The sequence below is a fragment of the Embiotoca jacksoni genome, unplaced genomic scaffold (genome assembly GCF_022577435.1).
Source record: "Embiotoca jacksoni isolate LCO1_2020_lvr unplaced genomic scaffold, fEmbJac1.0.p SCAF_16, whole genome shotgun sequence".
NCBI lineage: Eukaryota > Metazoa > Chordata > Actinopteri > Embiotocidae > Embiotoca > Embiotoca jacksoni.
In genome coordinates, this window is record NW_027185296.1 from 11961895 (window position 1) to 12106073 (window position 144179).

Genomic DNA, 144179 nt, shown 5'->3' on the forward strand with positions numbered 1-144179 from the left:
AGTTTACATTATATTGCTCTTTTTTATTGAAATGCTGTGTAGCATAGTATGATTTCACAATGTAATGGTTTCTATGTATGCATTTATGGGCTTTCTGAAGTGACTGTAGGGTTAATCATGAAAATTTCAATATCTTAAACTCGAGATGGCTCTCGAGTCCTCTTCGTTCTCACATATAGCATTTTAGTAAGGGAATCCACTGGTTGGTTTTTTGGTTTAAAAATGCATGGTGTCAGTTTTGAAATTAAAAAGGACAAAACCCCAATCCATGTACAGAGGACAAAACATCCCTGGGTTAGGAAGATTTAGTAAATAAATAAAGAGAGAGTATTCCAATGGCAACACTGAATACCCTGTAGATGTTATTATGTTTGTATGCGAATAGTATCTGCACTTACAGGTTCTGTCACCTGTGACAATGACATCAGGACAGCAGAAAGTCTATACATCTCCCGCCGCAAATTAAAAACACACCTCTTCCGACTTTACCTTGAATAGGAAGGCCTTAAAATGGCACTTATTTATAGCACTTTGAAGTTTGGCTTTCTTGAAGAAAATTTTACTTTCTTGATTGTTGTTGTTCTGAATTTGTACCCTCATGGTTGAAATGCACTTATTGTAAGTTGCTTTGGATAAAAGCGTCAGCTAAATGAAATGTAATGTAATGATAATGGCTGCTGAAGTGACAATTACTCTGAAATTAGCCTTCATCTTTTCTGTCACATGTCTGGACTGGAAGAAATCCTTGGTTTCAGATCAGACTAAATTTATAAGGAGGATTCACAAATTAACTTTTGATGCACAAAGAAATATTTCTAGTTTAAAATATATGTTTGAAATCCACAAATACATGTATTTAAAAGTATTTGTAATTTTCATTTAAAAAAATGTGGGATGTTTTTACATTTATATACAAACTATTGAATTGGCATTTACAAACAGCTTTTATTTGGTGAACTTTAATGCATTTGTGTGTAGATTTTTGACACTCCCCTGATGTGACCCAATCCAAAATTTTTACAAAAGGGAAATACCTGTAACCGATCAGGTTTCTCCTTCCTACTCAGTCAATCACATGAGCGTATCTTCAAGAGCATGATTTAATGTGACCTTATACCATTACATTTATGCATTCTACAAGCTCACAAGTGCCACTAAACAAAGAAAAGCAGTTAAATAGTGTTAGACTTAGCCCAAAATGAACAAGGTATCATCGGAGCTGCTTTTCCAAGACAGACAGCTACAGACCGAAAGGATTAAAAACGTATGCCTGCACACATTTCTGCTGGACAGTTTATGACCACTGCTTGATTTCTTTTAGGTTTGATTTAAAAAAAAAAAAAAAATGCAACCACATAGTTAAGGTATGTGGTTAAGTATTAAGTATCAGTCGGTATATTACTCATAACTTCCATTATACGCTGTTAGACTAATGTTAGCTTATCTGCAGGGGTGATGGTACTGGTTAGCATTGTTGTATTGTGGAGTGGCTGAGAGACTCTCTGTGAAGCAGCCAGGTAATTGTGAGGTTTGGTCTTTGTCCTCATTTATGTGTCTGCTGTCATAACTAAATGTTTTCTGTGTTACATAGACTGTAAATAAATGTGGACGGACCTTCTGAGTCTGAAAAAAGAGGACGATGCGGAACTGCAATGCCAGGGGTTGGCTCCAAAAAGGCTCTGGCTCCACACTCCCATTCAACTCACCTCATGAAATACAAAGTCATTATTTTTTTTTTGTATTAGTCATTTTGGTGTTACTCTCTTAAGTCCTTCTTTCTTATTAGTTTTCTAGCGGTCTATCTGAAAATAGTTGCTGTTATAAAATAGAAATTAGGCTTAAAAAAGCGGCATTGTTTCTTTGATTGACAGGCCTGTGGCGCAGTCAGGTTTCTGCTATTGGTGGGCTGGGCATAGTATGTGACAGTGACAATATGTCATGCTTTGTTAGCTGTGGTGTCAGTGAGTTATCAATTATTATTGAGTCACTGTGTGAAACTTGAAAATACATACAGTGATATTCACTTTTTCCTTTCCTTTTATTGGGTGAAGCAGCTTCAGATACCTGCTTTTTGTTGTCTGAAAACAGCCCCAACCTGGCATTAGTTAGCAGGATGTCACACAGGTTGTATTTATTTATTGATTGTTTTAGAAAAGGCTGAGACACTTACCTTTCCATCTCTTGCAGTCCTGTTCAGTGCTGTTTTCAAGTCACTCAGACAAGTAAGCAGCCACACCTGAATTCATCTAATATTAGTAGAGTGCCAGTTGAAAATAGCCTGTTTGTAATATGATTCCTGGCTTGTAGTATTGCTTTGTAGATTTCTTGAGAACAGCTTGCTGGAGTTAAACTTAATTGTCACTTAACTGAGAAAATATAATTCTATATTTAAAATATCCAGTGGTGGAACTTTACATATTTACTTATGTTCATGGTTCTTGCAGACAACATCGATATAAATATACATTATGATGATCTTATATAGTTTTGCTACCCAAGTGTGTAGTTATCAAAATTAGCACAACCTTCCCCATCTACAGCAGTAAAATGCAACATACACAACAATTCAGCTCTTTGCTTGACCTCTTCATGACAAAAGTTTTTTCATTAGGTTTATGTGGAATTGACAGTGAAAGTGAAGTGCTCCTAAGTCTTTCAACATTAGGGCAAATCTAGTGAAAACACTCGACATTGTCTGCCCTCTGGTCCCGCTGCTCAGTGGTCCCAGCAGGGTAGGCGGAGTCTATGTCAAACCTGGCACCCTTCAAAGCGGGCTGCCAGGTTTTTCACGCGCCTTTTTATGAAAATGTATTAATATCACACGTTTATTAGTGTCGCATGTGTCGCGTGCACAAAAGGCACAATCCCGGGTCCTCAACAACACACCTACCGAGTTCAAAGCAGGTGGGACGAACAGTTGTGGAGATATGCCAAAGACCGACCGACAGAGATTTCTGAAATTATATAGAGATAAATATGGATTTGGTCTGACTGAGTACATGATTAGTGATTTCTTATACATATATGTTGTGTATATATATATATATATATATATATATATATATATATATATATATACACATACTGTATATATATTATTATTGTTGTCCCAACCTACTTTGCATTTATTTCTTATATTCAAAATATAGCCTGACAACATCTCTAATTTGTCATTATTTATGTTCATTGTACATTACGTGTCGCATATTGATTGAGTGAATGTTTCCACAAATTCTACAAAGTGTTAAATTGAAAATGATGAAGTGTCATATTTCTATTTGCATGTATGCAATCAAAAAGGTATATAAAAGGCAGCAAAAGCTACATCCTTGTCAAAATGATTCCTGATGTTATAAATGAGGATCTGGGAGTTGGTCACGTCCTGACAGCAGCTTGGTAAAATCACAACTGCTCTTCCACCAAACCATCTGCAGGTAAGACAGCAGCTGTGGCTTGACTTCCCCTTCTGAGTCCAAACTCTAAAAACGTCAACCCTATTATTAAGTACAGATAAAAATGTCTATCACCTTGCACAGTGAGACAAATACACTGCTACGTCTTGCTATTGCAGTAACTGTAATATGCTTGCTCACGTTGACCAAGCAAACAAGTCAACATGCAGCTAACAATACTTTGCATTCAGAAACACTGTAACATTACTGTTATCATAGAGTTAGACTGTTTCCTTCTAAACACACAGGTCATGAAATAAGGACCAACTATCTGGCTAAAATATAGCCCGCTCACAGTCACTGTGAAGCTGATGTTTGTTGTGTACCTGACCGCCTCAATCACCATGGTTACAAACCTCCACGAGCATGACAGCCTCCTCTGTGAGGAGGAGCTTTGGAGTCGAACTAACACAGGAGAGGGACTGGAAGGTATTAGGAGGTTTTATTAGTTCATATCAACAAGCAAAGTCCACCTTTTTCTTAATGTTACAAACCCCAACTCTACCTGAACGCCCTCTGTGTGCACACAACGACTGAGCATTGCAAGCTGCTGCTGCACTGCTAAATATACGACTTGCTATCTTGGTATGTGGTCACGTTAAATCATGCCATCCAATCTGTACTAATGTGATTGGCTGAATAGAGAAGACACCTGAATGGCTACAGGTATTTCCCTGTTGAAAAAAATACATTTGTGTATCGCTTGAGAGGAGTCTCCTAAATCCATGCAGTGAAGCTCACTAAATAAAAGCAGTTTATAAATGCAAGCTCGACAGTTTGTATATAAATTTAAATGTAATAAAATGCTAAAAAGTTTTTGATAAAAACTACAAATACTTTTAAATATATATATTTGTGGATTTCAATCAATATTTGAAAAAAATATATATTTGTAAGTGCATCAGTTATACATTTGTGAAATCATTATTTATGACACTCATCCGACCCCATATTGTTTGTTTCAACAATTTCAACCCCTTTGATCAAGGCCTTTTGGGACCATCCAGGTTGCAATCAGCGCACAGTTCAAAAAGCCAGCATCCGTAATTCTATGAGGGGGCATTAGTGCACATGGCATGGTTAGCTTGCACATCAGAGAAAGAACTATTATGGCTAAATGATGTCTACAGGTTTTGGAGCAACATATGCTGCCATCTAGACAACGTCTTTCTCAGGGATGGCTTTGTTTACTTCAGCAAGACAATGCCAAACTGCATTCTGCACGTATTACAATAGCTATGCTACATTGTAAGAACAGTGTGGGTGCCAAACTACCCTTCCTGCAGTCCACACCTGTCCCTGTTGAAAAAAAATTGGTGCGTCATGAAATGGAAAATATGAAGAAAAAAAAAGAAGACCCTGAACTGTTGAGCAGCTGAAATCCTACATCTGGCAAAAATGGGAAAACATTTAACTTTCAAAACTCCAGCAACCGGTCTCCTCTCTTTGCAAATGTTTACAGAGAAGAGGTGATGCAAAACAGTGGTGAACATGCCCCTGTCCCAACTTTTTTTAAATGCAGTTACCATCAAATTTAAAATGAGCATATATTTTCCATAAAAACGTATCGGTTTCAACATTTGATGTTTTGTAAATGGGTGTACATGATTTTCAAATCATCACATTCTGTTTTTATTTACGTACTACAAAGCATCTTAACTTTGACAACAGGGTTGTGTAATTGAATTGTATATTTATATTGTGGGATTATTTACCTTTATTTTTTCATCCATCTAATAGAGCAACGCCCTCCACCATCAATAAAGTAGTAACCTTAGAATGAGGATTCTATCCCTTCTGTAAATGTTTGTTGTTCATTGTAAGAAGAAATTAAATCTGTTTGGCCACACATAAATTGCATGCACTGCAGTAACTGAGCGGGGACAAGAGGGTCCATCACAAGTGATGCTGTTTTGTTCCTCTGCACAGCTTCATACCCCACCCTGTTTCATAACTATTTTAGTTACAGTGCCTATAGCATAAGGAGAATGCATTTCTTGTCTTACTTGACTGACTAGACGTAAAAGTAGTGTTTTGATCCACAATCAGGAGTTTGCACAGAGTGCTTTATTTGCAACATTGACTGGATTCTGCTGTTCCTCTGTCTGACTTCTGCCGATCTGCTCCGTGCAGCTTCATGTAGTATCCGTCAAAAATAGACTAGGCGCATATTTTTAGTAGAGTGCTGAGCCACTTCTGAGGTGCTGCTGACACGTGCGGTGCCGCATTTGGTGGAATCACAAACATGGTCTAGAATCGCAGCGATCAGCTCCAGTGTGTCGGAGCCGGAACGCGACACAGACGATTAACGTGAAAGCCAGCCTAAACAAGCATCTACCAATAGCCTATGTAAGGCATTTAACGAACGTGGTATATTGTGGCATCTACCCTTACCGTGTGAGGCGTTTATGTGACATTTGTAAATTGTCTCGTTCACTGATAGTTTACACATGAGCTGTTTAGTGGACAGCTGTAAATTTTAACTACAGAAATGACCTGCGTTACACTGTCCCCCTTAAACTGCATGAGTACCTGCGTACACATGGGTGATTTACCACGCCCCCCACCACCACCACAAGTAAATTGTTAAGCTGTGGGAAACACTGCACTGTGTTTACTTTTCTCACTTTTACAGACGAAAATGAAATGAATACATCAGTCAAAGCTAAGCTTTGGGAAAGAAAAAGATGTGAAACAAGATGACGGGACTAGACAGAAGGTAATGAGGTGAGACAGGAAGAACACAAAGCATGTTTACTTGTGAAATGTCTGTATGTAAGTTTAAAAAATGTTTTAAAGATACACTTTATAGCAGGAAAGACAGGACGGGAGTCACAGGCAGAGAATACAGTGGGAGAGAGAGCAAAGGGTAGCTGACAGACAGAAAAATGAACAGAAAGATTGTAACGTTGAAGACAGAGAGACAAGATGAGATGAGAGAGAGGGAGCAGGTTATGAAAAGCAATGACAGACAAAAAAGGAGGCTGAGAGAAAGAGCACAGAGAAAAGAGGCAAAAGAATCAGAGAGACCACATAGGCAGAGCCATATACTAGGGAGACCCTGCTGGAAGAGAGGTGACAAGAGAAGGACAAAGAGATGTGAAAGCTGATGTCTTCGAGACAAATTCCTACATTAAGTTGATCCAGGCAAGTTGTAAAACAAAGATGAGTCCTGCTTTCCGAAGAATATGTGGTGAAAAGCAATTACAAAATAATATGAAATGGGATGAGAAATATTTGTAGATCATGTAGAAAAGGGAAATCTTGTTTTTGTTTGTTTGCAAAAAATTTTGACCTTTGTGTTTGTAAAATCCTAAGTATGGCTGTGGGACTCCTAAACTACTATTTTCTTGCATCTTTCGAGGCCCTCCCTGCAAACAACTCATTTATTTAGCTCTCAATGGGCCTCATTCACCAATATTTGCTTACGTTTTTTCTTAAATTTGTTATTTAATTATTTTAAAGGTGTGATCAAAGTTTAAATACACTCATTAGGGGAGCATAACGGCTGTATTCTTTCATTTTATTTCTCTAAATCCTTAAAATAATGGTAGCTTATAATGTACTCTTTGATCTGGTGTCTCCACATTCAGGAAATATTGGTAGAATGAACTGTCTGGAAATAAATTTAAAGTGCCTTCATATCTGCTCTGTGGGAAGAACTACAAAATACTAGTGTCTTTGACTCTGCTGTGTGGAGAACTTCAGTAAGGGCAAGTGTCTGATAAGAAGAGCCAGAGGGACCTGTCTGTACATAAAGGTGGAAAATCCCCAGAAATTAATTAAATAATAAATAGGGTGATCTGAACTATGACAAGGCATAGTTATCTTTAGATATTAAAAGGATCAACTGAAACCACACACCACAACACGTGGTTATTTTTAGGTATAAAAAGGGGAATCCTCAGTGATCTAGTCATGGGCTGACTAGATGTTCACCAAAAAATCAAGTTGGCCACACCTTGTCCTGCACCTGCGCTTAAGCGTATAAAAATAGGGCTGAGAGAAAGTAATATGTTATCGAAGAAACTGCACTATGCTCGTTGACGACATACTGTATGACTACTCCTGTTGCGCATTAACGATGCGCAACACCATGACTTGCACCGAGCACAGAGACGCTATAACAATCATGAGTAAGTGCTCCAAGTGTCATTGCAAATAAGCACTTGAGTTGCACATGCTTTTGTGAGCAGTGGTCCGGGAGCATCTGTGATGTTGTACGCACCTGAAATTTGAGCAGAGAGCATATATCAAAGTTTGTGACAATTTATTGGGGAACAAAGAGAAGTAGCCAAATCTGGCAAGTAGGATTAGTTGGATCATCAATTGTGTTATTGTTGGTGAAAAACGTGTGAATTTTTTGTATAATGTAGGTGTCCGCATTGTCATTAAGGCAAATGGAGGTCATTTGCACTGAATATTTTTCCTCAGACGGAATGTATGTCACTCAAAACACCTCTACAGGCCTATTGCTTTATTGTCATAGGCTTTTTAAGCATTCCATTGCCGATTTCCAGAGTTTGACACAAAATTTGATTTGCCCACTCTGGTCATATCCATGGAGAAATCACTGTGCACACTGATTTTGATTCAGCGAGGATATTTGTAACACTTACTTGGTATATCTGAACCTTTTCACTCTACACATGGTTCTCTTAGACAATATTATAAGGAAACACACCATAATGTCCATTATTATGCAGATTACACCAAGTGATATCTATCTATGAAACCAGATGAATAAAATCAGTTTGGGAAATTTATAGCATGTCTAAAAGACATAAAAGCCTGGAAGACCTGTTATTTCTACATCTAAATTTCGACAAAAATAGCTATTTTATTTGGCCCTAAACACCTTAGATATTCTGTAAATAATTACTCCTGATGACCTCGCCTTGACCTACAGCACCACTGTGTCAATTTTGATGAGGACATGTTCTTCAATTCACACAAAGTCTCCAGGACTGCTTTCTTTCATTTATGTAATATTAAAAAAATCAAGAACATCCTGTCTCAGGGCGACACGGAAAAGTTGATCGATGCATTTGGTTACTTCCAGGTTAGACCAAACTACTGACGGAATTTAGCAAAAGTGATCATAATTCTCCTACATTAGTGTCTCTTAATTGGCTTCCCACTGAATCAAGATAGAATTAAACATTTTGGGTCCAGGAGGCAGACACCCTCTCAACTTTTAAGATTAGCCTTAAAACTTTTCTATTTAGCGAAACTTGTGGGGCTGGATCTAGGCCTAAACTGCTGGGGGAACTTTCCATAACACACTCAGTTCCTCTCCTCTCTCTTTCACTCTACATGCATTATATGCCACTTCTGTATCTACTGTAATGGAACTTTATACCTTCTCACTCGCATACTTTTGGTTATTGTTTGTTGTCTCTGCATGCAGTTTTCCTTCCTCTTTTTTATCCCTTGCTTTGGAGCTGCATGTTTCCGATCTTTGGTTACTCTCCACACCAAACGTTTATGGTCTCTTGTATCTCAATGGTGATTTTTTTTTTTTCGCTCTTCCTCTCTTTACCCCGACCGATCGGGGCTAAAGACCACCCACCTCTGAGCTTTTTTCTGTTGGAGGTTTCATCCTGATAAAGGGGAGGTTTTCCTTACCACGGTTGGAGGTTTTTCTTAGTGTTAGAATTTTTTTCTTTCCATCCAGCTTCCACTCATGAAGGAATTTCTGAATTCTTTGGGTCTATCGTTAATGTTGTATGGTTCTCTTTTTAGGGCTTTACAATATTAAATGCCTGTGATAACTTGTGTTGTAATTTTATAAATAAAACTGAATTGAAGTGCCAAATGAAACTAAGATACATTTTATTTTAAATAGGATAATAGTTAATATGTCTCTTAGATTTTATTCCTCACAGTATTTGAGCTTTGTGTAATGTGTATGATTTAATTTGAGTCAGATTTTGTCTTCTGCTGGTGCCCTGGTTGATCTACAGAACAGAGGTGTAAGGCCTGAAGCTTCTGTTGTGTCCTACACCTTGACGTTACATTTGCCACTACTGTTAGAGTCTGCTTTTGTTACTTTTTATAACTGTGATGGTCTCACAGAAACCCACTAGGGTGGATCGCACTCTTGCATGGGAAATTCATGTATTCAGCTGTGCAATCTATAATACATTGTTTATAATTCCACTGCAAATTTTACAGGATGTCCATTAGCATTTACTGTTTGTGAGTGGCTGATCATACATCAGCCTGGCAATGAATGGATGAAGATCACTGCCAGCTCTGTGAATGTTTGCTTTGCCATGTCGCCTGAAAGAATCAGCATATATTTAGATTTCTAAATGCCCTGCTAACATAACTTAGCAGATGTTGGGGAGTCATATGGATGTTGGTGTAACAAAGATCCCCTCAGGTATTCTCATTATTCTACTACTGAGCAGATGGCAGGGAAACTTACCACACTTACCATTATCCATCATACATATTCTGCTACTAATTTACATAGCTGGTGCTTTTCAGCAGCTCCTACGGGGAGAGTACCTAGCTCTAGGATTGTACTGCAGCTCCACCTGAGGTTTAGGAAGACAGTCTAAGATGTCACTGCCACTACACCTCAAACTAAAATATGCAAATGGTTGTACAAATGAATTCCAATGGGTGCACTCCAGTTGTATATCTTGAATTATGAAGGGGGAAAAAAATCTGCAGGTTGATGATTTTTCAATAGTTTAATATCATTGAGGAAATATTTTACTGTGCCTTTATATGATTGTCAAGCCAATGTGTTTATGACCTCTGGGAGTGTTTGCATAGATAATGCATCACTTTTAAGATTCTCAAGTTTCCCACCTGATGCATTTACATGTGTTACATGTGTATTTTAAAGATAAACTGAAGTTAAAAATGCCCTGAAAACCAATTATCCCATTGGCATTATTACTATAAGCCATGGGCTCCTACACAATTAGCTGCCAAAGTTAAAATATGACCATTTATTATAAATGAATGTTCTCTGTGTGTCTTTCGCTGGTTTGTAGAGGACAAACTTCAGTTGGAATGTGATGATGCCATGTACTTCAGAATTAGCAATATTTGTTGCTGAATTGTGGGTTTAAATAATACCGGAGGATATTTCCCCCCAACATTGATTGTTGTTTATTAAGTTGTGAATATTTAAAGGAACCCCAAGAAGTTTGTGATTGCTGGTAGTGCGGTGCTTTGCAAGTTGGCTTGTTTGTTGTCTTGCATATGCACAACCAGACAATACACATAGCTGCCATTGGTTTTACATTATTCCACTGAACTACAGGTGGTAGTTACTTGCCAAGAAAAACAGCAATGCAAAAACAAATGTAGGATAGAATAAGGCAGGTATCAAACAAACATGGATATAAACAGTACATTTTTATAAATGGTTAAAAAAGTCTATTTTATTTGACCAAAGAAAATGCAGTCAGCACATTTGTTAGATCCATGGACACAGTGCATTTTGGTTGATAATGCTGAATGTAAACAGAAATATTATTAACTTACAAGGGAACTTAATCGGGCACCTTTGATGTTTTAAGAATAGTTAATATTTGAAACAGGGACAAATTTCACAAACTTTTAAATGTAGTCATCACTATGTTTCATAAATGGGAACCTCAAAAAGATGTTCACCAGCTCTGTATTCACATAATATGTCATGGGCTATTGTGAGTTAAGCCTACTTTCCACCGGTTTCGCCTGCGACGCATTCCGTCTCCGACGCGGCTGCCGGAGTGTACCGGCGTCATTAAAGTCAATGCTTCATATTCCACTGGCTTCGCCACGGGCCTTCTCACCAGCATCCCAGAAGCGGCGCGCCGTGCTGCTCTGCTAAAGATAGGCAGCGAGTCTATTTCTGACGGAAGCCACTCTGGGACCACCGCAATCTCGAACAGAGCAGATGGGCCGGGCAGGAACTTTGTCGAGAAACAAAATCAAATTCTGGAAAAATTTTCAAAATGAAACCCATGTGCAAACTCCCGGTTGTAAAAACTTCACTACATCACCGTCTAACTCTGCTGTCTTTCAGTTTGGACAAGGGATGCACTCTCCTGCTACAGACATGGTATAATAGTTATGCAATAAATAGGAGGATTCATGTTTTTAATGTTATAAAGTTCTGCTGTAAGGACTTTAATGTGTTAGGTGCCATGAAATAACCTGTGTTGTGATTTGCCGCTATATACAGTACATAAAATTAAATTGAATTGAATTAAAACACAGCAGGCTGTGTCTGTAGGGGCTTTGTCTGTCAGCTGCAGCACAAAGTAGGAAATGACAACAATAACCACAAAACAGACAAAGAAGAAACCGTTTAACAATGTTTACCCACAATAGAAGCATAAAATTCAAGGAAACATGACCAAATGCGGAAATAATAATAAACGGCCAGACAAAATACTCCGCGGCACCGTCTTCAATGGAATATAGGGGTTAGGGTTGAACTGGGGAACAGAGGCCCTTGAAAAAATAAGAACCTGAGGACACAGGGTTAGTTTTAGGGTTAATCTGGGTTTATGTCAAAATAATTTCAGAGTAGAGGAAATTAAGTTGCGGGTAACAGTCAACAACACTTCTTTTAAATCTGCTCACAATAAAACACCTTGGCAGTCTTCAGTATTTACGTACACTCCATTTTAAGTGTGTCACATGTTTACATCCAGACCAGTGATTTGCATGACTTTGTTCATACTTTGGTTCCACACTGGACTTTTTTTTTTTTCTTCTTCTTCCTCCTCTTCCACCTCTCTCTTCCTTCTGAATATCTCAGTCGTGGACGGGAGCAGCAGCAGTGAGGCAGCACTGGGCCTGAAGGGCACTTTTCAGCCTGGTCGGACACACTCGGTCCTTGCTGCTTGGCTGCCCAACATGGGTCACCGCCTTACATTAGGAAGACCCTGCCAGAGTCAGCCAAGCAGAGACCGGCAACGTACCTGAAAATGAATGACCAAAGTCTATGTACCTATACTCTGTTTCTAATATCAACACGAACATTAGAACAGAATACCTGAGGGGCATTTTTCAATGTCTCATCATTATTATTATCATTATGAACATTACCTATGTAATATTTATTTTAAATCAGAGGTTTGGCCAATAGTTTTGATTGGTGCACCTTATTTTGGCATAGCATAAAAATTAAATTGTCTCCCTATGAGCCAGTGGGGACTCTTGGTTCAGGCAGAGGCTGAAACTGAAGCAGACCTCTCTTCCTAGCTGCAATTTTTCACTCTGAGCTCAGACTAACCATCACTATGTTGCCACTACGCACAGTTTCTCTGCTGGTAAATCGGCAGTCACATCTCCCAGCTTCTCATCTGCATTCCCAGTCTTATAGTCCAATGAGAGGCACCTCAAGGTGGGGCTAAATGGTTTTACAGTATAGTCCCAATCACGTCGCGTAGGCGGAGCCAGACTCTCGTGCTCCTTGCTAGGTTGCTCCCTACTCATCCGTGAGCTGCTGTAGCGTACATGACAAAAGCGAGAGGATGGAGTGAGTGAAATAAATCCATACTTCTTATTTCTCACAGCCACTTATTTTTGTAATTTGGCGGGGAGAGGGAGGGGTTCAGACCACTGTGCGACAATACAAGAAAACGTGTCTGTTAGTAAAACAGCTGTCTATCTCTTTTTACGCACACCCTGCTCCAGGGAAGGCAGCAGCAGTTAAGATCAGATTTCACATTCAGATCCTACCAGCTGAGAGAGAAGCAACCAGAGCGCAGGAGGGCTCGTTTCTCCGCTTGTCCCTCCAAACCCCCTTTTTTCTATTCGTTCAGCCCCCCAAAAAACGCCTCTGCCAGGAAAAACCCGGGTGTGCGGCGTAAATATCGGGATTTCCCTCTCTCCTTCCTTTTTTCTTTAATGTATTTTTGCAGGATTTCATCAGCGAGAGAGTCACAGATAATTAGATAAGAGGGCAGAAGAAGAGATGGACGAGCAGCCGAGGTTGATGCACTCTCACACGGGGGTAGGCATGGCAGGGCACCCCGGCCTGCCGCCGCATATGCAGGAAGGCACCGGAGGAACGGACGGCGACGGAAGAAAACAGGACATTGGAGACATTTTACAGCAAATTATGACCATCACGGATCAAAGTCTGGACGAAGCCCAAGCGAGGTAAAGGACGCGCCGGTTCACTGTCAAGGAGGAGGCGGCGGCAAACTAGATAAACAAATTAAAAAGAAGGAAATAAAATAAAATAAATCTTTAGAAATGTCTAAATTTACAATACATTGCGATGTAGATGTAGCAGAACTATAAACAGCTTTGTGCAAATGCCGACAAAACACTACGATTTTGCTCCGATTAAAATATCTCGACAATCCCGTAAACAGAACATTAAAGTGATGGAATATGGCGTTTATTGCCAACGTGTCGTTAACTGAGGGTAAGCTACTTTTTAAAAACACTTAACACCCAGGCAAACTGCTTTTATAAGACCAAACAAATAAATCGCAATATTTATATTGAATATTAATTGCTGCACTCCAGGCTGTCCATGCAGCTTGTTTGCAGTTTACAGCAAATGCAGATTAACTTTCTTACTTTTGATGTATAGCCTAATTCAAATTCCCCTATTCTGTTGGGTACTCCACATTAAATATAGCAAAACTTAAATTATACAATATTTTTTGTTTTATTGATATAGCATAGGTCAGAAATAAATGTATAATATTATAAGCACACTACTAGAGCAAAATAAACTATCAATGAAATTAGAGGACCTGTGTACACACCGATGTTATTTCTCTAAGCCTATTCAAAAATATCTGTAATATTTTTACCTCTAATTACACTGTAACATTTATTAAAAAAAGGAAATCATCTTGAGCAGCTTTGTTGTCCAGTAATTCAGACACTGGTTAAAGTTTTGGTGAGAACTGTTTTTTCCTGCTGTGGTTTGCTTAAAAAGCCACTTTTCTGTTTCAGGAAACACGCTTTGAACTGTCACAGAATGAAGCCAGCTCTTTTCAATGTCTTGTGCGAAATCAAAGAAAAAACAGGTACGTTCATACTAAAGAAATTCAACAATGCACACCGTATTTTGTACCTTTAAAAACTCACAGAGGTACAGTACCTGCCCTCTGTGTGTGTGTGTTTATTTATCGTTAAAGAGTAATTTGCTATTCAGGCTCAAATTCCCATTGGAGAACCTGCTGTTTGATATTCAGTCACAACATAATTCACCATATAAATTTCACTGACGTGATAGACATGTGTTTCCTCCTGTTGCGATAAAGTTTGTGTGTTTTATTAGTTTCACGGTAGCAACTATGGACAATTACTCCCAACAGTCCTTATGAATTATTGTGTTTTGTTGTTTGTTTTTTTCATGTTATGGTGGAATTAACAGAGTATCGAGAAAAACTGTCACAAGCACGTAGATGTCTTGATGTAGAGTTAAGTGCCAAGTCTGTTAAATAGTCTTTCTCCATTACATATTGTGTCTCTCTATTGAAGCTGTTGTGAGAGAGCATGTCAACAGTATAATTGCTAGGAGAGAAATAACGTACCACCGGTTTCCAAATAATTTTCCTTGGAATTTTTTTTGAAATTGCCATCGATAGGATTCAGTGTACTTCAGCCTGATGGCATGCATCTTGTCTTCTGTTCCTCTGTCTTAAAACTGATATGCTTTAGGACTCTTTAAAACGAATACTTTTTAGGTATTGTGTTGCCAAAGCATGCTAGTTGCGAGAGCCAGTGCCTTCTGTGTGTGTTTCACACTCATTAGTGCATGAAATCAAATGGAATGGTAGAAGGAGGAAAATGATATTGTATTCATTGTCTCCCAAGTTGCATTTGCTCATACTTAACCTTTGTAAGTGACGCAGACTGGCAATGTTTATAATGTTTCTTGTGTGTGATCCTATCTGTGCCCGATGCTGGTGTTGGATGTTTTCATTGAGTTTATCATTGAAGTTAACCCCCCCCCCCCTCCAAACACACACACACACACACACACACACCAGAAAAGTGCAGGGGATTCTTTTGAAGACTGCTGGCTGGCTCTTCTTTTTTTTTTTTCTTCTTGTTTTGGTAGATTTTTGGAAGGGGAAGGGCCCAGTTATGCACAGTGTTTTACTCCCTGGCGCTTCTTGGAGTTCATCCAAAGTTCGGCTCAGCTGAGAGTACAAAGTAACTTGGACCTCTTCCTGTCTGCGCACCCTTTCTTTTCTCTTTTAGCTGATAACCTATAAATCCAAGGTGCAGCTCACGGAGCTTTATGCAGGGGATCCAGTTTTAATGAGAAACATTTACTACAATTTATGTTGTTTCTCTAAATCAAGATGATTGTGACTTTTAAATTGTAAATTTGCTTTCTTAAAGCATAGTTTTTGGTATATTCTGAATCATCTGTAGTCGGTAAATGATGCATATAGCCTTTAGGTAACTTTATGTTAATGTCAAATAAAGACCATAAACTTGAAAATTAATACATAATAGGGCTTAGAATAGTATTTTCCTTAACAGTGAACCCAAAAATGTAGATTTTTATTAATTAATATTTTTTTGGTTATATGGGTGTAAAAAGTATCAGTTTTAGAATTTCAGAGTGAGTTGGCTTCTCTGCCAAGTTTTAAAAAAAGTCACAGCTTGCTGGTAAATTTCTTTTAGGTTTTTATTGTGTTGCAATTTAAACTTTATTTTTCTTAATTTTGGAAAAGTATATTTAAGTTGTGCTGGTCTGGGCAAAGCAGAGTGAGTGGTTATTTGACTTCTGTATTTAAAGTTGGTATTTGATGTATGTGGTAAAACGTTAAATCATTATTTTTGTTTGTTGTTTTTTATTCGTTTTTGTTTTAATTTGTAAAATTCTCAGCATTTAAATTCTAAAATTAGTAGTAAAATGTATGTCATCCAGCGTAGTCCAGCAGACTGCAGAGAACGTGTATTGTGTATATTTTCCATTCCTGACTTTCCCTGGAGTAGCTGACAGCACCTGTTGGACACAATGCCAGTGCTTATCTAGGCCTGAACTTGTGACCTGCTCTGTGTATTTTACCTGAGATGAAGTGAAGGATGGCCAACAGAAATATTGTGCAGTATAAACAAGCACAAGAGTGAAGCAACACCCAAAGGGGAAGAAGGAAGGATCACTTTATTTAAACCACTAGGTTTTTTTCTTCCCTTTTTTGACAGAAACTGGCTCTTCTTTACCTAGTTTCATTCCAGACATATTTGGGCTGTCTAATTTACTTCAAAGGAATGCTGTTTTTCAGACACTGTTGCATGAGTGTGTTTGGGGAATTATATATTCCAAAGAGGAGATGAAGCATTATTATATATTATAATATATTTTTTTTATATTATATAAAGCATATTAATTGTATGGGTGTATGTGTCTAAAACTGTGGAGCAAATGTAAAAACAGCTGAGTTTCTTGTGTTCAGTGACACAATGCTGGTGAGCAGTGTTTGGTTCTCATAGAGAATTTCGGAAAATGTGTCCCACAGTTTAAATCCACTGCTATTGGGCCATGAAACTTTAACCTCTCACTAATTTAATTCTTTAAGTAACAGGTTGATAAATATAGAGATGTCAAAATATACAGATATTTTCAAGATGCACTGCTCTGTCTGGGTCTTTACCATCACTTTTTCATGATTGATGAAAAGGCCTCTTTAGATAAGCAAATACTTGACAAACTGTTTTGGATAATGAGCTTCTTTGACCTTTGTAAACACTTCATCAACATCATAAATCTATGGCAGTGTCAAACAAAACTGCTCCTTGACTGAGCTGCTAAGTAAGTGAACTGCTCTGACTTGCTGTTTAATTTTTTTTCTCTCAACCTCAACAAAAAGCCTGCTTTTCTCATGGCCCATGTTTGTGTAGTGTAAGGTTTCAAGCCAAGGGGATCCTCCATTTATAAAAATGACTAGCCGAGTGATGTAATGTTATTTTTTGAAGGGTGAAAATGGGGTGTTTTACAGAGGGCAGCTGAGCAGTGCTTGACAGGATAAAATGAGCCAGAGATCTGATTATGAATGGTGCATGGAAGCACATTGACTTGTCAGACTATTCAGATGTTTGGCATCTGCCTATTTGTGTTACAGTGGATAAACTCAGCTCAGCCCTGCGCATCACTGTAAAAACACTTTGAAGCAGCCTTCAAGATGACCAGGTATGGTGTTATCTTTAAGATGCTTTAAGATGTAACACAACCTGGTGCAGTGCTAAAACGTATTGACCAATTACATGACAAGATGATTGGCAGAAAATGAATCGTTAACACCTTTGAAGTGAGGAATCATTTATACAGCAATATTCTTATATCCAGCTGCTCCAATATGATTTTTTTTTTTTGCATTTCTCTTTCATATTACCCTAAACTGAATATATTTGGGTTTGAGTTTTTTGTTTCTCTATGCTGTTCTTTTCTCTCTGCTCTCCCCTCACCACAACCAGTCGAGCCCGGTGGCCACCCACTTCAGAGTCTGGCTCTGTCCGAGGTTTTCTTCTTTTTACTCCTGGGATTTCTGCTTAAAAATGTAACAAAAATAGTTGCAGATACATTTTTGAGAGGACAGAGTAATTGATTAATTGTTGCTCCTTGAGACAAAACAAGATATTTGAAAACATCCTCTTGCCCTCTGGAAAGTTGAGATTGAAATTCACAGTTTGTAGACAGTGAATAATCCACTCATCCAAATAACTAAGGATTAATTGCATTAATAAACCTGTGTTATTTTCTCAAGCGGCAACCAACAGTGACGTCACTAATTGGTTTGTAGACGGCCGCTATGGAGCCTCGAGTTTGGATTTTGGGCGGTGCCATCTTGCCAATTCCAAGCAGTTTGGAGCCGGAAGTGACCATATTTGTATGAGCTTGGGGGAGAGTAAGCAGTGGATCTGACCGATCTGATTGGAAGTCCAATGATACTACGTCCCACTTACTGATAGCCTGACTGCACCACAGGCATGTCAATCAAACAAACATGCTGCCAAAAACACGTTTAAGCTTATTTTATAATTAATGACGCGATTATTTGTTGCTGGACTGCCATTTTATGAGACTATTTGAATGAGTCTTCGGATCCACAGGCCTTTTGGAGCCAACCTCTGGCGGCACGGTATTGACGCTTAAGGCACTTCTGCATCGGCCTCAATTTTTAGACCCATCCACTTTTATATAAAGTCCATGTCATTTCTTTATTAATCAATTAATCACATTGCACATAAAATGTCAGAAAGTGTTGAGAGACCGCAATACTTCACAATAGGAAGGAGTTAAATTAGTAACAATAATTTCAGTTGTAATAGATAGATGCAGTCCACAGCATGTGTGATACACAGCAAAAGCCTACATGTTCAGGTTAGCTAATGAGTGCATGTTGACTTGATGTACTACCAAAAAGCCACATTGGAGACACATTAGAACAGCTGCAATAACATTTGTAGGCCTTGGAGTAGTTGCAAGTGTAAACAAGCAGGTAGTAACAGCACATTTTACCTTACGAGCACTGTATTACATGGCGATGTAGATGTCACTGGGCTGTGCCTTCGCTCTTGTGATCGTCACTCGGTGGACAACGATTTGTGAAGCTTTTATCTCCCTTTTATCCTTCCTCCCATGTGCTGATACAGCAGCATTTAGGGGGGCGGGGGGGCGAAATGCCAAGCTCGCCGCCACAGCTGTTTTCCCAATCTCTGAGCTTAATCGACCACTGAGAAAGAGGAAGAGCTGAAGTCGAAATCTGTTCCGAGGATGTAGACAACTGGGGAAAATGTGTTTGATTAACCAGCATAAGGCACGCATTGCATTTTTTGTGCTGTATTTGATGCAGAATAATTATCAAAGAATCATCAGTGACTGCCAGCATTATAAATGGTGAGTTAATACCATTACAGTATAGAACAATGTGGTTACATTATACATTATGCAAATTGTCATTTGCCTAATTGATACATGTTAATCATATTACAGAGCTTAATTATAGGAATCTTACTGTGCTGCATTTTGGTAATTAACACTGACAATCACATGTACAGGGAAAGTGATTTATTTTTTTTCCAGAGGGTTCTCTTCTGATATGGTCTCATCCATATGAGAAGGAAGCAGCACTACATTGTTTTTATATTTTTAACTTTTGAATTTCCTGAACCAATGAATGGCATGAATTTTTTCCCCTCTTTGCTGCTGTAATGCAGTTTGTAGAAAAATTACATTTAGCTTCAAACTGGATTGACAGTATGGAGATTACAGAATAAAGGCATGATTCAAGGTGACTTGTAAAAAAGCTTTTACCTAATTATTGACTCCTGTGCTAAGCACTGAGTAACTGGCTGAAATATTGCCGTTCTGCCATTTGCCTTGATCAAGGCTCAAAGCACAATCTCAGTCCCTGCAGGTTTGTTTTTTGTATACTGGCCTCCTTATTATGTTATGAATTTAATCAAGCCTGCAGATTTGTTATGGAAGTTAAATTGCATGTTAAATTGAACATGCACCAACACATTTGAGTGTGGTTGCCATACCAATCCCCCAGGAGTTCATTTTCCGTAATGTAGTGTTTGAAATCTCATTTCCTCTTCTCTCCTCTACTTGCAGACGGAACCAGGCTTCCACTGTATGTTCACTATGAAGGAGGCTTGGCTGCCACAGCTTTCAAATACTGGAGGGAGGGAGAAAGAAAAGAGAGGGAGAGAGAGGCTGCTTTACACATAGTGGAAATGACACAAATTAATATACACTACTTAAACCAGACCAAGATTAATGGTTCCCTTTCGCTGCAACTTAGTCCCACTGTCAGTTGCCGGGTGCTCGTTGGACAAAATCAACACTAATCAACATTTATTCCACTTTTGCCCTGGGCTCTCAAGACTCTGGCAGGGCTGCCTGTGCCCCTCCCCTCCCCCCTCCTCCCAGCAATCTACCCCTCCCTCCGTTCGTCTCGCTACGCTTTTCACCTCTCATCCAGCTCCTCCATACATCACCCTCCTCACACCGCTCGGCTCCTCAGAGGAGAGTGCGCCCCCTCCTATCAGGCCACATTAGAGTCATGATAGATTTTCTCTTTTCATTTGCATCTGATATTTAACACAGCAAAGCAGTTGCTCTGTCATTTTACAGTACAGGCGTAAGACTGTGTGCGCACAGGCTTTATGTGTGTATGTGTGCAGGAGTCAGTAATCTTATCTGCCCTCAGTCGCCACTGCACTGAGAAACATTCACTGTTCGTTAAGGTGCTTTGTATCTGGTTGTGTATATATACATATTTCACTCACACTTTATTTTATGGAAAGTAGATTTTTAGATTTCCCAGTCCTCGGACCTTGGAGGTCACTTTCTCAGTACTCTTCCAGCTCGGATAAAAACATGCCCACAGGTGTAATTGGTTAGAAATATGCCCAAAATGAAACAGCATTTCGATCAATGTGATTATGTTGATTATGTTCTTTGATATATAGTATACTTGTATTTCTTCATTCATACTAATTTTCCATCGCAGAAACAGTTCAGCCAAATTAATGCAATTCAAAGGGTGAAGATAAGCAGGATGCAAGAGGAACAAAATTTAACTTTTAGTACAATAACTGCCAAGATTATCACTCGTCAAATATTTACTCAGTTTTTGAAAGGTGCAAGTAGAATTTTAACAGTTTAAGTTTTTTAGCTCAAAGTTTTCTGTGTACATCCATCACCATAATTCATTGCAAAAACTTTGCACCTTGTCACAAGGGAAAATATCTAGATGCTCGACACAGAGGCAGAAAAACTGTACTTCTAACAATTTTTAAATCATCAAAGACCAGGCAGGTGAACACAATACCAGGGGAAAGGATGAGTCCAAAGCCTAGGTAGCGTGCAAAGATGACAAAATGCTGATGAAGAAACAGGAAAAGCAAAAAGAGAGAGACAGCCAGTAGTAGTGGCAGACTGTAATTAGAAATATTGGGTTGGTTGATTGCAGAGAATCTGCAGTTGGGGCAGATTGGGGAATTAGGTAGCACGTAAGGTGTGTGTGGCAGGCAGGTTAGGATCGAGAGTATGTAATGTAACATTCTAAGATCTAGAGTCTGCATGTTGCTTTATTCTCCTCTGAAGATGAAATTGTGCAAACAGCTGATGCCTCTTTCCCTACTTTGCAGAGATATTCAGCACAGTGTTGTCCGTCTTGTAAGATTACATGGCCAGTGGCGTTGTCATGGCTCCAACTGGCCTCATTGAAGTGACACAGAGTGCTTTGTCAGCTTTGTGTCTCAGGTGCCAACCTGCACTACCCAAAATAAACGCTAGTTAAATGTGGCTGGACAGAAAATTGCAGAAGCATGTTGGGGCCCTTTACCCCCCCTTAAAAGGAAACAAATGTTCCACAGCAGAAATGTATTGTGGTTTTGGACGCCTTCCAAGTGCTGACACCAACGACGTGGTGGGGGACGTAAAGCGTAGAGTTTGATCGTCTGCAGCTTCAGCAGGGGTCCCAGCTAGTGGGACCACAGACACAATGGATTTCCTTTTTATTCATGTGACCTCTTATTCATTTTGAATTGATTATATTACACTGTAAACCTATTCATTTTTGACAGCTCTTTGTCATTTGTGGACATTCTCCTCCACAAATAGTGTATGCTTACTGTTGTTAGCTCCTCTTCCTGTTTAATAAGTGGTCTTTCATTTTCTCTCTGGGGTGCAACATTACACCAGGAAGTAAGCAGAAGATGTGATCTTAGTTGAATTCGCTGTCAGACTGATGTTCAGAGGTGGTAAAACATGAGCTTGTAAAAAGTCATACGCAGAGATTTCTTTCCGACCGCTGAAGTGTTATCACTGGCCATGTCTGCCCTGTTGGATTTGGCTCTGAGTGTGTGATTCCTGTTAGATCTCACTGTGACCGGTGTGCTGCCATTACATTTTTTTGACCAGTTGGACTGAAATAAAAGTGGGAGTCACAAAGGCTTGAAATAGAAGCTCGGTCCACACGACAGTAATAAGGAACCAGTAGCTAATAGTGAGATAAGAAAAGAGAATAATTATATTTTCTGAGAGCAAGAAGTATAGTAATATTTCACTAAATATAGACTGCAGAGCTGGAAAGGTTATGATTTGGAGTATTTAAGACAGGATCGTCTAGGAGTTGTTTAAATTGACCCATAGGGGGTCACTGTCCCATTTAAGTGACGCAATAAACATTATAAAACAATAGAGAATTTTTGGAAATTATGAAATGGTTTGATTCATCAGGCTGCACTGACAAATATTATAATCAATAATTTGCTTGAAGTCAACTTCAAAAAAGGTGAAAATGTACCAGTATCTCAACCAAATCAAACTATCTCCTGCATGTCCAGAGAGGCTTATAATACTGATGTGATGTCGATGTTGGTCAGTACACAAGTGCTGTCTATCTACAATATACAATGCTGCAAAATGCTATGAAACAAGCGAATTTTCACTAACTAAGCAAACTTTTTAATGTTACAGAGTGACCTTTCTTTCTCCAATAAACTGACCTGTTGGCCAACATTTTAATTTTGTAGTTTGGCTAATAGAAAATACATTTTGATAAAGCCAGCCTTAACTTAGCCTGCTAACAGCATTCCTCCTGCCCTTGATAGACAGAGACATTTGGCACAGAGAGGTTGTAATGCAGGTGCTCTTTATGTTTTAAGGGGATCACTGTTGTGATAATGGCATAACATTAGTGCTCAAATGATTAGGAAATCAATCCTTTTATTGATGGACAGACAAGTAATTATTGATGGTTGGATTTTCTGCTGTCCCTTATAACTGTATGTTGAATATGTGTGCATTTTTTATTGTCTGATACAATAAGCTAATAAAAGTATCACCATGAAATTGTGATTGACACTTTTCACGGACGTTTTATAGACTACACAATCAATAATTTAATTTTAAAAAAATTAATTGGTAATCAAAATAATGATTACGGTAGTTTAAAAAGGCTAGCTGGTCATCTTGTCATTGCTATTCTAGCTGATACATTCACATTGCTTCCACCTTTATTGTAAATAGATTGTGTTGAAAAGTTGATAGTCTGACAACAGAGATGAGGTTTTAGAAGTTTGGAGATAGTGTAACCTTGATAAAATGCTCATCTCAGTGACACTGATTTTCACCATCCATCTTCATCTGATATGAAGTATGCAAATGGTGGCATCAGCTGGGAATGGAGTACAGTGCTGTTAAATGGGCCATTTCAAATGTTCTTTGTACCATGCTGACTTCCAAAAAATTCAGTGTCAGCCACCCTGGCACATTCTGAGGTCTTTTTGGACACTTTTCCACCTTTAGCTCACATCTTCTTCTGTGTATTCCAATTCTATCCACCCTGACTTCCCCCAGTTTTTTATTCCCTCTCTCAGCTTTTCCCTTCCCTTTTCCTTGCCTGCCATACAAATTAGGGACACTGACAGTGTCAGAACAGCTACTCATGAAATATTAACCGCTTGTAGAAAATTTTACATTGCTACATTCCTCTCCATTTTTAACCATGTCAGCACAAACTGTAGAATATTTATTTGTGTGAGTTCAGTAAGGGTATTACAGTAACAGCTCTTTTTTCATCTGGGACTTGATATCCACCAACCCTTTTTCTATGTGCATGTTGTCTATCTCACCTTAAATATATTTGCTTTGCAAATTGAAGCGATTCCTGTGTGTTTATTTTTACCCACCCCATCTTGGATAGATGCTTTCTGGATATTAGGACCTGTATGTAACCACGTGTTTGTTGCCTTATGAACCAGGTAATTATTTATTTATGAGTAGGATAAGACACTCTACAACACTTTACATATAGTTGTTAAAAATATTTGCATGCAGGAAAAACATGAAATAACCGCAATAAACAATACTTTTGCCTATAGTCAATATTCTTACATAAAAGACACACTAAGAGCAATGATGCTTTTCTCATTTGCCTTTAAGACGGTTGATCTTGTTTTTATTTATTTTCTATCTCTTCAGCTCACTGCTGGTCTCTAAGCGTATTCAGCTTAGTTGGCAGTTCGTTCCGACCCTCCCACCCCCACCATTTTCCCTCCCAACACACACACACACACACACACACACACACACACACACACACACACACACACACACACACACACACACACACACACACACATCTATAAAGATGGAGCTGTCAATCATCTGTAGGCTTCCTGCATCGTGACAGGTAACATCGGTTCTCTGTGAGGGACTGGAACAATGACTTTTGTTGTCACACGTGCATTTCTGTGGAGACTTCATTGGACAGTATGTTCACATTGAATTCAAATGATCTTTTCAGTCTGAAAGGAAGGCAAACAGATGATAATCCAAATAATTTCAGTGATTGAATAGTGATGCAGAGAGGCCGTTTAGATCATGAGATATGGATTCAATTTTTCTTTAAAGGTGTAACGTTGCCCTCAGTACTTTAATATACTGGTTCCAAAATGGGGTCAGGTCACAAGAGAAATCTGTTGTCTAATAATACTGGCATAGACCACTGGTATAAATTGTAAAAAGCATCTAATTGTGTGTATTATCATATTGACTCACCCGTTTCTGTGACAGTAACAAGGTAAATCAGCTGGATTTCAAGTTGTGAAGATTCCGGTGTAAATATTCTCTGTCATTGCATTGTTGCTGTAAAAAATATAGTGGAGGAAAAATAGTTAATGAGATGTATCCTCCTCTCATATTATATGAGGCTGGGGCTTCCTCTCTGCTTCACTAATGATGATGTGTGGCACAGGTAGCTGTCAGCAAGGCAAGATTAATTAAAAGGAAAACTAGGCCAATTTGTCATATTCTAACTCTGGTCAGAGAGCAAGGCGATTGGCTATGCTGCTGCCTCTACACTGTCCACTGTACGTAGACATTCAGGGCTTGTTGGGTTCCGCAGCTATTTGTGAGAAGTTTCATTAGCCCCGACATAGTGTTTATCCTTGTCTCTCTGTTCAGACTGTCTCAACATAGATCTGATCCAAAAGGCGTCTGCTGACTTGCATAATAAACAGATCCAGCACAGAGAAGAGCACCGCTTTGTTTGCTAAGTTTAAAGTCTCAGAGAAGCATATAGCCTTTAACCAATAACACAGTTTGTTACTTGATTTTCGGTGTAGGTCCATCTATGCAACAGGGATTAGCATTGTTGAGAAGCCAGCATTGCACACTGAGGCTTTTCTGCTGCCGGCTGTGTGTCTCACTGTGGGCCCAGTGCAGTTGCAGAAGTCTCGTCTGTTTTGGACTACAGTCTTGACTCCAATGTGCAGCCTGGCCCTTGTCAGCAGCCCTGTCATATCTGTCTCAGGCCTGTCCCAACAGCCATCCCAGACTCCCACGTCATAAAGACCAGCTCGTCCGAGGAGAGACAGGTGTCAGCAACCCATGCCCCCTTCCCCCACTCTTGCCCAGGCAGATGCCTACTGCAACAGACCCTCTATTTGAAGCTGAGCAACCTCGAAAGAAGGGTCATCTCTGCCACCCATTCCCAGTCGCCATATCGCAAAAGTAGGCAGCTCCATCTGCATGTGAGAGTACTCATGTCAGATATGGTGCATCCACCAGAGGAGACGGTCCCAGTCCAAAAGCATTACAGACTGGGGCCGCTTCGTGACTGACTGACACACTGACTGACAGCTTGATTGTGTTCTTTAGGAACAGGGATAAAAGGCTCTCATGAAGAGGCTTTCGTAACACAAATCGTAGTCAGTCATGCTCAGAAAGAATTATTTGTTCCTTTGTATGCATTGTTTTTTCCTTGCATATAGACAGGTCAGTTTTACCTTACTAATGATGTGTTGTGCAATAGTAGTTCCCCATGTTTTAGCTGACAATACTTTTTTTTTGGACTAATTCTACAAAATCAGCCATGGAATCTGGCTAGTTATAGTCTGGCAAAACTTCAGTCCTAAGGAAACAGGCATCAGAAATTCTATGAGGAAATACTCACTGTTTATCAAGATAAAAGCCGTGTAAGTTCTTACCAGTATGGGCATTTGGGCTGGGATACTAGACATTGGGCTAAAGTACAGAATGAGCAAGACTGTTTAAGTAATTTAACACAGTGCAGCTCTGGTATGGCTTTATTCTGAGCGTCACTTGAAAATGTGTTTTTTGGAATATATTCTTTAAGTAAAGAGACGAAGAAAGAATTATTCCTGAAATAAAGTTTCTTCATTATAGAGGCAAATTTGTCTATGCTCTGTTTGATGATCTACCTGCTAAAGCATTACACTTTAATTCCAAGAAATGAAAAGAAATAGTGAGCAGAGCGATTGAGACAAAATCTAACATCGTATTGATATTGCTATTGTATTGGTACTGTAGAGATGACTATTGGTGTTTTCCCAAAATATTCACACAATGTGATTTTTGATAAACAATTATTAATAATGTGGGCAAATAATAAAACAGCTAGATCAGTCTGCAAGTTCAGAAAATTACATCACTTTAGTGTAATGCGCCTTTAAAAGCAGGAAACAACACTTATACTTGGATATTAATAATGTAATTGTAGTCATGTATTTGAATGCTGCAGGAGCACCAAGTGATGGATATTTTTAATGATATGAAGAGTGAATCCCAGAAAGATCAATACTGGCACACACAGAAACACACTGACACAGATGTACACACAGAGTGTCTGTAAATGTGAATCGAAGAGCCTGGTGAGGATGATTGTGCTTCCACACTAATATTGTTTTGGTCCATAAGCCATCTAGTCTGATCTTACTGGCTGAAGGTCTCCAGCCCAAATGACTCTGTCCCCATTGCTGGTGCTGACAGAACTGACAGTCCTCATGTTTATTTCATTTTGCGTCTAGGCTGTCTCATTTCCCTATCCTCCGATGTCATTAACGCTCTGAGCCAGGACCCTGCACTGGTGTACCTAATGAATTCCTCTGCGGCTCCTCACTCCCCACCTAGTTACCCTGGCGCAATGTGTCAAATTAAAACAGGCTGGGAAAAGAGAGGACACACTATTTGAATGTGTGTGTGTGTGTGTGTGTGTGTGTGTGTGTGTGTGTGTGTGTGTGTGTGTGTGTGTGTGTGTGTGTGTGTGTGTGTGTGTGTGCTTGTTTGTTTTAAGTTGTTATTACTGAGTGAGTGTTTTCTTGACCATTGAGAGCAAATGAACTTTTGATCTTTCAATTAAAAAAATGAGACAACAACAAGAGATAAAAACACCTCTCTGGTATAGCAGTGAGTTTGATGCTGTAAAACAAGAGCTGCTTCTGATGTCAACACGCTGTTTTAGCCTTTTTGGGTTTATGATCTGTGTGATTATTATTCCTTACTTGTTGCTTTTAGTGTTTGGGTACTCCAGGATAATTCAGGAAATGAAATCGGCAGCAGTGACGATGCCTGGGTGACTGCTAATTGTGCCTTATTTAGTTGTCATTGTGATAAGCGTAACGAGGCCAGACATGTTATTGAGCTGTTAGGCTGCAGTGGAGAAGCTGATTTTTTTACATTCACCCCATACTGATGGAGCCTTTATGATAAGCATTGTGTTTATGGGAGTGTGAACAGGATTTTTACATCAAAACATGTATAGCAAGCATGCTTTTGTAAAAATAACACAACACGCTTTTCACTGCACCAATATTTGTTTCTATTCAATGAGTATGAGTATGAGTGTATATTGAGCTGAAGCAAGGCCAGTGCTGTGACATAGTCTATTTCCCAGTGGAGACTATCAAGAAGTGACCACAGTACTGCTGCCGGAATGTCAAAGAAGGAGGCCTCGCAATGTGCCTTGCTCTCTTTCTCTGACAGTGCCGGAAGATGGAAAATGGTGCCAATCAATTCAACAGAGCAGCACGGGTGGCTGTGCTGAGAGGAAAGCTGGGGGCGTGGTAATGGCATGCAGGAGGAGCGCAGTGCATGATTATGGCTCCCTGCTGCAACTATTTCCCCTCACCGCTGGGTGTTTATTTCCCCTCACCGCCTTATGTGCTGAGTGACTGTACACCAATCACAAGATTCCTATGGAGTCTTTAGTGAACCACAATGGCATTCTGTTGTCTCATGGGAGCATTTGCAGGGTCTCCTTCCCAGCATCTCTATTTTACAGAGTCACGGCCGTGTTTCGGACCACCTTGGTGCTCCAAGGCCAGAGCTTGTTAGAATAAAAGAATGTGCTGTTTTAATTAAAGATTAGTAAATAGGCTTGAATGCGCCACATCTTCACATCTTGAGAGAATTGCGGAATCGTAGTTGTAATATGTTTTAATCAAGGATTAATTAAAAAATAATGGGAATTTTATTTTGCCTGGCAGGCTGGGTTTGGACATGATTCTGGCATCTGCTGTGAGCTCATCAGTAGAATATTGAGCACTTCGCCTGCTTGACAGGAACACAGGAAGACAGTCAAGGTCTCTTGAAAACAAAAGCTCTGCCCTCTCCCCTGTCTGGAAAAAAAGTAGAAAGGAAAACAGACATCTACTGTGGGAGGGAGTGGCCAATGCACTGGCTTAATTAAAAAAAAATGTAAACCCTCCCAATCATCCTCACCCATCTTGCCTCTTTTTCAGCTGGCAGAGCAGCAGAGTGGCTCTGAGACACGGAACACTAGTTGTGCTGGCAATTATGTTAATGGGATGCTATTAGGCCATGATTCCGTATGAGCGATTGGGGAGAAGAAGAGCCCCGGCGGCAGTAAATGATAACGGAGCGTGCGCCTCGTTGATACTGCTCCAGCAGGATCATTTGCATAATGAACCCTCCCCACTAACGAGGGGTGTGGCCTCGACACTGAGCTACTTAGAAAGCTCAGGAGTCACAGCATGAGGCGAGCCGACACTGAAAGCACAATGTGACAAAAAGATTCATGGACTTCACTAGTCGTTGTGAAAGCCATTTTGGCACGAATGTAACTGTAGCATGCAAATTCTTCCCCTCGTTCCTTTGCAAACTCAGTTTACAGGCACTGCTTAGTGTTTCCCTCTTACAGAGGGACATGGCCATGCAATTCCTTTGTAATACACTCTTACATTGAAAAATGAATGAGGAAATCTCCATGTTGCTGTCTTTTTGGTGTAATACAGTCATGTATCTTGGACTGATTGAAATCAAAGGTGATCTTTTGCTTCTATGTAGTGTTTGCACACATGGCATAATTTTATTTCTGGCAGCTTCATTCTAAAATGTCTTTTGTTTCCATAAATAGTTACAAATAAAATATTCATTGTGCTGCCTTTTTCTGTTTATTCATGTTCTCTTTTTTTTTTACTTTTTACCTTTCTCTTCAGAGTCAGCATTTGCATTCCATGTACACACACATGCAGCATGTAGAATTTTGGGCTGTATGATTCACCAAGCGTTCAGAAGGAAACTTCCTTGGGGCACTAAATCCCTTTGGATTTCCTCGGCAGCTAAAATAAATCAAGCTGAACAGGGACTTTATTCTCACTGCTATATTTGTTAAACACGCTGGATGTAAGGTAGCCTTTTTGTACTCATTTGTAAAGCTGAAGTTATGCACTGATGCTATTGATCCAAATCCTAACACTTTATTAATTTGGTTGCACAGTGCAGCATTTTTATTTATGCATCTCTCCTGTCTCTTGATGTCTTGATGTATTATTTGTGTGTCCACACAGTGTGTATATTTTCCTGCTGCGCGGCCTGTCGTCTTTAGACACAGCCTCGGGATTGGATCAGAATGATCTGGAGGCCCAGGGGAAGACATTAAACACCCAGAATGCTTCTCAGGCTGCTCTCCCCTCCTCTTTTTCTCAACCTTTCATTCTCCCTTAATGAGAATTTCTCCTAATTATTTTAGTGGCTGGAGCGTAGGGACACAGTTTAGAGCCCTTGTGCTTAGACGTGAAGGCTATACTGATGAAGGCAGGGGATCAATAATTTAGGCACTAGCCTTAATGGTGGGGTGAGGAAAAAGCCACACATCTGAGTCAGAGATTACATTTTTAAGGCTCCAGCCGAAGTTATCTAGAAACCCCTGAATGTGCTTGCTGTAAACAGCTGACACATTTATGTTTACTTGATTTCTAATTGCTCTTACTCTAAAGCTAAGTCTGTGTCTAAGTGCTTGTTTACCTAGCTTTGTACAGTATATCCTGCATTCATTTGTTGTAGTCTGCAGAGTCACTCTGACAGTGTCTCGCTTGCCAAATGATTTGCATTTGAAGTACATGGGGATATAATTGATTTAGAGGCATGAATATTGATAGTATCTTATCAGCTTGGTGCCCATCCCTCAAACCGCTCTGTGGAGAATAATGGCCCTTCGAGCATTTTTCTGGTCATCTTTCTTTAGCGGATGCACACATAATCTTTAAGTGTACAGAGCCTCAGCTCCATGAAGCCCTTCCATCTCCCTCTGGGGAGTCATCCATGTATCTTTTAAGGACTCTTCACATCAAGAAGGCCTGAGTAGGGTACCCTGCAGTCTCTCCCTCAATTATTAAAGCTGGGATTTTGATGCTCTTTTTTAATTTCGCCTCGGATACAGAGAGAGGGAAACCACATGCAAAGGACAGTAGCCAAGCCAAACCTCACATCCCTTCATTGAAAGAAGAAAAAGATGGTAACAATACTCAGTTTATTGGAAGATTTTTTTTTTTTAATAGAAACTTAGAGAAGGTTTTAAAACATTGATATGGATTTCATATTGCAGACATTCCCGCTTCAAACAGAATTATTCACTGCATTGGAAAACATTACAGTTTCCTACTGCTGCATACGCTGTCAATGTGTAATAGAAAAAAGGGCTGCATCAAATTATAACAGGGGACACATTTGCTCTCAGGGTTCCTTTTGATTGATGTATGAAAGTTGTGATCCGAGCACTAATAAAGTCCAAATGGCTTGGATTGAAACTTTACTCATGACTCGGCCTGACAACTCCCACAACAGACAGCATCCTCTTATCTGGTTGCCATATAAGTGGTAAGATGAGTAATGAATCAACTAAACACATATGAGTACATCACCCACCAGAATATCTGCAGCTTTAATTATTTTACCCAGAAATTAACATTTTGTTGTGCCTTCTGTTTAACACACTGATTCTTCAGTCCAGCAGCACTAGTGGAAAATAAAACACTTTTATGTGGTGTTCAGGAACAGCTGCAGCTTTCTCAGACCCCTTATTTTGAAAATTCTTTACGCCAGTGGTCCCGCCCCTTCCTCTATGTAGCCAAGATGGCGACCGTTTAGAGTTAAAAGTTTCCAGTGTTTCACATCTCCTATTTGGACCATGTGCATCATCCTGGTACTTATAGTACACTGCATGTTTCTGTACTTGACAGTGTGAACGCACTTATGCACTCCAAATAGTGAGTGTTAGTACACAAGTACGCCATCTGGAGCACAGCACAGGTCTTTTTAACATCCATCCATTATCTATACCCACTTTATCCTAAAGAGGGTCATGGGGGGGCTGAAGCCTAACTCAGCTGACTTTGGGCAAAGGCGGGGTACACCTTGTACAGGCATGAGACCTTTTTGATTTTCTCTGTTTTAAATTCTATATATATTTAATCAATGCAGGATACTGTACTTTATAAATAGTTCCATCCATACCACTAAATTTCTCTGAATTTCTCCAGTCTTCATTTTCATTCATTTAATTCCAGTCTTAATTAATTCCCAACTCAACACTGGTAATTTATACTAAAAACTTTCCTCGCATGCATTTTAAACAGGTAGTGTAGGACATGACAAAAAACGGCAAAAGCACAGTAGTTGGAAAAGATTGAAAACTTAAGGAGTACCGTATTTCAGTTGAAAAGATAATTTTTTTGTGAATCCTACTTCATTTTTAGGGGCCGAGCACCAATGGTGCGAAAACCCTATTGTTTTTCAAGGAATTATTATTAGGGCCCGAGCACCGATGGTGCGAAAGCCCTATTGTTATTCAACGATTATTATTATTCTCCGTAAACAACTGCACTTTTGGAGGCTTTATCATACTCAAAAACTCATGAAAGTTGGTACACTCCTGGCGAAAGTCACCAAATGGCTCGCTAGCGCCCCCTAAACAGATGCCCTGGCGCCTTCATTTACCTACATGCACGAAATGGACATGTGTATCACATCTAGATGTACAAAAAAGTTACATTGGGGAAGGAAGTCCACCATTTTGAATTTAGTCACCATTTTTAGCGATTCGCACATGTTGTACTTTAACGAAGTCCTCCAAGGGATTTTGTCGGACCGACTTGAAATTTAGTCAGTGCACTCTCAACATGTTTGGGATGAAAAGTTATCAAAAGAATTAGTTTTCGTCCATCGGTGTGTCCGTGGCGTGGTGGCCATTTTGGGCGTCTCACCATGAATATACAAATTACTGTAAATCTTATGTACATGTACCTTCTCCAAACGTTACATGTATGATAACAGTCTGGCCCTGAACACATCTGTATGGTTATATTCGCTCATAGTCATAGTGCCACCTGCTGGCAATAGGAAATTACACTTTTCATACTTTCACATGCTACATTGAGCTGGTTGATCAGATGAACCTAAATTCGAGTCAGAATAGCCTTAACATGTTGATGATGATATATTGAGAAGTTCGTGCGGCTTTGTCAAATGGTGTCACCATGGCGATGTGGCAAAGTTTTGATGTTTCGCCATGACAAAGGAAGTTGATGTTTAAGGTCAAAGGAAACTTGGAAACTTGAAACCTCATGAAACGTGGCACATACATCCGGCATGGTGAGTCAATACATCTGATATATGTTTTGCGCATGGGCGCTCCTAATGGCTCGCTAGCACCCCCTAAACTGCAGCCCGGGCACCTAGTTTCATCTACATGCACCAAATTCGGTGGACACGTGTATCACATCAAGATGTACAAAAAAGTCTCTTGGCACTATGACCTCAACCTAACAGGAAATCCGCCATTTTTGGCGATTCACACGTGTTGTACTTTAACAAACTCCTAGAGATTTTGTCGGACTGACACTAAATTTAGTCAGTGCCCTCTTAACAAAAGTTATCAGGAGAATTTGTTTTCGTCGATCGGTGTTTCCGTGGCGTGGCGGCCATTTTGAGCGTCTTGCCATGAAACTTATAAGTTGCTGTAACTTTTATGTACATATTTTGATCCTCCTCAAACATTACATCTTTGATAAAAGTCCCGCCCTAAGGACACCTACAGTGCCTTGCAAAAGTATTGACCCCCCTTGGCGTTTTTCCTATTTTGTTGCCTTACAACTTGGAATTAAAATTGATCTTTATTTGGATTTCATGTAATGGACATACACAAAATAGTCCAAATTGGTGAAGTGAAATGAAAAAAATAACTTGTTTCAAAAAATTCTAAAAAAAAATAAATAACGGAAAAGTGGTGCATGCATATGTATTCACCCCCTTTGCTATTAAGCCTTTAAATAAGATCTGGTGCAACCAATTACCTTCAGAAGTCACGTAATTAGTTAAATAAAGTCCACCTGTGTGCAATCTAAGTGTCACATGATCTCAGTATATATATACACCTGTTCTGAAAGGCCCCAGAGTCTACAACACCACTAAGCAAGGGGCACCACCAAGCAAGCGGCACCATGAAGACCAAGGAGCTCTCCAAACAGGTCAGGGACAAAGTTGTGGAGAAGTACAGATCAGGGTTGGGTTATAAAAAAATATCCAAAACTTTGAACATCCCACGGAGCACCATTAAAGCCATTATTAAAAAAATGGAAAGAATATGGCACCACAACAAACCTGGCAAGAGAGGGCCGCCCACCAAAACTCACGGACCAGGCAAGGAGGGCATTAATCAGAGAGGCAACAAAGAGACCAAAGATAACCCTGAAGGAGCTGCAAAGCTCCACAGCAGAGATTGGAGTTTCTGTCCATAGGACCACTTTAAGCCGTACACTCCACAGAGCTGGGCTTTACAGAAGAGTGGCCAGAAAAAAGCCATTGCTTAAAGAAAAAAATAAGCAAACACGTTTGGTGTTCACCAAAAGGCATGTGGGAGACTCCCCAAACATATGGAAGAAGGTACTCTGGTCAGATTAGACTAAAATTGAGCTTTTTGGCCATCAAGGAAAACGCTATGTCTGGCGCAAACCCAACACCTCTCATCACCCCGAGAACACCATCCCCACAGTGAAGCATGGTGGTGGCAGCATCATGCTGTGGGAATGTTTTTCATCGGCAGGGACTGGGAAACTGGTCAGAATTGAAGGAATGATGGATGGCACCAAATACAGGGAAATTCTTGAGGGAAACCTGTTTCAGTCTTCCAGAGATTTGAGACTGGGACAGAGGTTCACCTTCCAGCAGGACAATGACCCTAAGCATACTGCTAAAGCAACACTCGAGTGGTTTAAGGGGAAACATTTAAATGTCTTGGAATGGCCTAGTCAAAGCCCAGACCTCAATCCAATTGAGAATCTGTGGTATGACTTAAAGATTGCTGTACACCAGCGGAACCCATCCAACTTGAAGGAGCTGGAGCAGTTTTGCCTTGAAGAATGGGCAAAAATCCCAGTGGCTAGATGTGCCAAGCTTATAGATACATACCCCAAGAGACTTGCAGCTGTAATTGCTGCAAAAGGGGGCTCTACAAAGTATTGACTTTGGGGGGGTGAATAGTTATGCACGCTCAAGTTTTCTTTTTTTTTTTGTCTGATTTCTTGTTTGTTTCTCAATAAAACATATTTTGCATCTTCAAAGTGGTAGGCATGTTGTGTAAATCAAATGATACAACCCCCCCCCCCCCCCAAAAAAAAAAAAAAAAAAATTAATTCCAGGTTGCAAGGCAACAAAAAAAGAAATACGCCAAAGGGGGTCAATACTTTTGCAAGGCACTGTATATGGTAATATTCGCTCATAGTCATAGCGCCCCCTGCTGGCAACAGGAGCCGAGAAAATAATTAAAACTGCAAGCGGGGATATGCGGTCCCTCACACGCTGCACGTCTGGGAGCCAACGGTCCGGACCCACCGGCTCCCCGACGTGCAGCGTGCGAGGGCCCGTATATCACTGCTTGCAGTTTTTATTATTATTATTATTTTTATTATTATTTTATTGCTGTTAAGATACTAGGTGGATGCACAGTCAAATAGAACAGCCGGTGACTGTAGGGGTGGAGTACAAAAAAGCCATCAAGTCAGACACATTGTGCCTTCCGAAGCTTGAGTGAACTCGCAACAATGCTGATCTCACAGCATATGTGTCTTATGTTAAGGTTTATACCAACACTTGTGTTGGTATATGAGCAGGTTTGTTCATACAACTCATTTAGAAAAAAACTGCATATATTTTTTTTATATGAACCTGACCTTTCATGTGTCAGACTGTTTTGCTAAACATACACAGTTTACTCGCCTAAACATATGTTGTTCTGAAACATTTTCAGGCCAAACACAAGTTTACATTGTAAATGTTTTATGAAAGTATCTGAAGCCCCCCAACAGTTTGCATGGGTTGTAATGTGTCCAGAGTACCAAACACTCACCTCCAAAGTCTGGCCAGATTCATTCAGAATTCAAACTAAATGTTCCCACTTTTATACTGTTTTATTTTGGACAAAGTTCTTTTACAACTCCTTGTATTTGATATTTGGGGGGGTTTGACTTTTAAAGCATTGGATGATTCATTTATGCGTCACAATCACTGGTTTATTTTATAGCTTAGTGGTCATCAGCTGATTAGTGACAATCCATCATATATATGAAGGTCTGTCACTTTGTTATTGGTGCTGGGCTTAGGTATCTGCACCAGTAATGTAAAATGTTTGAACTCGACCGTATTCCTTACTGGGTCCTTTGATTTACTGTAGCTGTAAATTTCAGTCCCTTTGGTGGAATTTGTAAGGAAAATAATTTACCCACTACAGAAATGTTCTCTCTTTGATCTGGACTTTGTTGTACACACAGAATTTTGTGTGCTATACGACACGGAGAGAAAATTCAATGCTGGGCCTTGTGCCATCTACAGTTATCACACATCACTGGACAGCACATCAGCTGACTGAAGGGTGCTGTAGTATGTGCACACTTCGCTCAGTGATGTGTCAGCATGATAACTCAGTGAATTACATGCTTCGATCATGTTTGGTTTGTATGATTGAGACAAAGTTGGAGGTTTATCTTTTGCTGTAGCGGTAGGATTGGTTGGCAGGTGGGCAGGCAGGCATCACCAGGATTCTGGCCAGCGTGGAGGCAGAGTTTCCGGTCTATTTCCAGTGCAGTGTGTTCATTCTAGGTGACTGGGGTGACAGTGTGTCATTAAAAGCCCGGCCTCTACCTCTATCCAAGTGTGAAATGCTGAACCTTGTAGATTCTAGTCTTCTTTTTTTTGTTAAATTGGTTTGTCGTAAGTTCTGCTTTTGAGGTGAAGAACATTGTGCCCCCGTTTGAATTCAACCACATATATATATATATATATATATATATGTATGTATATATATATTCATTGTTTTTCAAGACACATTATTTACATTAATTCAGACTACACGGACAAATCACCTCAATAATAAAATCGGTGAATTACCCCATTTGTTGACTATTTCAAAACCAATTTATAGTTGATTCAAAGATATACATCTTTATTGGATAAACTGTATGGTTTTCTTGGCTCTGGTTTATACTATCTGTTTTATAGGTCTTTCGTGACATTTAAAACTTTATTGGACAGGACTTAAAAATCTGGATATATAATGATAATGATATCAGACTTTGTGTGTAGGTTGTGTTTAAAATAGTATATAGAGAGACAGATGAGCCCAACCCATGTGGTTTTAATGCTGTTGTCAGTCAGTAATGGTGTACAGTAAAGAGCATGTAACAAATGCTGAAATAAAAGAAAAATTATATATAAATATTAAATATAGCAAATGTGATGTTGATTTTATCATGCCAATAATCCTCACCTGACCCTGCAAGTCTGTAACAGCTGAGTGATTAGTTCTTTTAGAGTCTTTAAGGGTTTTATTTTTATTTATCTTTCAATGATGCACTGAGCTGAGATGTATTTGCTGCACAGAGATGGTTTAAATGTGGTCCAAGAAATGCTATACATTGGCTTAACATTTGGCATGCTAAGCCAAATGCTTTTTTTTTCCAGAGGCAGGTGTACATCCTCAGCCACGAGTGCAGAATTTAAAAGGAGCTGGGGAGGTAAGCTCTACAGGGTAACCAAAGTAGGAAGTCAATAAGGCCTGCATCTTTTATGAAGGCAGAGGTATTCAGATCACGGCTCTGCAGACAGAGAGAGCAGGCTGCTGCTTATATGAGAAGACAGAGAGTAGTAGAGTCTAAATCTCTCCTAGATATACCCCAGTCCCCATTAACACTGTAGCGGCTCATTACAGCTCATGCCTCACAGTATGTGTAGTTTCTAACACTGTATTTCCAAAACTTTGCAATTATCGTGATGATGTAATAATGCTTGAATTTATTTTTTTATGTATTTGGGTTACATTATTTAGATGTCATGAGCAGGCCTTATTTTAAGAATAATTATGTTTTATTATTATTAACTTGGATCTTCTTTTCATAGTTTTCACCATAATTTCTGTTGCATTTGGCAAAAGTGTTTATACTGATATAGCTTCTGAGATCTGGGATCACGTTTAACATTAGCACAACAGGGATATGTTGAAAACAAGTCAGTCCATGGAACATCTTAAACTGTTCCAAACCACTATATTAAATATACAAGAATGGGGTGAAACACCCAACATGAAAAAGGGGCAAGATGCCATAATCATTTGAACATAAGGGTGTACATTTTTGGATAGTCTACTTAAAGACATTTGTTGTGCAACTTCACATAAATTAATCATCTGAAGAGTGACAAATGTTTCCAATCAAGTTCAAATAAGCTTTTTTCACCTCCACACACCTGGTCAAAAGAGTTTAAAGTGAGAACAGAAAGTAAAAGTCCTATTCAGTGTTCCAATTTTAAGTGACTTGCAGTTGGAGGCTTAGATGGACATGAAACACATTCTTAAGTATGTTGCAAAAAAGGTTAAGATCAGCATTTAAATATATCGGTTTTTGATTTGAATAAAATTTACAAGCTTTTGTCCATAAAAGCTTCAGGGTAGACATTATCTACAACAAGGTGCATTTGAGCAAGAAAAGTCCAATGTCCAAGCTTAAATTTCTGCTAGGTGCACCAATAATAGAAGGTAGAAGCTAGGGGTCGGGTGTGGTCTCTCAGAATTAGTTATTGAGATGTGCTGTTCAACCATGTGAAAAATCAAACATGTTTAGAGTCTATGAATGGCCACATGCCTTATGAAATGGGGGAGAGAGCAGGTGGAGACGTGATATTGTTTAATAAAAGGGATAATGGTGCACATTTTCAGACAGTTTCTCCAGGGAGACATTGATTATGTTACTTTGGGTTCTACACATGACAAGAGTAATGAAAAACCTAGATAACTAGAAAGAAGGGTTTTATACCAACACTTAAACAGAGCTGACCAATCTCACAGTGAAGAATGTCGAATCATCAGTTTCAGAAAGTTAGCTGGGGGTAATCGGTGACACAGACACAAAGCACGCATGTTGGCCAAAACTATGATAGTAGAATCCTCAAAAACTGGTTGAAACTACTGAAATAAAGACTGTTTTTTCAAACTGATTTATTCACAATACTGATGAAAAGCATTATGATTCAAACATCACTGATGTTGTGGTATTAATAAATAAGCTGCATCAGGAACTTTGAGTGTGCCTGATTTACTTTGCAATCTGGGAGGAGAGGCTGTTTGGAACGACAGCAGACAGAGTTTGAGCAGTTTAAATATATATTACAAACTAATGTGAACTTAGTTCTTTGTTCTACCTTAATATTCTGCATGTATTATGTACTACATCGGTGTCCGATAGTTGTCGTCACAGTTACACAGATGCGCTGTGTTCCTCGACTGTCTCTCTCCTGCTCGCCCTCCCCACGACTATAGTTTCTAGTCTTCGTTCGGCTTACGTGAAGTCAAGGTATCGGCACTGACATCGGTATCAAACTTTTTTGAACAATACCCAGTCCAAGTGCAATATATACCTATAAGATGATCTTCATAGGTTCATAGGATCAGAGCCAATCAGAGGCAGACTAGAAATCTTAAATTTTAATGATTTCAATCAGAATGAAAGAAAAATGTACATGTTGTGTCCTGACTTCATCCATTGTTCCCAGGGGGTGAAAAATGTGTTATTTCAAGCCTAAAGATGTTGATGTCAAAGTCCATCAAAACAAGCTTAACAAAAACATGGGATATTCCTCAGCCAAAGCTGTAATGCTGAAATATAAGTATAACTGCAGCCTTTCAGCACGGCCACTACACGTTCCTTCAGGACTGCACACCATCAACTTTGTTGGATGTCCTCACTTCACTCAGACTTGTTGAGTGTTTGAGTGTGTTTTCTGAGCATCTAAGTGGGTCTTGTTTACTAAGGCTGCATTGAGGGAAGTTTATGTCTGTTATTGATTAGGGAACAAGTGTCTGAGAACGGATGTTTTCTGAAGCATTAGCTGAAGTATAAATTGTGTCGAGAACTGAAAATAGCCAATCAACACCTAATCTAATTAATGCTTACTTCCTGCTGCCAAGATTTAATTTAGCATGCCAATGAAATGCACAAAGACACCAAATGACATTGGATGAAAGGAGAAAACATTAATATGAGATGGAAGCAAATATACAGCAAGGCTTTAATGGGTTTCTGTAAATGTAACATTGGTACTGCCCTGTTCATTCATGATATTGCCTCAACACACCAGAAGGACCAGGTGTAGCATTGCAGAAAGGTCGAGGTTGGTCTTTGTGTATGTTGGCCAGGTACAACGGGGGCCTGGGAGATGTCCACAATAACAGACCTTTTTTATGTTCATCTTCTCTCCAAGCGATGCTCCGCTGGCTTTCATTGCAATTAAAACCAAGTGTCCATCAGAGGCTATCTCTGCTCTGTGTGGCCCATATGTTTGGGTGCTGATAGACCGTGGATTACTCTGTTTGGGACACAGATAACTGGCTGTTTATAACCTTGGCAGAGTCTGGGGCCTAATCTGGCAGGAGCATATTTCCCCTTGCTCCCTGATAAAGGCCTGTTAGCAGCTTTATCACACGGGCAGATAGAAGTCGAGCCAGAGCAAGACGAGCACAGCACTGAGCCCAATCTGGCATTGCACACACTGTTCTGCTGCTTTATTTTTAGAAGCCCCCTCCACCACCACCACTCCTCCTCCCCATACACATACACACATTTACACAAACACCAGCCCCACTCTTTGTCAGAAGCACCAATTAATTTGTACATCTGCCTTCTCCTACAAACAAATTAAAAGGACAATGTCCCCCATTTATCATGATAGCATTTGGAGTTGCATGAGAAACGAAACAAGAGTAGCGAGATGGAGGCCATTCTTTCTTAAATAAATGTCATCATGTTTGCTATAGTCTGTTATATATAATCTAGAACCTTATGTTATATTATATACAATTAGCCTTAGATGGAAAACAGAAAGGATGCAAAGCCGTGTTTATGTGACCTATTCTTTCATTTATCATTTTCAATTTGAATGGGCAGAGTTTCCCCTTGGATAGAGTTGTTGCATCGGAGATGAAGCATTCATGCGTGCATACATTTTTTTTTAACATGTATGGTGTCTTAAGATTTAGGAAAATAAACTTTCATAGAACATTATAAAAGTATAATCCTTATAACATCTATTAACATTTATTGAAGAAAAAATAAATATCGACAACCAGCCATATATATTAAAAACTGAAAATTCTAATTTTATTTGAGCTGTCTAGCTTCCATTAGCTGTCATTCATTCTCCCCGTTTTTCATTCTTAACAGTCCCTTGTATAAGGCTTGTATAATTACAATTTATATGTGAGATGATTTTGGTTACACTATACTGAATAAGGCATAAAAGTTATTCAGTTATGTTTGTACTGTGTCTCTCACAACCGACTGTACATAGATGTTGGTGTTATCTGTCCCGCTCCGAGGACAACTCGTTTTGATGAAAATCAGGTTGTAGCCTATGATTGTAACTCGTCTATCCTCCCGTGGTAAAAAATAAGACGCTGTTTGTGAGTTAGTGATTTAGGAAATTTGAATCTGCAAATATATTTACCAGCTTTGCCAAAGTTGGGTCTCCTTGTCCCCTATCAAATTCATGTATTTGCTGTAATGTTACTTGTGTGACACTCACGTGAAGTTGCAGGTCTGTTTTCTCCTCAGCGAGTGATAAACCTGAAAACACAATCACCTTTGCTGCTATATTGCTGACATCTTGCCTTTGGTTGTTGTTACGATTGTTGTGCTCTAATTATCGGCTCAACGCAAAGGTAATATGCTTTACTCACAGTTGTGTGAATTGACCTAAATATAAAGCCGTCATAGTGCAAAATAATATAACGTTGGTTTTTAAAGAGATGAGATGAAGCCCTCTACTCCTCTCTTCCTGCTTTTTACAGCTGCTGTGGTCCAATATATGCCGCTGTTCAATGCAAATCGGAAACACATTGATGGGGATTTCTTTTTTATTTTCAAAAATAATGTTCCTGACTAACTATACTAAAAAGATTTTATAGCTGTCTTCCTGGTTGAGTTGTTCAGGGATACATGTAAGCCTGCTCTTCTATTTTCTGTATCCCCATCTTGATGGCTCTGCATATAGGCACGAGTAGAGAAACTGCTCCTTTCACAGCCAGACAAAATTGTCGTCCTCTGTAAATTGCTTTTGCCACAGCTTAAAGAAGATCTCTTGTTACCCTCCCATTCAGTCTTTCATTCTGCCTGCTCTCCCCCTCTTTCAGGAAAATTGCTTTCTCACAATCAACAGATTGCTTGCTGCACTTAGGGGTAAATACAGGTAGACTAGAGCATTAGCATAACATTATTCAGACAAGTGTCAACCTCTAGGTACTTAGCGCTCCATCTAAGCTCAGTGTGAGGTGAACAGACTTGGAGGAGCTGTTGCTGCTGCTGAGATTTTCTGAAAGGGGCTGGAATTGGCTAAAAGTGCTAGCCTGGCGGTGACAGACTATTGCTAATAGCTTCAGTTTTCTTCACTGATTATAGTCTGGATACGCTGCTGGTATTAGTGTGTGCTCAGTCACTCTGAAGGGGGGATCAATCATTGTGCAGTGTCTGTAGTTAAGTGGATTTGTCCCACCCCTTCTTCACTGGGATTGGATGGCTAGGTAAATAGTGACACTGACGAGCACTGCATTGAACATTTTTCAACTCTCGGTGATCGGAAGAAAACGTCCCTCGTTTAGCGTCTCTTCACGCTGCTGGACATTTGAAAAAACTCAGAGCTCCCATTTAAAACACTTAAAAAAATACGCAATGCTCATGGATAAACGATTTGATGGTTGCAGAGGTGGCAGTGTCAACCAGTTGTAGGGCATGCTGATTGGTTAAAATGAACCAGAGGTCTTCACCCAGTAGGATGGAACTATTGTGAGCTATTCCATATGGATGTACAGAGATATATATTCACGCAGTGAACTAGGATCTGGGTACGCCGGGCTGCAATAGTTTGAGCGAAAGAGAAGATTTTGTACTTCAGCATTTCTGCACCATAAAAGGTAAAAAAAAAAAAAAAAATTCAAATAATCTGAAAGAAATTCAAGTATGAAAATATGACAACAGAAGTTGTTTCAAGCTGACTTCATGTGTAGTTTACTTCCTATTAGTGTTGCTTTAGTAGTCAGATTCTGGATTTTCTGGAGATCTTTCACGTAGGTCAGACCAGCCTCATCATCAAACTGCAGACCATGCAGTATGGTGCCTGGATGGCTTCATTGATGCGGTTGTGAGATATGGTGTGATGATACCAGGCTAGAAACAGAACCGGATGGTTGGATCAGTCCTGCTACAAATAAATGTTAATGATTTTTCATTTGTGTTGGTTAACTTAAATTAATCTCACAAGCAACAGTCTAATTACGTTTTCTTATTGAAGCTTAGCACCACTCCTCTCCGCTGCAGATGAGTTGATCCCCTTTGTCCTTGGGGACGAGCTGTGAAGAGCAGCTGATGCGGTCTTTCACCGGGGGAGACACCCTCTCTATCCTCCTCCATTACTCCACCCTTTTCTCTGTTCTTTCTTGATTGACAAAAGAGGTTCCTTCTGACCTACATTTGCATTTGCTCCCTGACCCAAATAGGACCCACCTAATGAGCCGCTTGGTCTTTTTTTTTTTAATCCTCAGCACTGAACTTGTGTGGTTGCTCATCCTGGCTACAGGGGGGTGTTTAGCTGTGCTGTCCCCAGGGCTTTGAGTATGGAGCTGCAGGGCTGTACGAAGACACTGTCTTATCCAGACAGATGCCTTGCATGGCCACCCGGGCCATTCTGGGTCACCTGATTACTCTTCACAGTGATTACTAATCAGGGACTTGCTGATGCCATACACTGACGCAGAGGCCAAATCATCACTCAGATTTGAATCCTATTTGTCAGGCACTATATCGTCAGTTTTCCTGAAGTGTCTTCTCAAATATGGCAGTATGACCAAAAATTCTCTGAGAGTCCTACAACGTAATATAATGTGCATTGAGCCTGCCATTATTTCCTCACAAACACCAGGAACAGTCAGCGCTGGCAGCAGCTTGTAGACAGACAGAGACAGATCCCTTGGGATTCCACTGTGGATTCCACAAGCAAGCGTGAAAGACGTTTTGTGCTCTCAAGACATGCAGCTCATGTTAGTGCAACAGTCCTCGCAATAAAACCTGTCTAATGTACACATATCACCACATTGGAAATATGAGCATCTTCTTGATAAAAATGCGTTGTCAAAAATAGTTCAATTCGCTGACACGTTAAATTGTACTCGGTGCTTGTATTTTTTCTGTTGTTTCACAGAACTGTCAGATAATACATTTAAGCTTTAACAGTGCTGCACGGTATCAGACATGTTCCAAACGTTGTACATTTTATTGAATGGACAAATATCCCACTTGTCTGTACGCACACCATACAGTGAAATTTGGAGGAGATCGAATTTAGCTCCATCAGAAATATACATTTAAACTCAAAGGAACAACCCTGGAACTTGTTTCAGACAGTTTCCCACATTTCTGGTTTTGATGGACATCCTCACCTGTGTAAGTGGCATAGATAAAACCCATCTCTTTTGTAAGAGAAGGGAATGAGACATATTTGTGTAGAAGTTGCCTCTCATTTCATTCCTTTCACTCCTGCCTTAATCCACCTCATCACAGAAATTATTGCTCCCATCTGTGCTGAACAATCAGAAAGAAAACCTTTTCTAGTGGCTGCATTAGATGGCCTTTCATTTTCCTTGGAGCTGCAATCATAATGACATAATGTTTTGCACGAGCCTCTGCAGGGCTCTTCTGTGTATCTCACTGTGGATTCGTAGTCAAGCAGCTTCACTGTTCCTGATATGTAAAATACCAAATGCTATTATTTCTTTGGCTAATAACACTGTTCCCAAAGGCGTTGTGTGATGTTTTAATGAGAGTCCTGATTCCCAATGCTCGACACCGTCTTCTCTTTTGCATTTCCTTAAACTGCCAAGTAAGAGCCCCCATTAATAATTCAGCTCATTAAAGTGTGTAATTAATCTGAAGCTGTGTAACAGGGAGAGACTGGGGCACTGGGAGAAAGCTCTCCAGGGGGGCACAAGAGAAACATTGGCCTAACAGACACAGCACACCCGCTGTGAAGGAACCAGTTTCCTCCAGCATCATTTATCTGGCCAAATAAAGCTATAGTGAGGCACCACCGCTGCTGCTATACCGCAAACCTCTGTTTGTTTTATTCCCCACAGATTTTCTTGAAATTTATGTACATGAAAATATAACTGCTCAGAAATCACTCACTTGTTCATAGAAGACCTCTTATTGTATCAGTTTGTGAGCTATAGTCAAAGAATTACATTTCTTATAGTAATTTTAAGTTTGGATGTTATTGTACTGTACATACAGTTTTATGACAATATTACTCTACTTAAGGCATAGTTTGGACTATCATTAAATATTTGATTAGAATATAAATTATATAAATATATAAAACATACATTTATCAATTACTACTATTGTGCTTTCCGTTTTAAGTGGCACTCAACAAAAAAATCTAAACACAAAATTAATATTCTAATAATCATATATACATATTGTGTGCTTTCTCAATTTGAAATTTGTATCCTAATAATTAATATTGATCAACAGATACATTGCATAGATGTGCTGAATAATGTGCATAGATGTGCTGAATACTTCTTTGATTCATAGCACTGCACTGTATAGCTAGTTATAGCTATTATTACTATATACAAATTCTATATTGAGATTATACTGCCGTACAAAGCCAGATCCCCGTAACTGCAAGTTTGTTAAAAAACTGATATGACCAGAATTGGACTGTTACTCATTTCGTTTATGTATTTAATTCAAAATGAACATATCAAACCTGTTCCCTTATCCAAATCAAAGTAAAGGGGAAAAAAAAAAAACATTTTGTTTGTAGTTTCAGCTTGAGTTTTGGGGTGTCTCCTCATTTTGTCCAAAATGCTCTGATTGCATTTGTATACTGGTATTTGGATGTCCAGAACGTGTCACTGATCATTTTCATACGCAACTTTTGGTGTTTTTAAAAAGAAATATTTTTATATTTTTCACTCGTCTCTACACACCTGTTGCTGTAGCGCCATCGTTTCCATTTCTTGCATACCAATGGAGGTTCTAGACCACTTCACCAGCTTTACCTACAGTGCCATAGAAAACAAGTAGTTCAGAATTTTGGCATCAAATTGTATGAATCCTACTATCTTGATTTTTTTTTTTTTTTCATATGACAATTACTTCTCTATGGAGCCCCGGAGTGGCCATAGAGAGAAAAGAAAAAGTAAATCGTGCGCACAAAATACTAAATTGAGCCCACGAAATATTAAATCGTGCCCACGTTTTAATTAATTCGTACGCACGAGATAAGTTTATATATAGAGAGAGAAAGCACAACACAAGAGGCTTTCTCCTCTCAGCATGAAGTGCACTGCACCTGCTTCAACTGTCAGTTGACCAACAAAGTTGACAGCATCCTCAAAGTTAACATATTGCCAACGATATAATCCACAAGCTCTCAAGATCATCGTTATTGCCTTTGACAGATATGGATATGATCGGTATAAAATGGCAAGTGCTGCTGGATTGTAAAAAACTATCGGTTAGTTTTCCTCAGTTAGTTTTCCTAAGTGCAAATACATTCATTGCAGACGATCCGAAGACAACAGTGAGAAAACTTCCCGCCGTCTTTGTCAATCATGTCAACGCCGTGAGAAAACAGCTTATGCTACGATAATAGCAATCGTTTACTCACTCAATGTATTTACACATAGTATAGTGTCTGTATTAGCCTTTTTGGTGACTGAATATACTGATTTAGTATCTCGTGGCCTCAGTTTAGTATTTTGTGCGCACAAATTAATTAAAATGTGCGCACAAAATACTATCTCGTGGTACTATCTTTGTTTTATTCTATAAACTACTGACAACATTTCGCCCAAATTTAACATACAAATATTGTCATTTAGAATATTTATTTGCAGAAAATGACAACTGGTCAAAATAACAAAAAAAGATGCAGTGTTTTCAGATCTCGAATAATGTAAAGAAAACAAGTTCATATTAATTTTTAACCCTCCTGTTGTCCTTGGGTCAAAATGACCCGCAGCTGTGTTCAACCAAGTTCTATTTTATTTTCATATTTTTTTTGGGATCATTGGTGACAAAGAGGCTGTGAGGGTTTCTTTAAAGAATGATCCCAAAAAATATAAAAATATAGAAATAAAATAGAACTTGGTTGAACACAGCTGCAGGTCATTTTGACCCGAGGACAACAGGAGGGTTAAACAATACAATACTAATGTTTTAACTTAGGAAGAGTTCAGAAATCAATATTTGGTGGAATAACCTTGATTTACAATCACAGCTTTCATGGGTCTTGGCATGCTCTCCACTAGTCTTTCACATTGCTGTTGGATGACTTTATGCCAGTCGTGGCGCAAAAATTCAAGCAGCTCGGCTTTGTTTGATGGCTTGTGACCATCCATCTTCCTCTTGATCACATTGCAGAGGTTTTCAATGGGATTTAGGTCTGGAGATTTGGCTGGCCATGACAGGGTCCTGATCTGGTGGTCCTTCATCCACACTGACTGTGTGGCATGGAGCATTGTGTGGCATGGAGCATTGTCCGGCATGGAGCATTGTCCTGCTGGAAAAAACACTCCTCAGAGTTGGGGAACATTGTCAGAGCAGAAGGAAGCAAGTTTTCTTCCAGGACAACTTTGTACTTGGCTTGATTCATGTGTCCTTCACAAAGACAAATCTGCCCAATTCCAGCCTTGCTGAAGCACCCCAGATCATCACCAATCCTCTCACCGGCCACTTTATTAGGTACACTTTGCTAGTACCGGGTTGGAACCCCTTTTGCCTTCAGAACTGCCTTAATTCTTCGTGGCATAGATTCAACAAGCATTCAAACATTACTCAGAGATTTTGGTCCATATTGACATGATAGCATCACACAGTTGCTGCAGATTTGTCGGCTGCACATCCATGATGCGAATCTCCCGTTCCATCACATCCCAAAGGTGCTCTTGGATTGAGATCTGGTGACTGTGGAGGCCATTGGAGTGAACTCATTGTCATGTTCAAGAAACCAGTTTGAGATGATTTGAGCTTTGTGACATGGCACGTTATCCTGCTGAAAGAAGCCATCAGAAGATGGGTACACTGTGGTCATAAAGGGATGGACATGGTCAGCAACAATACTCAGGTAGCCTGTGGCGTTTAAACAATGCTCAATTGGTACTAAGGGGCCAAGAAAATACCCCCCACACCATTACACCACCACCACCAGCCTGAACCGCTGATACAAGGCAGGATGGATCCATGCTTTCATGTTGTTTCCGCCAAATTCTGACCCGACCATCTGAATGTCGCATCAGAAATTGAGGCTCATCAGATCAGGCAACGTTTTTCAAATCTTCTATTGTCAAATTTTGGTGAGCCCATTCAAATTGTAGCCTCAGTTTCCTGTTCTTAGCTGACAGGAGTGGCACCCGGTGTGGTCTTCTGCTGCTGGAGCCCATCTGCTTCAAGGCTCCACGTGTTGTATGTTCAGAGAACCAGTCTGGCCATTCTCCTCTGACCTCTGGCATCAACAAGGCATTTTCACCCATAGAACTGCAGCTCACTGGATATTTTCTCTTTTTCGGACCATTCTCTGTAAACCCTAGAGATGGTTGTGCGTGAAAATCCCAGTAGATCAGCAATTTCTGAAATACTCAGACCACCCCGTCTGGCACCAACAACCATGCCACGTTCAAAGTCACTTAAATCACCTTTCTTCCCCATTCTGATGCTCAGTTTGAACTTCAGCAGGTCATCTTGACCATGTCTACATGCCTAAATGCATTGAGTGGCTAACGTGATTGGCTGATTAGATATTTGCGTTAACAAGCAGTTGAACAGATGTACCTAATAAAGTGGCCGGTGAGTGTGTATACACACACACACACACACACACACACACATTGGGACGTGTGTAGAATGTACATCAAAACAGAATGCAATGATTTGCAAATTATGTAAACCCATACTTGATTGAAAATAGAACAAAGACCACATATCAAATGTTAAAACTGAAAAATGTCATTGTTTTATAAAAAATGATATGCTCATTTTGAATTGCATGCCAGCAACACAACTTTTAAGAAGTTGGGACAGGGGTAACAAAAGATTGGCAAAGTTATGTAATGCAAAAATAATTCATAAAACACCTGATGGAAGAGCTCACAACTCATTCGGTTAACTGGCAACTGATTGGTAAAATGATTGGTTGTAAAAAATCCTTGTGTGGGAGAATCTCTCAGCAGTGAAAATGAGGTTGGGGTTCACCACTCTGTGAAAGATGGGCAAATAGTGCAACTCTTCGAGGAAAATGTTTCTCATTGTAAAATTTCAAAGAATTTGAAGATTTTATCATTTACAGTACAGAGTATCATTAAAACAATCAGAGAATCCGGGGAAATCTCTGTACGCAAGGGACAAGGCCGAAAACCAAATTAGATGGCTGTGATCTTTGCACCCTCAGGCAGAGCTGCAAGAATCACAGCATGGGCTCAGAAACAATTCCGAAAAACCATTGTCTGGAAACACAGTTTGTCGTTGCATCCACAAGTGCAGGTTAAAACTCTCCCATGTAAAGTAGAAACTATATATAAACATGATCCAATAATGCTACTGCTTTCTCTTGGCCGAGCTCATTTAAGATGAACTGAGGTGAAGTGGAAAACTATCCCATGGTCTGACGAATGAAAATGTGAAATTCTTCTTGGCTTTCTATCAGTGCAGTTTAAAAGCCAGCATCTGTGATGGTATGGGGGTGCATCAGTGCACAAGGCATGATGTGCACATCTGGGAAGGCACTGGTAATGCTGAGCAATATATACAGGTTTTGGAGCCACACATGCTGCCAGCCAGACAAAGTCTTTTTCAGGGAAGGCAATGAAGAGTCTGGGTGCTAAACTGGCCTTGCTGCATTTGGCGCTGCATGAAACGAAAAATACAACAAAGGAGACCCGACCTGTTGAGCAGCTGAAATCCTGTATCAGGCAAGAATGGGACAACACTTCCCTTTCCTGTCCAAACTTTTTTGTAAGGTGTTGCTGGCAAAAATGAGAATATATTTAAAAAAAATTATAACATTTCTTATTTTCAGCATTCGATATAATCTTTGTTCTGTTTTCGATTTCATAAAAGCTGAAATTTTTTGCAAATCATCACACTTTTTTTCATTTTGGAGTTCAGGTTTTATATAATATCATTGATTCCATTCTTTGTTTCGAAATACCAAAAACACATATTGTTACTTCATAGGTGTTAAGAGGCTGTTGACCAGCATCAATAAAAAAAAATTTAAAAAAAAAAGGCATGAGTCAGTGTGTTTATTTCACTGTGCAACTTGTAAGCCCACATCCAGAATGGGTAGCAGTTAAACAGCACCCAGACAAGTGTCCAATGAGTCCTACATGAAATAGCAAGCGTCCAACAGCATGCACCAGACTGGGGCCATCCATGGCCTCAGGCAATGTGTTGACTGGGCCTGCCATGTCATTAACAGTCGCCTTGATCTGCTCTCTCTTATTAAAGCCATTCCTTCAGGAGAGCAGATGAGCCTGTCACAGTGTGAAACCAGGCCAAAGAGGGAAGGTGACCACAATGCCACCCTCAGCTTGTGCGGGAGGGGTGGGATGAGGGGCACAATGCAGCAGCTTTGTTGTCAGCCTCATCCGGAACCCCTGATGTCCCTGTGATTTCCTTGTCAGTCTGTGTTAATGGAACTCACAGTGGTATTGCTCCTTCACATTCTTATCTCGTGTAACAGGACAGTCGCACAGCCCAGCATTGTCTGTTTAGCCTTAGCTGACCATAGACAACTGCTGTGTTGAATATTGAAAATCTCTCCTGTGAGCAAAAAATTTGCTCACGATGACTTCTATTTAGGAATTCTCAGACTCAATCAATTTCCATATCAGTGCATACTGGCGTAGTACTATTTGACAGGTATTAACCAAACAATTATTAGAGGTTAACTTCCTTTTACTGGTGAGCTCAGGATTAAATAGCTCCAGCATCACCCCAGAAAAACACCTGACTGGGAAACCAGGCATCGTCCAGCTCTGCTCCCTTCCATCTATCTGACTACACACTTGTGTGGCATCTTTCACAGAACACAGCTCTCCTACTGCCAGTTTATGTAGAAGTGATTAAAAGTAATTAATCCTTAATCACCATGATTAGCCGAGTTGCAGTAAATTAAGCCACATCTGGAGCAACTGAGGGCTTGTGAGTGGCAGCAAACATGCTGAGTGTGAATGCCACTGTTTGTTGAGGTCTACTGAAAAACATCTGAAAGCAAGCAGCACAGGGCTCATCTCAGGTGCCTTGTTTGGGCTTTCTGCTGTGAAGTACTGTGTAAATTAAGCCCTCTGAGGAGAAAATACCCTTTAATAGTTGTGCAAAATAAAGTCAAATTCAAACATCCATAAATGTTTGTGCAGTAATTCCTTGCAACTACCCACTGAGCAATTAGACCTTTTGCACTGCACAAAGAGTGATCGGTGCACTAACAGAGAAAACCCACCATACCACACAAAATACAAGCTGATACTGGATTTTTGAGGCTCATACTCCAATTTGACAGTCTGAACCTATGAATGACAAATCAGCAAATATTGCACATAAAAAAACTGTTTCGACAAAGATGCTGTAGGTTTTAAAGAATTATGAATATATTCATTTAGTGGAACACTATCAGATCTGAAATACGTTGGAACAATTATGATGATTGATATCAGATAATTTATCAAGATATTCTCATTACGTCTTCTACATCAGTATTATTGTTTCTTACAATCATCACTGATATTTGAGGGAAATACAGATAGTATGATTTCAAAGTATTTTTTTCATAAACTGTCTTTCTGACAAGAATCCCTGAAATTAGTTTTCAGAATAACTATGACCAGAACATGAAGTGTTTGTACTGACCAGCATTTCAAAAACTCATGTTAAAAAGACTAATATCAACTACTATATTGTTCGTTGTTTTAAAATTGAATATGTATTATTAGATATTATGAATATGACTAAAATTTGATCAACTTTGTCCATGGAGCTGTGCATACACCTATGCACACCTGATTCTACTTAATGAGGTACTGATTAGATGATCACCTGAACGAAATCTTATTTAATGAAGAAAAGTATAAAAAAACAGTGCTGTGGTCATCACTATCCTCTTTCAATAGGACCAGCTGGATGGCAGAAACATTGCTACTAGTACCTATAAAGTAATTCGAATTTTTTAAAAAAGTGACTATTGACCATGTCAAAAGAGTTCAAAAGAAAAGTTTTGAGTTAGGAAAAGAAGGGTTCAATTCTGGTTTTACTGGAAGAGGGATACAGTGAGCGTCAGGTTGTTGCCCATCCTTAAAATTGAAAAGAAGGCCTGTTCATAAGAATAAGGTCAAGCAGCAGACATTAGGGACAACAAAGCTACAGCTCGGCAGAGGACAAAAACGACTCTCCACTCACCGGGATGACCGCCAACTCATTTGAATGTCACTGAACAACCGTAGGATGACATCAAGTGACCTCCAAAAAGAACGGTAAACGGCAGCTGGGGTGAAGTGCATGGCGAGGACGGTTAGAAACAGGCTCCTAGGGGCAGGGCTGAAGTTGTGCAAAGCTAGAAAAAAGCCCTTCATCAACGAGAAGCAAAGAAGAGCCAGGCGGAGGTTTGCAAAAGACCATAAGGATTGGACCATAGAGGACTGGAGTAAGGTCATTTTCTCTGATGAGTCCAATTTTCAGCTTTGCCCAACACCTGGTCATCTAATGGATAGCCGGAGACCTTGAGAGGCCTACAAGCCAGTGTCTCGCACCTACTGTGAAATTTGGTGGAGGATCGGTGATGATCTGGGGGTGCTTCAGGAAGGCTGGAATCGGGCAGATTTGTCTTTGTGAAGGACACATTCAATTCAATTCAATTCAACTTTATTTATATAGCGCCAAATCACAACAGAGGTTATTTCATGGCACTTAACACATTAAAGCCCTTACAGAAGAACTTTACAACATTATACAGAGAAACCCAACAATTCAACAATTACTACATAAGCTAGGAGGGAAAAACTCCTCTTTAAGGGAGAAAATCCTCCAACAGAGGAAAAACTCCCTCTTAACAGGAAGAAACCTTCGACAGAACCAGGCTCAGAGGTAGGCGGCCATCTGACTCGACCGGTTGGGGTGAGAGGAGAGCAGAGAGAGAAAAGGACAGCATAGAGAATCAAGCCAAGTACAAAGTTGTCCTGGAAGAATACTTGCTTCCTTCTGCTCTGACAATGTTCCCCAACTCTGAGGAGTGTTTTTTCCAGCAGGACAATGCTCCATGCCACACAGTCAGTGAAGGTGTGGATGAAGGACCACCAGATCAGGACCCTGTCATGGCCAGCCCAATCTCCAGACCTAAATCCCATTGAAAACCTCTGCAATGTGATCAAAAGGAAGATGGATGGTCACAAGCCATCAAACAAAGCCGAGCTGCTTGAATTTTTGCGCCAGGAGTGGTATAAGTGGTAGGAGTGTTGGGTGCAACAGCAATGTGAAAGACTGGTGGAGAGCATGCCAAGACCCATGAAAGCTGTGATTGTAAATCAAGGTTATTCCACCAAATATTGATTTCTGAACTCTTCCTAAGCTAAAACATGAGTATTGTGTTGTTTAAAAATGAATATGAACTTGTTTTCTTTGCATTATTCGAGATCTGAAAACACTACATCATTTTTGTTATTTTGACCAGTTGTCATTTTCTGCAAATAAATGCTCTAAATGACAATATTTGTATTTTAAATTTGGGAGAAATGTTGTCAGTAGTTTATAGAATAAAACCAAAATTTTCAGTTTACTCAAACACATACCAATAAATAGTAAAACCAGAGAAACTGATCATTTTGAAGTGGTCTCTTAATTTTTTCCAGAGCTGTATATTTCATATTATCTGCCATCTCAAACTGTGGGTGAGCAGTAGAGATATAGGCGGGAAATATTTGCATATGCAGAGATCCGCACATACTGAATGAAGGCAAAGGTGCTGAGTTCTACCTATGCCACTAGCATTAGCGTTGTTTTTGTTGTTTTGTTTTTTTAAACATATGTAATTGGTGTTGCTGAGTTTTAAGGGGTTTAGTCAATTCCTGGATAAGGACTTTTATAATGTATCTAGAAAATAGGCGTTCACTGTAGTGAAAAACAGAAGTTCTTTGTATTGCAATTAGGTATTGCATCATCTAGCAACATGTCCTTGATATCATATCTTACATTTAACTGGATTCCAAATCTCACTCTCACTGCATTAAATGTATTTATTATTGAAGATTATTATTTTAAGGATTAAACTGTTGTGTCTTTAATTAGTACATCAAGCAAAAATATGTAACTGAAAATGATGTATTCAAATGCTGGATTCAGACTATACAATATCCCAATGTGAAAGACATAAAGCAATGGGACCGAAAATGGGCATCAGAGATGACAAGTGATTCTGTGTGGTGTATTATAGTGTATGATCAGTGCCGCACCTTGGATGATTAATGATATTCCCACAGAAATAATAGCCTTTCTTAGTTGTTTTTTTTAATTCTCTTGCACAATATGACAATATACACAATGTGTCCATGACATTGACCTGCAGAGCACAGAGATCTTTTCTGTGTGCAAATTTACAAAGTGGAAGACAGGCTAAGGAATAGGCAAAGAGATTTTTCAGGCGTTCGTGAACAGGAGACAGACATCATACACATCACTTGGGACCTCGTTCCAAATAATATCATGCAAGCTATGATTACTATGGGAACCAATGTACAATGTTTGATGTCTTTTGTCCAATTTTAAGGGAAGAATTTATGTTATGACTGTAATCACTGAATCTGAAACACTGATCATTGTTAGTAGGCTGAGTCCAGTATAACTAACTTTAAGGGGCCACCTCTTCATACATGCGCATAGTGTTCTATACTTTGAGGGTCAGGAACTTCCAAGAGTTTATAATAGAATTATACAAGATTAACAGCCTCAGAAAAAGAAGAACCCAAACATTTGCTTAAAGAAAAGCTAGGATGTGGACTATGAGTTAATATTATAAAAACAAAAAAAACAAAAAAAAACAATTTTCAAGATCATGTAGGACAGGATGAAACATTTCTGCCACATTAAAGGTTGTGTGAGATAACTTGATCATTTCTTTGTACTTCTACTTATAGATGAAATATCAGAAAAGCATTTTACATGTAATTTGCAATATGAGGTGTATGTTTGCCGTACCACCTGCTACATTATCATTCATGGCCCTTGGCTAATTCTAATTACCTCCATTAGTGGTATCTGCAGATGAGTGAAGTGTGTGTGTGTGTGTGTGTGTGTGTGTGTGTGTGTGTGTGTGTGTGTGTCATCAGGATTTCCTAACGAAGACAATGGTGTATTTTTCTCTTCTGAACAGTGACAAAGCAAAGGGGCCACATAGAGGTTGAGAAAGCCGCACAGCGTTTTAATGTGAAGGCTGTCAAATGCACTCCCCTTGGTTTTCACCTTCTGAAGAGCACAAGGCCTTATCGGTTTAATTGACTCTTTATCTTTTTGTTAATTTCCCCTTTAGTGCAGTGGTTCGCAATCTACCTTTTCATATGTCATTCTATACTGACTTTTGCATGACTTACAGGAAGTGGCCACATAGATTTCATAAAAGGCAAATTTCTTTTTAACAACGCTGTTAAGGGGCTCAGTTGCCAGTTAATTGTTGTCATTGCCCGTTAACCTCTTTGATATAGTTTGTTAACCTCTGTTACAGTCTCTAACCCCTTTCCTCTTTCAAATTAATTACATAACTTTATATCTATGCTTTGCAAGTAATGGCAGCAAAAGGATTTACTCTTCACACAACCCAAAGCGTATGCATGTGCATATCGAATGAGTAAACTACAATTTGATAATGCTGGCAGGAGTTTAAAGACTTTAGTCTTTACAAAGGCAAAAAGAAAGGACTTGAGGAGAGCAGGATTTAACAGTTTAATGCCTGTCGTCTTCCCCCTGGTGTGTGTTGGTGCTCTTTCCATTCCAGTACACTTGCGACTGTATAATGAATAATGTCGATGTTGAATTAGCATGTAGCTGTCGCTTTGGCTCTGGTGCCTGCCTTGTGACAGGACCACCATAGCATAGGCTGGTATAAAGAGAGGGGGCTTCTGCTGTGATTTATTAACTGCTAAAGCCACAATGAAGTGTGCCCACTGAAGCAATAATGCAAACAAATAGGGCCAATGCTGTCACTGTAAATTCAACTAGATGTCGACCACTGACTAGAGAGGGTTAATTATGCAAAAGCATTTGATTTTTACAAGACACACGAGAATGTTTTTAAGGATGTACACTTGGAGGCAAGATTAGTCCACATGCTGCATCATTGTATTTTTAATCACTTCAAAATACAGTCTATTTCTCACCAAGGGTTTGTTGATATTTTGTCATGTTCTTCAATACAGAGGAAGCAATAAAAGCAACAATTACTAAACACAAATTATGTAATGACAGCTTGGTAATGTTAGTACCGCATATTTTGCAGTATTTATATTGTAAAGCCAACTATTAAAGCTACATTTATAAAATGAGCAACTATTTGCACAATTAATTTTTTTTTATGTTGTTATCATTATTGAATCATATTTTATAAAAACTGTAATATGCCTGATGCTCTTAAAATTGTGATACGATGAATACAAAATATTATTAATGCATTTTTGACATTAGCTTTAACATTGTTTTTTATTTTAAGGAAGACGGAGTCTTGGTAGTTACAAATGCAGTCAGTGTTTCAAAGTAAATGGAAGCTAATGTGACAAACCAATAACAATGTTGGATTCTAGTAGGGCTGTACAATTCTGCATAAAATGAGAATCATTCTTCTTTTGCTAAGAATTAAGATTACGATTCCTTCCCATTTCTTTTCCAATATAAATGTATACTGCTTTCATTCACCTGATATAGAAGTCAACTAATAAGGGTGCCTAATATAGGATATTCTGGTAAATGAATAAAAATAACATTATTAATGTTATTAATGATAACTATTGAGATTAATCAAGAAAATCTTGTATATTTCACACCAATCGTATCAATGAAATGCTACGACTGAGTCTAATTAAATACTGATGACTCAAAATTTTCAAAAACTACAGACTTCAGATCCTTTAATATCATTGACGAACCTGACAGAGACGATTAAATGGTATTTAAACAGCAGGCAGATCATTACAACATCTGCTAGTTTTCCCTTCAGCTTCCCTTGCTGTCCTGTGAGGTACTCTTCATATAATTACCAGCAGGCAGGCAGAACTCAGCAGGATATGATACCTGCATATCAACTCTGGACAACAGAAAGGGAACACTTCATTTTAATCAATGAATCACTTAACAGAAAAGCAATCAGTTTGAATCTCCTTTAGTATTATTTGAGGTAGTGGGAGCTTGTTTTGATGTCACTGATGTCCTGAATGAATGAATGGAGATCAATATTTTTATTGCAATTATTGTGCAGCCCTATAGACTCCAGCATTTGCGTGCATCTGATTGCATGGCCAGAGTGACCAACTTACATTACTGAAGGCAGCTTTTAGAAGTCAGCAAAATGCCTTATCTATAATCAATTTTAAATATATCAATTTTTATCATCTATCCAAAATGCTTCCTCACATTACTTCTAAAAAATGTTTGGTCTCTTTTTTTTATATCTGATAAGTCGATGAATATTACTCTCCACTTCACATTAGCAAAGAGAACAACAGTAGCCTAGCCTATAAGCTGTGAAGTTTGAATTCAAGTGGAACATTGCATACATCATTCTCACATTGGAGCAATAATTTAAATTTAGAATAAAAAGTGTCAATCCTAATGGATATATTTTGTTGTTGTTGTAGACATAGTGGTTGTTGATGCTTATGCTAAAAACAAAGACAGCATTACTTTCTGTGCACCACAGAAAACACTGATTCGAAAATGTCACTGGTTCAAGTCTTTCTCGTCAAAGAGTTATTGGATGTGAAACTAGGCAGTTGTTGATGTGCGTGGGCAAGCTGTCACCTGACTGAAGTGTCAGTTTTGGCCGACTCTTCCTGTGTTGCCACCCATGACGTAACACTGCGGATTGTGATCAGCATCTGTGTGCAGAATGGAGGGGGTTTCCAAAGGTCTCCACCAGTTTGAACTAAGGTTTCCGATCTCTGTCAGAGGCCTTTATGTTTCACTGTCCATCTCGCTAACTATGACAGAACAGTCCAATGTCATTAATTAAACATCAGGCTTCGCCCCAATCACTCGAATGTTATGACAGGCTACCATGCCAATAGTCCCTGTTGACATGCCTTCAAAAACTAGAAGGGGATTACATATGATAATGATTTTTGACAGCCTGTCATTTTTCTCTGTTAATCTGATAGGAAAAGATATCTGGACGGCAGAGCACGGTGTGCTGTAACTCTGAGTGTTATATTGTTGTGCCATAAAAAAAATGAATCATTTTGAAGATGCAGTCAGTGTCCTGGAAGAAATCTTAATCCCCTTGACAAGCTTTTAAAACAATCCCAAAGATTGTCACTGACTCAAAAGTGTATTTTTAGACCCAGATCTTGCTTGTATTTGCTGTCAATTTTAGTATTTCTCACATATGAACTCCTATCAAAATGATAGAAGAAATGGTGTGACAATCTGTAATGGACCTGTGTCCTTCCCCAATGACAACATATCTCCAAAAAAGATAGCTACAGTCCCCCAGGTTGCCAGACCCACTTTTGTTCCCCTCAGAAAGAGAATACAGAGTTTATTCTTTGGTCCTTGTTCAATTCAGACGTGTTAAAAACAAGCAACAAGGGGGGAGAACAATGTTTCTCTCCCCCAAATAGGAACGTAAATTATCTCTCAGCATGATGTTTTGAGATGATCCGCAAAGAACCAAAGCTTTTTTCCTCAGCTGTGTGGAAATTAAATACAAATTCCAGATAAACGACCAGACAGTTAAACATCCACCTCTGCAAAAGCCAATTTCCCCGGCTTTTATTAAATATCGATTTGATTTGTAAAAGGCCAGATGTTGAGAGGTCAAATAAATGTCATGTTCTCCCATTCCGGAGTACTTTCCTGTTCTTCTCAGTCGGTGACATTTTGTCTCTCTGTGTGTACATGGAGCACTAAAACCAGCAACCATGCTGTCCCAATTGGATCTATGCAGAGATGTGTCTCCTCTTTAAATATACAACTTTCTTCACTGCATTAGAATCCAGCATTCTGCATGTTATTCATACATTTATTAAAGACCAAAGCCAATATAACTTTTTTTTTTCATCAACGCACAGAATATAGCAGGGCAATAAAGTGCAGGTACATGCCTCCTTCTGAGAATTGCTTGTCAACATCAGGGGGAATAAGGCATTGTCTGACAACAGGCTTTCTTTGAAACACCACCAAACAGAAATGGCACCCATATAGGTCTCCAACCTGAGAGCTACTCATGTTTATTAAAATTTATTCACATAAGCTCCCCTGAAACCAGCTGAATAAGCTTATTTTATGTGAACAATAACAAATTAATACTCGACACGCACATCTTAAACTCAACAGCATGTGCATGCTTTTTTCTGTATACTTTTAATGTGAAAAGTCACTGCAATAAGCCGACCAGCAACTTTGATCTTGACTCAGTGACAGACACTTGCTTTATGGCTCCGGCTCCATTGCCGCTGTTGCGGTGCAGGCAAAAATATTGTATTTATGTTATTTACGTACTTTATGAGCACCCATTTCTTTTCAGCTCAGTGTGAGTCTCTCTTATCTCTGTGATTTTTACTACGAGCAGAGCTAAACACTGCCTGTCCTCCCACTTTTACACTGACACGGTGCGGAGGAGACACATGTGAAGGAGAGCACTTGTTAATACACCATACATAGCGTTGTTCTCTAGAACGGGTTAAAAAATAAATCATTAAAATATACTGAAATGGATCGCCAAATATACTTGGGCGTCCGTCAATATACCTTGGGAGCCTGCCCAAGTAAGTCTATGTGTGGAAACATTGCATATCGTTTGAACCTTCATTGAGCTGAAATGGTGGGTAGCTCACGAGTTGGAGACCCCTACGTGAGAGACATACAGAAAATGTGTGTTCACCAAGGAGAAGTGGGGCCCAAATCACACACAGATAATTTCGTATCCAAGGGAGAGACTCCAGTGTTTGTCTGCGGGTGGCCAAGTCTGATGAACGTACTGGTGAACTTTCACCAGTACAATTGAACAGGGAGTTCCCAGCAGACTCAAGTCTTGAAAAACATTAGGATAAATCAATTACGCTGCCATTAGCCAATAAAGTGGCCCTCACTGAGTCATGTAATTATGACCCAGAGCAAAGGCAGTTTTATGGAAGCACATTATCCCTTTCTTTTCTTTATTAATTTTAGTCGTGTCAGATAATCCATCCATGGTTTTAATTACGTGCTTTAGGTTCAGGGTGGAATAAATAAATCATCATTGTCTTCCATTACTTCAGAACACTGCAGGTCTGCAGATTTCTTCAAGTAATTGAAACTACCCATCGCGAGACAACCAATTATAACCCTCATGTCTGTTATTGTTATAAGGACCATGATTTGTCAGTTTTGCCACTTTAACCCTACTCTAAGCAAGTGCTCACCTGATTGTATGATAAAAGGTGGCAGGAAGAGCTATCTAGCTTGTTCTCAGCTTAGAGGACACTGTATAAGTGTCACAGTGTGCTGTCAATGAGGGATGACAGTACACAGGCAACATGGTATGGTGTAATGTATTGTTCTTTCTTGGGTCCCTCCTGACAGATGCTCTCCAAGACATCTGGATAGGCAGCAAGAATGGAGCTGGAATCTGGGCTGCGTATGAGCAGAGGATGTGATGTGCAGCTGATTAGTGAGGGCATACACGTCTACAAACAAGGCTTGGGGATCATGTTGGAGTTTGTCTTGTCAGTTTTAGGCACATTTACCTTCTTATTTTGAGCACAATGGTTTTGAATAACCTGCAGTGCTAAAGGTAGTAGTTTGCTTTCCATTTTTGCATGAGCTTTCTTGTTTCCAAAAAAAAAGTTTCCAAGAGGTCTCCCCTAAGAAATGACCTTCTCGGCATGAGTGCTCTAAGACTGATGTTGGAGGAGCATCAAGCCAAGAGAAATACACACTTCATGAATGTTAAGCTGGAACTTGGCAGACTTAAATTGAATCATTTTTTGCAGACACTGAGAATGTTTATGTTCCCTTTTTATCTGATAGTCTGTGCAATTTATGAGTTGTGGAATGCAGTCTTTGCTTTTGCTGGAAATCTAAGAAAAGCATTTTTACTGTGAATTTGCGTGCTGCTGTTCTCATGCTTTATTTGGACTTCACCCCTAATTAAGGCATTTAAAGCTTGCTCCTCTCAAAAATACTGAAAGTAAAAACAAGGATTTTCACCTCAAGGATTCTATTTTTTTCAATCTATGCGCATAGCAAACGCAGGTCTAACTTCTGCGCGTTCTGTACCATTTTTTTTGGTAATTTGGTGAACACAAATGCAAGCGCATCTGGTGCGACATGGCATAGTGGTAAAATAGGAGGAGTAGATATTTAGAAGCCGTGTCACAGCTGACTTCAATAATAGATAGATAGAAATGGAAGATAGATAGATAGATAGATAGATAGATAGATAGATAGATAGATAGATAGATAGATAGATAGATAGATAGATAGATAGATAGATAGATAGATAGATAGATAGATAGATAGATAGATAGATAGATAGATAGATAGATAGATAGATAGATAGATACTTTATTAATCCCTCAGAGGGAAATTCTTATGTTACAGCAGCATAAAAAAATGCACATTCTATACAATAAAATAAGATAAATAATAATAAATTAACTAAACCTAAACAACATACAAAACAGCAGTGCAAGGGAGTTATTGTTGTGTAATAGATTTTGCCAGAGGTGATTTATTGTACAGTCTTATTGCGGTCGGCAGGAATGATCTCCTGTATCTGTCCTTCTGACAGCGGAGCTGGAGGAGTCTATTGGAGAACGTCCTCCTCTGTCCCTGCAGCAGGTGGTGAAGAGGGTGGTCCGGATTATCCAATATGGATAATAGTTTGTTCAGCGTCCTCCTCTCCACCACCTTTTCCAGACTGTACAGTTTGCAGCCAATGATGGAGCCAGCCTTCTTAACCAGTTTGTTAAGTCTGTTGGTGTCGCCGGCTCCAATGCTGCTCCCCCAGCAGACTACGGCGAAATACAGTTCACTGGCCACAACAGACTGGTAGAACATCTCCAACATCTTACTGTACACATTGAAGGATCAAAGTTTCCTCAAGAAAAAGAGTCGACTCATCCCCTTCTTGTAGACAGCGTTGGTGTTGGTCTTCCAGTTCAGTCTGTTGTCATGGAGACACCAGGTACTTGTACTCCTCAACCATGTCCACCTCCTCTCCCAGAACTCTCAGCGGTTGTGGAGCCGTCGCCTTCCTCCTGAAGTCGACCACCATCTCTCTGGTCTTGGCCACGTTCAGGAGCAGGTGATTTCTTCCTGCCCACACCACAAAGTCCTCCACTACTGCCCTGTACTCGTCCTCCTGTCCATCCCTTATACACCCGACCACTCCAGAGTCATCAGAGAATTTCTGCAGATGGCAGGACTCCGAGTTGTACTGGAAGTCAGTGGTGTAGAAGGTGAACAGGAAGGGAGACAGAACAGTTCCCTGTGGAGCTCCAGTACCACTGACCATCGTATCAGACAGAACACCGCCCAGATGGACAAACTGTGGCCTGCCTGTAATCAAAGTGGCTCCTCTCATCCCCTTTAAGACAGTTGTGGTGCAACATATTTTCAGTTGCTCTTACCTAAAACCTACATGCACACACACACACAAAACAAATGTAAGCAACACACAAGACATAGTTCTTTTCTTCTGTGCCTTGGTATATATCTATCTTCTAACCTCTGTGTCCTCCAGCTGCTTCCCCCTGCTTTTTCCTGCCCCCAACTAAGTCTACCCATCATGGATAGAAAAGGGCTGAGCTATCCCTCCAGGGACATGATCCTCTAGTTTAGTCTACTATTGTCAGTTTTGTATTGGCTGAAGAAGGAACAGACCCATTTGTTATCACAAAATGTATGGTCCTACAAGAACGGGCTGATTGTGTTTAATTGGCTTGGGAAGAGGTAACTAATATTATAAATGACTTATGAGAACTACTGCCCAGTGTAGGAAGCAGTTACATAATATTAGAGAAAGGGCAAAAACACATATTATTCACGCAAAACAGTCACTACTTAAATGTCAAAGTAAACAAATAGCATTCATCCAGTATATTGAAATCAGGTGCTGGGATTATGATGAGGAGTGAGCATAAGTACAATAAATTAAGCACACTTAAAGCTCACAATACAATTAATTTATTATCAATTAAATGAATTGCATCTGGGGCTTTCAATGTGCATAATTTTCTTGCCATATATTAGCTAAATGGCCTAAGATGTGCATGCATTTCCCTCACCATTTGTACAATATCAAACTCCTTAGCCTTGCACGGCTGGGAAGAACACTAAACCTAATGAGTAAGTGAAAAGGATTTTGAATTGTTACCCCTTTTCTTTTTAATGGCTATTCATTTGTAGTTAATCTAAGTTGCCTTATATATTTTATGGCTGAGATTGGCTACTCCTGCATGACGTCCAACAACTGCCTGATTCACATCAATAGACAAGAGTCATCTTGTTTTTAAAATGGTGAAGCAAATCAGAAGATTGCTTTAAAAAATTAAAAAACATTATCTTAAAATCTTTTGAAAATGATTTATGTTAGTGAGATGAAATACGTATGACATCCACCAAAGCTGTCAGTGGGATTTTGGATAGGTATGGTCATGTGCACTTTTGCCCACTGAAGTCAAGAAAATAGCCCTCCTCTGCACATGGAAATGCAGTTCACCTGAAAATTTACATCAGAATTGTACTACAAGACCACATCTTTACCAACACACCTTGTTGCACCCATCTTGGCTCTTGAACCACAAAAATAATCTTGGCGCAAGCTCGGAAATAAAACCTTTGCACTGTACATGCAAATATGGCTGGTTCTGCACCAGCTTTGAACAAGTACAAAACAAGGGCCTGAATTTACCTGCAAGCAGGATTTGTGACATCCAACAATCTGGAAGACAGTTCTTGTCCAGAGTGCACAAGGGTGATGGGGAAATTTGAGGCCTACTTTGCACATTCGATTTTAGAAGTAGGAAAATTTTGAAATATTTACATAATTCAGATTTTTTTTTTTTAAATTTTAAACATGGAGGCGTTACTAGGTCACTGAGCTTTTGATATGGGAAAGCCAAGCCAAGTATTTGTTTTGAGCTTCAAACGTTTAGAGGTTGGTACTGAACTTTTATGGCAACAACCAAATTGCTTTGGGATGTGTTGAAAAATGCCTTTTCACTCAGTTTCAACTTAGGTAAGTGAATCTAACATTAGAATGCCTCATATTACTCTTTTTGAGTTTTTGGCCACATATCTGTCCGAGTTCTGTGCACTGCAGTGACACAACTCAACCCTGTGCACAGCCGGCTCTAGTATCTACTGATATCATGTGAGGCATTTCAGGAACATTGGTAAATTGTAGCTTTTAGTGAAGACATATGGGGTGTTTGTTAATTGTAGCAACAGAAAATAACCTGGTTTACACTTTAAACTCTAAACAGCATGAAAACTAAAGATTTGTGCTGTAATGTATGATGTAATTCCCTTTTCTTCAAATTCAATGATTTTTTTTTTAATTTAATAATTTATAAAATATATCAGTACTGGTATCCAAAATATTTGAACAATACCCAGACCTACAAAGTGTCTGGAGTGGATTTGAATCCGTAAATGTTATGACCCATTTTCAATTCAGTGTAACTCCTTATTGTGTACTTTGTACTTTTTTCTTCTTTCTACTATGAATTGTTTTCCTATTGAAAAATACTTGCTCATTGTCCTCCATGGGATATTCTGGTGTGGTCTCATTTTAACACCTGCACTATTTTTATATTTATGAGGTGGCAACCGCAGAAAAAAAGCGTGTCCCTTTGTACTGGTGAGCATTTAGGAGCTGGGGTAACAGCAGACTGCTGCTGATGTAAGTTAACTAAAGCAGACAGGCGGGTTTAGAGTTTCTGGTGGAGCAGGGTTGTGGTAGGGCAGAGGTAAGGAGGGAGTGAAGTCATCCAAGATTTTCCCCTTAAAACCCATCTATACATTACCAGAGTGATGAAGGGTCTGGGTATTGAGACCGGATGTTTATGCAGTCCTGTCATCCTAAGAGACCCCCCTCCCCACCACCACCACCACCTTCACCTTTCTCCTCTAACACTCCTCCCACACTAAATCTTATCTGCCGCTGAGCCTGTGGCCTGAACCCCTAACCTCCCCCTAAGTTGCCATATTTACATTTCCAGTACACTTAAAGGCAGAGGTGAGGGTGAATGAAGGAGCCCCCTCCTCTTTCCCTGGTAGTACAGCAGGCCTCATTCTCATCCCAGTGACCCCCTGCCCAGGCCTAGCAACCCGGAGCTCCGTCTAGGGTTAATGCACCAAGCACTCATATTGTCTCTAAATTAATGAAGTGATCCTGCCTGTCCCTTCTCATTCAATGACAACTAGCAAAATGACAAGTGGTAGCATTTTAAATGGCTATCAACACTTGCAGGGTGCAAAGTCAAAGAGTCAACGTTCATAGAGCTGCGGCTCAGGCCTAGTACAACGTAATAATACCAGTTGCTATCGATGTGCTTTCGATGTCCACTCTGGGATCAATTTGGATCCTAGCATCACCTTGCTCCACACAGGAGAAGGGCTTTTATAATGAAATGGATGGTCCTCAGATGGAGGAGGAAGAATCTGAGCCTAGGAGTGTTTTCACCTCCGAAAATGGAAGGTGGGACTTGGATATCCTAAAGAATGGCAAGGGAGACCTCTAGTGGAAGGAAGGGGTAACCATCCAGATTTTTGTTGATACCAATCAATCTCGTTTATTGTGCCAGGCAGAAAATATTGATCCATCTCACTGCATCATGTTGCTTGATAGAAAGCATCCTTTAGGGTTTTGGGTCTATCACAGATCAATCCCCTTTTCTTTGTACCTTTTTACTATATTCTGGCAAATCAAGTCTATTTTAAGTCTAATTCAATCTCAAAAACATCTATCCACTCATCATCTTCAAACATGCCATGTTGGGCATTTTTTAAAGAAGATGCAAAAAGAGTTATTTCTTTCCTAAAACAACAACAAACAGATGTTGAAGTATACATTTGTTTGAAACCTATGAGGAGACAGCAGCAAAATCCCTGCCCATATGCCCTTACACAACCACAGTTGTAGATCTCTCGGCTTCAGCTTGTACAAAATGCAGCTGCTTGGCTTCAATCAGAAAACAAGATCACATTACCCCTGTTTCAGCCTCTTTTCACTGGTTACCAGTTAGTTTTATAATTTCTTTTAAGATTTTACTGATCACCTATAGCACTTCATAGTGCAGTACCCACCACCATTTCACAGTTGTTGCTACCATACAAGCCAGCCAGGTCCTCAGGCAGGATTCTGCTAGCAATTCCTAGAGACTGGCTCAAGACTAAAAGTGATTGGCCTTTTGTTAGTCAGGGCCCCTCAACCCTGGACTTCCCTGCATAAGAATCTGATGCTTACAAGATCAGTAACTTTTTTGAAATCACTCCTCATAGCTTATCTTTTTAAAGAAACATTTTATTAATTCCAAGCACACCTTTTTCTCTCTTGCCTCTAACATATCTTACCTGTTTTGTTGTTACAGTTGTTCTGTAATATTTTTTTCAGCGGATTTCATCTCTTTTATTTATTTTTACTTGGCTAAGGCCCCATAATATTTTAATGCTGAAAATATGTTGTGAAGCACTTTGTAATTTTGTTTTGAAAAGTACAAATTAAGTTTATTATTATTATTAGAAATATTTTAATTCCCTTTTTTCATACCAGACCTTAAAGACACTTAATGAGTAACAAGTGTCTCCTTCTCTGAGCAAATTATATGTCTGCACTCTTTCCTCTCCCTTCGCCTGTGTGTCTGTCTTTGTTACAACATACGGCATAGCTCACACTGAGGTGGGCGCAGCGCAGCAGTGTCAGTCGTGCAGTTGGGCTGCTTAACTGACAGCTTGTGTGTCACGCTGCTGCAGGTGTGACCTTTATGAATGACCTCTGACCCTCTCCTGTCAACGCAGTGCTGAGCATTCGTGGTGCCCAGGAGGAGGAGCCCCCGGATCCCCAACTCATGCGGCTGGACAACATGCTGCTGGCAGAAGGCGTGTCCGGTCCGGAGAAAGGCGGAGGCTCTGCAGCGGCAGCGGCTGCAGCTGCCGCCTCAGGAGGGGCAGGGACAGAAAACTCAGCAGAGCACTCAGACTACAGGGCCAAGCTGTCCCAGATCAGACAAATCTATCACACAGAGCTGGAGAAGTATGAACAGGTGAGAACAGCTGACCTGACTGCATATGTAAACACCAGACATGCATTTACACACTGTGGAAATGGCGTACAGTGTCATCAGATTTTCTGCTGTGTGGAACTGGCTCAGTTCTTACATTTGCAAAATCAATTTTTATTTATACTGTGCTATTCCTCAGAATACACAGTTCTATTTTTGTATTTCAGCTTGTCAAAAGTAACTCAAAAGTTTAATACTTTTTTCTGATGTTTGTCTCAACTATTTGAAACTTATTTCTGCAGTTAGAGCATCCATTGATTATCTATACCCGCTTTATCCTGAATAGGGTCACAGAGGAGCTGGGGTCTATCCTGGCTCACTTTGGGTGAAGGCAGGGTACACCCTCAACAGGTTACCAGTCCATCACAGGGCCAACACTTATAGACAGATGGAAACAAAGACCATTCACACCTAAGGGCAATTTGTAGAATCACCAATTAACCTGAAGTGCATGTTTTTGGATGGTGGGAGGAAGCCAGAGTACCGAGAGAGAACCCACGCAGGCACAGGGAGAACATGCAAACTCCGCAAAGAAAGGCCCAGGCCTGGATTCAAACCCAGAACCTTTTCGCTGTGAGGCGACAATGCTAACCACTGCACCACTGCTAGTTATTTTTGCAATAAATCAACTAACTTTTTAATACACATTGTAATAAAAGAAACAACGAAAGATGTAGTCCTTGCACAAAAAAAATACAAAATAATTTCACAGGACAATCATATTTACTGTATTTCTCAGGTGGTCCAGCTTCCCTCTTCTCCTTCATTCTCTTGAACTTCGTAATGCAGATTTTTTCCTCCTCACCGCAGCAAGATGAGTCTTAAATCAAGTTATAACCCATGTAGAATCAAACTGTTTCCTCCCTATACATCATGGTGTGTAAGGATTCACTTTGCCCAGAATAGTAAATAGTCCATCATATGCAGCATGTTGTATATGCATGTGTTTTCCAAGTATAGCCTTTAAAGTCATTGAAAAGGAGGGAATCGTTTCCTCTCATTGCCTTGATAACCATTGCATTTATGACAATGGCATCTCTTTCGGATAAATGTCAGTAAGACAGATGAACACACAGATAGACAAAGCCTGACATGGTGAAATCTAGAGAGAGATTCGAATGAGAAGCAGAAATAAAAAAGAGACAGTAAGAGACACAGAGTCGCAGGGTACTATCGTGGCAGATTCTCGTCTGGTGTCCTGGAGAGGGATGGGACGTCTTAGCATATTCGTCTCAGCGTTGGCTATACTGTGAACGTGTGTGTTTGAGATGTGAACAACAGCTGTCACTGGTTCCTCTCAAGATCCTGCCATCAATATTGTTGTCAAATAAGAAACATATCAGAGCTAATATCCCCTCTTTGCGCTGTGAAAGTTTGTCACAGATCTACATTAAGCATGTTGACTGGATTTTAGATTTTGCATCATCTGTGAATTCAAAAGACTGTATTGAGATGTTATCTGCAGTTTTGCTTGACTTTCAAGGGACATTTGCTCCTTCTCATGTTCCTCTGTGTGTGTTTCATCCCCACAGGCATGTAACGAGTTCACTACCCATGTGATGAATCTGCTGCGGGAGCAGTCACGCACACGTCCAATTTCGCCCAAAGAGATAGAGCGCATGGTGAACATTATCCATCGCAAGTTTAGCTCCATCCAGATGCAGCTCAAACAGAGCACTTGTGAGGCTGTCATGATCCTGCGCTCCCGCTTCCTCGATGCCAGGTGCGTGTCTATGTTTACATGTATGTGTGTGTACAAAGCATACATGTAGGAAATCTGCCAATTTACACAACAGTTCAAATACCTTATCATGTGCTTTCCCTCACAGCCTCATATACATATGAATGGCTGATGTAGGAGGCCTATCATGCTATCAATATGCTCTAACACATCCTGTTTTTGCTGCTTACCACACATGCTAGGATGGTTTGCATCTATGGATGCCATTTGGACCCAGCAACACTGGCCAATAAGTGTTCCCTGCATGCTCCATAACACTCACTGTTTTCCACTTTTCATGTAATCGCTTGTTCTCTTTGATGCGTGCTTTGGATTTGCATACATTTCTCCAAGGATAAATCTCACTCAAAGTCTGAGTTGCAGGCATAACATTTAAATGAGGCATGCGCTCCCTTACATAGCTTCCTATCTATTCTCTTGCAAATGATTGTGGTGGTGTAGCAGGGAGGGTAAGAGGAGAGCTTTCACTGGTTGAGAGGCACAGCCATGCTTGGCTCCGCTGATTAATCTACTGGCTGCTTGAGCCCATGCTGTGTGCATTTACATATTCTCATGCAGGCTTTTGGAGCGGGGGACAGAGATTTTAGCACAAATCTCTTCACCGGTGGATACATGCAAAGAGATTTTACAGGGTTCCCCTCCAGCTTATGTAAAGCCCTCATTAGATGTGGCACATGCAGACCTGACCTGATATGTGCAAGAGATGGAGGGGTCAGTCAATTCATGGGCATCAGCAAATGATTTCTGGCTGTTTAAAGGTGTTTTGTTGGCAGATATTGCTGGGTTTATTTTTATATGCAAACCATGAAAGCATGTATATTAGTATTTAATAATGGAGCAGTCGTTTTCTGTGCTGCCCTTCATAACGCTGGGATACTTTTGCCGGAGCTTCACATGCGTGTTAACTATTCGTCAAAGTTATTCTGTAAATTTGAAGTCAAATTGATGAAAAATAGTAAAAAAAAAAAAATAAATAAAAAAAGAATGCCAAGCAGAGTAAAACAATGCAACAATTAATAGAAAAATAAGACCAAAGCAGGAGTACATAGTTTTTTCGAATAAGCTATCTGATTAAGTTGAGTTTTAGGAAGCAATTTAAGCTAAATGAAGATGCACAGTTGGTTCACAAGGAACCAGCACATCAACAATATAGATAATTATGAAAGTTTAGAGTTTATAAGCGAATTCTGAAAATCAATTCTCATACTCACAGGGAGCCACTGTGAGCATAAGAGTGATGGGATCTGATTTCTTAGAGTAGGGCAATTGAAGTTGTGGCCCGTGGGTAAAATATGCCCACTTTGACATTTTCTGTGGCCCACAAGAAAATGCCTGACATGTAAGTGATTTGATAAATAAGGAGCGATATCGGAATTCGGTTTTAAATTGCCGCGGATGTTAGATCTTTAATATATATATATTGGCAATATTGGAACAAATGCTAAAAATTGGAACATAAATAACAACAACAAAATAAAAATAATTAAAAAAATGTTTTTAAAAAAGTGTCATTAGAGCTAACAAGCAGCATCAGTAAGAGTAGCAGATTATTTTGACTGTATCATAAACAGGCTTATACTGTTTTGCATTCATCTTCTATTTTGCTATCTGATAATAATACCATAAAAGATGCACAAGATTAGTGTATTCCATGTACTAATATACTGTATGTGGTAACATTAAAAGTTATTTGTAACTGTTAATTGACGAACATTCCAAATGGCCCTTTAGCCCCCAGTGATCTTCCTATCGCGCTGCTAGAGATCGTCAAAAGTTTTTACCAGAGTTTCAGTACCTAACAAACTGGCTGTGATGTGAATGTTGTCACTCATAGTGATAAATTTACAGAGCATTACTACCGGATTCTACATTTCCTCTATAAGCTCTAGGGAGAATTTATGTGTCTTTCAGTTTATTGTTTGTGGTGTTTAAGGCCCACAGCTATACTGTTTTGGTTCAGTTTCACCTCTCTCGTCAACTTCATAGCTGTTTTCACAGTCTTTTTTAGTGAAAAAAAAATACTAATCACCCCACTGCATGTTATCTGCCTCCCACCACACTGACGACAGACAAATGTAGCAGCTAGCTTTGAACACAATAGAGCATTTACCGGCTAAATAACCAACTAATTCCTTCGGAATAAAGTAGCATTAATGTTGTGTGTCTGCAGGTGAAACCTTTATGTTTATAACTGTATGAGATGGCCCAGAGTGACCAAACAATGAATTGATGCAGGTTTAAAGAATATAAATAATATTAAACTACTTCCAAAAGAGTTGGGACGCTGTGTAAAAAGTAAATTAAAAAAAAGAATGCAATGATTTGCAGATGATGTAAACCCATATTTAATTAAAAATAGACCAAAGGCAAAATATTAAGGTTGAACAATTATGAAAAATATCTGATAATTTTGAATTTGATGTCAGCAACTCATTTCAAAAAAGTTGGGCCAAGTTCATGTTTACCACTGTCACATCACCTCTTCTTTTAACAACACTGTAAACGTGTGGGAACTGAGGAGACAAGTTGCTGTAGTTTTGAACGTAAAATGTTGTCCCATTGTTGCCTGATATAGAATTTCAGCTGCTCAACCGTTCTGGATCTTCTTTGTCAAATGTTTTCAATGAGTGACAGGTCTGGACTGCAGGCAGGCCAGTTTAGTATCTGGACTCTTCTACTATGAAGCTAAGCTGTTGTAATACGGGCTTAATAAGGTTGGGCATTGTCTTACTGAAATGAGCGAAGCCCTCCCTGAAAAAACACATTGTCTGGGTGGCAGCAGATGCTTCTCCAAAACCTGTATTTATCATTCAATTATTTTTTTATTGCAGTGAGCCTATAATTCTCATAAAACAATACAATATCCATTTCAACATTTGATATGTTGTCTTTGGTCTATTTTTTTTTAAATAAATATGGGGTTACATGATTTGCAAATGATTGAAATCTCTTTTTATCTTCATTTTACACTGTATATTGTCCCAACTTTTTGGGAAAAATAGGCTTTGGAATTAGTGTCTTGCAGTTGCATGCCTCCACATATAATATTGCACACACTGCTATCAAACGTTTTTTTTTAAATGTTAGCAAACACTGGTTTTTTTGTTTTTTTATTTGTCTATAATTAATAGTATTAACTAAATGATAAGTATGTTCTTTTATTACCACAGCTAATGTTTTATTTCAGTTGCTCATAAATGGCAATGTAGCAGTTCTGGGCCAAATTGTGCTCTCGAGACCTGACAAAGTATCTCAAAGCAAAATTGAAAGTTTCTAGTGTGGCAGCGATACTCACAATCACAATAATGTGTATCCAAAGCAAGACGAAATAGACATAAAGAGACCATTCTACCATCAAGCTAACATTAAGCTTATAAGATACAGTTCAGATGATTGGCTTGAATCACAGTAGCCTTTTGTAAACCACTTTTTCAATAATAAAAATGTTTAGAAGGTCTAATTAGAGAAGTGTCAGTTGCTGCCTGGAAGATGGCCATGTTTTCAGATGAATCGAACTTTGTGAATAAATCCAACGTCATAGTTGCAGTGCAGGGAAACTGTAATGTCTGAGATTGAGGCAATGGCTGCATGTGATGTCAATGAAACGTATCATTTGCCAGAAAAACAACTTGCTTGTATAACAAGGGCTTTGTTTTACTTGTGACTTTTGTAACTCCAAAAATCATTATCGTTGCAGACGGAAAAGACGTAACTTCAACAAGCAGGCGACAGAGATCCTGAACGAGTATTTCTACTCACACCTCAGTAACCCTTATCCCAGTGAGGAGGCTAAAGAAGAGCTGGCAAAGAAGTGTGCCATCACAGTGGCCCAGGTACACCACAGATCACTGCCACTTCACTCCACCAGTAGGAACACCACCACACAAAACAGTGCGATGAAGACTGACTAATCTGAAGCAGCTGTGAGCGTCTCTGCAAATAACCTAATAATAGGTATTCTGACTGGTATAAGTACAGACAGCTCCTCTAATCTTCAAGTAGTACCTTTCATTCAGACAACAAAGGACTCAAAGTATAAACATGCCATGTCATACATTTTCTTGTAAATCAGACAAAGCTATTTTTTACCACTGACACTGTATTTTTCTTGAAGTAACTAAAGCTAAGCACAACACTGTTGTCACATTTCTTGTTTTTCTCACCATATAGTGGACCATATTTTCGTGATACCCACAAAATAATGTATAAATACAGTCCAAGTACTTTTACAAACTGCAACAAAAATGATCAACAAGGATATAATTTTATCAACTAATTTGTCTTTTGGCTAGTCATCAAACAAGTGAAAACAACCTGGACTTAGGTAAATTGTGGTTGTCATTATGTTTAACGTTTTTGACAAAGCAACAAATAGATTAATGAAGAGCTATTTTAAACCCTGTATCACAGTAATTAGTAAATCCCACAGCTTCTGAAAATGTGGGCTGCAGTCTGTCAAGGCATGTGATTTACTATACATCTTTCATTAACTTATCCAACATCTAAAGACATTTGAGATGTTTGTGCCAATGCTGCTGGCAACAAGAAGAACAATCTTTGCATACTGGTACTCAAGTTGTTTTAATCATGTGAGAATTGATAATAAGGAAAGCAATGACAATGCCATAGCAAGCAGCCATTTTGAATCCATCATTAGAGAATGGATTGTTTTCTCAATTGAGTTCATTAATTTATGAATTTATTTATTTAATGTAATGGTTTGAGGATGCAGCTGTGGAAGCTGTTCCGTACTTGAATGATTTGTAGTTTTGGTGTTTTTTTGGCCATAATAAACAGGAACGTTTACCTACTCTGTCTATTACCAACTTTACAGGATTGATTTGGTTTTCATTTTAATGTTGTTTATCATTAGCGCTGGGATTACCCCCCTGGCTTCATCTGGGAGTCCATTAGCCGTAATGGGTGTTAGTGGATGTTGAGTGATTGGTGTTTGCATGAGTTCTGATGATAGCTGCAGTTGTGGTGACATAATGAGACTGTTATTGGCAACCATTCCATTTTGGCACTAATGCACCAGCCTATACAGCCCCTACCTCTGACTGCTTGCTGCAGTGTAACGCATGCCATGAAGGCAATGCAAGCTAAACATTGCCATGATTTTTCTGAGAGGCTCTGTATGGTAATATTTCATGAGAAATAAACTTTACTCTCTTGTTTGTCTGCTCAGGTTTCCAACTGGTTTGGGAATAAAAGAATCAGATACAAGAAAAACATTGGTAAGTTCCAAGAAGAAGCCAACATGTATGCTGCGAGAACTGCCGTGAATGCGGCTAATGCATCCTCACATGGAAGCCAAGCAAATTCACCCGCAACTCCAAACTCTGCAGGTGAGACAGGAAGTCCCTGGCTCTGCTCAGCTAGTCTTGTTCCCCCTCTCTGTGCATTACTACAACTAACCAATTTGAGGCTTTGTCAGTGCTGATGCTGATGATTTGTAAGGGATTACAGAATTAGATTTTCCAAGGAAAGGCAGTTCTTGTACATAGAACATGCCTATCACCTGGTAATGCACCGTTCCTATATTAAACAGGTTTAAAATATTTCTCCTAAAGAAGTTGTGTCAAAGATTAGCCAACCTGAGCCCCATGCCAAGTCCTATATCCTTATTGTCCTAATCATATTCTTCATGTATGCATATTTAACTCTGTATCCGTCACGGTCTGTACTGATATCAAAGGATAGGTCTGGTAATATTCTATATTTTTCATATAGTGAACAAATTAATTAAAAAGACAAAACCAATTAAATGATCCCACTCACCTTGCCTTAGAGCGTCACTGTTGTCAATAAGCCACACCGTCTTATTTTCCATGTACACGCACAATGTAGTTGCGGTTTGTTTTTAGTCAGTCCCAAATACACCTTCCGGATGTTCTAAATTCTCAGTACGAAATAACTTGTGTAATGATCCGCAGCAGAAAATTGTTACCAAAAATTCTCTTATTTAATTGTATTTAAGTTTCGCTTGCTAAAAGCTACACTGCCCAGAGGTTTTGAGAAATTACTCCTTCTCAGTTAAGAATGAAACTCTATGTTTGTTACTACTGTGTTTGTTACATCCTGATTGATGTGACATCATCAACGGGAATGATGGTCCTTGGGCCACAGAAAAACATGGATTGATAGGGAAGAGTAAAGAGAGTCATATTGAAGCCACTTTCTTGTGTTGAAGAAACAAGAAAACCTCATTTCAAATGCCACTGACATTTTTAACTCTGTTAGAATTCAGACATTACAACTGGAAAGTTGAAAACAAAATTACATTAGAAGAGAGCATTGGAGAATTTAAATAACAAGGTATGATGCAAGGTATTATGTCAGAAGTAACTGCACGGCTTTGCACGTAGTAGTCCTGCCTAGGAGCTGTGTTTTTTTCTTCGTTCACAAAGTAAGTTTTCTAACTTTCTATAAGAAACTGAAACCTTTGTTTTAGTGTTGTTTTGTGTACTAATTTAGCACCGAAACACACTTGATTTTTTTCACAAAGACAATACAAAAAATGCTAAATGAGAGTTTGTCTTGAAACTTGAAACTTGAAAATATCTAGCAAGTGAATGTTGGTTAGCATGTAGTCTTAATGGCCCCAATTTCAGTCACGATAAAAGCCATGTCCCAATGTCTGAAAACCAAAACAGAAAACTATACACAGTAAGTAGTGAGATGACATCACACATATGCTAATTAGTGCATGACATACCTGGCAACATTTAGCAAGTGGTTGGCAACTCTGATTTGACTCAAGATGAAAAAAATGGTTCGTTTTGGTGATAAAATATTTTTTTATGTAATAAAGTAATAAAAAATATTGAATAGTACCAGACTTATACTGTATATTAAAACAACAATGCAGTACTTTTGAGAAATGTTTGTATTTGCTCTCCTACTTTGAGTCGATGTCATTGTGGGTATTTAGCTTAAATAAACTGTCCCTCACATGCCACATCCTGTTAAATTAATGAGCCACCAAACTAATCCAAAAAAATCACTCAAACAGTTTGAACTGATAGAAGGCGAAGCTAGCTTTGACCCTGTTCTGCAGTGATAAGTGAAGCTAAACAGCTCAGCCTTCACCTGTACCTTACCCAAGGCATTGTATTTGACACTGTAAGAGCAAAGAAAATCACAATTCTCTTAATGTTGGACTGGTTCTTTATTTCTGTAATTCTTTTTTCCTCAATATACAAATTACCGCCCTATTCAAGTGTTTGGTGTTAAAAAAACAAACACATATAACACAGCTTTTCTGTCCTCATATGTCCATTAGTTTCCTTTTGGCTCTGCTCCTCTGATCTAACAGAGCCTGTCTGGGTGCTCGCTAACCTCTGCATGCTGCTCTTCCAGGCTGCTTCCTGGACGTGCTGAATTGCTTCGCCTGCTTGCTCTCTGCTCTCTGTGATTCGACTGCTCCCCTTTCCTTTCAGGTTCTGCTGGCTCTTTTAACATGTCAAACTCCGGGGACTTGTTCATGAGCGTGCAGTCTCTCAATGGGGACTCATACCAGGGGGCTCAGGTGGGAGCCAATGTGCAGTCGCAGGTAGGGCATCGAGCAGAATAGAATATCATTATAGGGGCTGGTCCACTATTTTTCCACTCAACCTTTTTAATGGAAGACTGTTTGACATATTGTCACACATTTTCATACACAGATGTAACAAGTGACTTAACTAATCTTACCCCCACAGAAAGTATCAGAACATTTTTGCAGCTAATGTTTGCCTGCCAAAAACAATTACAGAACTCTGCTAAATAGCTGAAACCAACTCCTACCAGAGTTACATTAGATAAAATGTAATATTATTAATTCAGTTTAATTAGCTAATTATAATTATACAAACAAATAAATATTTATATTTAACAAAATGTAACACAATAATCAAACAGATTTTGGCTTTTTACTCAATATGGTGTGATCAAGATAGCAATGGTAGTTTTACTGCTCAAAATTGTTTAAGTACAGATTATACAACAAATAGTTCCAACTCATATTGGTCAACTATACATTTGGAACATGCTCAAATCACCATAAAGTACACCCTACTAATTACTTGAAATATCACTACGCCTTCTCAATGGGAATATATAATTGAAATTGAATTTCATATAATATGCAGTATAATGTTGTTTTTGCTTGTTGTTAACCATTTGGCAAAATCGGGTTTCTTTTGATAGATTTTTTTTGCTCCGAGCACCCATACCGTAACACTACAGAGGGTCGCGCACTCCTAGTGGCGGCTAGCTTGAGCAGCAATGTTTTAACACATGACACAGTGCTAAAATCCTAAAAATACAAAACTCCATGGATATCTTCTTTCCGAATATCAGTCCATACAATAGTACTGTAAACCAAAATTACTAGCTGATTTGCATCTCAACCTAAATAAGCCTTCATTAAGGTTTTCAATCCCACCTGTTTTTTTTTCTGCTATGACAAGTCAAAATATCTGCTGTGAAAAAGGACTAAACCCACAACGCTTAGTCTCAAGGACAAAATATTTGTCACAGTCCACCAAGTGAATAGTTTTCTTTCAGATAGAAAACTAAAACATTTTATTTTTCCTGAATTTCTTTTTGTATTTAATTGGACATACATACATGCATCAGTGTATTCTTGTTGTTTCTCTTGTTGTCTTGTCAGCCCTCTGTTTTTTCTTGTGCTTCGCTTGTAATGACTCTAACCTTGCTTTGTCTGCTGTTTCTTAATGTTTCAGGTGGATACCCTTCGCCATGTTATCAGTCAGACAGGCGGATACAGTGAAGGACTCACAGCCAACCAGATGTACAGTCCGCAGGGCATCAATGTAAACATTTGTTTTTTGTTTTTTTTCTCTCCCTACCAATTATTTCAAAGCCATAGGGCTCAGAATGCCACTTAGAAGAACTTGTCTCCGCTCCATGCTCACCTATTTGATTGCTCTGGTATCGCTCATGCCACAGGCAGCCCGCTACCGAACATATGCAAGCATGGTACTGGCCACGCACATGCAGAGCGGCCGCCTGAGCCTGTCGTGTTCAATCAGGTCTGGCGTAGCACCTGCAGCCACATATGGTCAGCCGTGAGGGAACTGCACAAACAGGTGACACCTTGTGCACTGCCTTCAAATCCCTCTGACCACCTGACCCAAGATTAGCAGCCCATGGTCCAGAAGCTCTCATTAATGCCTCCCAGGAGGCAATGCTACTGTACCACTAAAAATAAAAACTCATGCTGCTGGAAACAACGGCTCATGTGCCATAGGGGTGTGTTCCCATCATGTTTGTCTTATTTTGCAGCAGAGTTTAGGTATAGAAGTGGGGGTTGGGGGTTGCTAGCTGGCGGCAGCAAACAGTAGGGAAATTCACAGCGACAAGCCGTGTCGTAAAGAGGAAAATCGATAAGACAGACACAAGGAGAGCAGAGTGTGGACTTGGGACAGCAATCCAAGCGCATTGCTCAGATCATGTTCCTGCCACACTAATGGCCCTGACAGCGAGCTACCCTGAGAGGACGAGGACGGTCACAGCCGCGACTGGGTTCCTCCGCTGTCATCGTCGTGCCTCACTGGCCATATGATAATCAGATGAAATGTCTCCCGTATAAAAGCATGCATGTGTGTTCAACTAGGGTTTCTGGCTGCTGCGAATGCATCCCACAGCCAGCTGCGCTAACCCTGAGAGGCTGTTAACATATTCAGGCTCTGTTCTTTCTCAGTCCTTTGACCTCACAGATCCGGTTCACCTTGGACGCCTGCCTGCTGTACCACATCTTACACTGCCACAATACACTCTTATTCACTTTTATACCCGATAAAAAAAAGTCCTGCAATGCATAATGTAAGAGAGGGATATCTGTTTGAATTTATGCTTTTCACTTGCCTTTTTTTGCCAAAATAAGGGCACTGCAGTTTTGTTCAACATGATGCAAGTCGTTCTTATACCTGCATAGAATAATTTTTTTTCAATAAGGGTTTCTTAGATGTTCGTTTTTTGTTTTAGGCCCCAAAATTCAGTGTAAATGGGAGCTCAAAATAGATTTTACTATTTAAACAAAATATATTTTAAACCTTTAATTTTTTTAGTTTTCTTTTAAAACTACAATTTTATCTAAAATGTTTTCTATAACCCGTGTTACATATTGGTTAATTGTTCATTAAGTACAAGTTCACCCCATATCTCTGAAAACAGTTTTACAGACATCTGAACAAAGATTTTTTTTAATTTTTTTTAAGAGTGGATAATGACCGACCACATACATAAGACATACTGTGGATAATTACAGCCATAATTAGAATAAACAGGCAGAACGTCACCAAAGTCAGATGTTCTACAATCTGACCCTTCAACTTTTGAGTACATGCGACTGTGGGCTGCGTTCAAGAACAGGCTTTGAGGTGAACTGACACCAAAGACCTATCAAAGACCATTTCAAGTTATTCTGATGGTTTGAAATGTAATAATATGCTTAAATGATCAGGCCTGTCAGTTGTAGTGGACAGGCCATCCAGACCTCTTATTGTATGTTAATTCCACCTTTCAGTGTCATAATTAGTGCGCATTTCATTGAGTGTACCCATTTCGTTTCTAAAATGTTTCTGTATATTCATAAAATTTTAAATGACAGGGATTGCACATCTTGACTTTTCTTCTGTATATTATCTTCATTACATCAATTTTAATGGTGCACGATAGATTACAGATTAATTCACTCCATTTCTGCATTTCATTTTTTTTGTGTCTGTCTTATTCTGAAATATTAGCTGTAATTTGAGCTATGTTTGAGCAATTTTGCTTAAGGCTGTTTTTGACTGTATAGGTCAAAGTATCCCAGCAATCATACAATACCTTGCCGTTGGGACTTCCATTCATTGCACCTATGTTTGAGCTGTATTGAGTAATGAATACGAAAGCCTCACCCTCACTTATATCTCTATATTTTTCCCTCCAAGGCAAACGGTGGCTGGCAGGATGCTCCAACCCCCTCATCAGTGACTTCACCCACAGAAGGACCCGGAAGCGTTCAGTCCGACACCTCCAACTGATCCTCCATCCCTGTCACTCCTTTGTCCTCATATTCCAACTTTCCCCCTCAACTGCACCCCATTCTTCCTCCAGTCATATCTCCCAAAATGTAAACCCCGACCCCTTTTGGGACTTGACATGACACAAAAAGACACAGTTGGGGTCTGAGGATAACATTTTCACCATTTTGGACTAAAATTGGACTTTTCCTATCTGGAACACCACAGCACCATTCTGCATCCTGCATAGGGGACTCATATCCACACTTTTAGCAATTTGTACAGTTTCTTCTTGATTTCCATGTTGCCTCTTTGTATTTCTCTTTACATCATATATTCCCACAGGAGGCTCACGGTTAGCAGCATATTGCCCCATGTATGTAAATTTGAATGCTTTCACACTACCTCTACTCAAAATAACAACACAGCAAACAACATTTAAAATACTTTGGTATTGACATTTTTTATAATTATTACAACTTTACCGTACACACCATCATTACGCGTCCATTTTAAATAGTGTTGTTAGATTTTTTTTTTTTTTTTATCTATAGTGCCAATGTTCAACCCTGAAGGTTTTATCTCATGTCCTTACATTCAAACATGACAGATATTATTATTTTAGACCAGTCTTAGTGGTCAGGTTACATCCAATTACTTTGCCTCAGTTTATTACATTTGTATTCAGAAGTTCTACAACTAACATATAAGGCATATTATATTAGTAGTTGTGTCTGTTTTACAGTCTTTAAGCAAGCTAACAAATTGAGTGAGACTTACGATTAGAGATGGAGTTCTGTCACGCAAATTGGCTGCTTCCACAAGTATTCCAAGAAACCTGAGCTGAGACTAAATTGATGATGACAGTATCAGCAAGTACAGCATGTCAGTATGTATGAAACCACAGTATCATCTAATGATAGAATCTAAGGGGAACATTTGTAAATTTCAAAGACGTCATCATACTATACAGTACATTATTAGATATTGTATGACTATTGGTGAGATCAACACAGCCAAATACTGTTGTTAACCAAATCAAACACAAAATTATAAATTAAAGTATTATGTTGTTGGGATTTAACACATTGCATATCTTTTCTTGGAATTCATGCACACAAATTTGTGTCAAAATTCGTATGATGTGATTGACCATTTTCAGCACACAATGGATTTTTACATTTACTAAAATAATTTTTACGATAAGCATTCTTCTGCAAAATACACTTCACATGTGAGCAAAAAAATTATTATATATATTATATATATTAAGTGCTGATCAACACTAGGTTACTTATCATGTAACCTCTGTTCTCTGATCATGTCAGAGAGACTGTTTGAAATGGAACAAACCAATTCAAAATGTGAATTTAAATTTGTGACTTCTGTTTTATATAGAGTATAGTATGTGGTCTGGCACTTTCATGACTGCGATAGTCGTCATGAAATATCAGCATTTACATACTTACCAAATACCAAAAAAATTGCAGAATTTTTGTCCTCCATATTGGGATCAGCTTTATCAATGTTTTCTGTTTCCTTTTATGGGATTTTGTTATCTGCAGTACTAGTGAGTAACTCATAACGTGCTAGTACTCTGTATTCAAAGCCAAAAAAAAAATGCCTTTGTAATACAGTAGTGTTTGAATAAACTAAGATGGAAGAAAATACCCTGATGGGACACAAAACCAGATGATGTTTTGATATTTTATGTCTCTTAAATGTCATCTTTTGTTTGTTTTCATTTTAATGCTACCATTATGTGAATTAGCTCAACAATGCCCTATATACAGTATGTAGATATGCACCTTTACTCTTCTTTTGTATCTTTGAATTTGGATAGCTGCTATTTCAACGCAGCCTCTTTCAGTAGCTGTTGGATTTTGCTCTCAGATTGTCAACACTTCTGTATCGAAGCTGGCCACTATCCCAGCTGATATAGCTGATGTGAAAAGTTAACATTCCACAGGCTTTGTTTTTTTCTGACAGAAAACCAAATTCAGTCCAGACATCCCAAAAAGTCACAAAACAACCTGAAATCCACAGGTAAATATTTTAAATTGTGTGTGTGTGTGTGTGTGTGTGTGTGTGTGTGTGTGTGTGTGTGTGTGTGTGTGTGTGTGTGTGTGTTTGTTTCGATTACACACTGCACTGATGGATTTATCATAGCTACAGTGTGAGTTCAACTACGGCATTATTACACCAAACAACTCAGAGCAGCTCCTCTCTGCACTCTCCTGCTCAGTATTACAACTGAGGGGCTAAGCACCATTGAAGTGATGCACAGAACCTGCCTCATTCATGTCTTTGGAAGTCATTGTAGTGCACTGACAGTGGTGGCAATGTGAGGCAAACACAAGGATTGTTTTTGCACCCCTCAAAAAAAGGCTTTATTCAAATTGCCTGTCAAACATTATTGAAGCTTCATGTAATGATGCTTTTTAGTTTTTTAATATAAAAACAAGAGACATGAAGAGAAAAATTAATAATTTGGAAAAGGTAAAATGTTTTATTTGTTGCATGTTCATCAATAAAATAATGTACTGCAGTGTTTTAAATGTTAATTTCTTTTTTATAAGAATTTTAGAGTGAAATAATGGAGCTTTGAGCTTTTTTCCTGAGGTTTTAACTTTTAACTTTCTCTGCATATGTAAAAAGGTATCAAATGAAAAAGTATTGTCTTTTTAATTCCAATTCAAAACCTGTTTTCTGTGGAGAAAAATAGTTAAAAGGTCTAGGTTTTACGGTCTGTTAATTTTAACTGGCAATGCGTATTCCAAATAAATAAGTTCTTTTGTTGCATAAATTGCAATGTTGTCATGTTGCATGTGTGGGTTTCATGTGCCGTTTGTGCATTTTCCATCATTCTCCCTCGGACTTTTTTAAAAGGGTCAGGGGCAGAAGTCACTGGAGGATACAAGTTAACACGCTGAAGACTTGTCAGTCCAACACCTCTAGATAACATTGCATATTTCACTTCCAACTATGCCGTGGAATGGAGGCATTTTATCACCACAAACAGCGCCCAAGCTTAGCCGAGCTGCTGAGGGTGTGAAGGGGACATTTTCACAGTTTTTGAAGTGAGTGAAAGATGTGCGCTCCCGGCAGACAGACACCTCCTCTGCCCCCCACCACCTTTCCCCAAACCCAGCGCTCCCTTGCAGGCATGTTTAATGTGCGTTCCCTGAAAGAGGCAGAATTTACACTTATCTCTCTCCTTCAGATAAACCAGACAGGATGTCTGATTTTGTTCCTTAGATTCATCCCTCCTCCGGAAAAAAAAGGAAAACGAGGTTGAAACATTTAGTTGTGAGAGAGGTTCCCAGGAGCATCCAAAATCAGAGAGCGTAACAGAGACTGTGGGAGTGACATATGCAAACATGATCAAGTATAATTACATGGAGAAGCCTCCTTGTTTCTATCAAAGGGCTTCTTTTAGCCAATGTTCAAAGAATGAAAGGCAAGAAGTGCTGGACGTGTATAATTTATTCATGTGCTCCTACAAACTAAAAAGCATTGTGCAGCTACAGTTATTACATGGTGAAAAGGTATAAATCCCATTCTGAGTAAAATCAGTGTACATTCTTTTGAAATTCTGATTCCTTTAACATGCTTCAAATGCTATGCAGGTTTTTAAGAAGACACGACACTGATCACTACGCACTTTACATGCTGAACAGATGCAAAGCCAGTCAGTCATACAATCTGGACTTTCTCAAGTCTTTATCCATGAACAAATACCTTGGGTAAAGTATAAAGAGCAGGCTAGTTAATGAAATGTATCCTACTCTGAAAACTCACAATATTATCTTTACCTGCCATTTTGCTAAAACTCTTTCGCTCTCAAATTGAGATGGCATCCATCTTAAAAGAAATATAAATCTTTATATATGTCTATTAGGCTGTTCAGACCTGTCGTTAACAAGCGTTTTTAGTGGTCCTATGACAAGTGGTTTGCTAAAAAATACTGGTGTGAATGCACACAGAACGCATTGAGATCCAATCTGCTCAGACCAAATTCTTGGGCACATTCTTTCAGCAGTGTGAACGCAAATGCGTCCTGGGCCATATTTTTTGGTTTCCCGAAAAAATGTGCTGCGTGATTCTGCCCATGGCAGCTGAACTATATAGAAAGTAGGAGAGATTTACTTGCAAACTGAACTGGTGACGATAAAGCAGCTGTTTGGTGGTTAAATACTCAAGCTATCTATGAGACGTGTTCCCCCCAAAGATAAGATGGACAACATTGTATGAGAATTCATGGGCCGTATTCATAAAGATTCCTTGGACTAAAAGTTACTCCTGGTGACGAAATTCTAAAAAACTTCTTAGAATTGTGACGTATTCTAAGAATTTCCCCTTAAAGATAAGAGCAGATCTTTGTAAAGGTAAAATGTATTCATAAAGCATCTCAGGACTTAAGAGAGCTCCTAAGGTGAAAAACTGCAAGGAGCAGAGAGAAGGGACTTTAAGAGGTTTAAGAATTCCTTAAGCAGTGGAGAAAATTGCAGAAGTACAGCGAGGTAAGAGAAATATTCTTCGAATGTTGAATGACAGTGAGACAATGAAACAAATGAAAAGTTGTATCGTGCAGGGATGATGTTTGTGGTCTATGTCATTTGAGACACCGCGTGTACGTTACCTGTTTCTGTGAGGCGTCATTTCATTTTGGGGTATATGAACGGACGAGAGCAGTCGCACTGTCCACTGAGACGCACATCTCAGCTGCGTCTCACGCAATTAGACCCGACACCAATTTTTTTACACGAGCTGCATGCGGTTCCAAGCTAATACATGCAGGGGAATGATCTGTGATCACATCTGCACTGTATAATCATAGCAAAAACACATTGTAGCCTCCAATTATATCATTTAGACCCTTCACCAGGTGCGGGGCGGGATTTTCTTCACTGCTCTCTGTCTGTCTCTCTGCAGCTCTCCTTTGTGTTGTGGTGTCCACAACACAAAGTGACAAGTGTCCGCTTTTCGAGGGTAAACAAAAACCACGTGCCTGATTTTTGGTTAAAACTCATCACTTGTCAGACCTCAAAAATACTATTCTGATGGTCATTCTTAAAGAGAAACTCATTGATTCAATTGTAGGACCTGCCTGCCCGCAGCGCCCGCAGCTGACATGCAGCCAGGCGGATACACACATGCAAACAAGCCGAAGCTAAGACGTGCGTCTGAGGTAACGCACACACCACGCAGGTAGTGTGTCCCAGGCTTAACCTTGCCATCCGGTTCAAATGTTACGTTCAGGCAGCTGTGAAGTGTGACAGTTCGGATTATAACCTTCGACTTTCCAGTTGAGAGTGTTCACAAAGGCAACATGGCATCCCCCAGGAATCTGCTGTATCTGTATATGTGTCTAAAAACAGAAACACAACAACGTTGTCATCATCCATGTAGACCATCACAGGGATGAAATGGAGTCATTATTTTCGGTGCACTACATTTTGACATGTCATTTTTAACAGATATTGTTTAAACAGCCAGAAATTAAATTCAGTTCAATTCAACTTTATTTATATAGCGCCAAATCACAACATAAGTTATTTCATGGCACTTAACACATTAAAGTCCTTACAGCAAGACTTTACAATATTATACAGAGAAACCCAACAATTCAACAATTTCCACAAGCTAGGATGGGTAAAAAAAAAACCTCCTCTTTAAGGGAAAAACCTCAGACAGAACCAGGCTCAGGGGTGGACGGCCATCTGCCTCGACCGGTTGGGGTGAGAGGAGAGCATAGAGAGAAAAGGACAGCATAGAGATAGAAGAGAAGAACTGTTGGTGGAGATGACAAGCGCAGGGCCGAGACATGCAGCTCCATGACGGGACATCTGCTAAAGAAAGAAGAGAAACTACGCGAGCGAGGGAACTGAATGGAGACAACAGATAATAAGAAAAAGCTATGGGAGAGAAAAGGATGGTGAGGTATGAGTCAGTTAAAGAGTAGGAGGAAAGAAAAGAAGCTCAGCATGTAACAAGGTCCCCCAGCAGCCTCGGCCTATAACAGCATAACTAAGGGTTGGTTCAGGTCTACCTGAGCCAGCCCTAACTATAAGCTTTATCAAAAAGGAATGTTTTGAGTCTAATCTTAAAGCTAGAGAGGGTTTCTGCCTCTCGAACACAAACTGGGAGCTGGTTCCACAGGAGAGGATCCTGAAAACTGAAGGCTCTGCCTCCCATTCAACTTCTGTAAACTCTAGGAACCACAAGCAGACCAGCGTACTGAGAGCAAAGTGCTCTGCTAGGATTATATGGTTCTATAAGATCTCTAAGATATGATGGAGCCTGGTTATGTAGGGCTTTGTAAGTCATCAAGAGAATTTTAAATTCTATTCTTGATTTCACAGGAAGCCAGTGAAGAGAAGCTAAAACTGGAGAAATATGATCTCTCTTGCTAAATCCCGTCAGTACTCTTGCTGCAGCATTTTGGATCAGCTGCAGGGTTTTTAATGAGTAATTTGGACATCCTAACAGCAAGGAATTACAATAATCTAGCCTAGAAATAACAAACGCGTGAATGAGTTTTTCTGCGTCACGCTGAGGAAGGATTTTCCTGATTTTATTAATATTACGTAGGTGAAAGAAGGCAGTTCTGGAGATTTGCTTTATATGGTGTCTAAAGGACAAATCCTCATCAAATATGACTACAAGGTTCCTCACAGTTTTGCTGGAGGCCAAGACAACGTCATCTAGAGTAACTAATTTTATTGCTTTTCTATTGTTCTATTATTATCTTATTGCTTCTGTATGCTGCTGTCGTGAAAAAATTTCCCCTTGGGGATTAATAAAGTAACTACCTAACCTAACCTAACCTAAGTGATTACAGAAAGAGTTTCTGAGGTGTTTAGGACCAAGTACAATAACTTCCGTTTTGTCTGAATTTAGAAGCAGGAAGTTTTTGGTCATCCAGGCCTTTATGTCTTTTCGACAGACTTCAAGTTTTACTAACTGATTAGTTTCATCTGGTTTTATAGAAAGATATAGCTGAGTGTCATCTGCATAACAATGGAAGCTTATGCAGTGGTTCCTGATGACATCTCCTAATGGAAGCATGTACAAAGTAAAAAGTATTGGGCCTAACACTGAGCTTTGTGGAACTCCATAACTAACTCTTGAGGAAACTTCAACAAACGGCCAAGTGGGAGGGCTGTTATTACCTCAGTTGTCTGTGAATATAATAATTGGAATTGTTTCACGGTACAATCCCCTGCTCTAATTAGGTAGGTAGGTAGGTAGGTAGGTAGTTACTTTATTAATCCCCAAGGGGACATTTTTTTTTTCGCTACAGCAGCATACAGGAAGCAAAAAGATAATAATAGAATAATAAAAAGCAATAAAATAGCAGTATTTTTTTTTTAATTAAATATAAAATATAAAATGCACAGTATATACAGTACAGTATATATCTATATATAGTATATATATATTATATACAAACAACCAAGAAACACAGACAACAGTGTTATTGTTGTGTGATGGATTTTGCCAGAGGTGAGTTATTGTACAGTCTTATTGTAGTCGGCAGGAATGATCTCCTGTATCTGTCCTTGTGACAGCGGAGCTGGAGGAGTCTTTTGGAGAAAGTGCTCCGCTGTCCCTGCAACAGGTGGTGGAGAGGGTGGTCAGGATTATCCAATATGGATAATAGTTTGTTCAGCGTCCTCCTCTCCACCACCTTTTCCAGGCTGTCCAGTTTGTAGCCAATGATGGAGCCGGCCTTCTTAACCAGTTTGTTAAGTCTGTTGGTGTCGCCGGCTCCAATGCTGCTCCCCCAGCAGACCACAGCGAAGTACAATGCGCTGGCCACAACAGACTGGTAGAACATCTCCAACATCTCGCTGCACACATTGAAGGATCGAAGTTTCCTCAAGAAAAAGAGTCGACTCATCCCCTTCTTGTAGACAGCGTTGATGTTGGTCTTCTAGTTCAGTCTGTTGTCGATGGACACACCCAGGTACTTGTACTCCTCAACCATGTCCACCTCCTCTCCCAGAACCCTCAGTGGTTGTGGAGCCATCGTCTTCCTCCTGAAGTCGACCACCATCTCTCTGGTCTTGGCCACGTTCAGGAGCAGGTGATTTCTTCCCGCCCACTCCACTACTGCCCTGTACTCGTCCTCCTGTCCATTGTACTCATCCTCCTGTCCATCCCTTATACACCCAACCACTGCAGAGTCATCAGAGAACTTCTGCAGATGGCAGGACTCTGAGTTGTACTGGAAGTCAGTGGTGTATAAGGTGAACAGGAAGGGAGACAGAACAGTTCCCTGTGGAGCTCCAGTACCACTGACCACCGTATCAGACAGCACACTGCCCAGACGGACAAACTGTGGTCTGCCTGTCAGGTAGTCAGTGATCCAGGAGACGGTGGACGCGTCCACCCCCACCACCCGCAGCTTCTCACTCAGTAGCAGTGGTTGGATGGTGTTAAATGCACTTGAGAAATCAAAGAAAGTGATTCTCACAGAGTCACTGGTTCCATCCAGGTGAGACTGAGCTCGTTGCAGCAGGTAGATGATGGCATCGTCCACTCCCACATGAGGCTGGTACGCAAATTGCAGAGGGTCCAGTGAAGATTAGGCCAAGACCAGCCTCTCCAGCACCTTCATCACATGAGATGTGAGGGCAACCGGTCAGTAGTCGTTGAGGCCAGATGGAGTCGTCTTCTTCGGTACAGGAACCAGGCAGGACGTCTTCCACAGCACCGGGACTTCCTCCTGCTTCAGGCTCAGGTTGAAGAGGTGTTGTAGGACCTCAGCCAGCTGGACGGCGCAGGTCTTCAGGACCCCGGGGCTGACGCCGTCAGGTCCTGCAGCCTTGCGCTGGTGGAGTCTCTCCAGCTGTCTCCTAATCTGGCCAGTCGTCACAGAGAGGGGGGGTCATGGTGATGGAGGAAGAGCCCTTTGAGATTGAGGGCTCTGTGTCTATGCAGTTCACCAGGAGGGCAGAGGGGGGAGGGGGGAGGCAGCAGAGGTGTTTGGGAGGTGTTGTTCTTCTCCAGGTTCCTCCTGGTTGTTCTTCTCCAGGTTCCCCCTGGTTGTCTCTCTCCCCTTGAACCCAGTAATCTCCTTCATACCGGTCCACACCTCCCTCACGTTGTTCTGCTGGAGTTTGGCCTCCAGCTTCCTCCTGTAGGAGTCCTTGCACTCTCTCATCTTCTCCTTCAGGTGGTGCTGCACTCTCCTGAGCTCCTCCCTGTCCCCAGACCTGAAAGCTGCTTTCTTCTTATTAAGAAGCACCTTCAGGTCACTGGTGATCCACAGCTTGTTTTTGGGGAAGCAGTGTACAGTCCGGGATGGTACGGTGGTGTGTTCACAGAATTTGATGTATTCTGTGATACAGTCCGTCATGCTGTTGATGTCCTCCCCATGTGGTCCACACAGCACATCCCAGTCCGTGGACTCAAAGCAGTCCTGCAGGGTGTCTTTAGCCTCCTGTGTCCACCTCCTCACAGTCCTGGTGGTTACAGGCTGCCTCTGTACCAGGGGAACATACTTTGGTGTCAGCAGGATCAGGTTGTGGTCTGATCTACCAAGGGGGGGGAAGGGCAGTAGTACTGTATGCATCCATGGCATTAGCATACAGTAGGTCCAGAGTTTTATTGTTCCGGGTGGGGCAGTTAACATACTGGTGCAAAGTTGGCAGTACTTTATCCAGACTGGTTAAAGTCTCCAGTAACTTCCAAAAATGCACCGGGATGCTGAGTCTGAAGTTTGGACACAGTGGAGTGGATGGTGTCCACTGCTCCCTCTGCGTCAGCTGATGGAGGAATGTACACAGCGATAACAATGGCGGACGAGAACTCCCTCGGCAAATAATACAGGCGCATCCCCACGGCTAGAAGTTCAATGTCTGGGCTACAGAAACGTTCCTCAGCTTCCTTAAACTTTCCTTAGAATGACATATATTAACCCTAAAGTGACATATAATTGCGCTGGGCAAGTGTACCTTACTTTTCACCTGTTGCCATATCAAGTAATGTCAAGTGATGTCCGGCCTACTTCTCTGAAAAACCTCCAACTTTTCTAGTGTGAAACGCTGTCAGCCTGACCATGATTCCTCTTAGCAGGCCGGTGGTTTGCTACTTGTCTCTGCACCATTCTCATGCTCTGTGACGATATCCACCATAATCCTGACGCTGACGACTACCGTTTAGCTCAAGTACACCCCTCTGGACCTACAAACTACATTCTAATAAGAATGGACAGCATGCAACACTCACCTGTTGTTCGCAGACCTACAGTAGTCACCAATCCTGGGCTTGCTTAACTCTTTTGTGGGAAACGATTCGACATCACCACGGCAAAAGTTAATCTATAATTGACTCTATGCATAAACTGAACAGTGCTAAAGAGTAGATAGCTAACCATCAATGCCACGACCATAAAACAACAGAAAACCAAGATGTTTCAGACTGTAAACCATGCTAAATGCTCTGGGACCTGAAAGTCAATCTCAGGCGATTTTTGGAGGACACTTAAATATGGTAAATGGTCTGCATTTGTATAGTGCTTTATTGCCCAAATATAAGGAATATTGTGTCAAAGACAGCTGCTGACGGAAACTAAAGTTGAGTATTTGTGTCCTTCTGAAATATGGCAAACTCCAACAACTCCATCAGCTGGGGTTATACAATTGTAGTCTACCTTCCTGCAATACCAATAAACTGTCATTTGGGTTTTAACAATAATTAGTTATAGAGTTATTGATACAGAAAGTTGAAATGTGCCAATGTCTTTCTAACTTTACAGTAGTTTTTCAAACTAGATTGTAAACATGGCAAGGGTGGCTGTGTTAAAGAGGAGATTCGGTGTAAATAAATTGATTCGCCAAATGATACCCTGGAATGTGTTGGAGTTACCATTACTCTGTCCCCTGAAATGCCATTTAATGTAATTGTATTGTATTGACCACCATCTGAAAAGGATGTTCTTTGATCATTTGTCTAATGTTCTCAAAAAAATGTAACGGTAAAGAAGTGCTCTTCATGGGTGACTTCAATCTGAGGTGGTTAAATTAAAAACAGACATAAACTAAAGGAAATTGCCAATACGTCTTACTTAACTGAGGTGACAGATAATCCAACAAGAATAACGACATCTAATCTTTACAAATAAAATTGATCATATAGCCCCAAAAAGTTGAAAAAAAAAAAATCGATATATCTGTGGACTTCATGCTGTGTTCTTGGAAAATATAAAGATGTTTTAACTATCACAAATATTATAAACCGGTCACTGGATGAAAGCGTTTTTCTGAGAATTCTGAAGCTGACATTGTAAACCCTTTACAAATCAGGTGGCTGATAAACAGCTACAGGCCAATCAGTATAATATCCTCCATTTAAAAAGTTGTTGAAAAACTTGTCGCTGACCAACTGGTAGTGTATCTAAATAATGAAAATCTACTCCCATGTAATTCGGGTTAAGAGCAAACTGCTCCACTGAAACTGCTTGTTGCCATTTCCTTGAAGTCATTAATGCTAGCCTTGATAAAGGAAGGGTGGTGGGTGCTGTATTTCTTGTCCTACGTAAGGCTTTTGGTACAGAAAATCACTCCATACTCCTCACAAAGCTGGGTAAATTTTGGTGATGTACTAAACTGGATTCCAGCTTACTTGAGCACTCTTAGTGGGTCTGGATAAAAGATAAAAATCACCCTTTAACAGCCTGTGTCATGGGAGTGCCACAAGGTTCCATTTTAGGACCATTGTTGCTTAGTGCATACATCAATGATCTCCCATCTGTTTGTGATGGTGTGGAGACCCTGATCTATGCAGATGACATGGTCTTACATAACAGGTTGCCACCAAATTGTCAATAACAATAGAAAAAGTTACAAAATGGCTCAGATACTCACATCTAACTTTGAACAATGAGAAAACAGTGACCATGTAATTTTGTAATAAAGAAAAACAAAGGGTATTTCCTCTCTCACATTTAAAAGGCATTAAAAAGATGTACCATGTAATAAAAAATTATAACAGCCAGTTTTAGACATCAGAAATTTGACATCTGAATGCAATGATTTTTTTCTTATCTTCATATGATGGTCTCAGGTAAACAGGACTGTCTTAATCATGTGCTCTGTGCTGTAGATTTGGGTTCAGTGGTCCAAAATATTTTTCTCAGGGTCTCTTGATCATTCTTAATAAATCATGATTATTGTCATCAATGATACATCATTGTATTCATCTTAGTTAATTCTTCAATTAATGTGTTGTTCATACATGAGATCATGGATGAAAGACTTTGAACTCATGTTACTTCCTGATGATTACGAGGTATTAATGCATTAAGTAATGCTTAAGTCAGGCATTAATAAATGCATGAATTTGTGAAAATGCATTCACCCTAATGTGAAGTGTTATCGAAATCACATTTGGCCTTTTTTTTTACCCCTTTGAGATCATATATAGTCATATACAATTAAAATACAACTCTTCCTTTGGGAAAAAAAAAAAAAAAGAAAAAGATAATTGTTTGTGTAATTGTTATATTTTCAATCTCATGTAAAATCATCTTAAAAATTCAAATTCAATTTTGGTGGAACCATTTAGTAAAAGGGATTCAATAAATCAAGGGTAATATTGTCAATAGGTCATCATTTTACTTGAAATAATTATGAAAAAAAAAAAAAATCCCCAAATACAGGGGCTTCTGCATCTTTTACAAAGTAAATAACAGTTTGTTCTATGCACAAGCATATATTTATTTAGCCATGTGTTTATCTACATTCAATGCATATAATATGAAATTAAAACTTGTAATTTGACACTAGAACTCTACATGAAGCCATCATTATCAAACCTAGTAAATACAACCAAAAAAAAAATCTCAGTTGAACCTTTGTCCACCATCTGTGGACACAAGTGTGACCTTGCGCAGCTTTGAGCTGTCTCAGCAGAGCGTCCGACCACGGTGGCTGACACAGCGAGACGTCTGCCTGTTTGGGTACAAAGGGTGTATGTAGGTCAGCCATGGGCCTGCATGCTGTGACAGCAGCATGGTCACTGTGCTGTGCAATGGGACAGGGATTGGAGTGGACAGAGAGCCAGTGCAGAGAGAGGCCCCCCTCACACGTCAGCACCGATACTTCCTCATTTCCCCCTTTAAACACTTTGACATTATCAGGCCACACAGAGCAATGTCCACCCTCATTATTTTCACTTTTAGTACTGCAGCTAAATGGACAAAGAGGAGCAGAACAAGAAACCGGCAGAAATACAGAACAGACAACAGATCATGGTGCATGTTTAACAATTTAGGATGGTCATTTGATGGGGAATATGTAATTCATATCAAGACACTAGTAATCATTATTTTCTTCATACAACTTGAAGTGTTATGTATTAGACCTTAAGAGTAACTTATTTAAATAGTGACAGATACAACTAGGTAGTCATTTAAACTCGGTTTTAGTGAAAAAGTATCAGAAGTACGGTTTCAAAACAAAGCTACTGGAATCCCATAAAATGGTAGAATACTGCCATCTAGTGGTTCAAACTGTCAGGCTAAGATGTGATATCAAAAACTGAAAATAGGTTCTATGGCATATAACGGCTTGTTTGAGACTGTTTGCAGGGCACGCTATAGTTTATAGCAAAGACAGCTTTATAAAGAAGAGAGAAACAGCTTATGAATTTATGAAATTAACACACTATGACAAGTGACAAGTTTGTACTGAAAATGGCACGGCCTGTAGAAGAATGAAAGGTAACATATGCAGAATGAACAAATAAAAATGAAGCTTATCGGTTATAAGGATGCATTGAAGCGGATGCAGATTTGATGTTCGTCTTGATGCTGCTTGGCATTTTTCCTGCGAAAGAAACAAAGAAAACAGCTGTAAGAGATTGTGTTAGCAGAAAACATGAGATGGGTTGCTCCACTTCCTGCTATAACTTGAAAATCGTTGATGCCTGTATGTAGTTCACAGTAGTGTCAGTATAGCCAAACAAATATTTAAGAGAGAATCTCAATCAAATATAATTTTCAATCTATCAAAGAAAAGCAAATCTATTTGCACCCATAGAACTGGGGCTTTGCCTTTTTATATCAATGTTGATCCTAGTGACCTATAATTATTTCATAAGCAACTTTGAACTGTAAATGATAGGAGCAAATCTATATCTAACATTTAATTCCTCTCATTATTACACACTCACTCCAATACATTCCTTTTCACTGCATTTACATTGCAAACTAATCATCATCCTTTGTAAAAATCCAAGATAACATCAAACAGCATTAGGTTAAAGAACTGGAGAACAGAGCGTCAGGTTTAGTTTTTTTCTCATTGCACATATAATGCAGTTGTGTGTAAAGCGCTCACAGGCACACATGGCAAACATGGCGCAAACAGATGGCCTGAGTGTTCTATCTATCTTTCCACCTATCTCTCTATCTATCTCTCTATAAATAATATTGGATGTTGTTTTCTTTGCTTTGGGTGTTAATGTAACTGCGTAATGCAGTAATATGGGGCGAAATACTAACCCAGTTCTCCAGGTCTCCTACCTGGCTGCCCTTGCTGCTGTGGAGCCACAGGTCCTCCTATTCCTACTTGCTGGCCCGAACCACCCCCAATGGTGACCTGCTGTAAGGATGGCCCTCCACTCATCATGGAACCTTGTCCTGGGTGTCCAGGAGCCACTGGACCGGGAGCCCTACATTTGGAAAGTCCTTTTCCAAATGCAACGGCCCCAACTAAGGCGTTCGTGTCAGCAGGGTTAAAAGATGGTTTGTTCTGTCTCATACCTGGAACATAAAAGGCAGAATTTTTTTTATTGTCAAATGAATTTAAGAAAACAATCTGTGCTGAAAAAGTGTAACAAACCTGTGCTTTCTGCATCCCTATCATCACGAGGGTTGTTCAGCTTTTCCAGTAGACTAGAACACAGTTTATTTAATGTTTGGATTTGTTTCTGTTGATGAAAATGAAACAACTGGGCTAGAACAATGCAAAATAATCACATAAAAACAAGAATCACTGAATATGCTTTCATGAGTAAAACAGCATTGATACAGTCCACATGACAACTAACTGACCTGCGCCACTTCGGGGCCAATTCGAGAGGCCTCTACACTCAGCTGTTTTTCCTGCTCCTCCACCTCTGGATCAGGTTTGGTTCGCAAGTAGTCTGGAACAATTTCATGGCTGAAGACTGGGACACGTTGCTCTGTGAGTTTCTGAGAGGGAGTAAATGGACAGGTAAAAGAGATTACTTCAAAAAAGAAGCTGACACATCAATCAGGGGCTTTGATACTCACTGCTAAATCCTCATCTCGGTCTGGAGACAAGAGCAGTGGGATTATAACCTGGTTGCGAAAGGAGGGCGTCTTCTCATTCCTAAGCAGTTTATTTATGGTATTCAGCTGGCCAGACAGAAGCGCAAAGTTGTCCAAAACAGATGGCCTGAGTGAAAAAAAAGAGACATGGCAGCAAATTCATTGATTTGTGAAAAACGTTTGCCTAACTGCAACCTATTGTCAATTCATAAGTGGTGTCACTTTAAAAAAATAAAAAATATGCTAAATCAATTAACAACTGTATCTCCACAAGTCTTCATTCAAATGCTACTAAAAAGATGCAGAGATTCTTTGGATACGAGTTATCACGTTTTGAAGGCAGTTTGGTGAAATGGTGACTACACAGTGACATTAAAAGATATGATTGGAATTTCTGTGATAAACAAAGTTTGCTCAAACTTCACCAAAATGAAATCAGAATGATGTGTACCTTTTGTGTTATCACCACCTATATTACCGTTGTAAGCATTTCAGGTTTCATAGAACACGATACCAGTTTTTCACACATGTAATTTTCTCAACTTTTAGAAGGTGAGGACAAAAAGTCTATAGGTCACTTTCTCTGGGTATCAGAAGGCCATACTTTCACACTTCGAGAGAACCAAATCCAACTTGCCCACAGTGTGAAAATGCATGCATGTGCATGTTGTATATCATCAAGTATTTATTGTCAATGGAAAAATAAAACAAGCTTCCAACAATTCCAGCAAGTTGTTCTAATCCAGTCGTTGCAGCTATATCATTTCTAATGTTCCACAATTCATTAATATATTTGTTTCACCACAGGGATAGGCTGTGATTCTGACATCAAAAAATGTCACCTGTACTGCCTCTCTTATCAATGATTTAGCCTCCCCCTTTCCAAAATGAATATTCAATATCTCATCATCTTTTAGTTTTAGAGCTCTCTTTGCAGTCATATCTGCTCTTTCATAACTCTCCACACCTACATGAGCAGGATCCCAGCAAAAAGGAACATTTATACCTAGTCTTTGAAGTCTCAACATTAGAGATTTTTCCATCAATAAATCCTCTCCTATTGTTTGTTTTGACTTCAAGCTGTTTAAAGCTGCAGCAGAATCCAAACAGATGACCACTCTCTCAGGCCTGACCTCTTCCGTCTCTACCATACCAGAGTGTGTAGTTTCAGGGTGAGCGTTTCATTAGTTTTAAATGATAATAAAAAATTAAATTAAATTAAATTAAATTAAATTAAATTAAATTAAATTAAATTAAATTAAATCCTACGGCATAATCCTAAACCATCCCAATTGACAAATGTTCTGCTTCAAAATGTTCCTGTCTGTATTGTATCTACTAGGATACTAGAATCAGCTGCAGCAGAATCCAAACAGATGACCACTCTCTCAAGCCTGACCTCTTCTACCCATTGTAGTCTGAAGATTATTGAAACGATTTCAGCTGTAAAGACAGACAATCTGTCATTAATTTGTTTGCATATGGTCACATTAAATTCTGGTATGAGTACCCCTGATCCTACATGACCACTCCCTGTCTTTAGATCCATCAGTATAAATAGGCAGATAGTTTTAATAATTATTGTTGATGTATTCTTGAGTCCGATATCCAATATCATTCTAATTTCTTTCCATCCATTTTTTATTCTGTTCCATGAGTGTTAAATCCACATTGGGTACTGGTAAGGGGGAACGTTTCCCCACATTACATTGGGCCCATACTCCAATCCATTTAGAACATATTCTTTGGCTATTGTACAAATAGTTTAACCAAATCCTTTGCCTTTAAGTTAGGTGTCTTCCCAACAGTCACACAGCACATTTGATGCGGGAAGTTCCTCTCCAGGTCCCTTTAGGTCACCCAGTTTACCAGAGCTAGTTTTGAACGTCTCAAGCTTAATGGCAATTCGTCAGCTTCCACCAGTAGTGCGTTGGTCATCATTACAGGGTGCACGGAAACATATCTGCTTTACCGTCCAGATCTAATTCAAGTGTAATATGCCTTCAATGACTAACGCGGCTTCACAGTCGCTTTTAACGTAGTTACATCATTTGACCTCCTAGCTGTGTTTACACAAACTGATTTCACTGACTTTAATAACGGAGGCTATAATCCAATCCACCATTTTCCTTCGGGTTAAACAAAACAAACTAACCTGTTACCCAATACAAACATCTGCTTTACTTACCACGTTAAACGCTCGTACTCATTTTCCAATTTATAAATGAAACTGTGGAGAGCGTTTTTGACGTGAGCTACACGGGAGATGAGCGACTCCACCGACGCTTCTAACTGCTTCTCTTCCCGTTGCTGAAAGACAAAAAAAAAAAAAAAAAAAAAAAAGTCCAGTACACACAGCACAAAGCAAACATCAAACACACACGCAAATTTGCATTACCGTTAAGTTTATTGCTTAGTACCTTCTTGTCTTAGCTAAACGGCGAAATGCCAAGTAATTTAGCAAGCTAATGTTAGCTAATACGACATTAAGAATTTAACCAAGCAAATAAATGCCATACACAAAAAATATATACCAGCAAATAATGCTGCTATTGTGAACAAAATATACGTATTACCTGCATTGTAGGACAACAAGAGTGCTAGATAAATGAAACTCATTCATTTAACAAACACTTCCTTCTTCTTCTGCTTCTTCTGCTTCTTCTCTGATTTAATTGGCGGATTGCAACCAACTGTAATAGGTGCATACCGCCACCTACCGTACCGGAGTGTGTAGTTTCAGGGTGAGCGTTTCATTAGTTTTAAATGATAATAAAAAATTAAATTAAATTAAATTAAATTAAATTAAATTAAATTAAATTAAATTAAATTAAATTAAATTAAATTAAATTAAATTAAATTAAATTAAATTAAATCCTACGGCATAATCCTAAACCATCCCAATTGACAAATGTTCTGCTTCAAAATGTTCCTGTCTGTATTGTATCTACTAGGATACTAGGATCAGCTGCAGCAGAATCCAAACAGATGACCACTCTCTCAAGCCTGACCTCTTCTACCCATTGTAGTCCGAAGATTATTGAAACGATTTCAGCTGTAAAGACAGACAATCTGTCATTAATTTGTTTGCATATGGTCACATTAAATTCTGGTATGTGTACCCCTGATCCTACATGACCACTCCCTGTCTTTAGATCCATCAGTATAAATAGGCAGATAGTTATAATAATTATTGTTGATGTATTCTTGAGTCCGATATCCAATATCATTCTAATTTCTTTCCATCCATTTTTTTTATTCTGTTCCATGAGTGTTAAATCCACATTGGGTACTGGTAATATCCAAGGGGGAACGTTTCCCCACATTACATTGGGCCCATACTCCAATCCATTTAGACCATATTCTTTGGCTATTGTACAAATAGTCTAACCAAATCCTTTGCCTTTAAGTTAAGTGTCTTCCCAACAGTCACACAGCACATTTGATGTGGGAAGTTCCTCTCCAGATCCCTTTAGCTTCACCCAGTTTACCAGAGCTAGTTTTAAACGTCTTAAGCTTAATTCGTCAGCTTCCACCAGTAGTGCGTTGTTTGGGGTGGATTTAATTGCACCCATGCTAAGTCTTAGAGCTCTGAACTGAATTCTGTCTAATGTTTCTAATGTAGTCTTGGCTGCTGCTCCATACACCATACACCCATAATGTATACACAATCGTATAATGGCCCTATAGATATCCAGTAGTGACTGTATATCTGCTCCTCATTCATAACCAGAAACTGATCTCATTATATTGAGCACCTTTTTACATTTAGTTTCAATATGCTTAATATGAGTTCTCCACAAACATCTTTCATCAAACCATAGCCCTAAGTATTTAAACTCTGTCACCTTCTCCATACTTTGTCCACATAATTTAAGATGAATATATATTTCTCTTTCTGGTGAATAGCATGTAGCAAGATTTAGCAACAGACATCTTAAACCCCCAGTCATACGACCACTTTTCAACATTCAACATAGCATTTTAGATGCTACCATACACGTGATCAACATGTTTAATTTTTTTTTCCCTTTTCCATATAGCTCCATCATCGGCATAGAGCAAGGACTCAATATCTCTGCTGACATCTTAAAAGCATAACTTATCAAAATGTTAAATAATATAGGGCTAATAACACTACCTTGAGGGAGCCCATTTACAATAATGAATTCATCTGACACAGCATCTCCAACTTTAACCCTGAATGATTGACTAGACAAGAAATCTAAAATCCAGTTATACATCCTTCCACCAATACCCATTTTATACATTTTAATCAATGGGCCCTCTTTCCACATGGAGTCATATGCTTTCTTGTTGTTATTGTTATTCAAGGAATTATTTTTCTTCCTTATTAGGGCCCGAGCACCGATGGTGCGAAAGCCCTATTGTTATCCAAGGAATTATTTTTCTTGTTAGGACCCGAGCACTGAAGGTGCGAAAGCCCTGTTATTATTCAAGGAATTATTTTTGTTCCTTATTATTAGGGGCCGAGCACCGATGCTGCGAAAGTCCTATTGTTATTCAAGGAATTATTTTTCTTTTTCTTGGTCCTTATTAGGGCCCGTATATTATATCATATCATATACGTATAATATTCAAAAACTCATGAAAGTGAATACACAAATGCCTCCGGGCGAAAAATTTTGTATTCTGGTGGAGTCGCGAGTGGGTGTGGCCAAATGTCTCGAGAGCGACCCCGAAAGAGTTGCCCCGGTGGCCACATTTACCTAAATTCACGAAAAAACATTTGAAAATCTGTTTTTGAAACATTGTGTTTCCTGTGAAATTGTCAACACAAAATGACTTGAAACCAATTTGGCCATGTAGTGTATATTATTTGCCATAGTTCTGAGTAGGGAACTTGTTTGTAAACACTTAGTTTAAACAGTGGCACTGTCATTCCGTTTTATGCTGTATTGGAGCTTCTCTCGCTGAAATAACAATGTTTTTGAATCAGAGTGTTGCCTGTGAAATTGTCCACACAAAGTGAATTGAAACCCCTTTGGCCATGTAGTTTATCCCACTTGCTACTGACTGAGAAACTTGATTTTAAACTCGATAGACTGACATTGGAAGCAATCCCTGTCCTTTAGAATGAGCGTTAGATGTCTGGGTTTGATGTTAAAGTAGGGGTTTGATTAGAGAAACTGATATTGCAAGCAATAATTTTTCCAGTGAAATTGTTCACGCAGTGACATGAAACCCCTTTTGCCAAGTATTTTATCCCATTTGCCATAGTTCTGAGAAGGAAACTTGTTTGTGAACACTTAGTTTAAGCTGTAATGCAGTTTTGCATTAGTTAGACTTACAATGGAAGCGATCCCCTGTACGGTGAAGTTAGGGTGAGGGATAGATGTCAGGGTTGGATGTTAAAGTTGGTGTTTGATTAGAGACACTGATATTGCAAGCAATACTATTTCCTCTGCTATTGTTTACATTAAGTGACTAAAAACGCCTTTTGCCATGTAGTTTATCCCATTTGACATAGTTCTGAGTAGGAAACTTGTTTGTGAACACTTAATTTAAGCCTTGGCACTGTAATGCAGTTTTATGCTGTATTTGAGCTTCTCTCGTTGAGATAAGGCTGTTTTTGTAACATTGTGTTTCCTGTGAAATTGTCCACACAAAATGACTTGAAACCACTTTGGCCATTTGCCATAGTTCAGAATAGGAAACTTGTTTGTAAACTCTTATTTTAAGCTGTGGCGCTGTGATGCAGTTTTACATTAGGCTGAGAAAATGAGATTTGAACTGCTGTTTCCTGTGAAATTGTCGACTCAAAGTAACTTGAAAAGACTTTGTAAATGTAGATTATCCCATTTGCCATAGTACTGATGAAGAAATTAATTTGCAAACTCTTAGTTTAAGCCTTGGCACTGTAATGCCGTTTTATGTTGTATTTGAGCTTCTCTCGTTGAGATAAGACTGTTTTTGTAACATTGTGTTTCCTGTGAAATTGTCCACACAAAATTACTTGAAACCACTTTGGCCATGTAGATTATCCCATTTGCCATAGTACTGATGAAGAAATTTGTTTGTAAACTCTTAGTTTAAGGCGTGGCGCTGTGATGCAGTTTTACATTTGGCTGAGAAAGTGAGATTTGAAATACTGTTTCCTGTGAAATTGTAGACAGAAAGTGACTTGAAACCACTTTGGACATGTAGTTTATCCCACTTGCCATACTACTGACTGAGAAACTTGATTTTAAACTCGATAGACTGACATTGGAAGCAATCCCCTGTCCTTTAGATTGAGCGTTAGATGTCTGGGTTTGATGTTAAAGTAGGGGTTTGATTAGAGACACTGATATTGCCAGCAATACTTTTTCCCATGAAATTGTTCACGCAAAGTGACATGAAACCCCTTTTGCCAAGTATTTTATCCCATTTGCCATAGTTCTGAGTAGGAAACTTGTTTGTGAACACTTAGTTTATGCTGTAGTGCAGTTTTGCATTAGTTAGACTTACAATGGAAGCGATCCCCTGGCCCGTGACGTTAGGGTGAGGGATATATGTCAGGGTTGGATGTTAAAGTTGGTGTTTGATTAGAGACACTGATATTGCAAGCAATATAATTTCCTCTGCTATTGTTTACATTAAGTGACTAAAAACGCCTTTTGCCATGTAGTTTATCCCATTTGACATAATTCTGAGTAGGAAACTTGTTTGTGAACACTTACTTTAAGGCTTTCACACTGTAATGCAGTTTTATGTTGTATTTGAGCTTCTCTCGTTGAGATAAGGCTGTTTTTGTAACATTGTGTTTCCTGTGAAATTGTCCACACAAAATGACTTGAAACCACTTTGGCCATTTGCCATAGTTCAGAATAGGAAACTTGTTTGTAAACTCTTCGTTTAAGCTGTGGCGCTGTGATGCAGTTTTATGTTGTATTTGAGCTTGATTTTAAACTCGATAGACTGACATTGGAAGCAATCCCTGTCCTTTATATTGAGCGTGAGATGTCTGGGTTTGATGTTAAAGTAGGGGTTTGATTAGAGACACTGATATTGCAAGCAATACAATTTCCTCTGCTATTGTTTACATTAAGTGACTAAAAACGCCTTTTGCCATGTAGTTTATCCCATTTGACATAATTCTGAGTAGGAAACTTGTTTGTGAACACTAACTTTAAGGCTTTCGCACTGTAATGCAGTTTTATGTTGTATTTGAGCTTCTCTCGTAGAGATAAGGCTGTTTTTGTAACATTGTGTTTCCTGTGAAATTGTCCACACAAAATGACTTGAAACCACTTTGGCCATTTGCCATAGTTCAGAATAGGAAACTTGTTTGTAAACTCTTCGTTTAAGCTGTGGCGCTGTGATGCAGTTTTACATTAGGCTGGGAAAGTGAGATTTGAACTACTGTTTCCTGTGAAATTGTCGACTCAAAGTAACTTAAAAACACTTTGGCCATGTAGTGTATCCCATTTGCCATAGTTCAGAATAGGAAACTTGTTTGTAAACACTTAGTTTAAGCCGTGGAGCTGTAATGCAGTTTTACGCTGTTTTTGAGCTTCTCTCGCTGAAAAAAGGCTGCTTTTGAAACATTTTGTTTCCTTTGAAATAGCACACACAAAGTCACTTGAAATCACTTTGGCAATGTAGTGTATCCCATTTGCCATAGTGCTGAGTACGAAACTTGTTAGTAAACACTTAGTTGAAGCCATGGCGCAGTGATGCAGTTTTAAATTAGGCTGAGAAAGTGAGACTTGAAATGCTGTTTTCTGTGAAATTGCAGGCACAAAGTGACTTGAAACCACTTTGGCCATGTAGTTTATCCCATTTGCCATAATTCTGAGTAGGAAACTTGTTTGTTAACACTTAGTTTAAGCCCCGGAGCTGTAATGCAGTTTTATGCTGTTTTTGAGCTTCTCTCGCTGAAATAAGGCTGTTTTTGAAATATTGTGTTTCCTGTGAAATTGTTCACACAAAGTGACTTGAAACCACTTTGGCCATGTAGTTTATCCCAATTGCCATAATTCGAAGTAGGAAATTTGTTTGGAAACACTTAGTTTAAGCCCCGGAGCTGTAATGCAGTTTTATGCTGTTTTTGAGCTTCTCTCGCTGAAATAAGGCTGTTTTTGAAATATTGTGTTTCCTGTGAAATTGTTCACACAAAGTGACTTGAGACCACTTTGGCCATGTAGTTTATCAGAAAGGCCATAGTTCTGAGTAGGAAACTTGTTAGTAAAGACTTAGTTGATGCCATGGCGCTGTGATGCAGTTTTAAATTAGGCTGAGAAAGTCAGACTTGAAATGCTGTTTTCTGTGAAATTGCAGACACAAAGTGACTTGAAACCACTTTGGCCATGTAGTTTATCCCATTTGCCATAATTCTGAGTAGGAAACTTGTTTGGAAACACTTAGTTTAAGCCGTGGAGCTGTAATGCAGTTTTACGCTGTTTTTGAGCTTTTCTCGCTGAAATAAGGCTGTTTTTGAAACATTGTGTTTCCTGTGAAATTGTTCACACAAAGTGACTTGAAACCACTTTGGCCATGTAGTTTATCCCAAAGGCCATAGTTCTGAGTAGGAAACTTGTTAGTAAAGACTTAGTTGAAGCCATGGCGCTGTGATGCAGTTTTAAATTAGGCTGAGAAAGTGAGACTTGAAATGCTGTTTTCTGTGAAATTGCAGACACAAAGTGACTTGAAACCACTTTGGCCATGTAGTTTATCCCATTTGCCATAATTCTGAGTAGGAAACTTGTTTGGAAACACTTAGTTTAAGCCGTGGAGCTGTAATGCAGTTTTATGCTGTTTTTGAGCTTCTCTCGCTGAAATAAGGCTGTTTTTGAAATATTGTGTTTCCTGTGAAATTGTTCACACAAAGTGACTTGAAACCACTTTGGCCATGTAGTTTATCCCAATTGCCATAATTCTAAGTAGGAAACTTGTTTGGAAACACTTAGCAGCCGTGGAGCTGTAATGCAGTTTTACGCTGTTTTTGAGCTTTTCTCGCTGAAATAAGGCTGTTTTTGAAACATTGTGTTTCCTGTGAAATTGTTCACACAAAGTGACTTCAAACCAATTTGGCCATGTAGTTTATCCCATTTGCCATAGTGCTGAGTACGAAACTTATTTTCAACACTTAGTTGAAGCCATGGCGCAGTGATGCAGTTTTAAATTAGGCTGAGAAAGTGAGACTTGAAATGCTGTTTTCTGTGAAATTGCAGGCACAAAGTGACTTGAAACCACTTTGGCCATGTAGTTTATCCCATTTGCCATAATTCTGAGTAGGAAACTTGTTTGTTAACACTTAGTTTAAGCCCCGGAGCTGTAATGCAGTTTTATGCTGTTTTTGAGCTTCTCTCGCTGAAATAAGGCTGTTTTTGAAATATTGTGTTTCCTGTGAAATTGTTCACACAAAGTGACTTGAAACCACTTTGGCCATGTAGTTTATCCCAATTGCCATAATTCGAAGTAGGAAATTTGTTTGGAAACACTTAGTTTAAGCCCCGGAGCTGTAATGCAGTTTTATGCTGTTTTTGAGCTTCTCTCGTAGAGATAAGGCTGTTTTTGTAACATTGTGTTTCCTGTGAAATTGTCCACACAAAATGACTTGAAACCACTTTGGCCATTTGCCATAGTTCAGAATAGGAAACTTGTTTGTAAACTCTTCGTTTAAGCTGTGGCGCTGTGATGCAGTTTTACATTAGGCTGGGAAAGTGAGATTTGAACTACTGTTTCCTGTGAAATTGTCGACTCAAAGTAACTTAAAAACACTTTGGCCATGTAGTGTATCCCATTTGCCATAGTTCAGAATAGGAAACTTGTTTGTAAACACTTAGTTTAAGCCGTGGAGCTGTAATGCAGTTTTACGCTGTTTTTGAGCTTCTCTCGCTGAAAAAAGGCTGCTTTTGAAACATTTTGTTTCCTTTGAAATAGCACACACAAAGTCACTTGAAATCACTTTGGCAATGTAGTGTATCCCATTTGCCATAGTGCTGAGTACGAAACTTGTTAGTAAACACTTAGTTGAAGCCATGGCGCAGTGATGCAGTTTTAAATTAGGCTGAGAAAGTGAGACTTGAAATGCTGTTTTCTGTGAAATTGCAGGCACAAAGTGACTTGAAACCACTTTGGCCATGTAGTTTATCCCATTTGCCATAATTCTGAGTAGGAAACTTGTTTGTTAACACTTAGTTTAAGCCCCGGAGCTGTAATGCAGTTTTATGCTGTTTTTGAGCTTCTCTCGCTGAAATAAGGCTGTTTTTGAAATATTGTGTTTCCTGTGAAATTGTTCACACAAAGTGACTTGAAACCACTTTGGCCATGTAGTTTATCCCAATTGCCATAATTCGAAGTAGGAAATTTGTTTGGAAACACTTAGTTTAAGCCCCGGAGCTGTAATGCAGTTTTATGCTGTTTTTGAGCTTCTCTCGCTGAAATAAGGCTGTTTTTGAAATATTGTGTTTCCTGTGAAATTGTTCACACAAAGTGACTTGAGACCACTTTGGCCATGTAGTTTATCAGAAAGGCCATAGTTCTGAGTAGGAAACTTGTTAGTAAAGACTTAGTTGATGCCATGGCGCTGTGATGCAGTTTTAAATTAGGCTGAGAAAGTCAGACTTGAAATGCTGTTTTCTGTGAAATTGCAGACACAAAGTGACTTGAAACCACTTTGGCCATGTAGTTTATCCCATTTGCCATAATTCTGAGTAGGAAACTTGTTTGGAAACACTTAGTTTAAGCCGTGGAGCTGTAATGCAGTTTTACGCTGTTTTTGAGCTTTTCTCGCTGAAATAAGGCTGTTTTTGAAACATTGTGTTTCCTGTGAAATTGTTCACACAAAGTGACTTGAAACCACTTTGGCCATGTAGTTTATCCCAAAGGCCATAGTTCTGAGTAGGAAACTTGTTAGTAAAGACTTAGTTGAAGCCATGGCGCTGTGATGCAGTTTTAAATTAGGCTGAGAAAGTGAGACTTGAAATGCTGTTTTCTGTGAAATTGCAGACACAAAGTGACTTGAAACCACTTTGGCCATGTAGTTTATCCCATTTGCCATAATTCTGAGTAGGAAACTTGTTTGGAAACACTTAGTTTAAGCCGTGGAGCTGTAATGCAGTTTTATGCTGTTTTTGAGCTTCTCTCGCTGAAATAAGGCTGTTTTTGAAATATTGTGTTTCCTGTGAAATTGTTCACACAAAGTGACTTGAAACCACTTTGGCCATGTAGTTTATCCCAATTGCCATAATTCTAAGTAGGAAACTTGTTTGGAAACACTTAGCAGCCGTGGAGCTGTAATGCAGTTTTACGCTGTTTTTGAGCTTTTCTCGCTGAAATAAGGCTGTTTTTGAAACATTGTGTTTCCTGTGAAATTGTTCACACAAAGTGACTTCAAACCAATTTGGCCATGTAGTTTATCCCATTTGCCATAGTGCTGAGTACGAAACTTATTTTCAACACTTAGTTGAAGCCATGGCGCAGTGATGCAGTTTTAAATTAGGCTGAGAAAGTGAGACTTGAAATGCTGTTTTCTGTGAAATTGCAGGCACAAAGTGACTTGAAACCACTTTGGCCATGTAGTTTATCCCATTTGCCATAATTCTGAGTAGGAAACTTGTTTGTTAACACTTAGTTTAAGCCCCGGAGCTGTAATGCAGTTTTATGCTGTTTTTGAGCTTCTCTCGCTGAAATAAGGCTGTTTTTGAAATATTGTGTTTCCTGTGAAATTGTTCACACAAAGTGACTTGAAACCACTTTGGCCATGTAGTTTATCCCAATTGCCATAATTCGAAGTAGGAAATTTGTTTGGAAACACTTAGTTTAAGCCCCGGAGCTGTAATGCAGTTTTATGCTGTTTTTGAGCTTCTCTCGCTGAAATAAGGCTGTTTTTGAAATATTGTGTTTCCTGTGAAATTGTTCACACAAAGTGACTTGAGACCACTTTGGCCATGTAGTTTATCAGAAAGGCCATAGTTCTGAGTAGGAAACTTGTTAGTAAAGACTTAGTTGATGCCATGGCGCTGTGATGCAGTTTTAAATTAGGCTGAGAAAGTCAGACTTGAAATGCTGTTTTCTGTGAAATTGCAGACACAAAGTGACTTGAAACCACTTTGGCCATGTAGTTTATCCCATTTGCCATAATTCTGAGTAGGAAACTTGTTTGGAAACACTTAGTTTAAGCCGTGGAGCTGTAATGCAGTTTTACGCTGTTTTTGAGCTTTTCTCGCTGAAATAAGGCTGTTTTTGAAACATTGTGTTTCCTGTGAAATTGTTCACACAAAGTGACTTCAAACCAATTTGGCCATGTAGTTTATCCCATTTGCCATAGTGCTGAGTACGAAACTTATTTTCAACACTTAGTTGAAGCCATGGCGCAGTGATGCAGTTTTAAATTAGGCTGAGAAAGTGAGACTTGAAATGCTGTTTTCTGTGAAATTGCAGACACAAAGTGACTTGAAACCACTTTGGCCATGTAGTTTATCCCATTTGCCATAATTCTGAGTAGGAAACTTGTTTGGAAACACTTAGTTTAAGCCGTGGAGCTGTAATGCAGTTTTATGCTGTTTTTGAGCTTCTCTCGCTGAAATAAGGCTGTTTTTGAAATATTGTGTTTCCTGTGAAATTGTTCACACAAAGTGACTTGAAACCACTTTGGCCATGTAGTTTATCCCAATTGCCATAATTCTAAGTAGGAAACTTGTTTGGAAACACTTAGTTTAAGCCGTGGAGCTGTAATGCAGTTTTTTGCTGTTTTTGAGCTTCTCTCGCTGAAATAAGGCTGTTTTTGAAACATTGTGTTTCCTGTGAAATTGTTCACACAAAGTGACTTGAAACCACTTTGGCCATGTAGTTTATCCCAAAGGCCATAGTTCTGAGTAGAAAACTTGTTAGTAAAGACTTAGTTGAAGCCATGGCGCTGTGATGCAGTTTTAAATTAGGCTGAGAAAGTGAGACTTGAAATGCTGTTTTCTGTGAAATTGCAGACACAAAGTGACTTGAAACCACTTTGGCCATGTAGTTTATCCCATTTGCCATAATTCTGAGTAGGAAACTTGTTTGGAAACACTTAGTTTAAGCCGTGGAGCTGTAATGCAGTTTTTTGCTGTTTTTGATCTTCTCTCGCTGAAATAAGGCTGTTTTTGAAACATTGTGTTTCCTGTGAAATTGTTCACACAAAGTGACTTGAAACCACTTTGGCCATGTAGTTTATCCCAAAGGCCATAGTTCTGAGTAGGAAACTTGTTAGTAAAGACTTAGTTGAAGCCATGGCGCTGTGATGCAGTTTTAAATTAGGCTGAGAAAGTGAGACTTGAAATGCTGTTTTCTGTGAAATTGCAGACACAAAGTGACTTGAAACCACTTTGGCCATGTAGTTTATCCCAGTTGCCATAATTCTGAGTAGGAAACTTGTTTGGAAACACTTAGTTTAAGCCGTGGAGCTGTAATGCAGTTTTATGCTGTTTTTGATTTTCTCTCGCTGAAATAAGGCTGTTTTTGAAATATTGTGTTTCCTGTGAAATTGTTCACACAAAGTGACTTGAAACCACTTTGGCCATGTAGTTTATCCCAATTGCCATAATTCTAAGTAGGAAACTTGTTTGGAAACACTTAGTTTAAGCCGTGGAGCTGTAATGCAGTTTTTTGCTGTTTTTGAGCTTCTCTCGCTGAAATAAGGCTGTTTTTGAAACATTGTGTTTCCTGTGAAATTGTTCACACAAAGTGACTTGAAACCACTTTGGCCATGTAGTTTATCCCAAAGGCCATAGTTCTGAGTAGGAAACTTGTTAGTAAAGACTTAGTTGAAGCCATGGCGCTGTGATGCAGTTTTAAATTAGGCTGAGAAATTGAGACTTGAAATGCTGTTTTCTGTGAAATTGCAGACACAAAGTGACTTGAAACCACTTTGGCCATGTAGTTTATCCCAGTTGCCATAATTCTGAGTAGGAAACTTGTTTGGAAACACTTAGTTTAAGCCGTGGAGCTGTAATGCAGTTTTATGCTGTTTTTGATTTTCTCTCGCTGAAATAAGGCTGTTTTTGAAATATTGTGTTTCCTGTGAAATTGTTCACACAAAGTGACTTGAAACCACTTTGGCCATGTAGTTTATCCCAATTGCCATAATTCTGAGTAGGAAACTTGTTTGGAAACACTTAGTTTAAGCCGTGGAGCTGTAATGCAGTTTTACGCTGTTTTTGAGCTTTTCTCGCTGAAATAAGGCTGTTTTTGAAACATTGTGTTTCCTGTGAAATTGTTCACACAAAGTGACTTCAAACCAATTTGGCCATGTAGTTTATCCCATTTGCCATAGTGCTGAGTACGAAACTTATTTTCAACACTTAGTTGAAGCCATGGCGCAGTGATGCAGTTTTAAATTAGGCTGAGAAAGTGAGACTTGAAATGCTGTTTTCTGTGAAATTGCAGACACAAAGTGACTTGAAACCACTTTGGCCATGTAGTTTATCCCATTTGCCATAATTCTGAGTAGGAAACTTGTTTGGAAACACTTAGTTTAAGCCGTGGAGCTGTAATGCAGTTTTATGCTGTTTTTGAGCTTCTCTCGCTGAAATAAGGCTGTTTTTGAAATATTGTGTTTCCTGTGAAATTGTTCACACAAAGTGACTTGAAACCACTTTGGCCATGTAGTTTATCCCAATTGCCATAATTCTAAGTAGGAAACTTGTTTGGAAACACTTAGTTTAAGCCGTGGAGCTGTAATGCAGTTTTTTGCTGTTTTTGAGCTTCTCTCGCTGAAATAAGGCTGTTTTTGAAACATTGTGTTTCCTGTGAAATTGTTCACACAAAGTGACTTGAAACCACTTTGGCCATGTAGTTTATCCCAAAGGCCATAGTTCTGAGTAGAAAACTTGTTAGTAAAGACTTAGTTGAAGCCATGGCGCTGTGATGCAGTTTTAAATTAGGCTGAGAAAGTGAGACTTGAAATGCTGTTTTCTGTGAAATTGCAGACACAAAGTGACTTGAAACCACTTTGGCCATGTAGTTTATCCCATTTGCCATAATTCTGAGTAGGAAACTTGTTTGGAAACACTTAGTTTAAGCCGTGGAGCTGTAATGCAGTTTTTTGCTGTTTTTGATCTTCTCTCGCTGAAATAAGGCTGTTTTTGAAACATTGTGTTTCCTGTGAAATTGTTCACACAAAGTGACTTGAAACCACTTTGGCCATGTAGTTTATCCCAAAGGCCATAGTTCTGAGTAGGAAACTTGTTAGTAAAGACTTAGTTGAAGCCATGGCGCTGTGATGCAGTTTTAAATTAGGCTGAGAAAGTGAGACTTGAAATGCTGTTTTCTGTGAAATTGCAGACACAAAGTGACTTGAAACCACTTTGGCCATGTAGTTTATCCCAGTTGCCATAATTCTGAGTAGGAAACTTGTTTGGAAACACTTAGTTTAAGCCGTGGAGCTGTAATGCAGTTTTATGCTGTTTTTGAGCTTCTCTCGCTGAAATAAGGCTGTTTTTGAAACATTGTGTTTCCTGTGAAATTGTTCACACAAAGTGACTTGAAACCACTTTGGCAATGTAGTTTATCCCAAAGGCCATAGTTCTGAGTAGGAAACTTGTTAGTAAAGACTTAGTTGAAGCCATGGCGCTGTGATGCAGTTTTAAATTAGGCTGAGAAAGTGAGACATGAAATACTGTTTTCTTAGAATTTGTGAGCACAAAGTGACTTGAAACCACTTTGGCCATGTAGTTTATCCCATTTGTCATAATTCTGAGTAGGAAACTTGTTTGTAAACACTTACTTTAAGCCGTGGAGCTGTAATGCAGTTTTATGCTGTTTTTGAGCTTCTCTCGCTGAAATAAGGCTGTTTTTGAAATATTGTGTTTCCTGTGAAATTGTTCACACAAAGTGACTTGAAACCACTTTGGCCATGTAGTTTATCCCAAAGGCCATAGTTCTGAGTAGGAAACTTGTTAGTAAAGACTTAGTTGAAGCCATGGCGCTGTGATGCAGTTTTAAATTAGGCTGAGAAAGTGAGACTTGAAATGCTGTTTTCTGTGAAATTGCAGACACAAAGTGACTTGAAACCACTTTGGCCATGTAGTTTATCCCAGTTGCCATAATTCTGAGTAGGAAACTTGTTTGGAAACACTTAGTTTAAGCCGTGGAGCTGTAATGCAGTTTTATGCTGTTTTTGATTTTCTCTCGCTGAAATAAGGCTGTTTTTGAAATATTGTGTTTCCTGTGAAATTGTTCACACAAAGTGACTTGAAACCACTTTGGCCATGTAGTTTATCCCAATTGCCATAATTCTAAGTAGGAAACTTGTTTGGAAACACTTAGTTTAAGCCGTGGAGCTGTAATGCAGTTTTTTGCTGTTTTTGAGCTTCTCTCGCTGAAATAAGGCTGTTTTTGAAACATTGTGTTTCCTGTGAAATTGTTCACACAAAGTGACTTGAAACCACTTTGGCCATGTAGTTTATCCCAAAGGCCATAGTTCTGAGTAGGAAACTTGTTAGTAAAGACTTAGTTGAAGCCATGGCGCTGTGATGCAGTTTTAAATTAGGCTGAGAAATTGAGACTTGAAATGCTGTTTTCTGTGAAATTGCAGACACAAAGTGACTTGAAACCACTTTGGCCATGTAGTTTATCCCAGTTGCCATAATTCTGAGTAGGAAACTTGTTTGGAAACACTTAGTTTAAGCCGTGGAGCTGTAATGCAGTTTTATGCTGTTTTTGATTTTCTCTCGCTGAAATAAGGCTGTTTTTGAAATATTGTGTTTCCTGTGAAATTGTTCACACAAAGTGACTTGAAACCACTTTGGCCATGTAGTTTATCCCAATTGCCATAATTCTAAGTAGGAAACTTGTTTGGAAACACTTAGTTTAAGCCGTGGAGCTGTAATGCAGTTTTTTGCTGTTTTTGAGCTTCTCTCGCTGAAATAAGGCTGTTTTTGAAACATTGTGTTTCCTGTGAAATTGTTCACACAAAGTGACTTGAAACCACTTTGGCCATGTAGTTTATCCCAAAGGCCATAGTTCTGAGTAGGAAACTTGTTAGTAAAGACTTAGTTGAAGCCATGGCGCTGTGATGCAGTTTTAAATTAGGCTGAGAAAGTGAGACATGAAATACTGTTTTCTTAGAATTTGTGAGCACAAAGTGACTTGAAACCACTTTGGCCATGTAGTTTATCCCATTTGTCATAATTCTGAGTAGGAAACTTGTTTGTAAACACTTACTTTAAGCCGTGGAGCTGTAATGCAGTTTTATGCTGTTTTTGAGCTTCTCTCGCTGAAATAAGGCTGTTTTTGAAATATTGTGTTTCCTGTGAAATTGTTCACACAAAGTGACTTGAAACCACTTTGGCCATGTAGTTTATCCCAAAGGCCATAGTTCTGAGTAGGAAACTTGTTAGTAAAGACTTAGTTGAAGCCATGGCGCTGTGATGCAGTTTTAAATTAGGCTGAGAAAGTGAGACTTGAAATGCTTTTTTCTGTGAAATTGCAGACACAAAGTGACTTGAAACCACTTTGGCCATGTAGTTTAACCCATTTGCCATAATTCTGAGTAGGAAACTTGTTTGGAAACACTTAGTTTAAGCCGTGGAGCTGTAATGCAGTTTTATGCTGTTTTTGAGCTTCTCTCGCTGAAATAAGGCTGTTTTTGAAACATTGTGTTTCCTGTGAAATTGTTCACACAAAGTGACTTGAAACCACTTTGGCCATGTAGTTTATCCCAAAGGCCATAGTTCTGAGTAGGAAACTTGTTAGTAAAGACTTAGTTGAAGCCATGGCGCTGTGATGCAGTTTTAAATTAGGCTGAGAAAGTGAGACTTGAAATGCTGTTTTCTGTGAAATTGCAGACACAAAGTGACTTGAAACCACTTTGGCCATGTAGTTTATCCCAGTTGCCATAATTCTGAGTAGGAAACTTGTTTGGAAACACTTAGTTTAAGCCGTGGAGCTGTAATGCAGTTTTATGCTGTTTTTGATTTTCTCTCGCTGAAATAAGGCTGTTTTTGAAATATTGTGTTTCCTGTGAAATTGTTCACACAAAGTGACTTGAAACCACTTTGGCCATGTAGTTTATCCCAATTGCCATAATTCTAAGTAGGAAACTTGTTTGGAAACACTTAGTTTAAGCCGTGGAGCTGTAATGCAGTTTTTTGCTGTTTTTGAGCTTCTCTCGCTGAAATAAGGCTGTTTTTGAAACATTGTGTTTCCTGTGAAATTGTTCACACAAAGTGACTTGAAACCACTTTGGCCATGTAGTTTATCCCAAAGGCCATAGTTCTGAGTAGGAAACTTGTTAGTAAAGACTTAGTTGAAGCCATGGCGCTGTGATGCAGTTTTAAATTAGGCTGAGAAATTGAGACTTGAAATGCTGTTTTCTGTGAAATTGCAGACACAAAGTGACTTGAAACCACTTTGGCCATGTAGTTTATCCCAGTTGCCATAATTCTGAGTAGGAAACTTGTTTGGAAACACTTAGTTTAAGCCGTGGAGCTGTAATGCAGTTTTATGCTGTTTTTGATTTTCTCTCGCTGAAATAAGGCTGTTTTTGAAATATTGTGTTTCCTGTGAAATTGTTCACACAAAGTGACTTGAAACCACTTTGGCCATGTAGTTTATCCCAATTGCCATAATTCTAAGTAGGAAACTTGTTTGGAAACACTTAGTTTAAGCCGTGGAGCTGTAATGCAGTTTTTTGCTGTTTTTGAGCTTCTCTCGCTGAAATAAGGCTGTTTTTGAAACATTGTGTTTCCTGTGAAATTGTTCACACAAAGTGACTTGAAACCACTTTGGCCATGTAGTTTATCCCAAAGGCCATAGTTCTGAGTAGGAAACTTGTTAGTAAAGACTTAGTTGAAGCCATGGCGCTGTGATGCAGTTTTAAATTAGGCTGAGAAAGTGAGACATGAAATACTGTTTTCTTAGAATTTGTGAGCACAAAGTGACTTGAAACCACTTTGGCCATGTAGTTTATCCCATTTGTCATAATTCTGAGTAGGAAACTTGTTTGTAAACACTTACTTTAAGCCGTGGAGCTGTAATGCAGTTTTATGCTGTTTTTGAGCTTCTCTCGCTGAAATAAGGCTGTTTTTGAAATATTGTGTTTCCTGTGAAATTGTTCACACAAAGTGACTTGAAACCACTTTGGCCATGTAGTTTATCCCAAAGGCCATAGTTCTGAGTAGGAAACTTGTTAGTAAAGACTTAGTTGAAGCCATGGCGCTGTGATGCAGTTTTAAATTAGGCTGAGAAAGTGAGACTTGAAATGCTGTTTTCTGTGAAATTGCAGACACAAAGTGACTTGAAACCACTTTGGCCATGTAGTTTAACCCATTTGCCATAATTCTGAGTAGGAAACTTGTTTGGAAACACTTAGTTTAAGCCGTGGAGCTGTAATGCAGTTTTATGCTGTTTTTGAGCTTCTCTCGCTGAAATAAGGCTGTTTTTGAAACATTGTGTTTCCTGTGAAATTGTTCACACAAAGTGACTTGAAACCACTTTGGCCATGTAGTTTATCCCAAAGGCCATAGTTCTGAGTAGGAAACTTGTTAGTAAAGACTTAGTTGAAGCCATGGCGCTGTGATGCAGTTTTAAATTAGGCTGAGAAAGTGAGACTTGAAATGCTGTTTTCTGTGAAATTGCAGACACAAAGTGACTTGAAACCACTTTGGCCATGTAGTTTAACCCATTTGCCATAATTCTGAGTAGGAAACTTGTTTGGAAACACTTAGCCGTGGAGCTGTAATGCAGTTTTATGATGTTTTTGAGCTTCTCTCACTGAAATAAGGCTGTTTTTGAAACATTGTGTTTCCTGTGAAATTGTTCACACAACGTGACTTGAAACCACTTTGGCCATGTAGTTTATCCCAATTGCCATAGTTCTGAATGCGAAACTTGTTTTTTGTGACTTTTTTTTGTCATATTTTAGACGACATGCTATAGTGTGACTTTTTTTCATATTTTACACTTCGTGGTATAGTCTGAGTTTTTCGTCATATATTGGATGACATGACTTTTTTTACTTTTTGGACGACATGCTATTTTGAGACTTTTTTTTAACTTTTTTGATGACGTTATAGTATGACTTTTTTCATATTTTAGACGACTTGTTATAGTGTGACTTTTTGTCTTATTTTGCACGACATGCTATGGTATTACTTTTTTTCATATTTTGGACATGTTATAGCTTGACTTTTTTATATTTTAGACGACATATTATAGTGTGACTTTTTAATATTTTAGACGACATATTATAGCTTGACTTTTTTTCATATTTTACACGACATGCTATAGTATGACTTTTTGATCATTTGTTAGACGACATGCTATTGTGTGACTTTTTGTCTTATTTTGCACGACATGCTATGGTATGACTTTTTTTCATATTTTGGACATGTTATAGCTTGACTTTTTTATATTTTAGAGTACATATTATAGGGTGACTTTTTTTCATATTTTACACGAAATGTTATAGTATGACTTTTTTCATGTTTTGGACATGTTATCGTGAGACTTTTTTTCATATTTTACACGACATGCTATAGTATGACTTTTTTTTTATCATATTTTAGACGACATGCAATAGTGTGACTTTTTTTTTATCATATTTTAGACGACATGCTTTAGTATGACTTTTTTGTGTCATATTTTGGACGACATGGTATTTTATGACTTTTTTAACTTTTTGGACGACACGCCATTTTGAGACTTTTTTCACTTTTTGGATGACGTTATAGTATGACTTTTTTCATATTTTAGACGACTTGTTGTAGTCTGACTTTTTTTCATATTTTGGACGACATGCTATAGTATGACTTTTTTTCATATTTTAGACGACATGCAATAGTGTCACTTTTTTATCATATTTTAGACGACATGGTATTTTATGACTTTTTTAACTTTTTGGACGACATGCTATTTTGAGACTTTTTTCACTTTTTGGATGACGTTATAGGATGACTTTTTTTACATTTTAGACGACTTGTTATAGCATGACTTTATTTCACTTTTTGGACGACATTCTATAGTATGGCTTTTTTTCATGTTTTGGACATGTTATAGCTTGACTTTTTTTCATGTTTTACACGACGTGGTATAGTCTGAGTTTTTCGTCATATTTTGGACGACATGGTATTTTATGACTTTTTTTACTTTTTGGACGACATGCTATTTTGAGACTTTTTTCACTTTTTTGATGACGTTATAGTATGACTTTTTTCATATTTTAGACGACTTGTTATAGTATGACTTTTTTTCATATTTTGGACGACATGCTATATTATGGCTTTTTTTCATATTTTGGACATGTTATAGCTTGACTTTTTTATATTTTAGAGGACATATTATAGGGTGACTTTTTTTCATATTTTACACGAAATGTTATAGTATGACTTTTTTCATGTTTTGGACATGTTATCGTGTGACTTTTTTTCATATTTTACACGACATGCTATAGTATGACTTTTTTTTTATCATATTTTAGACGACATGCAATAGTGTGACTTTTTTTTATCATATTTTAGACGACATGCTATAGTATGACTTTTTTGTGTCATATTTTGGACGACATGGTATTTTATGACTTTTTTAACTTTTTGGACGACATGCTATTTTGAGACTTTTTTCACTTTTTGGATGACGTTATAGTATGACTTTTTTTCATATTTTAGACGACATACTATAGTGTGACTTTTTTTCATGTTTTGGACATGTTATAGCTTGACTTTTTTACATTTTAGACGACATATTATAGCGTGACTTTTTTTCATATTTTACACGACGTTGTACAGTCTGAGTTTTTCGTCATATTTTGGACGACATGGTATTTTATGACTTTTTTTACTTTTTGGACGACATGCTATTTTGAGACTTTTTTCACTTTTTTGATGACGTTATAGTATGACTTTTTTCATATTTTAGACGACTTGCTATATTATGGCTTTTTTTCATATTTTGGACATTATAGGTTGACTTTTTTTTAAATTTTAGACGACATGCTATAGTATGACTTTTTGATCATATGTTAGACGACATGCTATCGTGTGACTTTTTGTCTTATTTTGCACGACATGCTATGGTATGACTTTTTTTCATATTTTGGACATGTTATAGCTTGACTCTTTTATATTTTAGAGGACATATTATAGGGTGACTTTTTTTCATATTTTACACGAAATGTTATAGTATGACTTTTTTCATGTTTTGGACATGTTATCGTGTGACTTTTTTTCATATTTTACACGACATGCTATAGTATGACTTTTTTTTTATCATATTTTAGACGACATGCAATAGTGTGACTTTTTTATCATATTTTAGACGACATGCTTTAGTATGACTTTTTTTTTATCATATTTTAGACGACATGCTATCGTGTGACTTTTTGTCTTATTTTGCACGACATGCTATGGTATGACTTTTTTTCATATTTTGGACATGTAATAGCTTGACTCTTTTATATTTTAGAGGACATATTATAGGGTGACTTTTTTTCATATTTTACACGAAATGTTATAGTATGACTTTTTTCATGTTTTGGACATGTTATCGTGTGACTTTTTTTCATATTTTACACGACATGCTATAGTATGACTTTTTTTTTATCATATTTTAGACGACATGCAATAGTGTGACTTTTTTATCATATTTTACACGACATGCTATAGTATGACTTTTTTTTTATCATATTTTAGACGACATGCAATAGTGTGACTTTTTTATCATATTTTAGACGACATGCTTTAGTATGACTTTTTTGTGTCATATTTTGGACGACATGGTATTTTATGACTTTTTTAACTTTTTGGACGACATGCTATTTTGAGACTTTTTTCACTTTTTGGATGACGTTATAGTATGACTTTTTTCATATTTTAGACGACTTGTTGTAGTCTGACTTTTTTTCATATTTTGGACGACATGCAATAGTGTGACTTTTTTTTATCATATTTTAGACGACATGCTATAGTATGACTTTTTCGTGTCATATTTTGGACGACATGGTATTTTATGACTTTTTTAACTTTTTGGACGACATGCTATTTTGAGACTTTTTTCACTTTTTGGATGACGTTATAGGATGACTTTTTTCATATTTTAGACGACTTGTTATAGCATGACTTTATTTCACTTTTTGGACGACATTCTATAGTATGGCTTTTTTTCATGTTTTGGACATGTTATAGCTTGACTTTTTTTCATGTTTTACACGACGTGGTATAGTCTGAGTTTTTCGTCATATTTTGGATGACATGACTTTTTTTACTTTTTGGACGACATGCTATTTTGAGACTTTTTTCACTTTTTTGATGACGTTATAGCGTGACTTTTTTCATATTTTAGACGACTTGTTATAGTATGGCTTTTTTCATATTTTGGACGTTATAGCTTGACTTTTTTTTAAATTTTAGACGACATGCTATAGTATGACTTTTTGATCATATTTTAGACGACATGCTATCGTGTGACTTTTTGTCTTATTTTGCATGACATGCTATGGTATGACTTTTTTTCATATTTTGGACATGTTATAGCTTGACTTTTTTATATTTTAGATGAAATATTATAGCGTGACTTTTTTTCATATTTTACACGACATGTTATGGTATGACTTTTTTCATGTTTTGGACATGTTATCGTGTGACTTTTTTTCATATTTTACACGACATGCTATAGTATGACTTTTTTGTATCATATTTTAGACGAAATGCAATAGTGTGACTTTTTTTTATCATATTTTAGACGACATGTTATAGTATGACTTTTTTGTGTCATATTTTGGACGACATGGTATTTTATGACTTTTTTAACTTTTTGGACGACATGCTATTTTGAGACTTTTTTCACTTTTTGGATGACGTTATAGTATGACTTTTTTTCATATTTTAGACGACATACTATAGTGTGACTTTTTTTCATGTTTTGGACATGTTATAGTGTGACTTTTTTTCATATTTTACACGACATGTTATAGTCTGAGTTTTTTAATCATATGTTAGACGACATGCTATAGCATGACTTTATTTCACTTTTTGGACGACATGCTATAGTGTGACTTTTTTCATGTTTTGGACATGTTATAGCTTGACTTTTTTACATTTTAGACGACATATTATAGCGTGACTTTATTTCATATTTTACACGACATGGTATAGTCTGAGTTTTTCGTCATATTTTGGACGACATGGTATTTTATGACTTTTTTTACTTTTTGGACGACATGCTATTTTGAGACTTTTTTCACTTTTTTGATGACGTTATAGTATGACTTTTTTCATATTTTAGACGACTTGTTATAGTATGACTTTTTTTCATATTTTGGACGACATGCTATATTATGGCTTTTTTTCATATTTTGGACGTTATAGGTTGACTTTTTTTTAAATTTTAGACGATATGCTATAGTATGACTTTTTGATCATATGTTAGACGACATGCTATTGTGTGACTTTTTGTCTTATTTTGCACGACATGCTATGGTATGACTTTTTTTCATATTTTGGACATGTTATAGCTTGACTTTTTTATATTTTAGAGGACATATTATAGGGTGACTTTTTTTCATATTTTACACGAAATGTTATAGTATGACTTTTTTCATGTTTTGGACATGTTATCGTGAGACTTTTTTTCATATTTTACACGACATGCTATAGTATGACATTTTTTTTATCATATTTTAGACGACATGCAATAGTGTGACTTTTTTATCATATTTTAGACGACATGCTTTAGTATGACTTTTTTGTGTCATATTTTGGACGACATGGTATTTTATGACTTTTTTAACTTTTGGACGACACGCTATTTTGAGACTTTTTTCACTTTTTGGATGACGTTATAGTATGACTTTTTTCATATTTTAGACGACTTGTTGTAGTCTGACTTTTTTTCATATTTTGGACGACATGCTATAGTATGACTTTTTTTCATATTTTAGACGACATGCTATCGTGTGACTTTTTGTCTTATTTTGCATGACATGCTATGGTATGACTTTTTTTCATATTTTGGACATGTTATAGCTTGACTTTTTTATATTTTAGACGAAATATTATAGCGTGACTTTTTTTCATATTTTACACGACATGTTATGGTGTGACTTTTTTCATGTTTTGGACATGTTATCGTGTGACTTTTTTTCATATTTTACACGACATGCTATAGTATGACTTTTTTGTATCATATTTTAGACGAAATGCAATAGTGTGACTTTTTTTTATCATATTTTAGACGACATGTTATAGTATGACTTTTTTGTGTCATATTTTGGACGACATGGTATTTTATGACTTTTTTAACTTTTTGGACGACATGCTATTTTGAGACTTTTTTCACTTTTTGGATGACGTTATAGTATGACTTTTTTTCATATTTTAGACGACATACTATAGTGTGACTTTTTTTCATGTTTTGGACATGTTATAGTGTGACTTTTTTTCATATTTTACACGACATGTTATAGTCTGAGTTTTTTAATCATATGTTAGACGACATGCTATAGCATGACTTTATTTCACTTTTTGGACGACATGCTATGGTATGACTTTTTTTCATATTTTGGACATGTTATAGCTTGACTTGTTTATATTTTAGAGGACATATTATAGGGTGACTTTTTTTCATATTTTACACGAAATGTTATAATATGACTTTTTTCATGTTTTGGACATGTTATCGTGTGACTTTTTTTCATATTTTACACGACATGCTATAGTATGACTTTTTTTTATCATATTTTAGACGACATGCAATAGTGTGACTTTTTTTTATCATATTTTAGACGACATGCTATAGTATGACTTTTTTGTGTCATATTTTGGACGACATGGTATTTTATGACTTTTTTAACTTTTTGGACGACATGCTATTTTGAGACTTTTTTCACTTTTTGGATGACGTTATAGTATGACTTTTTTTCATATTTTAGACGACATACTATAGTGTGACTTTTTTTCATGTTTTGGACATGTTATAGTGTGACTTTTTTTCATATTTTACACGACATGTTATAGTCTGAGTTTTTTAATCATATGTTAGACGACATGCTATAGCATGACTTTATTTCACTTTTTGGACGACATGCTATAGTGTGACTTTTTTCATGTTTTGGACATGTTATAGCTTGACTTTTTTACATTTTAGACGACATATTATAGCGTGACTTTATTTCATATTTTACACGACATGGTATAGTCTGAGTTTTTCGTCATATTTTGGACGACATGGTATTTTATGACTTTTTTTACTTTTTGGACGACATGCTATTTTGAGACTTTTTTCACTTTTTTGATGACGTTATAGTATGACTTTTTTTCATATTTTGGACGACATGCTATATTATGGCTTTTTTTCATATTTTGGACATTATAGGTTGACTTTTTTTTAAATTTTAGACGACATGCTATAGTATGACTTTTTGATCATATGTTAGACGACATGCTATCGTGTGACTTTTTGTCTTATTTTGCACGACATGCTATGGTATGACTTTTTTTCATATTTTGGACATGTTATAGCTTGACTCTTTTATATTTTAGAGGACATATTATAGGGTGACTTTTTTTCATATTTTACACGAAATGTTATAGTATGACTTTTTTCATGTTTTGGACATGTTATCGTGTGACTTTTTTTCATATTTTACACGACATGCTATAGTATGACTTTTTTTTTATCATATTTTAGACGACATGCAATAGTGTGACTTTTTTATCATATTTTAGACGACATGCTTTAGTATGACTTTTTTTTTATCATATTTTAGACGACATGCTATCGTGTGACTTTTTGTCTTATTTTGCACGACATGCTATGGTATGACTTTTTTTCATATTTTGGACATGTAATAGCTTGACTCTTTTATATTTTAGAGGACATATTATAGGGTGACTTTTTTTCATATTTTACACGAAATGTTATAGTATGACTTTTTTCATGTTTTGGACATGTTATCGTGTGACTTTTTTTCATATTTTACACGACATGCTATAGTATGACTTTTTTTTTATCATATTTTAGACGACATGCAATAGTGTGACTTTTTTATCATATTTTACACGACATGCTATAGTATGACTTTTTTTTTATCATATTTTAGACGACATGCAATAGTGTGACTTTTTTATCATATTTTAGACGACATGCTTTAGTATGACTTTTTTGTGTCATATTTTGGACGACATGGTATTTTATGACTTTTTTAACTTTTTGGACGACATGCTATTTTGAGACTTTTTTCACTTTTTGGATGACGTTATAGTATGACTTTTTTCATATTTTAGACGACTTGTTGTAGTCTGACTTTTTTTTCATATTTTGGACGACATGCAATAGTGTGACTTTTTTTTATCATATTTTAGACGACATGCTATAGTATGACTTTTTCGTGTCATATTTTGGACGACATGGTATTTTATGACTTTTTTAACTTTTTGGACGACATGCTATTTTGAGACTTTTTTCACTTTTTGGATGACGTTATAGGATGACTTTTTTCATATTTTAGACGACTTGTTATAGCATGACTTTATTTCACTTTTTGGACGACATTCTATAGTATGGCTTTTTTTCATGTTTTGGACATGTTATAGCTTGACTTTTTTTCATGTTTTACACGACGTGGTATAGTCTGAGTTTTTCGTCATATTTTGGATGACATGACTTTTTTTACTTTTTGGACGACATGCTATTTTGAGACTTTTTTCACTTTTTTGATGACGTTATAGCGTGACTTTTTTCATATTTTAGACGACTTGTTATAGTATGGCTTTTTTCATATTTTGGACGTTATAGCTTGACTTTTTTTTAAATTTTAGACGACATGCTATAGTATGACTTTTTGATCATATTTTAGACGACATGCTATCGTGTGACTTTTTGTCTTATTTTGCATGACATGCTATGGTATGACTTTTTTTCATATTTTGGACATGTTATAGCTTGACTTTTTTATATTTTAGATGAAATATTATAGCGTGACTTTTTTTCATATTTTACACGACATGTTATGGTATGACTTTTTTCATGTTTTGGACATGTTATCGTGTGACTTTTTTTCATATTTTACACGACATGCTATAGTATGACTTTTTTGTATCATATTTTAGACGAAATGCAATAGTGTGACTTTTTTTTATCATATTTTAGACGACATGTTATAGTATGACTTTTTTGTGTCATATTTTGGACGACATGGTATTTTATGACTTTTTTAACTTTTTGGACGACATGCTATTTTGAGACTTTTTTCACTTTTTGGATGACGTTATAGTATGACTTTTTTTCATATTTTAGACGACATACTATAGTGTGACTTTTTTTCATGTTTTGGACATGTTATAGTGTGACTTTTTTTCATATTTTACACGACATGTTATAGTCTGAGTTTTTTAATCATATGTTAGACGACATGCTATAGCATGACTTTATTTCACTTTTTGGACGACATGCTATAGTGTGACTTTTTTCATGTTTTGGACATGTTATAGCTTGACTTTTTTACATTTTAGACGACATATTATAGCGTGACTTTATTTCATATTTTACACGACATGGTATAGTCTGAGTTTTTCGTCATATTTTGGACGACATGGTATTTTATGACTTTTTTTACTTTTTGGACGACATGCTATTTTGAGACTTTTTTCACTTTTTTGATGACGTTATAGTATGACTTTTTTCATATTTTAGACGACTTGTTATAGTATGACTTTTTTTCATATTTTGGACGACATGCTATATTATGGCTTTTTTTCATATTTTGGACGTTATAGGTTGACTTTTTTTTAAATTTTAGACGATATGCTATAGTATGACTTTTTGATCATATGTTAGACGACATGCTATTGTGTGACTTTTTGTCTTATTTTGCACGACATGCTATGGTATGACTTTTTTTCATATTTTGGACATGTTATAGCTTGACTTTTTTATATTTTAGAGGACATATTATAGGGTGACTTTTTTTCATATTTTACACGAAATGTTATAGTATGACTTTTTTCATGTTTTGGACATGTTATCGTGAGACTTTTTTTCATATTTTACACGACATGCTATAGTATGACATTTTTTTTATCATATTTTAGACGACATGCAATAGTGTGACTTTTTTATCATATTTTAGACGACATGCTTTAGTATGACTTTTTTGTGTCATATTTTGGACGACATGGTATTTTATGACTTTTTTAACTTTTGGACGACACGCTATTTTGAGACTTTTTTCACTTTTTGGATGACGTTATAGTATGACTTTTTTCATATTTTAGACGACTTGTTGTAGTCTGACTTTTTTTCATATTTTGGACGACATGCTATAGTATGACTTTTTTTCATATTTTAGACGACATGCTATCGTGTGACTTTTTGTCTTATTTTGCATGACATGCTATGGTATGACTTTTTTTCATATTTTGGACATGTTATAGCTTGACTTTTTTATATTTTAGACGAAATATTATAGCGTGACTTTTTTTCATATTTTACACGACATGTTATGGTGTGACTTTTTTCATGTTTTGGACATGTTATCGTGTGACTTTTTTCATATTTTACACGACATGCTATAGTATGACTTTTTTGTATCATATTTTAGACGAAATGCAATAGTGTGACTTTTTTTTATCATATTTTAGACGACATGTTATAGTATGACTTTTTTGTGTCATATTTTGGACGACATGGTATTTTATGACTTTTTTAACTTTTTGGACGACATGCTATTTTGAGACTTTTTTCACTTTTTGGATGACGTTATAGTATGACTTTTTTTCATATTTTAGACGACATACTATAGTGTGACTTTTTTTCATGTTTTGGACATGTTATAGTGTGACTTTTTTTCATATTTTACACGACATGTTATAGTCTGAGTTTTTTAATCATATGTTAGACGACATGCTATAGCATGACTTTATTTCACTTTTTGGACGACATGCTATGGTATGACTTTTTTTCATATTTTGGACATGTTATAGCTTGACTTGTTTATATTTTAGAGGACATATTATAGGGTGACTTTTTTTCATATTTTACACGAAATGTTATAATATGACTTTTTTCATGTTTTGGACATGTTATCGTGTGACTTTTTTTCATATTTTACACGACATGCTATAGTATGACTTTTTTTTATCATATTTTAGACGACATGCAATAGTGTGACTTTTTTTTATCATATTTTAGACGACATGCTATAGTATGACTTTTTTGTGTCATATTTTGGACGACATGGTATTTTATGACTTTTTTAACTTTTTGGACGACATGCTATTTTGAGACTTTTTTCACTTTTTGGATGACGTTATAGTATGACTTTTTTTCATATTTTAGACGACATACTATAGTGTGACTTTTTTTCATGTTTTGGACATGTTATAGTGTGACTTTTTTTCATATTTTACACGACATGTTATAGTCTGAGTTTTTTAATCATATGTTAGACGACATGCTATAGCATGACTTTATTTCACTTTTTGGACGACATGCTATAGTGTGACTTTTTTCATGTTTTGGACATGTTATAGCTTGACTTTTTTACATTTTAGACGACATATTATAGCGTGACTTTATTTCATATTTTACACGACATGGTATAGTCTGAGTTTTTCGTCATATTTTGGACGACATGGTATTTTATGACTTTTTTTACTTTTTGGACGACATGCTATTTTGAGACTTTTTTCACTTTTTTGATGACGTTATAGTATGACTTTTTTCATATTTTAGACGACTTGTTATAGTATGACTTTTTTTCATATTTTGGACGACATGCTATATTATGGCTTTTTTTCATATTTTGGACGTTATAGGTTGACTTTTTTTTAAATTTTAGACGATATGCTATAGTATGACTTTTTGATCATATGTTAGACGACATGCTATTGTGTGACTTTTTGTCTTATTTTGCACGACATGCTATGGTATGACTTTTTTTCATATTTTGGACATGTTATAGCTTGACTTTTTTATATTTTAGAGGACATATTATAGGGTGACTTTTTTTCATATTTTACACGAAATGTTATAGTATGACTTTTTTCATGTTTTGGACATGTTATCGTGAGACTTTTTTTCATATTTTACACGACATGCTATAGTATGACATTTTTTTTATCATATTTTAGACGACATGCAATAGTGTGACTTTTTTATCATATTTTAGACGACATGCTTTAGTATGACTTTTTTGTGTCATATTTTGGACGACATGGTATTTTATGACTTTTTTAACTTTTGGACGACACGCTATTTTGAGACTTTTTTCACTTTTTGGATGACGTTATAGTATGACTTTTTTCATATTTTAGACGACTTGTTGTAGTCTGACTTTTTTTCATATTTTGGACGACATGCTATAGTATGACTTTTTTTCATATTTTAGACGACATGCTATCGTGTGACTTTTTGTCTTATTTTGCATGACATGCTATGGTATGACTTTTTTTCATATTTTGGACATGTTATAGCTTGACTTTTTTATATTTTAGACGAAATATTATAGCGTGACTTTTTTTCATATTTTACACGACATGTTATGGTGTGACTTTTTTCATGTTTTGGACATGTTATCGTGTGACTTTTTTTCATATTTTACACGACATGCTATAGTATGACTTTTTTGTATCATATTTTAGACGAAATGCAATAGTGTGACTTTTTTTTATCATATTTTAGACGACATGTTATAGTATGACTTTTTTGTGTCATATTTTGGACGACATGGTATTTTATGACTTTTTTAACTTTTTGGACGACATGCTATTTTGAGACTTTTTTCACTTTTTGGATGACGTTATAGTATGACTTTTTTTCATATTTTAGACGACATACTATAGTGTGACTTTTTTTCATGTTTTGGACATGTTATAGTGTGACTTTTTTTCATATTTTACACGACATGTTATAGTCTGAGTTTTTTAATCATATGTTAGACGACATGCTATAGCATGACTTTATTTCACTTTTTGGACGACATGCTATGGTATGACTTTTTTTCATATTTTGGACATGTTATAGCTTGACTTGTTTATATTTTAGAGGACATATTATAGGGTGACTTTTTTTCATATTTTACACGAAATGTTATAATATGACTTTTTTCATGTTTTGGACATGTTATCGTGTGACTTTTTTTCATATTTTACACGACATGCTATAGTATGACTTTTTTGTTATCATATTTTAGACGACATGCAATAGTGTGACTTTTTTTTATCATATTTTAGACGACATGCTATAGTATGACTTTTTTGTGTCATATTTTGGACGACATGGTATTTTATGACTTTTTTAACTTTTTGGACGACATGCTATTTTGAGACTTTTTTCACTTTTTGGATGACGTTATAGTATGACTTTTTTTCATATTTTAGACGACATACTATAGTGTGACTTTTTTTCATGTTTTGGACATGTTATAGCTTGACTTTTTTACATTTTAGACGACATATTATAGCGTGACTTTTTTTCATATTTTACACGACGTGGTACAGTCTGAGTTTTTCGTCATATTTTGGACGACATGGTATTTTATGACTTTTTTTACTTTTTGGACGACATGCTATTTTGAGACTTTTTTCACTTTTTTGATGACGTTATAGTATGAATTTTTTCATATTTTAGACGACTTGTTATAGTATGACTTTTTTTCATATTTTGGACGACATGCTATATTATGGCTTTTTTTCATATTTTGGACATTATAGGTTGACTTTTTTTTAAATTTTAGACGACATGCTATAGTATGACTTTTTGATCATATGTTAGACGACATGCTATCGTGTGACTTTTTGTCTTATTTTGCACGACATGCTATGGTATGACTTTTTTTCATATTTTGGACATGTTATAGCTTGACTCTTTTATATTTTAGAGGACATATTATAGGGTGACTTTTTTTCATATTTTACACGAAATGTTATAGTATGACTTTTTTCATGTTTTGGACATGTTATCGTGAGACTTTTTTTCATATTTTACACGACATGCTATAGTATGACTTTTTTTTTATCATATTTTAGACGACATGCAATAGTGTGACTTTTTTATCATATTTTAGACGACATGCTTTAGTATGACTTTTTTGTGTCATATTTTGGACGACATGGTATTTTATGACTTTTTTAACTTTTTGGACGACATGCTATTTTGAGACTTTTTTTACTTTTTGGATGACGTTATAGTACGACTTTTTTCATATTTTAGACGACTTGTTGTAGTCTGACTTTTTTTCATATTTTGGACGACATGCTATAGTATGACTTTTTTCATATTTTAGACGACATGCAATAGTGTGACTTTTTTTTTATCATATTTTAGACGACATGCTATAGTATGACTTTTTCGTGTCATATTTTAGACGACTTGTTATAGCATGACTTTATTTCACTTTTTGGACGACATTCTATAGTATGGCTTTTTTTCATGTTTTGGACGTTATAGCTTGACTTTTTTTTAAATTTTAGACGACATGCTATAGTATGACTTTTTGATCATATTTTAGACGACATGCTATCGTGTGACTTTTTGTCTTATTTTGCATGACATGCTATGGTATGACTTTTTTTCATAATTTGGACATGTTATAGCTTGACTTTTTTATATTTTAGACGAAATATTATAGCGTGACTTTTTTTCATATTTAACACGACATGTTATAGTATGACTTTTTTCATGTTTTGGACATGTTATCGTGTGACTTTTTTTCATATTTTACACGACATGCTATAGTATGACTTTTTTGTATCATATTTTAGACGAAATGCAATAGTGTGACTTTTTTTTTATCATATTTTAGACGACATGTTATAGTATGACTTTTTTGTGTCATATTTTGGACGACATGGTATTTTATGACTTTTTTAACTTTTTGGACGACATGCTATTTTGAGACTTTTTTCACTTTTTGGATGACGTTATAGTATGACTTTTTTTCATATTTTAGAAGACATACTATAGTGTGACTTTTTTTCATGTTTTGGACATGTTATAGTGTGACTTTTTTTCATATTTTACACGACATGTTATAGTCTGAGTTTTTTAATCATATGTTAGACGACATGCTATAGCATGACTTTATTTCACTTTTTGGACGACATGCTATAGTGTGACTTTTTTCATGTTTTGGACATGTTATAGCTTGACTTTTTTACATTTTAGACGACATATTATAGCGTGACTTTTTTTCATATTTTACACGACGTGGTATAGTCTGAGTTTTTCGTCATATTTTGGACGACATGGTATTTTATGACTTTTTTTACTTTTTGGACGACATGCTATTTTGAGACTTTTTTCACTTTTTTGATGACGTTATAGTATGACTTTTTTTATATTTTAGACGACTTGTTATAGTATGACTTTTTTTCATATTTTGGACGACATGCTATATTATGGCTTTTTTTCATATTTTGGACGTTATAGGTTGACTTTTTTTTAAATTTTAGACGACATGCTATAGTATGACTTTTTGATCATATGTTAGACGACATGCTATTGTGTGACTTTTTGTCTTATTTTGCACGACATGCTATGGTATGACTTTTTTTCATATTTTGGACATGTTATAGCTTGACTTTTTTATATTTTAGAGGACATATTATAGGGTGACTTTTTTTCATATTTTACACGAAATGTTATAGTATGACTTTTTTCATGTTTTGGACATGTTATCGTGAGACTTTTTTTCATATTTTACACGACATGCTATAGTATGACATTTTTTTTATCATATTTTAGACAACATGCAATAGTGTGAATTTTTTTTATCATATTTTAGACGACATGCTTTAGTATGACTTTTTTGTGTCATATTTTGGACGACATGGTATTTTATGACTTTTTTAACTTTTTGGACGACACGCTATTTTGAGACTTTTTTCACTTTTTGGATGACGTTATAGTATGACTTTTTTCATATTTTAGACGACTTGTTGTAGTCTGACTTTTTTTCATATTTTGGACGACATGCTATAGTATGACTTTTTTTCATATTTTAGACGACATGCAATAGTGTGACTTTTTTATCATATTTTAGACGACATGTTATAGTATGACTTTTTCGTGTCATATTTTGGACGACATGGTATTTTATGACTTTTTTTACTTTTTGGACGACATGCTATTTTGAGACTTTTTTCACTTTTTTGATGACGTTATAGCGTGACTTTTTTCATATTTTAGACGACTTGTTATAGTGTGACTTTTTTCATATTTTGGACGACATGCTATATTATGGCTTTTTTCATATTTTGGACGTTATAGCTTGACTTTTTTTTAAATTTTAGACGACATGCTATAGTATGACTTTTTGATCATATTTTAGACGACATGCTATCGTGTGACTTTTTGTCTTATTTTGCATGACATGCTATGGTATGACTTTTTTTCATATTTTACACGACATGTTATAGTCTGAGTTTTTTGATCATATGTTAGACGACATGCTATAGCATGACTTTATTTCACTTTTTGGACGACATGCTAAAGTGTGACTTTTTTTCTTGTTTTGGACATGTTATAGCTTGACTTTTTTTCATATTTTACACGACATGTTATAGTATGACTTTTTTCACGTTTGAACATGTTATCGTTTGACTTTTTTTTTTATCATATTTTAGACGACATGACTTTTTGTTTTCTGTGAAATTGCAGAAACAAAGTGACATGAAACCACTTTGGCCATGTAGTTTATCCCATTTGCCATAGTTATGATTCGGAAACTTGATTGTAAACACTTAGTTTAAGCCGTGGAGCTGTAATGCAGTTTTATGCTGTTTTTGAGCTTCTCTCGCTGAAATAAGGCTGTTTTTGAAACATTGTGTTTCCTGTGAAATTGTTCACGCAAAGTGACTTGAAACCACTTTGCCATAGTACTGATGAAGAAATTTGTTCGTAAACACTTAGTTTAATCCATGGCGCTGTGATGCAGTTTTACCTTAGGCTGAGAAAGTGAGACTTGAAATCCTGTTTTCTGTGAAATTGCAGACACAAAGTGACTTGAAACAACTTTGGCCATGTAGTTTATCCCATTTGCCATAGTACTGATGAAGAAATTTGTTCGTAAACAGTTAGTTTAAGCCGTGGCGCTGTGATGCAATTTTACATTAGGCTGAGAAAGTGAGACTTGAAATGCTGTTTTCTGAGAAATTGCAGACACAAAGTGACTTGAAACCACTTTGGCCATGTATTTTATCCCATTTGCCATAGTACTGATGAAGAAATTGTTCGTAAACACTTAGTTTAAGCCGTGGCGCTGTTATGCAGTTTTACATTGGGCTGAGAAAGTGAGATTTGAAATACTGTTTCCTGTGAAATTGTAGACAGAAAGTGACTTGAAACCACTTTGGCCATGTAGTTTATCCCACTTGCCATACTACTGACTGAGAAACTTGATTTTAAACTCGAGAGACTGACATTGGAAACAATCCCTGTCGTTCAGATTGAGCGTTAGATGTCTGGGTTTGATGTTAAAGTAGGGGTTTGATTAGAGACACCGATATTACAAGCAATACAATTTCCTCTGCTATTGTTTACATTAAGTGACTAAAAACGCCTTTTTTAATGTAGTTTATTCCATTTGACATAGTTCTGAGTAGGAAACTTGTTTGTGAACACTTACTTTAAGCCTTTTCACTGTAATGCAGTTTTATGTTGTATTTGAGCTTATCTAGTTGAGATAAGGCTGTTTTTGTAACATTGTGTTTCCTGTGAAATTGTCCACTCAAAATGACTTGAAACCACTTTGGCCATTTGCCATAGTTCAGAATAGGAAACTTGTTTGTAAACTCTTCGTTTAAGCTGTGGCGCTGTGATGCAGTTTTACATTAGGCTGAGAAAGTGAGATTTGAACTACTGTTTCCTGTGAAATTGTCGACTCAAAGTAACTTGAAAACACTTTGGCCATGTAGTGTATCCCATTTGCCATAGTACTGATGAAGAATTTTGTTTGTAAACACTTTAGTTTAAACAGTGGCACTGTCATTCCGTTTTGTGCTGTATTGGAGCTTCTCTCACTGAAATAACAATGTTTTTGAATCAGAGTGTTGCCTGTGAAATTGTCCACACAAAGTGAATTGAAACCCCTTTTGCCAAGTATTTTATGCCATTTGCCATAGTTCAGAATAGGAAACTTGTTTGTAAACTCTTCGTTTAAGCTGTGGCGCTGTGATGCAGTTTTACATTAGGCTGAGAAAGTGAGATTTGAACTACTGTTACCTGTGAAATTGTCCACACAAAATTACTTGAAACCACTTTGGCCATGTAGTGTATCCCATTTGCCATAGTACTGATGAAGAAATTTGTTTGTAAACTCTTAGTTTAAGCCGTGGCGCTGTGATGCAGTTTTACATTGGGCTGAGAAAGTGAGATTTGATATACTGTTTCCTGTGAAATTGTCGACTCAAAGTAACTTGAAAACACTTTGGCCATGTAGTGTATCCCGTTTGCCATCGTTCAGAATAGTAAACTTGTTTGTAAACTCTTCGTTTAAGCCGTGGCGCTGTGATGCAGTTTTATGTTGTATTTGAGCTTGATTTTAAACTCGATAGACTGACATTGGAAGCAATCCCTGTCCTTTAGATTGAGCGTTAGATGTCTGGGTTTGATGTTAAAGTAGGGGTTTGATTAGAGACACTGATATTGCAAGCAATACAATTTCCTCTGCTATTGTTTACATTAAGTGACTAAAAACGCCTTTTGCCATGTCGTTTATCCCATTTGACATAATTCTGAGTAGGAAACTTGTTTGTGAACACTTACTTTAAGGCTTTCGCACTGTAATGCAGTTTTATGTTGTATTTGAGCTTCTCTCGTTGAGATAAGGCTGTTTTTGTAACATTTTGTTTCCGGTGAAATTGTCCACACAAAATTACTTGAAACCACTTTGGCCATGTAGTGTATCCCATTTGCCATAGCACTGATGAAGAAATTTGTTTGTAAACTCTTAGTTTAAGCCGTGGCGCTGTGATGCAGTTTTACATTGGGCTGAGAAAGTGAGATTTGAAATACTGTTTCCTGTGAAATTGTAGACAGAAAGTGACTTGAAACCACTTTGGCCATGTAGTTTATCCCACTTGCCATACGATTGACTGAGAAACTTGATTTTAAACTCGATAGACTGACATTGGAAGCAATCCCTGTCGTTCAGATTGAGCGTTAGATGTCTGGGTTTGATGTTAAAGTAGGGGTTTGATTAGAGACACTGATATTGCAAGCAATACAATTTCCTCTGCTATTGTTTACATTAAGTGACTAAAAACGCCTTTTGCCATGTAGTTTATCCCATTTGACATAGTTCTGAGTAGGAAACTTGTTTGTGAACACTTACTTTAAGCCTTGGCACTGTAATGCAGTTTTATGTTGTATTTGAGCTTCTCTCGTTGAGATAAGGCTGTTTTTGTAACATTGTGTTTCCTGTGAAATTGTCCAAACAAAATGACTTGAAACCACTTTGGCCATTTAACATAGTTCAGAATAGGAAACTTGTTTGTAAACTCTTCGTTTAAGCTGTGGCGCTGTGATGCAGTTTTACATTAGGCTGAGAAAGTGAGATTTGAACTACTGTTTCCTGTGAAATTGTCCACACAAAATTACTTGAAACCACTTTGGCCATGTAGTGTATCCCATTTGCCATAGTACTGATGAAGAAATTTGTTTGTAAACTCTTAGTTTAAGCCGTGGCGCTGTGATGCAGTTTTACATTGGGCTGAGAAAGTGAGATTTGAAATACTGTTTCCTGTGAAATTGTAGACAGAAAGTGACTGGAAACCACTTTGGCCATGTAGTTTATCCCACTTGCCATACTACTGACTGAGAAACTTGATTTTAAAATCGATAGACTGACATTGGAAGCAATCCCTGTCGTTCAGATTGAGCGTTAGATGTCTGGGTTTGATGTTAAGTAGGGATTTGATTAGAGACACTGATATTGCAAGCAATACAATTTCCTCTGCTATTGTTTACATTAAGTGACTAAAAACGCCTTTTTTAATGTAGTTTATTCCATTTGACATAGTTCTGAGTAGGAAACTTGTTTGTGAACACTTACTTTAAGCCTTGGCACTGTAATGCAGTTTTATGTTGTATTTGAGCTTCTCTCGTTGAGATAAGGCTGTTTTTGTAACATTGTGTTTCCTGTGAAATTGTCCACACAAAATGACTTGAAACCACTTTGGCCATTTGCCATAGTTCAGAATAGGAAACTTGTTTGTAAACTCTTCGTTTAAGCTGTGGCGCTGTGATGCAGTTTTACATTAGGCTGAGAAAGTGAGATTTGAACTACTGTTTGCTGTGAAATTGTCCACACAAAATTACTTGAAACCACTTTGGCCATGTCGTGTATCCCATTTGCCATAGTACTGATGAAGAATTTTGTTTGTAAACACTTTAGTTTAAACAGTGGAACTGTCATTCTGTTTTGTGCTGTCTTGGAGCTTCTCTCGCTGAAATAACAATGTTTTTGAATCAGAGTGTTGCCTGTGAAATTGTCCACACAAAGTGAATTGAAACCCCTTTTGCCAAGTATTTTATCCCATTTGCCATAGTTCAGAATAGGAAATTTGTTTGCAAACTCTTAGTATAAGCCGTGGCGCTGTGATGCAGTTTTACATTAGGCTGAGAAAGTGAGATTTGAACTGCTGTTTCCTGTGAAATTGTCGACTCAAAGTAACTTGAAAACACTTTGGCCATGTAGTGTATCCCATTTGCCATCGTTCAGAATAGGAAACTTGTTTGTAAACTCTTCGTTTAAGCCGTGGCGCTGTGATGCAGTTTTATGTTGTACTTGAGCTTGATTTTAAACTCGATAGACTGACATTGGAAGCAATCCCTGTCCTTTAGATTGAGCGTTAGATGTCTGGGTTTGATGTGAAAGTAGGGGTTTGATTAGAGACACTGATATTGCAAGCAATACAATTTCCTCTGCTATTGTTTACATTAAGTTACTAAAAACGCCTTTTGCCATGTAGTTTATCCCATTTGACATAGTTCTGAGTAGGAAACTTGTTTGTGAACACTTACTTTAAGCCTTGGCACTGTAATGCAGTTTTATGTTGTATTTGAGCTTCTCTCGTTGAGATAAGGCTGCTTTTGTAACATTGTGTTTCCTGTGAAATTGTAGACAAAAAGTGACTTGAAACCACTTTGGCCATGTAGTGTATTCCATTTGCCATAGTACTGATGAAGAATTTTGTTTGGAAACACTTTAGTTTAAACAGTGGCACTGTCATTCCGTTTTGTGCTGTATTGGAGCTTCTCTCGCTGAAATAACAATGTTTTTCAATCAGAGTGTTGCCTGTGAAATTGTCCACACAAAGTGAATTGAAACCCCTTTTGCCAAGTATTTTATCTCATTTGCCATAGTTCAGAATAGGAAACTTGTTTGTAAACTCTTCGTTTAAGCTGTGGCGCTGTGATGCAGTTTTACATTGGGCTGAGAAAGTTAGATTTGAACTACTGTTTCCTGTGAATTTGTCGACTCAAAGTAACTTGAAACCACTTTGGAAATGTAGATTATCCCATTTGCCATAGTACTGATGAAGAAATTTGTTTGCAAACTCTTCCTTTAATCTTTAATGCAGTTTTGCATTAGTTAGATTTACAATGGCAGCGATCCCCTGTCCCGTGACGTAAGGGTTAGGGATATATGTCAGGGTTGGATGTTAAAGTTGGTGTTTGATTAGAGACACTGATATTGCAAGCAATACAATTTCCTCTGCTATTGTTTACATTAAGTGACTAAAAACGCCTTTTTTAATGTAGTTTATTCCATTTGACATAGTTCTGAGTAGGAAACTTGTTTGTGACCACTTACTTTAAGCCTTGGCACTCTAATGCAGTTTTATGTTGTATTTGAGCTTCTCTCGTTGAGATAAGGCTGTTTTTGTAACATTGTGTTTCCTGTGAAATTGTCCACTCAAAATGACTTGAAACCACTTTGGCCATTTGCCATAGTTCAGAATAGGAAACTTGTTTGTAAACTCTTATTATAAGCTGTGGCGCTGTGATGCAGTTTTACATTGGGCTGAGAAAGTGAGATTTGAACTACTGTTTCCTGTGAAATTGTCCACTCAAAATGACTTGAAACCACTTTGGCCATTTGCCATAGTTCAGAATAGGAAACTTGTTTGTAAACTCTTATTATAAGCTGTGGCGCTGTGATGCAGTTTTACATTGGGCTGAGAAAGTGAGATTTGAAATACTGTTTCCTGTGAAATTGTAGACAGAAAGTGACTTGAAACCACTTTGGCCATGTAGTTTATCCCACTTGCCATACTACTGACTGAGAAACTTGATTTTAAAATCGATAGACTGACATTGGAAGCAATCCCTGTCGTTCAGATTGAGCGTTAGATGTCTGGGTTTGATGTTAAAGTAGGGGTTTGATTAGAGACACTGATATTGCAAGCAATACAATTTCCTCTGATATTGTTTACATTAAGTGACTAAAAACGCCTTTTTTAATGTAGTTTATTCCATTTGACATAGTTCTGAGTAGGAAACTTGTTTGTGAACACTTACTTTAAGCCTTGGCACTGTAATGCAGTTTTATGTTGTATTTGAGCTTCTCTCGTTGAGATAAGGCTGTTTTTGTAACATTGTGTTTCCTGTGAAATTGTCCACACAAAATGACTTGAAACCACTTTGGCCATTTGCCATAGTTCAGAATAGGAAACTTGTTTGTAAACTCTTCGTTTAAGCTGTGGCGCTGTGATGCAGTTTTACATTAGGCTGAGAAAGTGAGATTTGAACTACTGTTTGCTGTGAAATTGTCCACACAAAATTACTTGAAACCACTTTGGCCATGTCGTGTATCCCATTTGCCATAGTACTGATGAAGAATTTTGTTTGTAAACACTTTAGTTTAAACAGTGGAACTGTCATTCTGTTTTGTGCTGTCTTGGAGCTTCTCTCGCTGAAATAACAATGTTTTTGAATCAGAGTGTTGCCTGTGAAATTGTCCACACAAAGTGAATTGAAACCCCTTTTGCCAAGTATTTTATCCCATTTGCCATAGTTCAGAATAGGAAATTTGTTTGCAAACTCTTAGTATAAGCCGTGGCGCTGTGATGCAGTTTTACATTAGGCTGAGAAAGTGAGATTTGAACTGCTGTTTCCTGTGAAATTGTCGACTCAAAGTAACTTGAAAACACTTTGGCCATGTAGTGTATCCCATTTGCCATCGTTCAGAATAGGAAACTTGTTTGTAAACTCTTCGTTTAAGCCGTGGCGCTGTGATGCAGTTTTATGTTGTACTTGAGCTTGATTTTAAACTCGATAGACTGACATTGGAAGCAATCCCTGTCCTTTAGATTGAGCGTTAGATGTCTGGGTTTGATGTGAAAGTAGGGGTTTGATTAGAGACACTGATATTGCAAGCAATACAATTTCCTCTGCTATTGTTTACATTAAGTTACTAAAAACGCCTTTTGCCATGTAGTTTATCCCATTTGACATAGTTCTGAGTAGGAAACTTGTTTGTGAACACTTACTTTAAGCCTTGGCACTGTAATGCAGTTTTATGTTGTATTTGAGCTTCTCTCGTTGAGATAAGGCTGCTTTTGTAACATTGTGTTTCCTGTGAAATTGTAGACAGAAAGTGACTTGAAACCACTTTGGCCATGTAGTGTATTCCATTTGCCATAGTACTGATGAAGAATTTTGTTTGGAAACACTTTAGTTTAAACAGTGGCACTGTCATTCCGTTTTGTGCTGTATTGGAGCTTCTCTCGCTGAAATAACAATGTTTTTCAATCAGAGTGTTGCCTGTGAAATTGTCCACACAAAGTGAATTGAAACATATTTTGCCAAGTATTTTATCTCATTTGCCATAGTTCAGAATAGGAAACTTGTTTGTAAACTCTTCGTTTAAGCTGTGGCGCTGTGATGCAGTTTTACATTGGGCTGAGAAAGTTAGATTTGAACTACTGTTTCCTGTGAATTTGTCGACTCAAAGTAACTTGAAACCACTTTGGAAATGTAGATTATCCCATTTGCCATAGTACTGATGAAGAAATTTGTTTGCAAACTCTTCCTTTAAGCTTTAATGCAGTTTTGCATTAGTTAGATTTACAATGGCAGCGATCCCCTGTCCCGTGACGTAAGGGTTAGGGATATATGTCAGGGTTGGATGTTAAAGTTGGTGTTTGATTAGAGACACTGATATTGCAAGCAATACAATTTCCTCTGCTATTGTTTACATTAAGTGACTAAAAACGCCTTTTTTAATGTAGTTTATTCCATTTGACATAGTTCTGAGTAGGAAACTTGTTTGTGACCACTTACTTTAAGCCTTGGCACTGTAATGCAGTTTTATGTTGTATTTGAGCTTCTCTCGTTGAGATAAGGCTGTTTTTGTAACATTGTGTTTCCTGTGAAATTGTCCACTCAAAATGACTTGAAACCACTTTGGCCATTTGCCATAGTTCAGAATAGGAAACTTGTTTGTAAACTCTTATTATAAGCTGTGGCGCTGTGATGCAGTTTTACATTGGGCTGAGAAAGTGAGATTTGAACTACTGTTTCCTGTGAAATTGTCCACACAAAATTACTTGAAACCACTTTAGCCATGTAGTGTATCCCATTTGCCATAGTACTGATGAAGAAATTTGTTTGTAAACTCTTAGTTTAAGCCGTGGCGCTGTGATGCAGTTTTACATTGGGCTGAGAAAGTGAGATTTGAAATACTGTTTCCTGTGAAATTGTAGACAGAAAGTGACTTGAAACCACTTTGGCCATGTAGTTTATCCAACTTGCCATACTACTGACTGAGAAACTTGATTTTAAACTCGATAGACTGACATTGGAAACAATCCCTGTCCTTTAGATTGAGCGCTAGATGTCTGGGTTTGATGTTAAAGTAGGGGTTTGATTAGAGACACTGATATTGCAAGCAATACAATTTCCTCTGCTATTATTTACATTAAGTGACGAAAAACGCCTTTTGCCATGTAGTTTATCCCATTTGACATAGTTCTGAGTAGGAAACTTGATTGTGAACACTTACTTTAAGCCTTGGCACTGTAATGCAGTTTTATGTTGTATTTGAGCTTCTCTCCTAGAGATAAGGCTGTTTTTGTAACATTGTGTTTCCTGTGAAATTGTCCACACAAAGTTAATTGAAAGCCATTTGGCCAAGTATTTTATCCCATTTGCCATAGTTCTGAGTAGGAAACTTGTATGTGAACAGTTAGTTTATGCTGTAATGCAGTTTTGCATTAGTTAGACTTCCAATGGAAGCGATCCCTTGTCCCGTGCCGTTCGGTTGAGGGATATATGTCAGGGTGGGATGTTAAAGATGGTGTTTGATTAGAGACACTGATATTGCAAGCAATACAATTTCCTCTGCTATTGTTTACATTAAGTGACTAAAAATGCCTTTTGCCATGTAGTTTATCCAATTTGACATAGTTCTGAGTAGGAAACTTGTTTGTGAACACTTACTTTAAGCCTTGGCACTGTAATGCAGTTTTATGTTGTGTTTGAGCTTCTCTCGTTGAGACAAGGCTGTTTTTGTAACATTGTGTTTCCTGTGAAATTGTCCACACAAAATGACTTGAAACCACTTTGGCCATTTGCCATAGTTCAGAATAGGAAACTTGTTTGTAAACTCTTCGTTTAAGCTGTGGCGCTGTGATGCAGTTTTACATTAGGCTGAGAAAGTGAGATTTGAACTACTGTTTCCTGTGAAATTGTCGACTCAAAGTAACTTGAAAACACTTTGGCCATGTAGTGTATCCCATTTGCCATAGTACTGATGAAGAATTTTGTTTGTAAACACTTTAGTTTAAACAGTGGAACTGTCATTCCTTTTTGTGCTGTATTGGAGCTTCTCTCGCTGAAATAACAATGTTTTTGAATCAGAGTGTTGCCTGTGAAATTGTCCACACAAAGTGAATTGAAACCCCTTTAACCAAGTATTTTATCCCATTTGCCATAGTTCAGAATAGGAAACATGTTTGTAAACTCTTCGTTTAAGCTGTGGCGCTGTGATGCAGTTTTACATTAGGCTGAGAAAGTGAGATTTGAACTACTGTTTCCTGTGAAATTGTCCACACAAAATTACTTGAAACCACTTTGGCCATGTAGTGTATCCCATTTGCCATAGTAGTGATGAAGAAATTTGATTGTAAACTCTTAGTTTAAGCCGTGGCGCTGTGATGCAGTTTTACATTGGGCTGAGAAAGTGAGATTTGAAATACTGTTTCCTGTGAAATTGTAGACAGAAAGTGACTTGAAACCATTTTGGCCATGTAATTTATCCCACTTGCCATACTACTGACTGAGAAACTTGATTTTAAACTCGATAGACTGACATTGGAAGCAATCCCTGTCCTTTAGATTGAGCGTTAGATGTCTGGGTTTGATGTTAAAGTAGGGGTTTGATTAGAGAAACTGATATTGCAAGCAATACAATTTCCTCTGCTATTGTTTACATTAAGTGACTAAAAACGCCTTATTTAATGTAGTTTATTCCATTTGACATAGTTCTGAGTAGGAAACTTGTTTGTGAACACTTACTTTAAGCCTTGGCACTGTAATGCAGTTTTATGTTGTATTTGATCTTCTCTCGTTGAGATAAGGCTGTTTTTGTAACATTGTGTTTCCTGTCAAATTGTCCACACAAAATGACTTGAAACCACTTTGGCCATTTGCCATAGTTCAGAATAGGAAACTTGTTTGTAAACTCTTATTTTAAGCTGTGGCGCTGTGATGCAGTTTTACATTGGGCTGAGAAAGTTAGATTTGAACTATTGTTTCCTGTGAAATTGTCGACTCAAAGTAACTTGAAACCACTTTGGAAATGTAGATTATCCCATTTGCCATAGTACTGATGAAGAAATTTGTTTGCAAACTCTTAGTTTAAGCCGTGGCGCTGTGATGTAGTTTTACATTAGGCTGAGAAAGTGAGATTTGAACTACTGTTTCCTGTGAAATTGTCGACTTAAAGTAACTTGAAAACACTTTGGCCATGTAGTGTATCCCACTTGCCATCGTTCAGAATAGGAAACTTGTTTGTAAACTCTTCGTTTAAGCCGTGGCGCTGTGATGCAGTTTTATGTTGTATTTGAACTTGATTTTAAACTCGATAGACTGACATTGGAAGCAATCCCTGTCCTTTAGATTGAGCGTTAGATGTCTGGGTTTGATGTTAAAGTAGGGGTTTGATTAGAGATACTGATATTGCAAGTAATACAATTTCCTCTGCTATTGTTTACATTAACTGACTAAAAACGCATTTTGCCATGTAGTTTATCCCATTTGACATAATTCTGAGTAGGAAACTTGTTTGTGAACACTTACTTTAAGGCTTTCGCACTGTAATGCAGTTTTATGTTGTATTTGAGCTTCTCTCGTTGAGATAAGGCTGTTTTTGTAACATTGTGTTTCCTGTGAAATTGTCCACACAAAATGACTTGAAACCACTTTGGCCATTTGCCATAGTTCAGAATAGGAAACTTGTTTGTAAACTCTTCGTTTAAGCTGTGGCGCTGTGATGCAGTTTTAAATTAGGCTGAGAAAGTGAGATTTGAACTACTGTTTCCTGTGAAATTGTCGACTCAAAGTAACTTGAAACCACTTTGGAAATGTAGATTATCCCATTTGCCATAGTACTGATGAAGAAATTTGTTTGTAAACTCTTAGTTTAAGCCGTGGCGCTGTGATGCAGTTTTACATTGGGCTGAGAAAGTGAGATTTGAAATACTGTTTCCTGTGAAATTGTAGACAGAAAGTGACTTGAAACCACTTTGGCTATGTAGTTTATCCAACTTGCCATACTACTGACTGAGAAACTTGATTTTAAACTCGATAGACTGACATTGGAAACAATCCCTGTCCTTTAGATTGAGCGCTAGATGTCTGGGTTTGATGTTAAAGTTGGGGTTTGATTAGCGACACTGATATTGCAAGCAATACAATTTCCTCTGCTATTATTTACATTAAGTGACGAAAAACGCCTTTTGCCATGTAGTTTATCCCATTTGACATAGTTCTGAGTAGGAAACTTGTTTGTGAACACTTACTTTAAGCCTTGGCACTGTAATGCAGTTTTATGTTGTATTTGAGCTTCTCTCCTTAGAGATAAGGCTGTTTTTGTAACATTGTGTTTCCTGTGAAATTGTCCACACAAAGTTAATTGAAAGCCATTTGGCCAAGTATTTTATCCCATTTGCCATAGTTCTGAGTAGGAAACTTGTATGTGAACAGTTAGTTTATGCTGTAATGCAGTTTTGCATTAGTTAGACTTCCAATGGATGCGATCCCTTGTCCCGTGACGTTCGGTTGAGGGATATATGTCAGGGTGGGATGTTAAAGTTGGTGTTTGATTAGAGACACTGATATTGAAAGCAATACAATTTCCTCTGCTATTGTTTACATTAAGTGACTAAAAATGCCTTTTGCCATGTAGTTTATCCCATTTGACATAGTTCTGAGTAGGAAACTTGTTTGTGAACACTTACTTTAAGCCTTGGCACTGTAATGCAGTTTTATGTTGTGTTTGAGCTTCTCTCGTTGAGATAAGGCTGTTTTTGTAACATTGTGTTTCCTGTGAAATTGTCCACACAAAATGACTTGAAACCACTTTGGCCATTTGCCATAGTTCAGAAGAGGAAACTTGTTTGTAAACTCTTCGTTTAAGCTGTGGCGCTGTGATGCAGTTTTACATTAGGCTGAGAAAGTGAGATTTGAACTACTGTTTCCTGTGAAATTGTCGACTGAAAGTAACTTGAAACCACTTTGGAAATGTAGATTATCCCTTTTGCCATAGTACTGATGAAGAAATTTGTTTGTAAACTCTTAGTTTAAGCCGTGGCGCTGTGATGCAGTTTTACATTGGGTTGAGAAAGTGAGATTTTAAATACTGTTTCCTGTGAAATTGTAGACAGAAAGTGACTTGAAACCACTTTGGCCACGTAGTTTAACCCACTTGCCATACTACTGACTGAGAAACTTGATTTTAAACTCGATAGACTGACATCGGAAGCAATCCCTGTCCTTTAGATTGAGCGTTAGATGTATGGGTTTGATGTTAAAGTAGGGGTTTGATTAGAGACACTGATATTGCAAGCAATACAATTTCCTCTGCTATTGTTTACATTAAGTGACTAAAAACGCCTTTTGCCATGTAGTTTATCCCATTTGACATAGTTCTGAGTAGGAAACTTGTTTGTGAACACTTACTTTAAGCCTTGGCACTGTAATGCAGTTTTATGTTGTATTTGAGCTTCTCTCGTTGAGATAAGGCTGCTTTTGTAACATTGTGTTTCCTGTGAAATTGTCCACACAAAATGACTTGAAACCACTTTGGCCATGTAGTGTATCCCATTTGCCATAGTACTGATGAAGAATTTTGTTTGCAAACACTTTATTTTAAACAGTGGCACTGTCATTCCGTTTTGGTCTGTATTGGAGCTTCTCTCGCTGAAATAACAATGTTTTTGAATCAGAGTGTTGCCTGTGAAATTGTCCACACAAAGTGAATTGAAACCCCTTTTGCCAAGTATTTTATCCCATTTGCCATAGTTCAGAATAGGAAACTTGTTTGTAAACTCTTCGTTTAAGCTGTGGCGCTGTGATGCAGTTTTACATTAGGCTGAGAAAGTGAGATTTGAACTACTGTTT

At 38.0% G+C, this 144179-nt stretch overlaps 2 protein-coding genes across 5 annotated transcripts; one reads left to right on the forward strand and one right to left on the reverse strand.

The window, feature by feature from the left end:
• The first annotated feature begins 12938 nt into the window (after window positions 1–12938).
• LOC138199054 (pre-B-cell leukemia transcription factor 1-like) lies at window positions 12939–83132 on the forward strand. Of its 3 annotated transcripts, none has more exons than XM_069150960.1 (9): window positions 12939–13577; window positions 14391–14464; window positions 67308–67552; window positions 69103–69293; window positions 73009–73144; window positions 74500–74659; window positions 76754–76866; window positions 78041–78130; window positions 80255–83132. In XM_069150960.1, the coding sequence occupies exons 1-9, from the start codon at window positions 13390–13392 to the stop codon at window positions 80345–80347; spliced, it is 1290 nt and encodes a 429-aa protein (XP_069007061.1). In that variant the 5' UTR covers window positions 12939–13389; the 3' UTR covers window positions 80348–83132. The 3 variants fall into 3 exon arrangements, with proteins under 3 accessions (XP_069007061.1, XP_069007062.1, XP_069007063.1); XM_069150961.1 differs by having other exon boundaries at window positions 74500–74548; XM_069150962.1 differs by lacking the exon at window positions 76754–76866 and having other exon boundaries at window positions 80255–80344.
• A 9798-nt stretch (window positions 83133–92930) lies between these two features.
• On the reverse strand, window positions 92931–98303 carry med8 (mediator complex subunit 8). 2 transcript variants are annotated; one of them, XM_069150964.1, is made up of 7 exons: window positions 98210–98303; window positions 97822–97943; window positions 95616–95760; window positions 95394–95534; window positions 95182–95269; window positions 94863–95102; window positions 92931–94164 (listed from the first exon to the last, which is right to left on the reverse strand). In XM_069150964.1, the coding sequence occupies exons 1-7, from the start codon at window positions 98213–98215 to the stop codon at window positions 94094–94096; spliced, it is 813 nt and encodes a 270-aa protein (XP_069007065.1). In that variant the 5' UTR covers window positions 98216–98303; the 3' UTR covers window positions 92931–94093. The 2 variants fall into 2 exon arrangements, with proteins under 2 accessions (XP_069007065.1, XP_069007064.1); XM_069150963.1 differs by having other exon boundaries at window positions 94842–95102.
• Between the last annotated feature and the right edge of the window lie 45876 nt (window positions 98304–144179).

Coding starts and splice junctions, on each gene's coding strand:
- LOC138199054 (XM_069150960.1), top strand. CDS start 13,390: ATGGACGAGCAGCCGAGGTTGATGCACTCTCACACGGGGGTAGGCATG. Junction 67,553..69,102: donor AGCTGGAGAAGTATGAACAG/GTGAGAACAGCT, acceptor TCATCCCCACAG/GCATGTAACGAGTTCACTAC. Junction 78,131..80,254: donor ACAGTCCGCAGGGCATCAAT/GTAAACATTTGT, acceptor TTTCCCTCCAAG/GCAAACGGTGGCTGGCAGGA.
- med8 (XM_069150963.1), bottom strand. Junction 95,761..97,821: donor GAGTACGAGCGTTTAACGTG/GTAAGTAAAGCA, acceptor TTTTTCACTCAG/GCCATCTGTTTTGGACAACT. Junction 94,165..94,841: donor TAGGAGACCTGGAGAACTGG/GTTAGTATTTCG, acceptor TTTCTTTCGCAG/GAAAAATGCCAAGCAGCATC.